General features: G+C 35.6%; 1 protein-coding gene across 1 annotated transcript; it reads left to right on the top strand.

Annotated features, from left to right (window-relative positions):
• Positions 1-19,101: 19,101 nt before the first annotated feature.
• On the top strand, positions 19,102-97,632 carry LOC145687734 (excitatory amino acid transporter 3-like). The gene is made up of 8 exons (XM_081761185.1): positions 19,102-19,571; positions 23,294-23,336; positions 25,600-25,639; positions 52,189-52,369; positions 68,743-68,976; positions 84,595-84,789; positions 88,631-88,765; positions 96,248-97,632. The coding sequence occupies exons 1-8, from the start codon at positions 19,132-19,134 to the stop codon at positions 96,405-96,407; spliced, it is 1,428 nt and encodes a 475-aa protein (XP_081617311.1). The 5' UTR covers positions 19,102-19,131; the 3' UTR covers positions 96,408-97,632.
• Positions 97,633-133,616: the final 35,984 nt, after the last annotated feature.

Genomic DNA, 133,616 nt, shown 5'->3' on the forward strand with positions numbered 1-133,616 from the left:
GTTTTGCTATGTTTCAATGACTAAAAGAAATATGTTTTAGTTGACAGGAAACTTTATATCTAACCGGGAAATTGAATGACTTCGGACATGAGAATTGATGTTACGGAAGTGACAATGCTATTGTTACAGTTCTGCTGTGTCTTTAAAGAACAATGGTCTTTCCGTAACGATTGTCTCTTCTTGTGATTTTGTTTAGTTCTAGACGCATCTCAACACTTGGTGAGTTTTGCCAACAAAGTTTACATAAGCATGCTGCATTATTTAATCCTAATCATTGATATTAGTATCATTGAAGTAAATAATGATAATACTGATACACAAATACATAATAATATTAATACTAATACACTTATTGTACTAATCATAAAACCAGTTGTTAATGATTTAATCGACACCACAATTTAGGCATGATGAAAAGAAAGCTCAACTGCTGATGATATGATGACAGTGGCCGATCTAGAAGATGAAAACTGGGGGGGGGTCAGTCAGAATCCAGACTATGGTAGGTATATAATGAAGTTACTATAAACATCAAAAAATATATAAATAATAGCTTAAATTATTTTTCACTAAAAAGCTGGGGGCTAGTCGCCCTTGCCCCAGGCTAGATTCGCCACTGGTCTAGAAGAAAAACTTTTCTTTACCAAAAATCCATGATTTTTCTTGCTGGGAAATTTTGGTAGTATTCGAAAGTTTCGATACGAAATAACAGTCTTTTACATGAAATAACATTGAATTGCTGTGTTTTAGAAAAAAAGGAAAGATCTAAGAATTAAAGAAAAATCTGTTATTTTATAGAAAAGTAAAAAGGCAAATCAGTGAGCGCAATGAGTATTTTAGTTCCAACGACTTACTTATTTGTAGAGGTTTAAAGAGAAATTTTCAACGACAAAAGAAAAAGAAGGTTAGAGTAAACATTTTAATAGTGTTAGCAATTACTGTTCTGAAAATGTACTAGTTAGATTTTGCGGAACAACATTTTGGTTTACAATTTATCCATAAAGCAAAACGTCAGTTAATGAAGTTTCCGGAGTTGAAGACACGTTTCATAAAGGAGATTATATGGAACAAATATTTATCTAGCTTGTATATAGCATTTATTGAAGTATTGAGGTCCTTAAAATTTGAGACGAAGACAGGTAAAAAAAAAAAAGGAATACTCAAGTTTCCTAGTTCAAACATATTGACACGATATAACAGTACAAGAAGAAATACTTTTGTTAATAATGAAATTTTACCATCGTTAATCTAACGTAATACCCCAAAACTGTCTTTAAAATCTTCAATTTTATAAACTGAATCTTTTATAAATTTCTAGGTTCTAAAAGAATATCTTAAGCTAACAATAGTGTTTCCCAACGGAGAGCGAAATGAAAGCGAAATTTTATACGGAAACCGAACGGTGTAGTTTCTCTTTGCTGCCAGTTTGAATACAGGTAACCAGGAAAACAATATGGCAAGATGTATAACATTCAGGCACTGGATCAGGTGCTTAGGCAACCAAACGGACCCCATGACATGTTGAATTGCATAACTTAGACTTCCTAGCATCTAAAGAAATGTCAATTTGAAACCGAATTAAGACAGCCAGGGCCGGACTGCAAATACGACTCACAAGTAGTAAATGTTGGTACTTTTGTAACTGTAGAGTATGTTACAGGAAAACAAAGGTGGTTGCCTAAATAAGAAAGTCACAAAAGATATTTAAAAAAAAAAACTAAAATTTCCGTTTCTCCTCGGAAAGCTGCTTTTTATCGAAAAAAAAATCCATCTAAAAAAAGTCACGTTTTCTTGCATCTCTACGCAGGTGACGCGCGTTCTCCTTTGAGGCTGGATTGTTATGTATGGATCTTTACCTGCCATAGCAGAAAAAATATTCGAAATTTGGTATTTGAAAACTATTAAGAATAACAACTGGTATGTGCCTCACTGTTGAGAATTGCTCCCATATTTATAAAAGAGTGATTTCCGAGTAAATTAACGTTTTGCAAAACATTTTCCACAATTGTAGATAATTATGTTTTCTGTACTCCAGAGAAATCTGCATTAAAATTGAAGCACTAAAAGCAAAGTTATAGACACGAAAATGGGATTTCTAGTTTAACATCTCACGTTTATGCACTGGTGCTAAGTGTAATTATGATGAGAATGAACGAGGTAGTGGAATGAAAAATAAAGTAGAAGCAAATTGGAGAACCCAAAGTAATTCCACCCATACGGTGTTCGTCCCGCACAGTTCATTTCGCACAAGCTGGGATTGAACAAGGAACCCTACGCACTAGAGATGAGTGCTCTACCAGTAAGCCATCATGGCTCCCTTCTACACAAGAATAATTGGTGTGTATTTAAGATGTTTGGGATGTTTGGGATATTTGGGATATTACACAAGATGTTTGGAAACAACACTAAAGATAAAACCTTTTGGAAATGAATCCTCACACGAAAAGCTTTATAGACCAACATGGATGCATGCATAAATTTTTCATTTTGGACATACAGTCCGCCAAAAATTGGTAGGTACGATAAAATAAAAGAGTCACCTTGAGAACGAAACATCGGACAAAGACGGAATTAAAGAGTATCATTGTACTTAATTCAATCGTAAATTCAATGAACCAGTGAATGACTTATTCCTCAGAAGTGACTTATTCCTTATTTTAGGTTTATTAATGAAATATAAAAAAGAAATGTCTTAGTTGTTTTTGAGTAAATTGTTCAAAACAACCTTACCTCAAGAGTAAACTATATATTTATTCTAGACTTTTCTTTGCTTTCTTTTTCTTTCTTTTTTCTTTCTTTTTTGAAAAAACAAATTTATACTGTATTGTAGAGTTTTTAGTTAAATATTAATGTACGAAATACAAAGTCGTTAGAGCCATTTTGGGAACAATACCAATATTTAATTATTGCCCTCTAGTAAACTAGCCTTATCCTTGAGGATGGAAAAAATCTGAATTATCCCTGGATAATCTTATAAAAACCTGACTTCAACCTTTACTCTAGATAAATTGAACAGTATAACCTATAGTTGTATGTAGTTGTACGAACAATCTTGTTAAAAAAAAAAACTTTACCTGACCACCCACCTGTCATTGTAAAACCCTGTGCTTTTACCGACAGACTGAACTAAACCAAACAAATGTAGATCTTCTTTAGCCAGCTGAGGTATTTATTGAGAGCCGGAACAATATGATTTCATATACGATTCCCAGAATATGACATTCTTAAACAAGGTGGCTGGTCAAGTTTTTTTTTTTTTTTTTTTTTTTTTTTTTTTTTTGAACAAGATTGCACATAGAGATGGGCAGACACTCAAAAATCGCTTTTCTGGTGTGTATGGGGCCACGAAACCCCTAAGTTTGTTGAATTTTTTTCCACCTTCACCATTCTTTTTCTCCCTCTTTTAAGAGTAAAAAAAAAATAATAATTAGATAAATAGAAAGATTGCATGTCTTGAACTGCGTTATTACTTTATTGGCAGGCTGCATGGAACGTAGTCAGAGTTTATAAAGCAATACACGTTGAATTGCCACGTTATGTTGTACGTTGTACAAACTTCTTTTCCACGCTTATGTCAGTTTGTTACCTCGTCACACCAATTTACTTTATATTTCTTTGCGATAAGCAAACAGTTTTGAATTGGAATCAAGCCCAGCGGCAGCATACTAATAAATCAAACTTCAAGCAAATATCGTTCGTGCTCCAAACAAAAACATACCTACAAGGCTGAGAACAATTATCAGTAATGATAACGAGAAAGAAAAACAATATTGTCGTTCAGTGTTTTGCAATGATGATTAATTAGTTTTTTCAATGCACAGTAAGAGCTCGACAAAACAAGCAGTAATCAACAAGCAGTTAGACATTACAGACTTAGGATGATTCCAATGACATTTTTAAAATTACTTCGTTACATGTATCTCTATTTCTTTCCAAGCTAAAATCCTTTTTATGATTTAGTTTAGTTAGGATTATCAATAATCATACTAAATGAGTTCTAAATAATTATATTTGAAATTTATTGTATGGCGAAGTAGGTCATTTTGTGAAGTACTAGAAAATAATAAGACCAGAGAAGATAGTATCAAATTTCTAGTTTTAAAGTTGTAGAGTAAAGTAGGGGTTATACAACATCAATAATTAGACTTTCTGTAGATTTACGTCGAATTTAATGGTTTTTTGATCTATCTATATTATTATACAAAAGCAGAAGTGTCTCACTTATTAACAACCAAGCCATACTAATATAGATAGAACAGTGAAGTTTTTATAAAAATATAGTTTTGTCACCAAAGCAAGGAATAAGAAAGTATTTTTAAGAATACGTATATTAGGGATTTTTTTTTTTTTTTTTTTTTGCCAAGAACATAGTATCTTACCAAACACTAAATTTAGGCAGATGAAGCTCAGCGTATAAATTTTAAGGGAATATGTGTTTCATTTTTGTTTCTTTGTTTTTCTAATTCCATTTCTAAAGCTGGAAAGGAGAAAATTTCGTTAATGTTAAGTTTTCCGGTTCTTTATTAAGAAAATAAATGATATAAAGATTCATTTAAGTTGTAGATATGAAATTCGGTATTCGATCCCTTAACCAAACATAGGGCAATGCGTGTTCCAGCGTTTTCAAAAAATCCTATTCTAGAGAAGAATAAGAGGAAATTTGTATAATATTTTAATTTCCAGTTTTATATTCATTAAATCTTAACCTAACCGTGCTAAAAACGGACACTTTTGCTGATATTTAATGAACTGTCACTTTAAAGCTCTCAGAAAGCAAATAGGGGAACGCGGAATGTTATTTCCTACTAATATATTGATGGTTCATATCTTTACTAATACCACTAAGGTAATTTTCGGACCATTTCAAATCATCATTATTAGCAAACACCACAAACGTAAGTAACTTTTTCATAACCAGAATACTCTTCATGAGTCCATATATCACACTAAATAATAGCATCCACTCCCCGCTGAATAATTAATCACTCCAACAACTGCAGAAAATTAAATGCCGCAAGAAATTCTCACTTCGCTTCGTTATTAGGTGATTGAGAATATACTGGCTCATAATATGTTTACTTTTACCGAAACTGTGTGGAGTTCCAAAACCAGTGGGCTCACGGAATACCTACGAAGCGTAGGGATGCGCACGAGACAGGATTTTCTTGACAAAATTCGAGTCGAGACACGGCTCATCCAATAGAGAAATATACATTTTTCGAATCGAGACATCACTTTAACAGCACATTTTCGAGACGAGACAGCCACAAATCTTGTCTCGTCCGCATCCCTAACGAAGCGAAGTGCTGCATAACCACCTTTAAGTTTTTGTCTTTTTTTTAAATTTTCGTGTCTAAACAGTCAAGTTTCAAGAAAAATATGCATTGGAGATCAAGAGAAGCCCTTCAAAATTTGAATAAATTTGTGCCTTTAAAGAAAATTTATTTATTGAACTGAAATATTGATAATATACTTGTGCAAAAGTTTTTGCCAAGTGCAATTGCTTTTTTCTTACTCCAGTTCTAACATCTATATAGAAAATGTAGATAAATAGTAGTACGTGTCTTAATACTATACGCGTCCTTAGGCTAGTTTTAGACGCAAGCATTTTCGTAGCATTTATCGTAGCAGGTGTGCTGCCAAAAATCTCGTATAATATTCTATGGCATCAAAAGTACATGGTGCTTTTACACGGTAGCATTTTCATAAGCATCTTGTCGTCATGTAGCTAACAAATCACTGAAGAAGAGCGCAATTACGGCTCCGAAACTAAAAACAGAGATTTCAGTCGCTATTTCTTCTAAAGCCCTTTGTCGCGTATGCTTATTATGATACAAAGGACTTTTAACTTTGTACAAACAAGGATTCTCCTCATATTTTTCAATCAGCATAATAATAGCATCCCTACTCCAACTCATTTTTCTTTATTACAATTCAATTTCCCACACAAAACAAAGAGCATGGATATTTGACACAAAATCTTTCGCTTCCTTTTAACACACCATGGCGCTGCAATCAGACCAGAAATGCTGGAGAAAATGCTACGAAATAGAGAAGGTTCTATCGACAAGAAATGCCATAGGATATGGCATGGCATGGGAAATGCTATAGCATTTGCTATTTTACACGGTAGGATATCGACGACCCGATTTTTGCTACGATAAATGCTTCCGTCTAAAACTAGCCTTAGAGTGCCATGTTTGAAGACAAGAATTAGTAAAGGAGACAGACAAAAATAAACTATTGCATTATGAAGTCCCTGAATAAACATAACGTAATAAAATTATGTGAATGATAAATGTGCGACACTATCGTAAATAATTTATTTGTGTAAATAGCCAACCTGTACATTTTAATGTCATCAATAATAATGTTTTATTATGCAAACAAATAGATCATTTTTCAATCCGAGCTTCTGCCAAGTGAAGTTTGTGCTCAACAAGCACAATGTGTGTGTAAGTCTTCTCAGAATTATCCCCTTTTCACCCACTTTATTCATTCCTTCATTATCTTCCATCTCATCTTCTTTGTCTCCCTTAACCTCGGTGCATAATTGTGGTACGTTAAACTAAAAAATGACAATTTGATACACTGCATTGATACATTAAACCTGTAGTATATCTTTTCTATCAGAAAATCATTGTAATGGTTATTAGAATCGATAGCATAATACAGGGTTTTCATAAAGTCTGGACGGATTTAATTTGCTTATAATTTTCATAAAAATGCTCATAATGAAATCAAATAAAGTGCAAACGGTAGCGGAAGGATTAAATTTTTAGTTGGCAACACTGTTAGATAAGCGGCAACTCTGAACACGTTGAGAGAGGGAGAGGGACGGCAAGGCCAATTCTGGTGTGTCGAAAGTTCACCAAAGAGTTCAAAAAGCCGGCACCGACTGAGAGTGCAATCCGAAAGTGGCATACTAAGTTCTTGGAGACAGGAAGCGTCCTGGACCGTCCTCGAAGGGGGAGGCCGCCAACATCGCCTGCAACAGTGAGCAGGGTAAGGGAAAGCATCATCAACAGCCCACAGAAGTCGATTCCTAGACGGTCCTACGCGAATGTGTGGACGTAAATGGCGCCCAGTTGGAGGTGTGGCGGTGAATGAACTGAGCTGGTGCAGATTACAGGTAAAAATTTAATCCTTCCGCTACCGTTTGCACTTTATTTGATTTCAATATGAGCATTTTTATGTAAATTATAAGCGAATTAAATCCGTCCATACTTTATGAAAACCCTATATTATATTAAAATTCAAACAAAACAATGTTTAATTGCCAAGATTAACTTCAAGCAATTACTAACGTATTTCTTCAACATTGTGAGAAATAATTATTTAGTTGAATTGTCATTATATTAAAGAATATAGATAATGCAAAAGAAGTATAGGGAAATAAGCCTGTGTGAACACAAGAGTCCATCCATGAGTACTGGAATGCAAATGGACACTTATAGAGTCACTAGATGAAATTCACGTTCTTCGCACAGGGAGAAAAGGTTTTTGGAAAGTTTTTGAAGCCTCTTTTCTCGCTTTGGATACGCATTTCGATGAAAGTGTAATGATAAAACTAGTGATAAGCGCAAGAGTCTTGGTCTTGCAGTTTCTGCAAGAGTCTTGCATTCAAGACCAAGACCAGGGATCTCGATGTAAGACCAAGACCAAGACCAAAACCATACCTGCAAGACCAAGACCACAACCAAGACTCTTGCACAATAGTCTTGCACAAGTACCGGTACTACTTGAATTTTTTTATAGAATGTAAAAAAGAAGGGGAAAATCATTACATCTTTTACTTGAATTTCTTGGCTTCAGTAAAAATGCCGCTGGAGTGAATGTTTTCCCAGTAGTTTATGCAATCCGTATGAGCCGATCTGCCCCTATTAGTGTTGCCACGAGACGAGACAGACTACTTGTCCCGTCTCGAAAATGAAAACGCTGGTGGGAATGGCCAAGATTGAAATTGCCAGTGGTCATATAGATTGCAAAAGGAAAATCCCCTTTGTGAGAAAACATGTTGAAAAGCCTTCATAGAAAACTGTCCTCTGTCTATTGAATGAAACAATCGTGATACATGAGCTTCCAGGAATATCATCCTTAATGTCTTATCCGCAATTCCCCTTGCTGTAAACTGAGGAATTCTCATTTTTTTTTATTTCTGGCTGGAATGATGACAAACAAAATCAAAGACAGGGAAGATTTTTACAAGGTCAAGAAACCGAACTACCACCACCATCTATTCAATTTGAAAACTGGGTAAGGTCCACACTTGTCTTTATTCTCTGGTGGCGGTATTCTTTTTGCTATATGAACCGGAAACGGCAATTAAAGTATGTCATCTTGCAACTAAAATTTTGTCTTCTCTCTCTCTCTCTCTCTCTCTCTCTCTCTAAGAAAATTTAATCCAAAATTGCCACCCAAAAATCAACTTTTTTTTTTTTTAGCCACTAGCTAATCTGGGTGTACTGTCATGAATTTGTTACACAAACGGGGCAACCACCACATAGTAGCACACACCCCGCGGTTATGGGAACAAATTTGAACCATGGAGATGAAGACTGGCCCCAAGCATTCTTTCGTCCGATGTGTCGTTCAGCTCCCATTACTATGGCACTTTAAGTAGAGCTTAGTGTGCAGTAACATATAAAATTTCAATCAAATACTTTCCATTACTCAATAAAATTATTTGGTTCCGAGCTTTTTTTTTAAAAAAAAAATAATAATTGCAACAAATCTAAATATGCTAAAATGGAAAGTAGTTTTTGGATTGTTATGGGTTAATACTGTGAAACCTAAAGGCTGGAATATATGAAATCAAAGTGTACACACATATCTATCTCTCTATTTATCTATATATCTTTCCATCTCTCTCTCTCTCTCTATATATATATATATACAGACACTATAAAGCAAGTGGGCTGATAGTATACGATAGTGTCGGGGATGATGACACCTTTACATCGAACTTTGCTTGTCGTGTAAACATTATTTAACATTAGTGTCTTCATCTTCGACGTACCTATGAGCAATTTACTGTATATTCGTGTATTGAAACTGCTGAAACAAATTTCAATGTTTTAGAATGTAAAAAAAAGAAGCCAGGGTCGAGAAGCCTCAGACAACTAACAGCAGAGATATATTATCTTGTAAACTATTTGTCCTTGCCTTGTGAGCTTATTTGAATTTATTTTTAAGACCTTTAGGCAACTTTGGCCGAATGGATGACGATGGGAAAATTAGTGGAATGAAGAAAGTGGTAGGATACTAGACAACTTCGAGAAAACACACACATTCGAAAAATGAAATGAAATCTTTGAGTTTTACGTCCCACGGTTATGCCGGTTAGGCTAAAGGAGACAGTGATGATGAGTAATGAATGAAATGGTGGAATGAAGAAAGTGGGAGGAAACGGGAGAACCCCGAGAAAACCCACGCACGCGGTGTTTGTCTACCACAAAGTTCACTTGGCGGGGCTGGGATCGAACCCGAGACCCCAAACACCAGAGGTGAACGCTCTACCACTGAGCCACCGCGGTCCCCACACACATTCAATGTTTGTCCACCACAAAGCTCACATGGCACTAACCGAGATCGAACCGACTACCACATACACCAGAGGTGAAGGCTTCACGATGTAGCTAGCGTGACATTTCTTGTCTTGTGTGTTCTGGGTAATACTTGTAACTTACAAGGGAAGAGAGGGAGATTATATATCGAAGTGGAAGATGGTTTATATACCAATCGAAAGCACTAATGACGCCTATTACAAAACTGTAATAAAAATTTTCCGAATGCATATACTATGCGAGTTATATGAATATATAGAGTGTCCAGATAATCCGTTTCCACCCCTTGAAATCGCAAACGATGAGACAGATGCCAAAACTGGAAAACACGTGTTTGATCATTTTAAAAGTACAACGTATCAAAGCAAAAATTATTGTCACAAGGCCACCCGCAGTGTACTGGGCGGGGTCCAACTCAAAAATTACAAAAGGTAAAGGGGTCAAGTAGCATATCGTTCGAAACTTCTTGGGAAATGAAAGAAGACGGAACAAGTCTCAATACTCTAAAATTACCTTGTGGAAAATGGCGGCCGGTCAAACTGTCTGCAAAAACGTCATTGTAAAGTCGATGGCCACCCCCCAAAAAATCCTGAAACGGTGAGGCAGATGTCAAAACAGGAAAACATGTGTGTCATCATTTTAAAAGTACAATGATTGGAAGTAAAAATATTTGTCTCTGGGTCCTCCACAATGTTCCAGGCGGGGTCATGCTCAAATTGTTCAAATGGCAAGGGAGGTCAAGTAGCACATCGTTTAAAGCTGTTATTAAATGAAAGCAGATAGAACAAGTATGGACGCTCTACGATAATACTGTGCAAACATCTTACATTTTAGTTTTTCTTTCTGTAACCGGGTTTTATTTTTATTTTTTTTTTTTTCAATATAATTCTTGTACTCAACGGAAAGAAAGGAAATGACCCTACTGTGAGATTCTGCTCTTTGAGCCCAGTAATGTCTAAATAAATAAAAAATAATAAAATAAAAGCAAATTAAGACATAAAGAAAAGAAACGACATCATTTGGCATCTTTGAGTATAGAACTGACTAGTTAACATATAATGTACTTCCACGAACATAAATAAGTAGAGGTTGGAGCCATCAGAAGTAAAGACTCTTACCTCTACTTTTTTATGTTTATGACTGCACAACAGTGGTACTTATGCTCGTTATCTGGTTTATCAATTATAAAATGATTCAAACGAAAGAATTCCTTGCACCAGGAAGAGTAAATACGTACAAATGTCTCGGAATTGAAACAAGTGCCGATTGCAAAATGGAAAGTGAACGTGCTCAGAAAATCGAAATGAAGATGTACATTTTGACCGGCCGCCATTTTACACAGGGTAATTTTAGAGGATCGAGACTTGTTCCATGTTCTTTTATTTCTCAACAGCTTTATTTGACCATATTTGCCATTTGAAAATTTTGAGTAGGACCTCGTCTGGAACCTTTTGGAGGACCCTGGGACAAACATTTTTACTTTCAATCATTGTACTTTTGAAAAGATGACACGCATGTTTTTTCTTTTTTGACATCTGTCTTACCGTTTGTTTTTTATTTTTTCTTTCTTTAGAGGGTGGCCATAGACTCTCCAATGACGTTTTCTGCTGAAAGTTTGACCGGCCGCCATTTTGCACAGAGTAATTTTAGAGAGTTGGGACTTGTTCGTCTTCTTTCATTTCGCAAGAAGTTTCGAAGGATATACTACTTGGCCCCCTTACCTTTTGTAAGTTTTGAGTTGGATCCCACCTGGGACTCTGCGGGTGGCCCTGGGACAACAATGTTTGCTTTGATACATTGTACTTATATAGCCCTAATGATCAAAAACGTGTTTTCCAGTTTTGGCATCTGTCTCATCGTTTGCGATTTAAAGGGGTGGAAATAAATTTTCTGGACACCCTGTATATTCATATAACTCGCACAGTATATGCATTCGGAAAAATTTTATTACAGTTTTGTAATAGGCGTCATTAGTGCTTTCGATTGGTATATAAACCATCTTCCACTTCGATATATAATCTCCCTCTCTTCCCTTGTTAGTTGTATCTTAATTAGCATGGTGCAGCTTGCTACATTTTACTTTCGTTCCCATGGTATGCTGCTATATTTTTACGAGACAAGACGAGACAAACGAGACGAGACGAGATGAGACGGGACAAAACCTCTCGAGACGAGACACGAGACGGGACGAGCACATTGTTTCGAGAAGAGACATGCTTTGCACGAGACGAGACGAGACAGCCTGAAGTCTCGTCTCGTCTCGTCTCGTGGCAACACTAGCCCCTATAGCATTTAGCTTCAGTATGTCGTTTTCCAAATTGGTTATTCGCGTTTTCTCTAGATATTGCTCGTTTTCAAGCCACACAGGTGTCATCTTGCACTATGTGAGCTATTTTGGTGGACAAACACCGTGTGCGTGGTTTTCTCGTTTTTTTCGTTTCCTCCTACTTTCTTCATTCCACCATTTCAGTCACTTCTCATCATCACAGTCTCCCTTAGCCTTGGTGCATTATCATGGGACGTTAAACTAGATGGTTCATTTCATTTTAAAGCATATTAGTGATGTCCTTCTTCCAAAACTAAAGAGAAATGCCGTAATGTAGTATTGAACATCGGTAATTCCGTACACCATAGGTGCCGACTACATGGATACGGCCTTGGCTCCGGGACACAAGCATCCGTTGGAAATGTTTAATGTGTGCTCATAAAATTAATATCGAAATAACATTTTCATGACATTGACAAAAACTTAGTACATGTGACCGCAATTTTGATTTCATGGGCGGATGCTTATACGCTGAATAATTATTTATTAATATAACTTTTAGCCTCCTTAGGTATATGGCACATCGAGGATTAAGCGATACAACATTATACTACAACAGTAAATCTATATTATAAAATTGAAAGCGACTATGTTTGTGACTCCTAATTTCTTGAACCACCCACTCGATCTCGATCAAATTTTCAACATAGGTTTCGGCCTGGGAGTGTTTTCATCATTTCACTGACGATAAAACTTAGCAGAGAGGAAGTTTTAAAATAATATATAAAACTTAATAACTCTTGAACCAAACGACCAATCTCGATCAAATTTTAAACGTAGATGAGGTTCAAGCCTGGAATGGTATTTTTCAGTTCACCTTGACGGAGCAACGTAGGGTTGAGGGGGAGATATACAAAAATCAATATAAATAAAAATAAAAGTGACTAAGTTTGTGACTTAATAACTCTTTAACCACCCAACAAATCTTAATAAAATTTTAAACATGTATGAGGTTCTTGACTGGAAAGTTTTTTATAGTTTCACTTTGATGGTAGAACCTAGGGGAGAAGGAGGGGGTATATATAAAATAAATAAAACTTAATAACTGTTGAAACACCCGACCGATCTCGATCACATTTTCAACATAGATGAATTTTGGACCTGAGATGGTTTCTGTCATATCACTTGGACGGTGCAGCTTAGGGAAAGGGGAGGGGGAGATATTTTAAAATGATCGAAAACGACCAATATTAGAGTGGAATCAATAGTTTTGGAGGTCGCTGAGATAAGCAGTGACACTTCCGATGCTATATAAATCCAAATTCATCCCCGTACCTTGGCGGAGGGAAGGGGAGATATATAAAAATGATCGAAAATGACAAATATTAGTGTCGTATTCATAGTTTTCGAGGTCGTTGAGTTGAATACTGACACTTCTGATACTGTTTACGACCAATTTCAGCCCCGTAACTTGGAAGAGGCGGAGGAAGGAAATATATACAAATTATCAAAAATGACCATTATCAATGTCGAATCCATGATTTTCGGGGTCATTGAGATGAACAGTGACACTTCCGATGCCCTGCGTTGCAACATGGAGAAAGAGGAGAGATATAAATTTATTGAAAATGACCGATATTAGTGACAAATCCATAGTTTTCGGGGTCTGCAAGGTAAACAGTGACATTCTGATTCCGTTTAAATCCAATTCCGCCTCGCAACTTGGGGAGGAGGAGAGGAGAAAAATATAAAAATCATCGAAAATGACCGATATCAGAGAGCGCTTTAGTAGTAGTAAGAAGTGACTGACTAACCAAACATATTATCTTTCTTAAATTTAAACCAACGAAGTGGGTAATTGATGCTAGTAATCCATATTCTCAAGTGAGAATGATTTTGCACAGTTATTTCAAATAACTTGGAGTTTGATGCTGTTATTTTGTATTTCTAATATAGGTCAAAAGTATTTATATAAATTGAGTTTTCAGAAAAGACGTAGACAGTTGAGTCGTTTTCAGTTTTCACTCAAATTATTCTAAAATATTAAGTTTTGCCTATAATAATTATTATTTTAATTTTCTCTCTCTTTTTTGGTCAATATTGTAAAATTCTTTTTTCTACTACTGCTAATATTTCTAACACATTCTCATTCGTTTTCCGTTCAACACAGCTAATCCTCTTTTTTCTCCATGCCCACATTTCGAAAGTCTGAAATTTTTCATCACTTTTGCGTAATGTCCATGTTTCTGCCCCATAGGGTACAGTAAAAGAAATTCAATATTTAATTGGAAGTTTGTTTAATACAAAGATTAGCTAATCGTTGTTGAAAAGGAAAATCTGACATCTTTAGAGTGTAAAAATAATTTTGCAATTCATGGTATTTCAATAATCTGTACCGTATTGATTTTCTTTCATGCGTCTCAGGGGTAGCCTCCGGAGTTTGGGAACCAGTGGGGTGTTGGATCTGTTAAAAAATATAAAAAAGATTACGAAACGTTGATTTACCTTATAAGTAGTGAAGCGTGGGCACTCATTAAAAAATAAAGGTCACCACCTATGTTGTACACTATCATAATACACAAAGGTAAACTACAGTATATTACATTTAGAAACATATTGTATTTCCGTTAATATTGGAGCATTGTAGAATTTATTATCCCTTATATCCAGAGTAAAATTTATCTTTGAAAAGCATAAGGTTCCTTGAAAGCAAAACTTGCAAGACTCTGCATGCAAGACCAAGACCAAGACTGCGTGTGCAAGACCAAGACCAAGACCAAATGTTCGAGTGCAAGACCAAGACCAAGACTGGATGTGCAAGAACAAGACCAAGACCATGAACAAGAACAAGGTCTTAGTCTTGGTCTTGCATTTGCTCATCACTAGAAAAAACCCATGAGGTATTCTATTCTTGACATACAGTTTTGAACTCTCTCCTCCTCTTCGCATAAGATACGCCATTTAATCAAAGAGATGATAAAAACCAAGCTTGCGGTAGGTAGTCAGTATATAAAAAATCCCTTTTAAACTGGTCAGCCGTTTGTCCATGATGCAATCTCAAATAAAATAAAAAGTCAATTTCAATGTAGCGAAAATAATTATACAGATTGCCTTCTTTCTTTCATTAAAGTCGGAATTTTGGAAACGCTGAGACACTTTTGGAATATTGATGATCTAACGGCGCTGAACTTGTACTTAAACGGTATCAAAGTGTCATTACTCATCTCATTGTCAGCTACTCCAAAAATTATGGATTCGATATTAATGTCAATTATTTTTGCTCATTTTCACATGTCATCCGTCCCCACGCCCCGCTAAGAACGCTATTGGATCTTACCCCCAGAGTATTCTTTTGTAGATTGTAGGTAATATTTAAACCAAGTGTCTTTGAAATTGTTCCACACGTTCCAGGGCTATGCTGAAACATTCATACATATAAAACTTTTATCTACAGTACATAGATCAAATTTATGATTGTAGGTTGACCAAAATACTGAATTTTCCTACTTTAGAAGGACCATTTACCATAGAAATATATTGTTTCTTGTAAATGACCCACGTCTGACTTTACTTAACAACTTTTTTCATCTGAACGCCGTAGTTCATCAGCGGCTATTAAGCTGGTAACATCATTATTTGTAGACAGGTCAGGATACACCAAACGAGGTCTTCTCTGTGTTTTTGTACTTGCGAATAAACTTGCTTTCATTCTTGATCAAATCTGACTTGACGACCTATAAATGAAGACACATGTTTTCTGAGCATCTCCATCTGTCTCAACGGGTCATCAAAGTATTTTGTGTCTAAATCTAATATATAGCTTCCTTAAAATCAGCGAAGCACCTACACACAATCTTTAAAATTCTTCCAAATAGTGCTTCCATCTATTTTCTTTATTTGTTATTCTTGTGTCTTAGCACGTATAAACGGAAGATGGCAGAATTATTTATTGCTTATGTAACTGTTGCAGACGATTCACAGGTTTACAGCAATATTATTGTGATTGATAACAGGAAACATAGAACATTATTTGTTATTTGGCATAAGTGCCAAATATATTTCGCAAAGCTTTGCTTATATTAAACGATAAATACCAATGAAAATTCTCTCAGGTAGTAAAGAGTTATTTCTGATATGCTCGGAAGGCGATGTGCTTGGTGCTGCTAGCATATATCTCTATTAACGGAACACTCTCTCATCCGATCTTCCTACAATCCGGCGTTCCTTAAGGTTCCTCACTGTCTCCTCTATTATACTTATTGTATGTTGCCGACCTTGTTGTCCCACACAACATAAGCATATTTCAGTTTGCTGACGACACCGCCTTCTTCACGGCGGCCCACACAGTGCAATCAATCAGTAAAACCATGCAAACGGCAATTGACGCATTTGTCCACTGGTGTAATATATGGCGGTTAAGTATTAATTCTACGAAAACTCAGGCTATTGTTTTCCTGCCACGTAGACGCCGTTCACGAATATACAGGAATCCAAGTCGATTAAACATTCACGTAGATCATACACCTGTACTGGCGTCAAATACTCTGACTTATCTTGGTGTCATATTTGACGCCAAACTTACCTGGAATCCACGTCTCACCAAGATCGTACGCCAAGCACAAAATCGGCTCAACCTACTCAAGCGCTTAGTTGGTACAACCTGGGGGTTAAAAGCTTTAACAGTACTTAATACTTACAAGGCCTTTATGCGCAGCACATTAACATATGGACACACTGCCTGGACATCCGCCCCGCCAAAATTTTATTAGAAATTGGCAATCCTAGAACGTCATGCTCTACGCCTAGCGCATCGCATCACCTTACCGCATCCGACACGGTTCCTTTACGAGCTGATTGATTTTTCATCTTTATTGCATCATCTCGAACAGCTTCGTACTTGGTACGTTTGCAAGCGAATTGACCAGCAGCATCCCATGTTACTTGATATCCTACGGTACGATCGGGATCACGACGCACCTCCAACTTACGTCGATACTCCTCTCCAGCATTTCATGACTTTCTATCATTTACAACTAGATGATGCTGCAGTGGATCCCGAAATCTTTCACATCTATGAACCACGTGAGCTCTCATCATTCATCTACCCATCATATGCACCGTAACTACCTATTAACATGGGCTTCTTCTATTTCCATCAGTTCCTGAATCGCCCCAGGACCAGAAGATAACTTGCATTCGTCAGTACTAACATAACCCTGTGTGTGGCGTTCAGAGCACTGCATTCCATCTTCATCTATTTCTCTGCCCACTGCATCCTGCACTACAATCATTCAGTTTTGCTTCGCCATAATTCATGACGACATGCTAATAAATGTATTATTTTCTACAGTATTTTTGTGGCACACTTGGCCTCCCATCATATTATGTTTGATTTTCATTATATGTTATTTTTTACCCTTCAATCACCTCTCTGTATGTATGTGTACTCAATACATGAATAAATATTAAATATGTACAACTCTTAGACCAACCACATTAAAGTGCAATCAACCTTTCTATTCATGAAGCACTTACCCGAAGAAAGGGCAAAACCCTTTAAACGAGACGACGGACAAAAAAAAAGCTTGGTGCTGAATTAACACACAAGTAACACACTAAAGTGGTAGTCATTTTGTGTCGTTTCAACATCTCATTTTTTACAGTGTACATATATGTATGTTACCTTCCTCAGCTTTGGCAAAGCTTTACTCATATTAAACGATAAATACCAATGCAAATTCTCTCAGAAAGTAACGAGTTATTTCTGATATGCTCAGAAGGCGATGTGCTTGGTGCTGAATTAACACACAAGTAACACACTAAAGTGGTAGTCATTTTGTGTCGTTTCAACACCTCATTTTTTACAGTGTACATATATGTATGTTACCTTCGTCAGCTATATCTTATATACGTCCATTTGTATGTGAGATCGTACCGACTATATTGTTTCATACGGAAAGTACGTACAGATGGAACACTCATACAGAAAATATTATAAAACATGCGTTTCCAGTTATACGTTTGCTGTATGTTAAGTCCAAATACTACAGGATTTACAAATGTTACATACGATTTTACGTACGCCACATGCATTTTTTTTGGTGTATGAAAACGGTCCGTGAACCGGTTCTTGAACAACAGCCGAAACTCAGATCCGTTCCAGAACCGGTTCAACCTTTTCCTAACATCTCACAACTGGTTCTTCTTTTTCTTGATGTCTGAAAACGGTTCAAGAACATCTCAGAACTGGTTCGGAAACCACTTCCTGAGGAAACAGAATGGTTCCTGAACCAGTTCCTGAACAACAACCACAACTCAGAACCGGTTCAGGAACCGGTCTGGAGCGTTTTCACAAGAACCAGTTCATTTTCCATTCCTGGTTTTGAACCTGATATTCACAGCGTAGAGGTATGAAATTCTATCGAAAGAAGTTAATTTCAAAACTCAGTGTAGTTAACATCAGAAAACAACTGGAGCACCCATCTTACTTTACTAACTTATCATGTGCTATTTGATCCATTGTATTTTTAAAATTAACTGGAATTTTGTAATGTATTAAATTTAGATTATGTTGTTATGTTTACGAAGTGTATGTAAATAAATTACATAAATTCCAAACAACTGTTTACATCAAATAAATCTTACATGTTAGTATAATTTTTATTGCTTTCGTTTCTGAATTCCACTTCACAAAAATTTTAATTTTCTCTGTTTTTATGATATTTCTTTAATATAGCAAAACCATTAATGTTCCAGAACTATGCTCTGTATGATAACGAATGATAATGATTTCAAGTAGATTTTAAAAGAAATTACTGGATTGAAGATTGTGAAAAATGCGAGACGATTTCGAGAAAACTCATGTACGCAATATTGTCCAACACGAACTTAAGAAAAGTCAGAATCGAACTAGAAACCCATGAACTTAGATATGAGCCTTCTGTTTATTATTGTTCATCAAACCCTCAAATTTTTCCAATGCAAACACTTTACAATTATTTTCTAAAAAACTAAATTTTAATTTCTTGATAAGATTGCTTACTAATTTAATATGATATAGCTATATACATGTAATCATATTAAAACTACTAAAGTAATCTTCGCTTTTCTTTATAGGAGTTAAACACCATATTTTCATGTCATAAGAAGTAATACAAAGTGTTTTATTATGAGTTTCTAAAGTGATGTTTTAGACTAGAAAAGTGAGAAAATAAAGTGACAAATTGTTATTGAATGCTCATTTTTTTTTTTTTTTTAGGTCTACCGGTAATAACATTTTCGAAGAATCTGTGAAAGAAAATGGCTAAAACATTCAAAGAAAAGTTTAGTAAATTTATGAAGACAAACTTGCTTACTGTGTTAACAGTTGCTGGTGTAGTTGTGGGAATTGCCTTGGGATTTGGCCTAAGAGCATCAAGGACAGAACACTGGCCTGCAAGAGACGTCATGTATGTGCAATATGTAGGAGATATATTTCTTCGAATGCTTCAATCTCTTATATTACCGTTGATTATATCATCTATGATTGCTGCAATCGGTTCTTTGGACTTAAGTCTCTCTGGAAAAATCGGTGGACGTGCAGTTGCTTACTACTTTGGGACTACAATATGTGCTGTTATTTTGGGAATAATATTGGTTTCTGTTATTCATCCTGGAAGTGTAGAAGGCAATATGGAAGCTGGAGAAAATCCTGTGAAAAGAAATATAACAACTCAAGACTCCCTAATGGATTTATTGAGGTATATTAAAGTCTTTTTATCTTCATTATTTCTCTTCTTAACTTTTTAAGCTAACACATTACCTAAAATAAAAGTGATGGATTTAAGTTTAATGTTGAAGTATTTTCTAAGTAAATAGCTAGCATGTAGCATTATATACGAACTGATACACAAAAGTTGTCGAAATAATGCCGCGTGTGAGGGAATATTAGTACAACTAGATGCACTAGATCAGAGCGCAAAATTTCAAAGTCAGACGCACTCGCCAAGCCAAAAATGATGGTCCCCAGTATCTCTCACGTACAAATTATGAAAGGTACCCCCTTCCTATAGCCTTTGGTTTGACAAAGAAATACTTCATATTCCGTGTTTTCTCTCACTTAGTGTCAATTATTTTCAGAAATTGCGCTTCACACCCCTATAAGTTTAGGTATAAACAATTCCTCATGAACACTGGTTGCCAGCTCTAAATTTCTAGTCGCCAATGACGACCTGGCAACCGAAAATTTTGTGCCTTACCCTAGATATTATTTTCTGCCCTTTGTGAACCAATATGCCAATCGGCTTAATGGGAAGTAGTCGTATTAATGTTGAAGAGCACATTTTCATTGTTATGTGTTCTTTGCATTGTGACTTCGCAGCGATTGATGTTAGAGAACAGTGTGACTGTATGAAGTCTCATTGAAAACTTGAGAAAGCCCCAAGAGAAATACAATAATGCTGATGATCGTTTAGAGGGCCATCAACTACTAGAACATTAAAACATATAACCACTACACAAGGCTCAGGAAAATTGCAGATATCCAAGGCTCATCTACAACACAGGAAGTTCTTAATAACTTTGTTCAACATACTAAAAACGAGTTAGATTGCAGTAAAGTCTTTGTCACGAATGCTGAGCTGTGAGAGAGACAATATAGTGTTTAAACCTACAAGAAACTTCAGCAACCACTTAAAAATTACCTAGAATCCGTTTATAAGGTTGTCACTAATGTGTAAAACTATTTCCAAATGTAAAATAGAAATTTCTAGATACGATGGTCTCTCTCGAATTCATGAAGTTACAATTAAAGAACAAACTACAATAGCAACAACTACGTTTGCTTAGTACGAATCAGCTTGGCATTTGGTTTACAAAAGATGCTGGAAGTAATATCTAGAGAAGTTTGATTGTGTTAGTACTTGTACTAAGGGTCATATATATATATATATATATATATATATATATATATATATATATATATATATATATATATATATATATAAGGGTCGCCCCCACGCAGTTTTGCTTGGCCCATGGCCTCGCACCTCTTTAACTCACAACTCTATCGTTTCCTCCCCTATTTCAACTATCTAAAAGATAAGATTTTGTATCTCAAGAATACGCCCGTTTAAATAGTATGCGAATTTCTTCATCCCCTTTAGACTCTTAAATATAAAAATATTCACTTTGGGCAATTTTTCTGTCTGTTAGTCCTGGACGACTACAATCATGCCAAATTTCATCATTCTAATCCTGCTGGAAGTGCCTAAACATTTTAGGGTGTAGAAGACGTCCCATATAAATAACATGGGAAAGATTTTTCAGTTCCCCATAAAACCACTCTACGGTTGGATTTTTTTTATTTCTAATGATTCACTTAGGTAACGCTAACGAAAACGTAAAAGCATACCGAATTTCAAGATTTTATTCCGATTCTAAGTACCTAAAACATGATATTATAGGCCCAAAAAAGGCCCATTTAAATAACATGGGGAAATTCTTCATCCCCTCTTTAGACCCCCTAAAAATTAAAAATTTTCACTTTTGGCAATTTTCTTGAAGTTTGTCCCGAAAAGCTACTATCATGTCAAATTTAATCATTGAAGCCCTACAGAAAGTGCTCAATAATTTGGGGGTGTAAAAGGTGTCCCATATGAATAACATGGGAAAGAGTTTTCAGTTCCCTACAAAACCACTGTAAAGTAGGAATTGTTTATTTTTACTGATTTACTTAGATGGTGTTAACGAAAACGTACAAGTATACCGAATTTCAAGTTTTTTATTCCAATTCTAAGTACCTAAAACATGAAGTTATAGGTCCAAAAGAAGGCTCATTTAAATAACATGGGGAAATTCTTCTTTCCCTCTTTAGACCCCCTAAAAATTAAAAATATTCACTTTTGGCAATTTTCCTGTCAGTTAGTTCCGGAAAGCTACAATCATGCCAAATTTAGTCATTGAAGCCATACATTAAGAGCTCAATAATTTATGTCAGCTAATGTAGTTATACATATAGTTAAGATTATACATACATTAGATTAAGATTATACATATATATATATATATATATATATATATATATATATATATATATATATATATATATATATATATATATATATATATATAGGGTGTAACTGAACTATATCGACAAACTGTAAGAGGGGATTCCTTATATCAAAATAAGAGAAAATGTTCATATGGACGTATGGCGAAAAGTGCATAGTTTCAGAGCTAGGGCTGCCCAAAATCACAAAAAAGCTTAATTGTAATAGGCCCTATTTCGAATTCCAGAAACTGTGGATGGTGGTCCTTATCGGCGTAAAGAAAGCCACGCATACACTATCCAAAAGTCCATATTTCGTCAATTTTCAATATGTATACAGGGTATTTTCTACAGGATGTAATTCTCAGATATGCACTCAATAGAGTTTTCAGATATACTCTGATTTCAAGGAGGGTCTAAAGTAGGCAGAAGGTAAGCCTTGACAACAATGGACATCCAATGCTTCGGAGAGAAGTTGGAATAGTCGCTCCATGTCTTTTTTGTGTTTGAATAATGTGTAATACGATGTATTTCGTCACGGTATATTTCACGTTTTCTTCACTTATAAGCATAAAAGAAAGAATTGCAGCATGCGTTTTCCCTAGTACGAGAAACCGTGCTGCTCACGATCTTTAAAACTTCCGACATCGCGCCAGAGTATTATGTGTTCAGTGCTATCAAGGCTTATCGTTTGCCTACTTTGGACAAATCATAAAGTCAGAGCATATCTCAAAATTCGGTTGATGGCATGTCTGGGAATTTCACCCGTTATGCAATACTTTGTATACCCACTGAAAATTAATGAAATATGCATTTTTGGATTGTATATGCATGACTTCCTTTACGCTGATAAGGACCACCATCCACAGTTTCTCGAATTCGAAATAGGGTCTGTTGAAATTTGGCTTTTTTCGTGATTTTGGACAGCCCTAGCTCTGAAACTATGCACTTTTCCCCACAGATCCATGTGAACATTTTCTCTTATTTTCATGTAAGGAATCACGTCTTACAGTTTGTCGGTATAGTTCATTAACATCCTATATACATACACACACACACACATATATATATATATATATATATATATATATATATATATATATATATATATATGTGTGTGTGTGTGTGTGTGTGTGTGTGTGTGTGTGAGAGAGAGAGAGAGAGAGAGAGAGAGAGAGGGAGATTACTTTCATTTGTATGTATAATCTATACTAAAATTTGCATGTGATTTGGAAACACTGAACAATCTTAGAAACACAAAAATATAGCTTTGTAGTGGCACCCTTGAAGCTCAAAACATCTCATACACTTATTACCCACAAAATATTTACTATGTCCACTAAAACCAAGCTGAATATTTAAAGTTCTCACTGTTGAATATGTAATACACAATGTTTAAAACTGTAGATTACACTTCAAAACTATTTCTTTCAGGAATATGTTCCCTCCGAACCTTGTGCAAGCTACTATTTCTCATGTAAGTATATGATTTTATTATTTTTAAATATGGTTTAAATAGTAATTACAACTAATGTTATTATCAAACACGAATGTATCTCGGCTGAATTTATTCACTTGAATTGGAATCATGATAAAGTAGTTATATTATCATCAAACTTAGAATATCCACTCCGTAGGATTTCTCATATTAGTGATATGAATCCATATCTTTTAAGTACACAACTCAAAGTGAGTCTCATAAACTAAACACATTTTATGCAAAGTATTAGTTACTCGTGAATTTTTCCCAACTTAAACATTAACAATATTGGTAAAACTAAATCAAGCAAAATTTGTTAATACATCAGTCAGTCAATGACATAAGATTTCTTTTAAAAATTCGTTCTTCAATTGGCTTCCTTTACTGAACCGAATATTAAAGGTAATATACGCTCACCGCCTCCCAATTTGGCACAAACTAACACTAAAACCCCAAGGTAATGAATGCTTTTAAAAAAATATCAAGTTTTCAATCCCTTATAACTTTATTCGTATTCATTCTAAATCCGTTGTTTCATGATTATACTATTAAGCACTAAGTTACTTCGGACGTGCGCTGTCCCCGTCTGTCTTGTTTGCGTCATTATTGCTCTAGAAGTCATCAAAATTTGAATTATTGTGATACTATAGCGTCCTTAGTTTGCAACACTACATAACAATTTTGGTATTGCATGTTTGCGTTTTATATGTAGATTTAAAATGTGTACTAACCTGACGTAATGCCATTTGAAAAAAATTCGACTTTATGTTGGGTTATCAGCATTGTTAACCTTGTAGTATCGTGTAGTATACCAAATAATGCCCCCTACCGATGTTTCTGTGCTACGAAATTTCATTGTTTTTGGTAGATTTGTTTTCCAGTGAGCCACAGCACAGTAACTTGTAGTTTACAGAAATGTTGTGCAGATTATAAAAATATCGAACATTAATTCCGGCCGCTACCGTGTAACAAATATGAGGTCATAAGATTCTACATTGAGAAAAATCCATCTACTATCACACGGCGATTGTCAAATCAACTCGACATGTCCTGGTCCACGGTAATACATCACCTTTGCGTCCTGGAGAAAACCGCATTGGACCACAGGAGTAGATCCAACTCAGACCCAGAGAGAAACGGATGTATGCCGACAACTGCTGCAAAATCCTCGTGATACACGTTTCTTGAAACGGATTGTCACAGGCGATTAAAAGTAGTTTTTTTAAACCTGAATATGCAAAAATGGAGTTGTACAAAGGTCAATTTTCAGAACTGGTCGTCAAACAGCGCCGTTTAGATCATAAAATTATGCTCTGCGTGTGAGCTGAACTACAAGGGGCCAATTAACTCGAGTTCGTTCTTAACGGTCCTACCATCAATGTCGATCTTTATTCCGAGCAGTTGGAGTGTACTTGTGTTGCGCTATCCGCCAAAAAATATTCTGAATTGGTGAACTGAAAGCGCGCTCTACTACAACAGAATAATGCTAAACCATACTCGGATCGAAAAACGCAAGAGAAAATCAGGAACTTGATGACATCAAACTGATGTCACACGCGGCGTGTAGTCTTGACCTTTCCTCTTTGCGTTGCTACGTAATTCGGTCCATAGCACACTTCATGAAATCATGATGCTTTGCCAAACAGCATAAGATTGAAACAACAGTGACTGACTTCTTTACCTCTCAAGACAAGACGTGCTATCGACGTGGAATCGAGGAACTGGCAGGAAGGTGGTTGCATACAGTCCAACATGAGAGGCAATTATTTAGGAGTTAAACTGGTATGTCGTGTACCAGTTTATCGCAGTTAATTTCAAGATTAATGACTCACCCTTATAGGTTATATCTTAGGTCATATTTTGTCATTTGTGGGCATATATGCGCGTTTTCAAAGATTTTAGGTCATAGAAATCCGATTCCTGGTTATGATAACATGATCGATAAAAAGATTCCTGGAGGACTAGTTATTATTAGACTACAAACCTGCACAACATGTCTAACTTTTACTTTAGTCATGAATCTAAACCCTTATTATCTTCGAAGTAAACGTCAATTTTAAGGCAATAACTTCTAAAATGTAATATTAAAAGTAAATGTTTGGTTAATTCGCCACAGAAATAGTTAACCATGTCGAAGTTTTGACCAATATTTTACACCAAACATGCTTCCTTGTATTACAAAGTATTACTGTTTTTATATCATTATTATTACTGTTATCATTACTACTATTATTATTACAACTATTGTTTTACTTTACAGTATCAAACAATATTGCGGCAAACTGACGAAAATATTACAGGTAAGTATTGCCATTTTTTCTCTAACATTTCTTCGCTAATTTGTATATACTTACTTAAAGTGTAGGTTATTTTGTTAGCAACTTATGTCTTGTATTCGACAGGAAGTTATATTATGTAATTCATTAAATATCCAGTCATATTGGAAGGTATACTTGATCCCCCTTTTCGACCTTAAGATGACTATTTAAATCAAAATGAAATTATGAAAGTCCTAGTTGATACAAGTGCTAACTATACTCAGAAAATAATTCCAAATGTTGCAGCCTTTATTCTTTGCAATAATAATAATAAATCTCCTTCCACCTTAGGATACGCATTTCAATCCAATTATAATGATAAAAACCAGGTCGATCCAATTTTAAAGTTCATAATGAATCGTTCAATCCCTGAGATACAGAATACGATTAAGAATTACATTTCTGGACTTTTGGCATCTATTGTCATGTTATTCCGTCACGTGTGGGGGATGACATCCCTCGGCGATCACATTATCCAAAGAGAAGGAAGAAAGAAGGTTGAAACCTGTATGTTAGGTACTATCCCAGCATTTGCCTATTGTGAATGAGAAAAACCCAGGAAAACCCAGGAAAACCTCACTCATGATGGCTGGCCTAAAAAAAGCTTTTACGTTTTTAGACTGAGTGTCCCCACCAGGAATCTAACCCGGCACCGCTCGCACCAAAGAAGGAAGCGGAAGCGTTAGTCGCCTGAGATACGCGAAAGCACTAGGATACGTGTTCTGTTATTTCTAATTAAGAGTTTATACACCGAGTTTCATCTTTCTAACTTGAAGTGCTCTTGAAATATGCTATTTCCTTCTTATGATACGCATTTTAATGAAATTCACACGATAAATACCTAGTTCAAGGTAGACAGTACATATATTCAAAAATTCATTTCAAATGGTTCAGTCATTTTTTCATGATGCAATCACAAACAAGATCACTTTCGTTCTTATATAAATGAAAAAAAAAATGTTTCACGGCACCTGGATGTATGTTGAAAGGTCTGCATGCGTCATTAATCCTCTCACTGAAGTAGAAGAACCGAATTCAATACGTGTCGAAATATAGAAAAAAAAACCTTGAGTGTTTTTTTTTTTTTTTTTCATGAAGTAATTGAATCTTTGAACGAAAGACCTAGAGATGGTTTTAAAGTTAACAATATTAGCACAGTTAATTTTATCGTTTTACTTGAAGCCAGAATATTTTATCAATTTTCTTCATCATTGTCTGAACAGCATTTTGTACTTGTTCAAGAAACATATATATTTGGTTGTATTTTTTTTTTATCATTATTACTTTCCTCAACTACAAAATGAGATCGACGGGGTGCGTGAAATGATACTACAAAGTTTTACCGTACTTTCTATACCTGACGAAGAAGCATGCCTCGCAACTAGAGCTCCGCATTCCACAGCGTAATTTTAACAGCCATAAAACTTCAGCTTGCTTTCAATTTTGCCACGAGCCGGATCTCCATAAATCAATAATAGCTCAAAAGAATCGTGTTTAAATCTATAATCCGTAGCTACAGTGATGATCAACAGTAACGTTCAACCAAGTTGTTTGTTAGATTAACAAGCAATCGTATGTTAAAGACTTACGAAACATTTACGAGTGTTGAAGTTAACATTTCAATATCCCACTAGCTGAACCTGCGCTCTCTACACAGCGCATCATTCGCATATGAGCATAAATCTCCTTCTCATTCCTCACAACATATGTACATGTTCCTTCACAGACACAAGTGAAAGACGTCTTAATTTTTTTTAAAAAATCGGCAAGGGGTATCATAAAGGGGAGATTTTTTCGATTATTTTTTTCTCAATATCTCGCACCGTTTGCAAGATTTGAGTCTACATCCAGTTGGAGCTTCTAATTCATGTATGACCAGTGTTTTCTTTCTTCTTGCATGTAGTATGTAATAAGCAAATACATTACATATACAATTAATTATAATATCAGTTATATATGGTATTCATTGGGTAAAACACTCAAAAATAAAGATTTATCTTAAGACTCCTTCCTTTTTCACTATTATTTGGCCATGGAACAAACGCCTGAGACATATACAACCCCAATATACAATATTGTGGTGTTGGAATGTATAACGCATAGGATATGATGCTTTAGTTTTTTTTTTTTAATTTCAACGCTTCCAGCGTACCCTAAAAAAATGTAATAAAGAAATAATGGCCATGTTTCTTTTAAATATTCAATTAGAACTGGACAATCTACGCAAAATTTGCAATCGATCAGTGAAAACGTCATCTTTCTAGAGCCTGTAGTTTCCGAGATTTCATTGTCGAAAGGATTGGCCACAAACATATAAACATAGTTTAAAAGAACTAGGAAGATGGAAGCACAACTCACATGCATTGATTTTAGAGAAGGCTTATTAAAATACAAAGGCTTTGAACAATAATTTTATATCATAAACTTTATGAAAAAGATATAGTTAACTAATTTAGACTATTTAAAGTACAAATACTTAAAATGTTTGTCTATGTTAAACGTGAAATCACATAACCGTAAATGAAAGTTTTGAAAGCTAAAGCTATAGGTTGGAGCTCAGGCGCTTTTAACACTGCACTTAGACCACCTATTGTATATGTATTAGCACCACCAACATGTCTTGAAAACCTTTGCCAACGAGAGGGCGTAACCCTCTAATGGCTGGGGTTAGTTTGTTTTAATATGAAACCAAATATGATGGAATAAACAGAATAGATGATTAAAGAAATTTCACAAACCTAATCCCTTACCTTATTAAAAAAAAGCGCTTTTAATTGCTATTGTAGCATTTTAATAGATAGATACCAGAGGAGAGATGCAGAGCAACCACTCAAAGCGAACGTTATTAGTTTTAAATCATATTGGGAGTAAGCACATAAATAAAATTCCAAGTAGTGATTAAAAACGCATTAAAATAGTATACTTCATCTCTCACTACCCTCTTGTTAAATATAAATGTAAAGCGAGACCAAAATCACAAATTCCCCCAACCTGAAGGAGCTATATTGATTATCAAATACCATAAGATCACTGTAATGGTTGCATTTATGATTTTCTCCTCAATATAATTTAAGTGAGGTTTAGGAACGTACTCTAACTTCCAATTAAAGAATATATATACTGCAAACTAGTCTTTGGCTAGTTGGAGGACTTTGCCCCCAGACCCCGTCCTCGCGCTTCTCTATCCCTAAAATATTTCTAATCTTAACAGATTTCGAGATTTTGTTATTTTATTATAAAAATTGCAGTCCCCACCCTTTTTCTTCCTTCTAACGGAAATATCAAGAAATGTTTAAACGCATCTTTAATTAGCATCTCCCTACTGTTAAGGGATTTCAAGATAGGGCTTCTTTATTTTAATAATTGCAACACCCATTCTTTTTTCTACCCGTCTGTTTCTTCCTTTCTTAGGGGAAATAAAAAAAACATTGAAATACGTCTTTGATTATTTTAAATTAAAAATCTAAATACCAAATTTCATGTCCAACCTTAATGAATTTCGAAATATTGCCATCCAATTATAACAATTGAAAGTACATCCTTTTCTCTTCCCGACAATTTTCCTTTCCTTGTAGGTCAAATACCAAAACCCGCTGAAGCACATGTGTATTTATTTTAAATGAGAAGTCCATATATCAAATGTCGGTATCCAACCTTCAGAGTTTCCACTTCTCTTTCCACCTCATTCATGTAGAATTTCCAAACATCCCTCCTTAGTAGGACCATAGATCACAAAGCCTATGTCCTGTCCAAATTTAAAGTTTCCAGCTTAAGCGGTTTGGCCTGGGTGTTTATCAATCAGCCAGTCAGGAATTCTTTTATATCTAGAGATAATAATTTATATAAAAGGTTAAATATTTTTATACTGTCCCTTGTTTTATCAGAGGAAGCAATTCTGAAATAGGGCACTGCAAAATTTCTTCTGAATATTTAAAATTTCAGTTCCTAGTTTGATTTTTTAAAATTTTGATCCAGGAGATTTATTGTTCAAAATTTGTATACTTCTATAAATCATAATTGTGAGACTAAATTTTTCTAAGTCCCTTAAAATTGTCAGTTTGGCAAAAGAGCATTTGAAGTCATATGAGGGGAAGTAATGGAGAAAGATATTTCCGAACACAGCTCACATTTGCTGTTTGAAATACTCACAAGTAAACCTTACGTTTGGGTGAATCGAGTTGCTGACTGAGACACATATGAGAAAGTAGCACTAAATGTGGGCAGTATTTCAGTGAAGTTGTAGGTGCGAAGCTCCAGGGGTTTAGGAGATACAGCTACCAGAACATCACATGGAAGTACAGAATAGTCTTCATACAGTTGGAGGTAAAAACTCTGTAAGACCTCTTGTAACGACAAAAGATGAATAACAAATATATCGGTACATATTAGGACTAGGGGGAAGTCATATACTAAGGGTATACCTGACGGCGGCCATCTTGAAATCCGCCATTTTGAATTAAGGTTAAGTTTTTAAAATAGGAATAGGGTCATGTGATACATGATTTAAGGCTCAAATTTAATCAGAAGAAGAATGATGACGTTAATTTTGATTTACGCGCAATTGGTAAAAAGTTACAGGGAAATTAAATATTGTTGCAGTATATGTATTAGTCCTTTACCCCACTTTGTAAATTTTATGTTAATGATAATAATTAAATAAAAAGCATGTGGATAAATATTAGGTCTATGGTAAGAGTTGCCTTAATGGCGGCCATGTTCAAATCCGCCATTTTGAATCAGACAAAAGTTTTAAACAAAACGCATAACAGTGACACCTTATTAATAGCAAATTTTACCATAAATCCAACGGTATAACCATTTTTGCTTTATCATTAATCAGCATTTGTTATCGCATCAACAAGTTTCTAATTTAAGGAAAAAACACCAAAGTGGAATTGAGTCATAATTGAACTTGGGTCTTTCTTCCAGAAAAGTCCTCAATTAATACAATCAATATGTAGTTCAGAAAAGAGTGCATGACTTGCACAAATGCTCTGCTCACAGTGAGCACACCTGACAAATTCAATCGAGTTACACTTGACATTTGTCGTTAACAATTTCGTCAAAGCAGCAGTCGTAAGGAGCGATCCATTTAATTTTGTGCTGGTTAATGATAAAGCAAAAATGGTTATACCGTTGGAGTTATGGTAAAATTTGCTATTAATAAGGTGTCACAGTTATGCGTTTTGTTTAAAACTTTTGTCTGATTCAAAATGGCGGATTTGAACATGGCCGCCATTAAGGCAACTCTTACCATAGACCTAATATTTATCCACCTGCTTGTTATTTAATTATTATCATTAACACAAAATTTACAAGGTGGGGTAAAGGATTAATACGTATGCTGCAACAATATTTAATTTCCCTGTAACTTTTTACCAATTGCGCGTAAATCAAAATTAACGTCACCATTGTTCTTCTGATTAAATTTGAGCCTTAAATCATGTATCACATGACCCTATTCCTATTTTAAAAACTTAACCTTAATTCAAAATGGCGGATTTCAAGATGGCCGCCGTCAGGTATACCCTTACTATATGACTTCCCCCTAGTCCTAATATGTACCGATATATTTGTTATTCATCTTTTGTCGTTACAAGAGGTCTTACAGAGCTTTTACCTCCAACTGTATGAAGACTATTCTGTACTTCCATGTGATGTTCTGGTAGCTGTATCTCCTAAACCCCTGGAGCTTCGCACCTACAACTTCACTGAAATACTGACCACATTTAGTACTACTTTCTCATATGTGTCTCAGTCAGCAACTCGATTCACCCAAACGTAAGGTTTACTTGTCAGGTTCTTTGTTACATTAAGTAATGATATTTTTAGAACACAATAGTTCCTTGGTAAATGCAGAAAATGGTGTTAAAGGAAACAGACAAGCTTTATGGACCAAAAAATATCTTTGAAAATGAAGAGTTGTTAAGGAGTTCGTTTTGCTTCGATTGGCCAGTGGCAATGGCCGAGTGGTCTCGGGCGTTTGGCTTCGGATCATGAGGTGCAATACATTGGGGGTTTTGAGTCCCTCTGAAGACCTTGATCGGAATTGTTAACTGTCCTTGATATGTTTGAGTTTGGATCCCTGCCCATTTTGGTAAGAATTAAAACCCTGCACGAGAAAACTCCGGTTTCAGGAATCGGAGGAATAATCGATAGACTAAAAAAGCGATAACGTGTTAAGCAGTTCATTATTGTGGTGATGCAGTACGTTTGAAATTGGTTCGAATCCCACTGAGTGATAGTGATGAGCAAATGCAAGACCAAGACCAAGAGCGGGGTGGTCTTGGTCTTGGTCTTGGTCTTGCACATCCAGTCTTGGTCTTGGTCTTGCACTGGAACCCTTGGTCGTGGTCTTAGTCTTGGTCTTGCATGCAAGAGTCTTGCAAGTCTTGCATTTAAGAAATCTTATGTTTTTCATACGTAAATTTTACTATGGATATAAGGGATAATAAACTCTACAATGCGCCCATAGTAATGGAAATACAATGTATGTTTCTAAATGTAATATAGTTTAACTTCGTGTAAGTATGATGATAGTGTACAACATCGGTGATGACCTTTTCTTAACGGGTAACCACGCTTCACTACTTATAAGATATGCCTAAATCACAACGTTTCTAATCTTTCTATATTTTTAACAGACCTAAAACTCCACAGGTTCCCAAACTGGGGAGGCTACCCCTGAGTCGCGTGAAAGAAAAACAAGGCACAGATTATTGAAATACCATGAATTGCAAAATTATTTTTACACTCTGAAGGCGCCAGATCTTTCTTTTCAACCACGATTAGCTAATCCTTGTATTAAACAACCTTCCAATTAAATATTGAGATTTTGTTTTACTGATTCCAATATGTACTCTATAAAGCAGACACATTGACATTACGCAAAAGCTATGAAAAAATTGCAGGCTTTCGAAACAAGGGCATGGAGGAAAAAAAAAGAGAGAATTAGCTGTGTTGAACGGAAAACGAATGAGAAGGTGTTAGAAATATTAGCAGTAGGGGAAAAGAAGAAGAATTTTAGATATTGTTAAGAGGAGGAAGAGGAACTGATTAGGATATTGGCTAAGTAGGAAGAGGAACTTACTAGGATATTAGTTGAGGAGGAACTGTATTATGAGGGACGTACTAGAGGATATTCTGGAAGGAAAGAGGGGGAGAGAGCGATGCAAACTAGTTGAAGGAAGGTATTAAAACAGAAAATTGCTACGTCAAGACGAAGTGACTAGCTGAGGACCGTCTTCTCAATTGCAGAAAGTAATCTGTCAATAATGGCAGAATAGCTATTATGATGATTATCATATGTTTAGCAATAATGACCAAAAAAAGAAAGAAAGAGAGATAATTAAAATAATAATAATAATTATTATTATCAAACTTCTTAATACTTTACAATAATTTGAGTGAAAACTGAAAACGATTCAACAGTCTATATCTTTTGTGTAAACTCAATTTATATAAATGCTTTTGACCTGTATTAGAAATACAAAATAACATCAAACTCAAAGTTATTTGAAGTCTTACTTGTGAATATGGATTACTAGCATCAATTACCCACTTCGTTGGGTTAAACTAATAATAATAATAATAATAATAATAATAATAATAATAATAATAATAATAATAATAATAATAATAATAATATATTCCGTTAGTCAGTCACCTTTTACTATTAGTAAAGCGCTCTCTCATATCGGTCATTTTCGATTATTTTTGTATTTTATACCTCTCTCCCCTCCTCCTCACCCCAAAGTTGTGGGGCTGAATTAGGATTTAAACGGCATCAGAAGTGTCACTCTTCGTCTCAGAGACCCCGAAAACTATGAATTCGGCACTAGTATCGGACATTTTCAATAAATTTATATATCTCCTCCTCCCCCATGTTGCGAAGCATGGCATTGGAAATGTCATTGTTCATCTCAATGACTTCGAAAACCATGAGTTCGACATTGATAATGGTCATTTTCGATAATTTTTATATATCTCGTTCCTCCCCCAAGTTTCGGTGCTGAATTTGCATTTAAACGGGATTGGAAGTATCACTGTTCGCCTTAGCGACGCCGAAAACTATGGATTCGACACTAATACTTTGTCATTTTTGATCATTATTATGTGTCATTTTCGATCATTTTTATATCTCTTCCCTTCCCTCCGCCAAGCTCCGAGGCTGAATTTGGATTTAAACAGCATCAGAAGTGTCACTGTTTATCTCAGCGTCCCCCAAAACTATAGATTCCATTTTAATATCGGTCATTTTCGATCATTTTTAAATATATTTCCCCTCCCCCTCCCCTAATCTGCACCGTCAAAGTGATATGACAGAAACCATCTCAGATCCGATAATCATCCATGTTGAAAATTTGATTGATATCGATCAGCTGGTTCAAGAGTGATGAAGTCACAAAGACAGTCACTTATATTTTTTATTTTTTTACATATATCTTCCCCCTCCCCCTCCTCTACGTTGCCCCGTCAAAGTAAAATGATAAAAATCGCTCCAGACCTGAACTTCATCTATGTTGAAAATTTGATGAAGATCGGTCGGGCGTTTCAAAAGTTATCAAGCTTTATTTATTTTATATATACCTCCCCCTCCTTCTCCTACCCTAGGTTCTACCATCAAACTGAAACCAGTGTTGGGCAAAATGAATTGAAATCAATTGCAATTGATCAATCAATTGAAAGTAATTGCTCTGAAAATCAATTGCAATTGATTTCAATTGCAATTGATTTCAATTTGTAATTGACAATTAATTTCAATTGCAATTGAATTCAATCATAAAATTTGCAATTAAATTTTCGTCAATTGTTAATTGTTAATTGGTCACCAGGCAATTGAAACTTTTAATTGTTAATTGTCAATTGCAAAGGGTGCAATTGAAACATTCAATTGTTAATTGCAATTGACAATTGAAACTTGTAACTGTTAATTGTAATTGTTAATTGCAATTGAAATCAGCAATTAAAACTGAAGATAAGATGTGTGTATATTGTATTGTACCTACCATCCCTTTCCCCCTCTGGGAAGAAAGCCGTGAAACTAAGTATTTTTTAAATATATTATGTTTATGGTTCTATCCCCCTCGAAAGAACTCTATATGCCCGTCATGCATACAATAGGAATGAGCACGAGCGAGTTCGAGCGAGTTTTCTTTAAAACTCGACTCGACTCGAAGCAGACATCTTTGAGTTCGACTTGAGATCTCGGCTCGAAAAATTTCCCCCAACTCGACTCGAATTCGGATCGAGTTGCCAGTCGAGTCGAGCCAATTCGAGCTAAATCCTTTGCGTAGTTCCAAGTACTACTATCTTCAAGTATTCTACATAGACAATATAATTATCAATGATAATACTACTACTACTATAACTAATTATTATTATAACACCGTGTACCTGTATAAACATGGAATATAGGCGGTTTGTATCGGAATACTAAAAATTAGTTAACTGTCGATCTCGGTAGTCAAGAAATCTTCAGAAGGCAAGGATATCGATCACGAGGTTCTTGGTTTGAGTTCAGGAGGAGCAAGTATTCGGACTCGAGGCAAAAATTGTTAGAAGTTATGGGACTCCAGCCAAACATGTTTAAAACTGCTCGACCCGGGTTTAGGGTTGTCAACGACTCAAGCGGCTCGCTCACAGCTCATTCACTTATCGAGCCGAACCGAGAAGTGAGCCGAGCCAACAGCTCATCCAACCGAGCCAGTTCGAGCCGAAGGCTCACACGAGCCGAACCGAACCGAGCTGATTGCTTACCCCAACCGAGCCGGTTCAAGCCATTGGCTCAACCAAGCCAGCTCAAGCTGTACGCTCAGTTGAACCGAGCCGGGCCAGTTGACATCACTATTCCAGTTGGGCTTCTACTTTGGCTAAAAAATTGGACCGTGCAGTTCTCAGCCTTGATGGTAAGAACTACAAAAAATGATATGAAATCTTTAGTTTTACGTCCCACGCTTATGCCGGTTAGGCTAAAGGAGACGGTGATGATGGGAAATGAATGAAATGAAGAAAGTGGGAGGAAACGGAACAACCCCGAGAAAATCCACGAGCACGGTGTTTGTCCACCACAAAGTCAAAACTGCACGAGCTGGGATCGAACCAGGGACCTCAAGCACCGGAGGTGAACGCTCTACCTCTGACCCACCGCGCCCCCTGGTAAGAACTACAGTATATACTTATATTGGTGCTCATGGCGTCATTAACTTGTTCCACCACCAACGAATTTCGAGGTACTTTGTTTTGCATCTTTTGTGCGTGTTTTGTATCGCTTTGTGCGCCTATTCCCACATTTTGTGCATCACCGGAAGTGACAAAATGGGCCTACAAATATGGCGGAACAAATTATTGCTCTTCCGCCACCAATGAATTTCGAGGTCGTTTCCTTCACATCGTTTTGTGCCGTTTTGTGCGTCTACTTCCGTTTTGTGCGTCATGGGAAGTGGGTTAAAATGAGTCCCCAAGGTGGGACGAAAATGTTCAAGAGTTCCACCACTATTAAATCTCGAGGTCGTTAATTTCACATCGCGTACCCTTTTGTGCGTCTATTTCGACGTTTTGTGCGTCACTGGAAGACGGTCAAAATGGGCCTCAAAGGTGGGACGAAATTGACCCACTACTCCGCCACTACCGAATTTTAAGGTTCTTCCTTTCGCATCGACTAGTGAATGTTTCGTGCCGTTTCGTGCCCTTATTTCCAGGTTTTGTGCGTCACCGGAAGTGGGTCAAAATGGGCTTCCAAGATGGGACGAAAATGACCAAGAGTTCCGCCACTATCGAATTTCGAGGTCGTTAATTTCACATCGCGTACCCTTTTGTGCGCATATTTCGACGTTTTGTGCGTCACTGGAAGACGGTCAAAATGGGCCTCGAATGTGGGACGAAAATGACCCACTGCTCCGCCACTACCAAATTTCGTGGTTCTTCCTTTTGCATCGACTAGTGAATGTTCCATGATGTTTCGTGCCCTTATTTCCACGTTTTGCGCGTCAACAGAAGTGTGTCAAAGTGAGCCTCCAAAGTGTGACCAAAATGACCCATTGTTCCGACACTATCGAATTTCTAGGTCGTTTCTTTCGCATCGTTTAATGCCTATTTTTTAAAAAAAGTTTTCTGTACCTACTTCCTCGTCTTGTGCGTCACCGGAACTGAGTTAAACAGACCTTTAAAGTGGGAGTTAAATGGCTCACTGTTCCGCCACTATCGAATTTCGGGGTCGGTTCTTTCTCATCGTTTAGTGCCTGTTTTGTACGTTTTGTGAGTCACCAGAAGTGTGTCAAAATGGGCTTCCAAAGTGTGACGAAAATGACCCACTTCTTCGTCACTACCGAATTTCGTGGTCCTTCCTTTCGCATCGACTAGTGAATGTTTCGTGCCGTTTCGTGCCCTTATTTCCACGTTTTGCGCGTCACCAGAAGTGTGTCAAAATGGGCCTCCAAAGTGTGACGAAAATGACTCACTCCTCCGCCACTACCGAATTTCGAGGTCCTTCCTTTCGCATTGACTAGTGCCTGTTTTGTTACGTTTTGTGCCCCTATTTCCACGTTTTGTTCGTCACCAGAAGTGTGTCAAGATGAGCCTCCAAGGTGTGACGAAAATGACCCACTGTTCCGACACTATCGAATTTCTAGATCGTTACTTTCGCATCGTTTAGTGCCTTTTTTTTAAGTTTTCTGCGCCTATTTCTCGTCTTGCGCATCACCCGAGGTGAGTTAAACGGGGCTTTAAAGTGGGAGTTAAATGGCTAACTGTTCCGCCACTATCGAATTTCGGGGTTGGTTCTTTCGCATCGTTTAGTGTGTATTTTGTACCGTTCTGTTCGCCTACTTCCACGTTTTGAGCATCACTAGAAATGCGTCAAAATGGTCCATCAATGTGTGAGGAAATAGAGCCATTGTTCCGCCACTATCGAATTTGGAGGTCGTTTCTTTCGCATCGTATAGTGCCTGCTTTGTATTGTTTTGTGCTTCTATTTCCACTTTAGTGCGACAACGAAAATGGGTCAAAATGGCCTACAAGTATAGCGGAATAACTTAATGCTGTTCCGTCACCATCGAATGTCGAGGTCGTTTTCTTCACATTTTTTATGCATGATTTGTGTCGCTTTGTGCATTAGTGGGAGAGGGTCAAAATGGACCTTGAAAGTGGAATGGATATGTCTTTTTCTGTCATATTTGTAGGTCGTCGTTGACCCACTTTCGTTGGCCTACAAAACGTGAAAATATGCGCAGAAACGGTAAAAGCATGCACTAAACAATGCGAAAAAGCGACCTTGAAATTCGATACTGGTGGGAGAGTGGATCATGTTTCTTCCCACATTGAATGCCCATTTTGACCCACTACCATTGATTCACAAAACGTGGAAATAGGCTTACAAAATGGTAGAAAACACGCACAAGATGATGTGAAGGAAACGACCTCGAAATCGTTCCTGACGGAACAGCATTAACTTGTTCCGCCATATTTGTAGGATAACATTGACCCATTTCCGGTGACGCAGAAAACGAGGAAATAGGCGCACAAAACGACACAAAAAATTTCCATGTAATTAAGCTAAATTTCCATTTAAGTTTGTAAGCTTAATTATATGGAAAATTTTATACATTTTTCCTTTACGTTGGTCTACTTTACGTTGATTTGGGACTTTTAAATTTTATTCAGTTTTCCACTGAAAAGTATCTATAATTCAACAAGGAAATAATTATTAATTATAATTATTATCTATATAATTGAATTCATTGTAATTTGTTCCACAACAAACACTTTATCATTTCGTACTAGCTGTTATGCCCGTTCTTCGCATGGATCAGATAAAATATCAATGTAAACGAACTGAACAACGGGAGAACAATTAAGAAACATTTCTAAAAGTGGATATATTTTGTGTGAATATATATCCAACAACGTACATGTGTTTTCATTTGGAAGGCCGATGGGGGCTGAATTTGAACGTATACACTATCGGGGGTGTCACTATACGTCTGAGCAACCCCAATAAATATGGATTCAACACAAATTCTACTACTTTTACATGTCCCGGTGAACCACCCCTCAGACCCCCTTGGTTCGTATTGTGAAAAAATCTCCTCTGGCCCCCACCAACCCCAAACCAATACCGCGAAAACTATGAATGTGACACTAACATCTGCCATTTTCTACTACTTTTTACATATGCCGGTAAAAGTCCCTATAATCCTCTGTTTCCAATTTTGAAAAAAAAAACAATGCCTCTGGCCCACAGCCGATGGGGACTGTATTTGGAAGTCAACGCCTGTGGAAGTATCACCATTCATCTCAGTGACTGCGAAAACTATGGATTTGACACTAATATCGGTCACTTTCCATTATTTTTACATGTCTCGCAATTCCTCACCCCCGGTGACTCCCGGCCCGCATACAATGGTGGCTAAATTTGAAAATCATCGCTAATGGAAGTATCACCATTGATCTCAGCCACCGCGAAAACTACGGATTTGACACTCGTCATTGTGGATTATTTGTACATGTCTCGTGATCCCCTTTATAATGCCCCCCTTTCTTAGCTGATGGGGGCTAAATATGAAAGTAAACGCGGTCTTGAGTTTCACCATTGAGCTCAGCTATCCCGAAAACTATGGATTTGACATTAATATCGGTCATTTTCGATTATTTTTACATCTCTCGGAATTCCTCCCTCTGGTGACCCAAGGCCCGCATACAACGGTGGATGAATTCGAAAGTCATCGCTAATGGTAGTGTCGCCATTGATATCAGCAACCGCGAAAACTATGGATTTGACACTAATATCGGTCGTTTTGGATTACTTTTACGTTTCAATATCCCCCCTTCCCCTGTTGACACACGGTCCGCAGCCGAATACTGTGAATTTGGAAGTTAATGCGATCGGAGTTTCACCATTGATCTCAGCGACCGCGAAAACTATGAAAACGACACTGATATCGTTCTACTTTTACATGTCCCGGTAAACGCCCCCCTGAGACCCCCTGGTTCGAATTTTGTTGAAAACGCTTTGCCTTGGTGTGGGACCTGGACCAAGGTATCTTTGACCAAAATTTGATACCTCTCGGTCAACTTTTCTGGTCCCCAGGCCGGTCCCGGTAAACGTCCCCTGGAGACCCCCTAGTAAGGAATTAAAAAAAAAACTCTTCGTCTTGGTCTGGGGCCTAGACCAAGCTACCCGTGACCAAATTTTGAAAAGTTTCGGTCCACAGGCCGCACAAAGATAGACAGACAGACACACGAACAAACTCTATTTTATTTATATTAGAAAGGTCAGATCCACCGTTATTGTATTAGTGCGGTGCTTGAGCGATTGATCGTTGAAATTCAAACTCCGATGAGTGATAATTTTATAGGCATGTTTTATTACAAGTTTAAACTCTTTAGTCAGTAGAGAAGAGGGCGTGAATCATGGGTCAGAGTTGATGACAATGGGTTTTGGTGGGTCTGTGGGTCACAGTGGGTAAGAGTGGTTTATGGTGGGTGGTGGGTCAGAGTGGGTCACGGTGGGTCGTGGGTCACGACGGAGGGTGAGTCAATTGGTCGTGGCTAAAGTTTTCATTGCCCCACGCCCTCTCTGAACTACAGTGTTGAAAATTAATCAGTGAAAATCAATTGCAATTGATCAATCAATTGAAAGTAATTGCTGTGGAAATCAATTGCAATTGAATCAATTGCCAATTAATTTCAATTGCAATTGAATTACAGAATTCAATTGCAATTACTTTCCACTGCAATTACTTTCAATCAATTGATCAATTGCAATTGATTCTCCTTTTTCAATGGCCAACTGCAATTAACAATTAACCATTACTTATTTCAATTGTTAATTGCAATTAACAATTAAATTTACAGATTAATTGTTAATTGTTAATTCAATGGAAATTTGCCCAACACTGACTGAAACAAACTCTAAAAAACTTTCCTGGACCGAACCTCATACATGTTAAAAATTTGATTGAGATCGGTTCAAGAGTTATTAAGTTACAAACTTAGTCACTTTTATTCTTATTTATATTGATTTTTGTACATCTACCTCTCCTCCTTCTCCTCTACGTTGCTCCGTCAAAGTGAACTGACAGATAACATACCAGGCTTGAACCTTATCTATGTTAAAAATTTGATCGAGATTTGTCGTTTGGTTCAAGAGTTATAAAGTTTTATTTATTTATTATCTTATAACTTCCCCTTATCCCCTCCCCTAAGTTTTACCGTCAAAGTGAAATGATGAAAACCCTTCCAGGCCCAAACCTCATCTATGTTCAAATTTGATCGAGATCGGTCGGGTGGTTCAAGAGATTAGGAGTCACAAAAATAGTCACTTTCAATTTTATAATATAGATAATAGTATAATGTTATATCCAGGTCCGAAACCAGCGACAGAGGTTTGGCGGGGGGCACGAATATGTTAGGGGGGCAAGTCATTAAAAATTTCCTTAAAAATATCTTAATTGTGATTTTTGTACTGATGTCTGAAGGGGTCACGAAAAGGTTAGGGCAAGGCCTCTCTAGCCCCCCTCTGGTTGCGGGTCTGGTTATATCGTTCAATCCTCGATGTGCCGTATACCTAAGGAGGCTAAAAGTTATATTGATAAACAATTATTCAACGTATAAGCATCCTCCCATGAAATCAAACTTGCGGTCACATGCACTAAGTTTGTGTCAATGTCGTGAAAATGTTATTTTGATACCAATTTTATGGGCACACATTAAAAGTTTTCAACGGATGCTTGAGTCTCGGAGCAAGGTCATATCCATGTAGTCGACACCTATGGTATACGGTATTACCGATGTTCATTACGACATTTTACTTTAGTTTTGGAAGAACACCACTAATATGCTTTGAAATGAAATGAAGTATCTAGTTTAACGTCCCACGATTATTCTCCAAGGCTAAGGGAGACGGTAATGATGAGAAATGACTGAAATGGTGGAACGAAGAAAGTAGGAGGAAACGGGAAAACGCCGAGAAAATCCACGTGCACAGTGTTTGTCCACCAAAAAAGCTCACATGGCGCAAGATGGCACCTGAGTGGCTTGAAAACGAGCAATATCTACAGAAAACGCGAACAAACAATTCATAAAGCGACATACTGTAGCGATATGCTACAGGGCAGATCGACTCACACGGATTGCATAAACTACTGGGAACACATACACTCCAGCAGCATTTTTACTGAGGCCAAGAAATTCATCTCCTTCTTTTTTACATTCTATAAAAAAAAAATTCAAGTAGTGCCGGTACTTGTGCAAGACTCTTGCGCAAGAGTCTTGGTCTTGGTTTTGGTCTTGCAGGTATAGTCTTGGTCTTGGTCTTGGTCTTGCATGCAAGACTTGCAAAAACTGCAAGACCAAGACTCTTGCGCTCATCACTACTGAGTGATTCTATTTTCTTAAGTGTTTCTGTTATTCATGTCGTCCAGTTTTTTTTTTTTTTTTTTTTTTAATTATTGTATATATCACGCGTGGGGGATAGACAACTTTCTAACTTAAACAAAAATAAGATGTGATTCCTCCCCAGTGCAAACCACTTCTTACATTGATCCGTAAAATTTTGTAAACGTGAAAAAAACTGATATTCTAGTGTTCAGGAAATCACTATCAGCCATAATAACATCCCCATTACTATTAGAACGTAGTTCCTTTAGTCAACATAAATGTTCTTATTTTTATCCTATGTAAATTTAACGTGTAATACATTTTATTATAAAGTTTCTACATTAATCGCCATGAAGAAACACGATGACAGATAGCTGGAAGTAGTCCCCTTATTCAGTTTTCCAGAAACAGGTTCTATTTTCTCCCTTATCTTTATAGAAAAACTTCAAAATTCTTACAATGTATATAACTTCCGGTTTCAACTCAGATCCTCTTAAATCAAAAACTGCAATAGGTAGAGAGACTGCTTTCATATCTATTCAGCGTCTGAAGAACAAATTCCATCTTCGACCTTTTCCCCCTATTGCAATCTGAAGTTATTGTTCTATCACTTTCTGATATAATACTAAACCCGTAATTTGGAAATCTACTGTTGTTTCACAATACGCAACGCAGATCACATGTTCATTGAAGGGAAAAAAAGTTGAACTGAATAATATTTGTCAGTTAATACCACTGATTGGACTAGAAAGCATTAAACTCTATGATGGATTTTCGAAAAATCGACTAATTAACCATTACCACTATTACTGTTTTCATAAGCGCCCTGTGTTGTTTATTTGGTCCAAGGGGGCTTAACCTAAAAAAAAAGGAACTTCTCATAGCAGTCATTGTCTTATTCTTTTAAAGTAAATCCTATACCAATTCATTTTTATAAATTTCTTTGTTATTTCATTTTAAATAGAAATCAGTCAACTCATTTAGGCGTTATTATTTCGTTGATGTTATTAGGTATTTATTATTATTATTATTATTATTATTATTATTATTATTATTATTATTATTATTATTATTATTATTATTATTATTATTATTATTATTATTATTGACTTTGAAAACTGCGTTGTCCAAATGCAGCTCTAATAGAAATGATGAGAAAATGCAGTAGGGTACTGTTATATGTATGATTAGCATAATAATCACATAAGGTCTGTAACTAGTGCTGCGACAATGATTGGACCGATTGCTCCAGTCTTAATGTAACATAATATATTATCGGCGAATTCACTAGCGGAAACCTTTTGATACGCAATGTTCTATTTTATTGAATATAGAACAACCAGGTTTAGAATTTAATAACCTACAAATTCTTATCTAGGAGTCATTATGTACCATAATCACAAAATTCTGCGTACCTCAACGCAACGTAAAAAAATGCAAGAGACCATTATGATTACTGTGACGATTATCGCAAACTAAATCGCAAATTTTGCTCTGCATTGACGCAAACTGTTACAGAATGTATCCTCTAGTCCACATGAATTGTACATTTTTTTCTCGTGTTAAAGGTTAAATTGGATATGCATCACAGTTATCTTAAACGTAGCCACTATTAAGTTTATAAATAAGTTTCGCGATATAAACTGAAACGGTGATGTTATTTCCCCTCTGTTACCATGGTGATCGCCATATTGTTTCTTATAAACACATGAGGCGATAAGTGTATGGTATAGTCTAGAATAAACAATAGCAATAAATGCAAAATTGTTCATATTTATATTTTTGTGGACGAAGGAAAGTTTATGAGAAGAGCAGGAACGTGGGGACCAATACTTAGAAAATTTACGTATAAAATTTAGTAATTCAAAAAGAAAGAGTACTTTGTAATGAACATACTTCTACAGATGCCACATCTCTAAGTAAAGTGATAAGATAGATATGGTATAATTAACGTTAGCACCATTATAATGTAATCCACCATAAGGAAAAACAATTATACACAAATAAACTATCTAATGTATAGATTGATTAGTTGTCGACACACATAAAATAGTATAAATACTTAAAGGAAAAATCATTACATGCTTTCAAAATAGACATAGGCCTAATTACATTTCTTACACCTAACGTTTACAATATGGGCGTGATAAATAAAATTAATAACTACAAAATCACAAAATAATACAAGCTTGTAGCCATATGTGTGCCGAAAACTACTGGACTTCTAGCATAAGAGGGCCAGTAATTTTCAATCTGAACCAATTTCTGGTAGGTGCAAGTGCATCAGATTTTTACTTCTACTGCCTATTAACATAAAAAAGATATGCGTAGGTATGTTCTGATATTAACAAAAACCATCAAATAATGACTGGTTCAGCATAAACCAACTGCTAAACAGTAATTCTGTAGATTTACAATTTAATATGCAATAGTGATTCTACTAAATCAAAAATTTCTAGAATTACGAGCATTTAAATTTTATATTGGACAATAAACGAGATGAATGCGTTTTAACATTATTGCAACCTCAAAAGGTATAAGTAAATAAGATCTAGGATATCACGGAAACATTACGCATGTCATGTGATGTCTGCTCATTTCACCTTTAATGTTTGTCATACACAAAATAGTACCAATTTAACATACCTTATAGCTAATTGCTGTTTCTACCTTTTTTGTGTGTGTTTAGTTTCATTCACTGGAAATCTTTAAATATATATATACATAAAATACAAAAATATTATAACATATTATTTTGAGCAAACTTTGGAATTGGGAAGAATTTATCCCTCTCACTCGTCCACGATTTAAAAAGCAACTTCTGCGATAAATTCAGTAAAAATTGTACTAGTTTTTATACAATATATCGTATATTATGTTTGCGTTTATAATCAGTCAAGAATGAAAAAGTGAATGTATCCACCTCAGTTTTCAAAATATATTCCACAATAAGTGTACGTAGTAAGAAACAAAAGTCTTACTTGCATGAAACAAGACGTGATTTAAAAAAAAAGTTAACAATTACTGCTATTAGTTGGAATAGAAGTTATAAAGAGTAAGGCGATGTAAATGTCAAATTAATAATTAAAAAAGTTTCAGCTTACAACTACAGTGCGCAGCATTACTTTTTTATTATTATTATTATTATTATTATTATTATTATTATTATTATTATTATTATTATTATTATTATTATTATTAGGAGTAGCAGTAGTAATAGTAGTAGAAGTAGTTGTTGCTGTTGTAATCGCAGCCACTGATGCGAGAAAAATTCCATTTTGTGGGATTTTTGACATTAATTTTTCCGAAAGAGATGAATGGAATTTTTCGGGTGGTTTCTTTTTCACTAGAGATGGGATTTTATAAATTTACAGGTTGACATTACTGGTCGCAGCAGTGGTACGTGAAATTATCACCAGTAACATATGTCTTGATTTTGAGTTATTTGATCATTGAATAACAAAACTATCATGCAAAGGCTTTGTTCTTTATTAAAGTTGTATTATTATCAACTACTTAATAAAGGAACTATTTACTCTGATATATATATATATATATATATATATATATATATATATATATATATATATATATATATATATATATATATATATATATACATGAGTGATTCTCCTAGAAAGTGTTGTTTTAAGATTGATTTTTACTTCTTTTTTGTAAAAGTCAAGATTCTTTCTTCTTCTTCCGATATAACCAATGTTATAAGACACTGTTCGAAGATTAGTTACGGGGCATAATCAATCTTTATAAATTTTCTAGTTTTAAAAACGTTTCTGTTTTACCATTCCATGGAGTTGACGCAGTTAGCCATTGAGCTGACATACTGCGCCATTGTGCTTACCATTGTCAGCACCGAGCTGAATGATTTCAAACATTTCTATCAATCTTTACTCAACTTTGGCCTCAATATCATAAAAGCATGTTTGATGATTATTACATAATATACATAAAAGCATATAATCTTCAAGTATGCATTTGAAGATTTTAGTGCATCTGTACCAAACGTAGACTGAAAAAAGCATTTCCGTAAATGTTCCTTCGACCGACATTTTTAAAATTTGAGCAATATTGTGCTTTCAATACTTCACCAGTAAATAAGGTTTTCCGAACTACTTCGCTAACATTAGACTCGCGCAACATGTTCGTAACAATTGTACGAGGTGTGTCCATTGACTTGATTTCTCTTCTTCATCTCTCGAAAATATCTTGTTTTCCATTTCATATATAATATCTCTATCTTTTTTCAAAACTTTATTTTCTCAATAAACCATTTTCTCCTTTTTCTTTCTTCTTTCAGCTGCTGCTTCCCTGGAATTTTGAGATTATGCTTCAGAGGAACTTTTCCAAACATTCTCAGAGATTTCGGATGCATTACGTTCGGAAGGGTAAAATGATTCGACAATGTTTCGTGAAGTCTTGTCGGCTGGTCAACCGTTTGGTTTGATTGCTTCTGTACTGAAACTTGAGACAAGCCCATATTAAGAGGAACCTCATGTCCCATTCCATCTACTTCATTATCCGAGATAGACAATGCACTGTCAATACAAAACTTGGATACGGCTTTAGTCTGATCACGGTGCTCTCGACTATACTGTATCCATTTCTTTCTACGAGTCCTTTTTCTCGGTGTGACTTTAAATCAGTTGTGACTTTTAATTTTATCTGATTGCCAATGCCGGCCATACCTCTCTCTTTCCTTCCTCTCCCTTTTTCGTACAGTATAATGTAATATGCCTGAAGTTAATTGGTAAAAGGCAAATAATATTTTATTACTCTTGATATTAATATATTGTAAATTTTCATATTTTAAATGGAAATAAAAACTCAATTCTCAATCTGGTGCTGTTAGGTCGTTCACATGTGTAGAGTAATTAAGGAAGTCTCGTAACAACTCAAAACTATGTGTGGATAAAAACATTCTTTTTAATAGTAAATATAACTTATGTTATGCAGCAATGTGTCAACTAAATAACAAACACTTCCTATTTCGAGTCATGAGGAAATTCTTGAAAGTATAATTGTAAGCGGAATAAATGATGCTACCAAAAACTAGGAAGAAAAGATAGGTGAAAAAAAGTAGTGAACTCGAGAGAATTTTGAAGTGACCATCACAGAGAAAGGTTCGACCTCTTATATCTTCTCTGATTAAAATCGTGGTGAGTACATGGTGGTCACGGATTGATAACACACTTCTATTATTCGACTTCATTACCAATTTCATTCACATCAAAATCTAACTTCTAATTTAATATGGCAGTTATTATCGATTTTGTTATAAGGCCAAGCACCAGTTTTGGGTAATTGTCTAATCTGATATCTCTAGTTTTATTTATGCAATCGAAACTATTCATCTTAACAAATTAATCGATCTACCTAAAATTAAATGGTTAAGTTTCGTTATGAGAATGCATTCTAAATTGCCCCCATGCTAACATGGTTATTATTACATGAGCTATGTGTGGATATAAATTGTGTATGTTGACGTCCGGATTTCGATCCAATAAATTGGCATACGTTAATAGGATCATTCTTGATACAGTCCCCTCTTACTTGTTCTGCCTGCTTTTTCTTACCCCTCCTCTCTTGAAGAGCATTGTCAACTTTTCACATTCAACAAAGAAACAAGGTGTGTAACTTCGTTAAGTATCAGTTTGTTCCTTTATGATAGTAGAATAATTTTCAATCTTTCTAAGTAAACTTTGTATTAAATTTCTACAAATAAATCAAAGACGTAACAGACTTCCGTCTCTCGCACATCAATCATATCTATCACATGAAGACTAAGCCTATTAGTGTTGAATACATATTAATACAGTACATACTTAATTGTTTGTAATTCAACCCAAGTTAAGTTTATTGAAATGATCGTAAGACTTTGGAGCTTCGCCAGTCAGCGATTACATGGGAGGGTGTTACATCACTGTCTTACACTCATTGCTCATTTTATATTCTTTTTATTCATAGTTTGTTTATACATATTCTTACAGAAAGTGATTGAATGCACCTAAACAATTTCTGCTTTCATCAGAACTTTTGTCAAGTTCACTACTTATGATATACAATTTAAGAGTTTCCCCTTGACAAAATACGGGATGGCCATCCTTGTGAAAGAGACGAGCATACGCTAATGTTCCCTCCAAACTACACCCGTGTATCTGTTTATAAAAATAGACAAATATGTTATTGATAACGTGCATTTGAGAAGTAGAAAAGTCAGTCCCATGCGAAGCTACTGCCCATGAAGTGCTATGGAGCTGACAACCATGGAGATGACAATAGTATTTTTTGAGCTTTTTTTTTTTTTTTTTTTTGAAATTAGGTTTTCGATTACGAATATTATTAATTCATATTTTTTTAAGTTTCTTTCTACTATAATAGAATACAACACAATATATATTGTTATTAACTAACAGTACATTTTTCTAAATACCATGGAGTTGACGGAATCTGAATGAGACATATCTGAAATTTACGCAAACGTGCATAAAACGCAGGAACCAGCAGCAGGAACCATGCACTTCTAAACTATACTGCAAACAAAATGGCTGCTTCTTCTCAAGCAAGTATCACATGTCATGTGAATGTTGGTAGAGCATTAACATACAAAAAGTATTATTTTGTCATGGAGCTGACACACAACTCATTTACAGCTATTCAACATTAAATAACTGAAAAACCACACCAGGTAAAAATATCATACCGATGGACATTCTCTTTTTCTTTATATCTGCCACTACAGTAAAACAAGAAATGAACGTATTTTTGGTTCTAGATGCAAATACTGTACATACAAAGTAATAGATAAAAACGTGTCCGGTTACAAGCCATGAAGCTGACATTTTTGATTTCGGAGAAAAATTACTAAAATATGAGAGAAAATTTCCAAATGTATATATCGGCGTAGGACGCACAAGTTGTCAAAATTTATTTCAGGGAAAAATTGAATGCTACAATATCCTAATTAATCAAATAAGCTTGAGTTACATCAAAGGTACACTTTTCTGGAGAATCACCCATACACACACACACATATATATATATATATATATATATATATATATATATATATATATATATATATATGCTCATAAGAAAGCAACATATAAAAGTAAAAGTGGAAGACATAAAAACTGCGCTTTGTCAGTCATGTAGCGGCATTCAATAAAACATTCCCTCAAAATTTAGAGTTACAGAGAACACCCACCTTGAATCACTTTTCTCTACAATACATGTTGAGAAAATACACATATATCTCTTCGCTTCTCATCCCCTTCAATTGATTATTAAAATGTACAAATTCTAATTTATATTGTTTTGGGACAACAATCAAATGCTATCTGCCAAAAGAAAATATTTTTTTTCAACCTTTCTTTTCGAACTCATTTCCTGTACCGTGAGTTTAATAACTTGAATGTTTCCCGAGTGTGGCCAGAATTATCTTTGGACGTCACTGGTTCGTTATTTTCGTGAATTACGACCTTGTATGCTTCTAACTGTTATTGATTTGTTCTATTTTTTTTCAGAGTGCAAGTGCATTTTTACACTGCAAAACAATAGCTATTAAATGAGGAAAGCACTTCATTTTTGTGAAAATTGATTTTTCTCTGACTTTACATCACGTAATCACGTAAACTTTTGGCATTCGAACGGTTGTTTTCGTTTTCCTTTCTTTCTTTCTTTTCTGCGACCAATTCGTTGATTCTAGTAAATGTGAGGCTTAGTCGCAGTCCTTATGATTCATGCCAAGTTGGCAATTCCTTACAGTAGGGATTTATTCCTACTCACCTCTTCGCTGGCTTCCCCTCATTTCAATACATTTTTGCCTTTTCTACTTCTCATAATATATGTGCATTGTCGTAACAAGTGGCTCACACACTTGAATTCTGTGAGTATGATCTCGGGTTCAATCCTGGTAAAGATGCTAAGCCTCAGATAAAAAAATTAAATAGTGGTTCGGTTACCACATTAAGACGTAGTTTCTGGCTAAGGATGTCAATTTTCCGTTGACTTATTCTCTAATACGATTCAAATTTTATAATTATGCCTAATAATATAAATGTAAGATTTCAGTACACTGACTACAAATTACGAAATTTAATAAATTCTCAATATAAATCACAATACAATATATTAAATATATATTTAAACATTGGTTGTTTTTTGTTAACATTTTAAAAAGTAATCATTATTTATCAGTCTTGAATTTACATTTCTTTTCAGATTTTTCTTCTGTAGCCATACCAGAATTGTTTTCTTTCATGTATTGGACGAATTCAGAAAGAATTATACTAAAATTACACTTAACTTGCAGCTGATTGTTAGGCAGTTTGCTTCCGTCGTCTGCGGCAACATGCTCTAGTAAATTAAAAATTGTTTCACGATTGGTATGAAATTAGGGATTTTTATTTGTTTTGGAATTTTATATCTCTTAAAAATTAATATTAACAATAAATAAATAAATATTGCAAGTTATACTTCGATGATACTGGAGTTCATTTCTATAATATCCAAATATTCCTTTGTTTATTAAGGGAGTGCCCAATGTGACAGTTCACTAAAGTTGGAGATGTAAAAGTTGGTATTTAAATTCTTAAACAAAATTAAGGGAACAGATTTCAACAATTTTGAATATTCTGTTCTAGAAAAGAGAAAGAACACAGTATGTACTGTTGCATGAAAGAGCGAAGGTGCCCAGAATAGAATAGGGATTTAAATGTTTTGCTTAGAATAGAATATCACATGAACCTGAAGTTAGAGAGATGAAACTCGGCATATAAAAATAAGCGGAAACGTATCTCAGCGTTTTTGAAAATTATCGTTTCAAAGGTAAAAAGGCATTTTTATTTATTTTTTTGCTCCGCATTGAAAGCAACGTTATCTATTGTGTGTGATCGTGTCACGGGAAGATGGCTGAATACTTTGAAGTGAATTTTAGATATTTTTAGCACTTGTCTTCTGTTAGATTTCAATCATTATTTTGATTAAAGAGCGTATTGCAAGGGATGTGTGGGGTCAGAATCAATGCCAAAAATCGAGTATCTCACAAGCCCCTCAAGTTAGAAAGATGGCATTCTGTATATAAATTCCTCATTACAAATAAGCGGACACATGACCCAGCGTTTTCCAAGGAGAAGAGAAATTTCTATATTATTTCGTTACATTGCTATCGACTCCGTCATCAATATTGTTATATTCTGTCACCGCTGCCTGCCATTGTCAGCGCTCGGTTGCTCGATCTACGCCATATGCATGTTCGGGTGGTTTATTAGGGATGAGGTGTCGTCCAAGAACATAGAGTTAGAAATGATTGTTTTGTGGTATAAACTGATATTTGCATTTCGTTATTTGGAAAGAAACACGATTTTTTGTAGCGTTAAGGTAAATGTAAAGGTTCGATTATCAACAATAGATGGCACCACAAGTTACCATTTCCAATGCATTTTTCATGGAGTAGCAATGCTCAAAACAATTAAAATAAATTCGAGATATGAATATTCAAGCTTTGTGCAAAGACAAGTTGAATCAATAATTAGGGGATAATCCGTGTAGTTTCTTGATATTTTGTGTTTTCGTTGTTGAGAGCACAATTCTTTTTCTCCAGAAAGATGCTCTCAATAGTGATACTTTGTCAATGATAAGGAAAGCAAAATATCAAAGTAAATCTACACGGAATATCCCCTGATTATGCATTCATTTTTTCTTTGGACAAAGGTTGACTATTCATCTAATGCATTTGACTAAATTATTTTGATTATTTTATGTATATATTTATCAATGTTTCAGATTCAGATCAATGTCCGTTTTACACTGAAACAATGTAACGTAAAATGGATTGGGAACATCATAACAAAGAAAGTAAAGAAATAAAGAAATAAAGAAAGAAATATATACAGTAACTATAGATACGTTAATTTTCTTCTGAAATACTTCTCAGAGTCAAAAATACCAATATCTGGTGATAAACTATTGTACAATGGTGCCAGTCAGAACTACAAAGGACGATGAACAATTGAAAGTCTGGGAGTTTTTATTATTGTTCTTTACAAAATACATTAGAAAGATACGGGCATGTGTTACCATCTATTGATCATTTTCGCTTGTATAAAGTCACCTTAATTTCGTATTTCTGTTTTCAGATATACTGAAATGGGAGATTGAAGGAAAATATGAAGATGGTACAAACATGCTAGGGATGGTGGTATTTGCTGCCGTTCTCGGAATTACTTTGGGCAAACTGGGAGCAGAAGGATTGCCCCTACTTAATGTTTTTAAAAGTCTTAGTGAAGCAATGATGGTAATCACAGGTTGGGTAATATGGTATGCATGGTCATTAAATTAATTTATGAATATTATTTAGCATATTTCATTCGTATGCAGGGTATGTGTAAACTACACGTGCAAACTTTTAGAATGATAGTGTTCAAAAATATCGAAAAAATTCTAGTAATAGCAGTTACAAAAACAGAGTAGCCGAAAGTATGAGACAATTAGTTTTCAGCAGTTTGCAATAAAAGCATTAATAAAAGTACGACAAACTCTACTTATACAACTATGTTTCAAATTGTGCGGTGCGAATTATGCGAGAGAATTACAGTCGGCTAGAGATGTAATATTATTGGTCTCATACAATCTGACAAGGGAAGTTCACGAAGTGTTTCCGCTGAGATCTAAATCATACCACTGTGTTTGCATTTGATATAACTAGACGAATCCCGAAGTTATACGTGCTACCGGGAGGGTTATAGTGATTTAGAACATATTTTGTAATGGAAACGCTATTTGCTGGAAGAATAGTTTGAACCGGGTCATTTGTTCGGAGACGGTTGGGTAGATGGAAAACTCGACGAACATGTATCCCATCATTTTAAAGACACGCTTTTTAGGGTAAAAAAGTTTGCCCCAGGGACACCCGCAGGGTTCCAGGTGAGGTCCAACTCAGAAGTTTCAAATGGCAAGGGGGGCTAAGTAGCACATCGTTTGAAAGCTGTTGTAAATCAAAGATGTAGCAAGTCTAGACTCTCTATGACAACCCTATGCAAAATGGCGGCCGATCAAAAGGTAAACGAAAACTTAATTGAAAAGTCCATGGCCACCCCTATAAATCGGAAATAATGAGACAAATGTGCAAACGGAAAAGCACATGTGGCATTATTTTCAAAGTGTCACGATTTAAGGTTAAAAAAGTCTTGTTCCAGGGCCCCCGTAGGCTCCGAGGTGGGATCCAACTCAAAGTTTTCAAATGGCAAGACGGGATTAAGTAGCACATCATTTGAAATCTGTTGTTAAATGAAAGAAGATGGAGGAAGTCTCGACTCTCTACGATAACCCTGTGCAAAATGACAGAGGATCAAAATGTAAACACAAACTTCATTGAAAAGTTTATGGCCAACTTGAATCCAAGATAGTCGCTTAAAACCTATGTCGAAAATATAGGCACTCCAAACTGCTGAAGCAAGGAAAGCCAAACTTTGCATGAATATTGATCAGTAAGGGTAGGTGGCGAAAAGATACGAAATGTTAAAAAACGCGATATCTTGAGTTCAAAATGTTGTATTAAGTATCACACGCATGTCCTGCTTAAGTACTGGAGCTGGAGAATCGAAATGTGGTATTTACGTTTATTGTCAATAGTAGATATCCACAAAAGGTCAAAGACGTATCTTCTGTAATCCAATATGGCTGCCATCGCGAAAAATGAGTTCGTAGATAAATGCTGACAATTATGTTGCATCTGACGATCACAGCTGACAATTATGTTGTATTTTCACTCATTCAAATCATTGAAATAAAGAGATCTTCGAGTGATCCGACCGAAGTACAGAAGTTGTTGCCAGCAGGCGGCAGCTCTAACCGCCGCAGCAGACGACTGGAAGTAACATACAACGGACACTACTATTGCTTTTTTTATTTATTTACCACTTCGATTATTTCTTATTTCTTTGTTATTCTTACTTTCATTTTCCATTCTGTTTGTATTGTACATAATTAGTCCGTCATAGTGAACTCATCTTTCATTTCAAAACAACTTTCGAATGATGTGCTACTTAACTTCCCTTGCCATTTGAAATTTTTGAGATGGATCCCGCCTGGAACCCTGTGAGTGACGCCGGGGGCAAACTTTGTTACCCCAAAAAGTGTGCCCTTGAAAATAATGGGATACATGTTCGTCGAGTTTTCCATCTACGCAACCGTCTCCGAACAAATGACCCGGTTTAAACTATTCTTCCAGCTAATAGCTTTTCCATTACAAAATATGTTCTAAATGACGATATCCCATCCGGTGGCACGTATAACTTTGGGACCCTTCTAGTTATAACATACCAAATGCAAACACAATGGTCTCGTTCGCATCTCAGAGAAGCCACTTCGTGACCCTCCCGTGTGAGAAACTCCGCTATAAAGTGAAGTCAGAAACTATGTCATACTATGAACGGATGAACAATATTAAGTATTACATGCAATACAGTTTTTTTATTTATCTTATAATTCTCTTGGAAACATCTTGCAATGCTCAGAATACCTGCGTGTAATTCACTATACAGATAATCTATACTTTCAAATATGCTTATTTAGATAGAGATTATTTATTTATTTATTTATTTATTTTCTAAGAACACATACAGCTAGAAAAGATATTTTAAACTAGACTTTCGCCATTTCACAAACAAATTTTTAAAATGCAAATGCAAAAGCACTAAAAATGTACAATGTAAACTAACTACTCAATCTCACACCATTAGCACATTCGTTGAACATTTATGTTGCTTATACAAAAAAGAAACAGAAAACGCAAGCGTCCGAATTTTGCGCAGATCGGTTTCATAAAATTATTATTTAAAATAAAAATAAATGTTAATATCAGCCGGAAAGTTGTCATCCGCCATATGGAAGAGTTCCCTACAAAAAGTAGTCCAGGGGCATAAAGAATCCTGTGGAATTTTGAATGAAGAAATATTATGACTATACGTGATGTATTTGTAATGAAGCATATAATCATGTGCTACCAGGTGTTTTGACTGATTCCGTTGCAGATGGACTGTATGACGTCATAATTTCAAGATGATCGCCAGAATAGATACTAGTTTCTATTTTGGTTTGTAACTCGTTTATGGTTAATTCTATGCAAATTTTGTAAATAACATTTTTTGTTCCGAATGAAAAAGGTAAAGTTCATTATATATACAGGGTGGCCCAAAAGTAGATATACACCCCTGCTTTGGTCAAGTATAATATTCTAGTTTATGGATTTATTTGCTTCGACTGTTCCGGGCTAAAGTTTTAAGTAAAAAGACGTTAAGAACAAATAATAAAGAAACTAGGTCTACCTGTATGATAACAATAAGAATACAGTGAGATGATCAGTACAGGACTGTATACCTACTTTTGGGCCACCTTGGTCTGCCACTTTAGAGATATAGTCATAGTTCTAATATTTCTCAGTTGTTTTTCATTCATATCAAAAAACCCTTTCGGCAAAGGCTACAGATGGAGGTAGATTCCGTAATTTGTATAAAAGGAAATATGTTAATAGTTTCGATACCATTCATGTTATGTAACTCGATTGATAACTAAGGAGAAAGAGGTTACCGATTTGAAAGGATAATTTGACAATGGGGAATTGGTGAAGGGCTTTTCTCCCGCTTTTTTGTTTTTTTCTCAACCCTTATTCAACCGAGCTTCACCAAATTTGGTTGGTAGGCTTTTAAGGCACTACAAATTTAGGGTTGTTTTGCCCTACAAAATTTGAAGCCAATCGAGTGAAACATACCGGATGTTTCATTTTTTTTTTTTTTTTAATTTTTTCAACGGCTATCAATCTGTTGTCCGGGCTATTTCTCCGCTCCTGTTTGAATCGATTTACACTATTTTTTTTGAATGATTCTGTATGAGTATCTAGTTGAGCCTCCCAAAACTTGAGACAGATCTGAGGAAAACTCCACTTACAGTAGCAGTTACAATAAAACAATTGACCGATCTTGATCAAATTTTCAACATGGATGAGGTTCAGGCCTGAGATTATTTCTATGATTTAAATTTGACGGAGCAAGAGGAGGAGGAGGAGGGGGAGGAGGAGGAGGGGAAGATATATGAAAATCAATTTATATAAGACTGAAAGTGACTATTTTTATAACTTAATAACTCTTGAACTATTAGACCGATCTCAATCAAATTTTCAAGATACATGAGGTTCGGATCTAGAAACATTTTTGTAGTTTCACTTTAACGGTAGATCCTAGGGGAAGGGTAGGGGGAATTATAAATAAAAACTAATAAAACCTAATAACTTTTGAACCACCCAACCAATCGCGATCAAATTTTCAACATACATGAGGGTCAAGCCTTGGGTGCTTTTTATCGTTTCCCTTTGAAGAGTCTACCTAGGGAAGGAGGAGGGGGAGATATAAGTAAAAAAATAAAGTGACTGCATTTGTGACTTCATCACTCTTGAACCACCTGACCAATATCAATCAAATTTTCAACATACATGTGTTTAGGAGCAGGGATAACTTTAGTCTATTCACTTTGACGATGCAACGTAGGGGAGGGGGAGGAGAAGACACATTTTAAAATGATCAAAAATGACAGATATTAGTGTTGAGTCCATAGTTTTCGTGGTTGGTGAGAGAATCAGTGACACTTCTGATGCTGTTTCAATCCAAGTTCATCCCTGATAGTTGGTGAGGGGGAGGGCACAACGTAGGGAATGGGAATAAACATTTAAAATTGATCGAAAATGAGTAATATTAGTGTCTAATCCATAATTTTCAGGATCATTCAGATGAACAGTAACATTTCCGATTAGGTTTAAATTCAAAATCAGCCGCGCCTCTTGGGGAAGAGGGAGAAAGAGATATATAAAAATGATCGAAAATGGCCGCTATCAGTATCGAATTTTAGTTTTCTGGGTCGCTTAGATGAACAGTGATACTTTCGATCCCGTTTAAATTCAAATTCTACTTGGTGGAGGGGGAAGAGGAGATATTTAAAAATGGTCGAAGTTGACCGATATTAGTGCTGAATCCACATTTTTTGGGATCACTGAGATGAACAGTGACACTTTCGATGCCATGACCCGCAACATGGGAGAGGAGAATGTATATATAAATGATCGAAAATGATCAATGTTAGTGTCGAATCCATGGTTTTTGTGGTCGCCGAGATGATCAATGATCTTTCCGATGCTGTTTAAATCGATGCCATTAAAAACAAAAACAGCATATTTCACGGGTACTAAACACATGAGATACGGAGTTGTGCATTTATTTTTTTTCAACCCAGCGAAGCGGGTAATATATATCTATATCTATATCTATATCTATATATCTATATCTATATCTATCTATCTATCTATCTATCTATCTATCTATCTATATATATATATATATATATATATATATATATATATATATAGGGTTGTCCATTTTAATCTTTCTATGGAAATATCTCGAAAACGGTTGAACATAAATGAACTGAACAAAAATTCAAATACGGAATACCATGGGGGTTATCGCATGGTGTCGCGATACCCACCAGGACCGCCCTTCTTGGGCGCGCAGGGCCCAACTTCTAAAATTTAAAGGGAAACATGGCGCGAATGATACCTCGTTCAATAGATCTTCAAACGCTAAACTGCGTTGTGGTAAAATATTTTTCATATGGGCCACCGTTTCCAAAACGACGGCCAAGACATGGTGCCTCTATCAGATAAAAAGTCCAGTACCACTGATATGAAAACGGTTGGAGATAAATGAACAATCACAATCAGAAACAGGAAAATGGAATGGGGCACTTCGAATCATGTTGTCGCAATGACCCTCAAGGCCACCGTTCATGGAGGCCCAGGGCCCAACTTCAAAATTTTAAATGGAAACATGGCGCGAATGATACCTCGTTCAATAGATCTTCAAACGCTAAACTGCGTTGTGGTAAAATATTTTTCATATGGGCCACCGTTTCCAAAACGACGGCCAAGACATGGTGCCTCTATCAGATAAAAAGTCCAGTACCACTGATATGAAAACGGTTGGAGATAAATGAACAATCACAATCAGAAACAGGAAAATGGAATGGGGCACTTCGAATCATGTTGTCGCAATGACCCTCAAGGCCACCGTTCATGGAGGCCCAGGGCCCAACTTCGAAATTTTAAATGGAAACATGGGGCGAGTGATACCTCGTTCTATAGATCTTCAAACACTAAACAGCGTTGTGGTAAATTTTTTTTCATATGGGCCACCGTTTCCAAAATGACCGCTAAGACATGGTGTCTCTATCAGATAAAACGTCCAGTACCCCTAATATTAAAACGGTTGGAGATAAATGAACAGAATAGAACTCACCGTGACATCATTCGACGTGCAGTATGGCATTTCCTATTTGAACTTTTGTTCTGTTATTTATATTCAACCGTTTTCATATTAGTGGTACTGGACATTTTATCTGATATAGGCACCATGTCTTGGTGGCCATTTTGAATACGGTGACCGATGTGAACAATCTTTTGTCACAACGCTGTTTAGTTTCTAAAGACCTATCGAAGGAGATATCACTCGCCCCATGTTTCCATTTAATATTTAAAGTTGGGACCTGGACATCCATGAAGGGCGATCCTGGGGGACACTGCGACAACATCATTCGATGTGCAGGTGTGTGTGTGTGTGTGTGTGTGTGTGTGTGTGTGTGTGTGTGTGTGTTATCTAAAGTTTACCAGTTAAGCTTGAAAAATGAAATGAAATCTTTGAGTTTTATGTCCCACGTCTATGCCGGCTAGGCTAAAGGAGACGGTGATGATGAGAAATGAGTGAAATGAAGAAAGTGGAAGGAAACGGAAGAACACCAAGGAAACCCAAGCACACGGTGTTTGTCCGCCACAAAGTTCACTTGACGCGAGCTGGTATCGAACCAGGGATCCCATTCACCATAGATGAACGCTCTACCACGGAGCCACCGTGGCCGAGTTAGTTAAGCTTGGAGTTAACAGCATCAGTAGTGTCATTATACATTTCAGCGACCACAACATCTATGGATTCAACACGGTCGTTTCCGAATATTTTGACATGTCACGTCCCCCTTCCATCTTACATTGTAAAAACTGTTCGAGTCGTTGTTCTTGCTGCATTAACCTATATTTTGGAGGGTGTCCAATGGCAACTCTGAAAATTACTTTGCTGGGTTGTCTTTATTACCATTGGTTGTCTTTACATGTAATATTCTAAGAATATTGCAAATATCTACGTGTTGGAACTGTATTATTTATAACATACGTATTAACATATATTCCTTTTTATTTTAAAATTAACACTTAAAAATAATATGTAAAGAAAATGCTTCATTACAAATACTAATCATAATATTTCTTCATTCAAAATCCCACGGACTAGGAAACATTTTCTTATCCCCTTGCACTAAAGGACTGAAATTAATATTAAGCTAGGATTATGATTTTTTTTCTGATCGCTTTTTCAGGTAACAAATCGCTAGCTCATTGGAACCTAACCTACTTTCTTTTTCTTCTTGTAAATTTTGTACTCTTACATGGATGATATTTTGAAGCAGTCAAGTTTAATACTTTTTCATGTCTCGACACATTAGACCTATAGGAATTAGACTATAGTGGAACATTAGACCATATTGAATCTTCTAATTCTGACAATACTTATAATCCTCCAATGTCAGCGGACTTCATAAATTCAACCTTTTTTCTTCTTTTTCTAAACTCTGACAAATATCTACGCTCTACCGCCTTTGAGTTTAAGCAAAATATTTTCTGCTTCCCGCTTTAAAGAAACGAAGTCGTTCATCTATGAGTTTAGCAGCTACATACGTGGGTGAAACAACTTTGTCGATCCGCCATGGCTCTAATCTCACACATTAGGATAAATTAAACAAAAAAATAAATAAATAAAATAAGTGTAAATGAAGAGAATTAGCAAAGCATTGTTGAATGCAAACATACCAGGAAGGCTTTACCTCCCTGAATTGTAGATTTATTCCCCTGAGAAACGAAACATTTAATATAATTTTTCATATCCCAACACATATGAAAACTCATTTTAATGAAAAAGTATTTTATCTATGAGAAAAAGCCTGAATGCACTATTGCAAAGCAAGCAGTACCAAAATAAATTACTAGAACCCCTACCCTCCAAAAATTTCGAAGCTTACATTAATATCCACGGCAAAGTGCTTGGTTTCGGTTATCATCGCAAACAGTAGTCTTAAAGATTTTTTCTTCATTATGTATCTGGTGGGAGAGAACAAAAATTTAATTTCATAATCATTCCCTTTCCTTAATCATCCATCTCCTTCGCACTAAAGTAGGCATTAAGCTAAGAAATTTCATTTTTCTCCATTATGCAGTGACATTAAGAAATTAATAGTTTTAAAAAAAATAAAAACAGAGTTTTAATATCTTAAAGAATCAAGCAATGTAATACGACATACTGTTTTAGTTACCGATGTGAGGTTCTATTTGCGAAGCTTCAGATTTGTCTAAATTAGACATAAGTATGTTATTGCTAAAAATCGAATAAAAAAGGAGTGTTCTACTGAATGGAAAGACTGAAACTTTATTGAAACTTTACAAAAAGAAAACAAATGTTTACTAAAGGGGAAGCTCGATGCATCTACTTCAAAATGAACTATGATTGTTGCCGAAAATAAGCAACTTAATGAAATATTTACTGCCATTCATTTCTAATTCTGTTTTTTAACCTCAACATCTGTACTTTTATTTATAATGCTTGTTTAAAAAATAAATTGAATTTTTCCTACAACATATCAATATCTTAATCTTCGTGGGATCCAAATTTTCCTGTTTTTGAATTTGAGAACGAATGACGTAAGTATAAACACTAATTTGTAAGGTGTGAGATACACAAGCAACTTTCTCTTGATAGTTGAGGGGCATATGTAATTCCGCAGGATTTTGAATGAAGCAATTATATGATTGGTGGCGATGGATAGGTAATGAGCTATAGAATCGTATACTACCGGGTGTTTTGTCTCAAAGTGTGGCCGAACCGGTATATGACGTCATACTTAAAAGATGGTCGCTAACGCCAATATCGATGTCCTTTTAGCGCTACAAAGGCTAAAGTTCTCAACCGATTTTCATCTGAAGTGGCTCATTTTATTTCTTCTGGTTGCTGCATGTGCCCTTTGCATAGGTATTTGCCAAATAAATAGTTTCACTACTTCAAAAATTAAGAAAACTATCAAAACTGAGATAAAATTAAATCGCTTTTTCTAATTTCAATGGTCATACCCACTAAACTAGCGAATGGGGTTTAGTAAGTGTCTCATTTTTTTCTCCATGGCTATTATTTATACATATTGAATAAATATTTGACAAATAGATGATTATATTTATTTACAAATTTAATAAAAAGTCGGCAAAATGATATAAAATCGAGTCTTTTTGAAAGATATGTAGTCAAATATCGACAATGAAAATGGTGTGAGGTATAAAATGTTAACAAATCATAATGCCGATAAATACCTTTAAATTAAACAAAAGTTTCCGATTATAAGATAATTTATTCTCGTATTGTAGTGGACCACTTCCTTATTACTGTTGAAAAAAGATACGCATCCAATTAAACAAAAATAAAAATTAGTAAGCATGCTGGGTTGTAAAATCAAAAGAAATAGTAAAATACTTCAAATACACAAATAAACCATCTTTTATTATTACAGAATTGTTTAGAAAGGAAACTAATAATAGAAATTCGACTTATGAGTCATTATCTGAATCCGACAGTTGAATTTGATCATCATTTTCACAGTTGTCACAATTCTCATGACTCATGGTAGGAAAATACTCATTTCGCCTCATTTCCTATCTAAACGTACCTACATGGTCAGGGAGATATTGTTGTCGAAAATTAGCCCATCGTCACCCCATCAATTGGTAGTGAGTTCTTAAGATGTGTTGGTGTAAAAATGGCTTTGTTGGCGCCAAAGTTTCACGTTGGACATGTTTTTCCATAAACAGCCACCACCGGAGTTTACCAATATCTGAAAATTCTTTACCTTGTAAATATGAGCGACAAATGTACATTTCTATCAATTTTTCATCTTCACATGTAAAACTTTCTGGACAGTTTAATCTATCAAATACCTCTAGAACTTTTACTGTGAAAGATTCAAAAACTTTCTAGAAACATTGTTTTCCCCTGTTCTTGAAGCAATCTGCTGTGTCACATACAGATAGAGAATGAAGTGCTAATAATGCCTTAACTTGCTTTGCTTGGGATTTAGATAAGCGTAAATACGATAACTTCTATTAACCTCCTATTAGCTCAAATTCCGGTCACAAACACACTGTCTGGTGGAAGCAACTGTAACCTCGCAATAACATAATAAACACATCTGTATCTGTTGAATAGATATGGGGAGTAGAAGCACTGGCGGATACATGTAAACAGTGTAAAATAATTTTTGTATCAGCTCCCTCTTAATTACTTTCAATTTCGTAACATCATCTCTGACAGATGACTTTGCCTCGTTCCCCCAACTAACAGCTATATTTTGCTTTATTTTCTGTGCATGCAATAATACTTTATGAGCGAGGTAAGCTGTTAACTCATCCTTAGTCTTCTGGTGAGACAGTAAAGACGTCAAGGTTGCTTTCCTTGTATCTGCGGAGTAGGTGATTTTATATTGATTAGACGTTGTTTGAATAGACCTTTTCTTTCTCATTGAGTTCTTCAGTGAATGTTCGATGTAAGTGTAAAAAAACTATGAGTGTTCGTCATATTTCGTTAGATACCGATCCATCTCCTTGACAAACTCAATTGAAAGGTCCCAACACGTCTTTACACTTAAATCTTTTTGCATACATTGTACCTCTGCCATGTCATAAATGACTGCTACAGAGTGTTGTATGGAGTGGTTTGTTTTGAGTGAGTTGATGGTCCATTGTATGTAGATGAAGTTTTTTGATTTGTATTGTCAGAAATTGGCAATATAAGACCTTCAAGAATTTTCATCTAATTGCTCTTGTTGAAAGGTAAAATCATTTATCCGTCTAAATTAAATATTGATCAGGGAACAGCTGAGAACTCATAATCACTGAGACACTGCTACAGATCGTTGTAGGGTCGACTCCTCCAAACAATTAGTAACGTAGTGAACAGAGAACGATCTGCTTTTAACTGCAATACAGCGTCAGACAATTTCGTCAATACAACTCTACGTTTTACTACATAATTGAAGGTATATTTTTTTATTGGTGCCCACAAACTACATTTATCTGATTCAATCTTTTCTTGCTAGAAAACGTTGTACTGCTGAAGTCCTTTTTCAGACATAGTGTTCTTCTGGATAAATTCTAAAAAAAAAAAAAAAAAAAAAAAAAAAAGCTTTGTTGATATATTTATTAGTTTTTTTTTCATAAACGTTACGGGTTTGTTATTGTCTAAAGAGAGCCATACATCTTTTGGGTATCTTTCTGTTGGTGAGACGTTTTGCATGCTATAAAATAATGGTGTTTTCACCTGTTTTCCTAATTTCTGTGGATATCCTAGATAGTTGAGGAGAAGGTAAGAAAAAAGTGTTAGAGTCGGTTTTCGTTTGCCACATCTCCAAATATTTCATTGCTTTGGTTACGTGTTCGAGAGCTTCATCTTTTCCTATAGAACAAAACGGCATTTGTTCTTGTTTAAAACCGAACTTCAGTTGCTAGATGAAGGAACGAGGCAAAACCTTCGGTTAGCGATGATGTTACGAACTTGCAAGTAGTCAGGAGGGAGCTGATACAAAAAATTAAATTACATTGTTCAAATGTATCGGCCCGTGCTTCTACTCTCCACATCTATTCAACAGATACAGATGTGTTTATTCTGTTATTGCGAGGTTACAGTTGCTTCCACCAGGCAGTGTGCTTGTGACCGGAATTTGAGCTAATAGGAGGTTAATAGAACTTATCGTATTTACGCTTGCCTAAATCCCAAGCAAAGCAAATTAAGGCATTATTAGCACTTCATTCTCTATCTGTATGTGACACAGCAGATTGCTTCAAGAACAGGGGAAAACAATGTTTCTAGAAAGTTTTTGAATCTTTCACAGTAAAAGTTCTAGAGGCATTTGATAGATTAAACTGTCCAGAAAGTTTTACATGTGAAGATGAAAAATTGATAGAAATGTACATTTGTCGCTCATATTTACAAGGTAAAGAATTTTCAGATATTGGTAAACTCCGGTGGTGGCTGTTTATGGAAAAACATGTCCAACGTGAAACTTTGGCGCCAACAAAGCCATTTTTACACCAACACATCTTAAGAACTCACTACCAATTGATGGGGTGACGATGGGTTAATCTTCGACAACCATATCTCCCTGACCACGTAGGTACGTTTAGATAGGAAATGAGGTGAAATGAGTATTTTCCTACCATGAATCATGTATCATGCCCTCCAGAAGCTATTTTAAAATTGGTGCGTTGCGATTGTGTTAAAGGATGATATGCTTTCAATTGTGTCAATTACAAATACCGTGTTCAAATACTTAGATATACAGTACTGAGCAAATGTGGAGCAGAGGAAAGAGAATTGTGACAACTGTGAAAATGGTGATCAAATTCAACTGTCGGATTCAGATAATGACTCATAAGTCGAATTTCTATTATTAATTTCCTTTCTGAACAATTCTGTAATAATAAGAATGGGTTTATTTGTGTATTTGAAGTATTTTACTATTTCTTTTGATTTTACAATCCATCATGTTTACTAACTTTTATTTTTGTTTAATTGGATGTATATCTTTTTTTAATAGTAATAAAGGAAGTAGTCCACTACAATACGAGAATAAATTACCCTATAATCGGAAACTTTTGTTTAATTTAAAGGTATTTATCTACATTATGATTTGTTAACATTTTATACCTCACACCATTTTCATTGTCGATATTTGACTACATATCTTTCAAAAAGACTCGATTTTATATCATTTTGCCGACTTTTTATTAAATTTGTAAATAAATATAATCATCTATTTGTCAAATATTTATTCAATATGTATAAATAATAGCCATGGAGAAAAAAATGAGACACTTACTAAACCCCATTCGCTAGTTTAGTGGGTATGACCATTGAAATTAGAAAAAGCGATTTAATTTTATCTCAGTTTTGATAGTTTTCTTAATTTTTGAAGTAGTGAAACTTTTTATTTGGCAAATACCTATGCAAAGGGCACATGCAGCAACCAGAAGAAATAAAATGAGCCACTTCAGATGAAAATCGGTTGAGAACTTTAGCCTTTGTAGCGCTAAAAGGACATCGATATTGGCTTTAGCGGCCATCTTAGAAGTATGACGTCATACACCGGCTCGGCCACACTTTGAGACAAAACACCCGGTAGTACACGATTCTATAGCTCATTACCTATCCATCGCCACCAATCATATAATTGCTTCATTCTAAATCCCACGGACTTTGTTATATTTACATATGCCCCTGCACTGTGACTCCCCTCTGTATAATTTCTCGCAATGCCCATAAATATAAAAGTATTTGTTGCTATGAAAGTTAAAGTATTTTAAAATCTATATATGTGAAAGTAGTTTATAACAAAAAGTTCTCTGTTTGAAGGTTGATATGATTGATAAATATAACAAGTACTTTCATTTGTTATGTTAGTATATAATGAATCGGAACTATACACTTATGAATAACAATTTCCAAATTATTTTAAATATAATTATACCTAGATGCTTTCTGATTACAATCATATTTAATTTGATTTTATTCGATTTTAAGTATAGTGTCTCTTTTATTAACATGGTGTGGGTCTATAGCTACATCAGACTTGAATCTACAGCTTAAAATGGGATCCGAACCACATGAGCTCCCGTCGAAAAACGAATCAGGGTCTTTCACTCCAAAGGCACGTACGCTAACCGCTCAGCCACGAGGAGTTTATAAACGTATTTAGAAAAGAAATACTGTAAACATTGAAAAAGATAATTTAAGAAAAATCAGCGCAAATGTTTAGTACTTATGTATTAAGTTCTATCTATCATTTACGATAATCAGATTTTTCAAGAAGCTCCCTAAAGTTGAGCAGTAAGTACAAAAGTTTTTTTTTTTTTTTTTTTTTTTTGTCACAGTTAACTTGCAATAAATACCAACAATGAAAAGCTTCTTTTAAAAAGTGACTGCACGTATTTTAGATATAGCATTTTGCGAGAACTAAAAATATGAGTGTAGAAATATTGTTTACTTTTTGTAATAATTTGTACAAAGGTTCTACAATGACCTAAAAGTAGATCTTATTAACAGAGGCAGCTCGTGAGCGAAGTCATATTGGTAAAAGATCAATTGTATCACCTCAAACAGAGGGAAGAAAACATACCTAATATATTAATTCTTGTCTACAACAATTAGTACAATTAGTAACTTTTCTTTATTTAGTTGGAAGCTATAAAACTATATTTTACTGATGCGACTTCCCTCATATCACACGCCGTTTCTACCTATTAATTATTTTACACGAAGAGCAAGTGCATGGAAAGAAATTTACATCAGATATTAATCTGATGTTGCTCTTTTGCTCAATAAATCTGGAAATATATTTGTATTTATTTTAAATCGCACATTAAATATGACATAAAATGTAATTTTAAAGAAAGACTTAGTGCGCAGCATAGTTTGATATATTTTGGTCCGGCACTGCTGTATTGACGATTTACATATTCCAGGTAGGTGTATCTAAATACATATTTACTTCGATTGATACGAATTTTAAACACGACAGGAGTTAAATATATTCTTAACTAGCATATATTACCCGCTTCGCTGGGTATAAATAAATAATCTAAATGCACATCTTTGTATCTCATGTATTTTATTGCCATTAATGTTTTATTGTTTATTGCAGCAAACATGTTTTCACAGTTTTTGTTAATGTTTGGGAACGTTATGATGTATCCAATAACAATATTTTCTCTTAGTTGTAAATAAGTGTGATTCGTGTTCTAATACTGCAGAAATAACTAATTTTTCCGTAATTCAATTAGTGTTATATATATTTCCCCCTCCCCCATGTTGCAGGCCATGGCATCGGAAGCGTCACCGTTCATCTCAGCGACTCAAAAAAGTGTGGATTCAGGACTAATATCGGGCATTTTCGATGATTTTTAAATATCTCTTCCTCCCCCTTCCCCAAGTTACGGGTTTGAATTTGGATTTAAACGGGATCAAAAGCATCACTGTTCATCTAAGCGGCCCAGAAAACTATAAACTCGACACTGATAGTGGCCATTTTCGATTATTTTTATATACCTCTTTCTCCCCCTCGCTGATGAAAGGGGCGCTAAAAACAAAAAAATCAAATCAAATCAATCTCCCCCGCTCCCAAGTTGCGGGGCTGATTTTGGATTTAAACAAGATCAGAAATGTCACTGTTCATCACAATGATCCTGAAAACTATGGATCAGATACTAATATTGCTAATTTTCCATCATTATTATCTACAGCAACCCCTCCCACTCCTCCGTGCTGCGGCACACTGCATCAGAATTGTTACTGTTACTCTCAGCTACTCATAAAACTATGAATTAGACATTAATATTAGTCGTTTTGGATCTTTTTTAAATGTTTATCGCCTTCCCCTACGTTGTACCCTTCCCCTCCCCAACAAGGAGAGCTGAACTTGGATTGAAGCAGCATCAGAAGTGTCACTGTTTCTCTCATTTACCCTGTGAAAACTATGGATTCAACACTAATATCGGTCATTTTTGAACATTTTTAAATTTCTCTCCCCCTCTCCTTCCCCTACGTTGCATCGTCAAAGTGAGTAGCCTAAAGTAATCCCTGCCCCTAAACTCATGCATGTTGAAAATTTGATTGAGATCGGTCGGGTGCTTCAAGAGTGATGAAGTCACAAAAGCGGTCATTTTTATTTTATTTTTTTACATGTCTTCCCCCTCCCTCTCCCTTAGGTTGGATTGTCAAAGTGAATCGATAAAAAAACACCCAAGGTCTGACCCTCATATATGTTGAAAATGTTTCCGAGATTGGTTGGGTGGTTCAAAAGTTATTAGGTTTTATTGTTTTTTATTTATACGTCCCCCTCCACTGGGATCTACCGTTAAAGTGAAATTTCTAAAATGTTTCCAGTTCTAAAACTCATGCATCCTGAAAATTTGAGTGAGATAGGTCTAATATTAAGAGATATTGAGTTACAAAAATAGTCACTTTCAGTCTTATATAAATTGATTTGTATATATCTCCCTCTCCTTCTCCTCCCCTACGTTGAACCGTCAAATTTAAATCATAAAAGAACTATCCCACGCCCTAACCTCATCTATGTTGAAAATTTGATCAAGATCGGTCAAGTGGTTCAAGAGTTATTAAGTTTATTTATATTCAAGAGTTCATTTCATTCAAGGGTTCAAGAGTTCATTTTTATATTCCCTCCCTCGCCCCTCAGTTCTAACATCAAAGTGAATAGCCTAAAACCAGCCCAGCCTCAAACCTTATCCATGTTACAAATTCGATCGAGATCGGTCAGACGGTTCAGGAGATTTAGTCACAAACATAGTGATTTTCAATTTCATATATATAGATATGCGTTGACCATAAAATACGAGATATCTAAAAATTACAAAATGTATGACTATACGGGAAATATTATACATTGTCATCATTTATATTAAACAGAGTAACTTTATTTACTTTACCTTACAGGTTGTCTCCAGTTGGTATTTTGTTTCTGGTTACTGCTAAGCTCTTGGAAATTGAGGATATTGCTGAAGTTATTGGACAATTAGGAAAATATTTTGGTACTGTCTTACTTGGTCTTGTCATTCATGGCTTCATAGTACTTCCACTGATTTATGTATTATTTACCAGGTCATCACCATTTAGGTATCTCGCTAACATGTCACAAGCAATGGCCACTGCATTTGGAACTTCTTCAAGGTAAGGTTAACTTGAAATTTGAATCATATAACTCTACATCTTGAATAATTTGACGATAGTTATTTATAATTCCGATTTAACGAAATGAGTTGATCATTCTTTATTATTCTCCGAAACATAATTCTCCAACTCAAGGCCAAATTCAGCAGTTATATGAAATATCAAAATCTAGCACTTATCATCAATTTATGTTATGCACAACAAAGTACTTTAAGTGCAATTAAACGTAAGTTTTCTTCGCAGTTTCTCAAACTGAGAAGAGTTTTTTTTCATGGTTACTAATTTGAAATTCCAGAAGAACTACCAAAACATACTTTCTTATAAATTGATGTGATTTGGTTCTACACATACATGTAATTTGACCCTTGTGCGGTCACACTTTTTCCATGAAGAACCGTAGTCGCGTACAGCCAGCTCCCATTTAAAGGATGTGTCAGCTATCCAACTCGAACTTGACCTTACCAATACGTTTATTTTTTATAATCCACAAAGTATAATCAGTTTTAAAAGTCTATTATAATGATCAATTAAACATCAGTTGCAAAACATTATCCCAGAGAAAACATGCCCAATTAAATCAAATAACAAAATATTCAACTGAGAAACTAAAATTTCAGCTCAAAGTTACATTATACATCAATGATCGGGTTAATTGTGTCACAGTAGGATATTTCTAATATGTCCTCAAAGAGAACAACGTTTTTTATCCCTAATGGTTTAATAGCTTTTTGAAGGTCTAATCGTTTTATTAGAGGATAGTACATGCTTCATAATACATTTCGGAGACCGAGGAAGTTGGAGTAATGGTTTGTTTGACGTTATGTGCCGCTGCTATATACAAGTATTGGATATGTACTTGAACTATAAAAGGAGGTGGAATGTTGTGATTACAAAAGTATACAAAACAGTAATTACAAATTATTATTGGGACGATAAAAATTTGATACAGATAATATATATGAACTTTCGAACTCAGATCGTTTCATTTCAACATCGAGGGTATATGAAATGTACACCTACGTCTCAACGTAGGATCCGAACAACAGTAGTTCATAGCTAAACTTGAAGGTCGAACACTTATTATCACCCAAACTTCGATTCTTATAGCAACATAAACTCACTGTTAGAGCTCCACAAATATAAAATAATTTATTTATTGATTAGAGTTTACCGTCCCTTTATGCACTGGATTCAAGCCCGGTAGTTGTTCGGAGTCAACGTAACTAGTACGTTCCGCTCTTCGTGACCTGGACGTTTCATTAGGATACAATATACAGAAACTTCAAAACCTCAAACTCAGCTGTTGCTTTGAAACTGATTTAATGGTTCGTATCTCAATACCTCCCTCAGTGAATGCAGCTTTGATTGAAATGTCTTTTTCTTGTATTAATTATATTTATTTTAAATATAATTTGTAAGTTTCTAATTTATTTCAATTAATTTTCGATTGAAAGATTCTCTAACTTTTTAGCGACGCACTGTTGGTTATAAACCATTCACTCCTGTAGGTACCCCTGTTACAATCTGCAAACTTAATATTTGATCAAACATAGCGCTATTAGCTACCTATGAACATTGTTTCTACGATATTCTTGGTGTGGGCGCAATGATAGCGCCACAAGATTTGTTTAATACTTACAGGAGCACGTTCAGAGCAGAACCCTGCAAACCCAGGCCCGAAGACGGCCCGGCCCGGCCCGGATGAATCTCGAGCCGGGCTCTAACCGGGCCGGCCCGGCTCGGCCCGAACACTGTGAACGACGGATCAGAAACTAATGTTGGCAGCCTGTGTTAATCGTAATGTGTTTGGGAAATTAACTCTTTATTCAAGACTGTAAAGTACTGTATTTCTACTACTCTTATTATTACTACTATTGCTACTGCTATTATTATTATTATTATTATTATTATTATTATCATTATTATTATTATTATTATTATTATTATTATTATTATTATTACTATTATTACTACTACTATTACTTCTATTACTACAACTGTTACGACTTCGCGTCAGAGTTGACATGTCTGGTGGTACATATTTTACAATTTAAGTACAGAAAAATTCGAAGAAATACTAGTTATTATGGCCGGTCTGCGTAGAATGCGAACCGATGCTTGACGAGGGGCAACGGTGGCTCTGTAGGTAAAGCACTCACATCTGGTGCTAGAGGTCGTCGGATCGATCCCTCCTCGTGTTATGTGAGCTTTGTTGTGGACAAACACCGTGAGCGTGGTAGTTTTCGGATTAGCTAGTTTTCGTCCACTGTCTTCATTCCACCAATTCATCAATCATCATCCATACGTCTTGAGCCGTAATTGCCTAAAGAACATACGAGAAAGTCAAGTCCTTGACCTACTAATTAGAATTTGGTCCGCTATCATTAAACCACGGAGGCCGAAACCATGAACTGGCGTGTTCATAAGATTAGTAGTAGTAGTAGTAGTAAGTAGTAGTAGTAATAGTGTAAGCAGAAACAGTAGTTGTAGTGGTAGTATTAGCAGCAGCAGTAGTAGTAGTATCCGCCTTAAAATTAGTAGTAGTAATACTAGAAATAGTATCAGCGGTAGTATTAGTAATAGTAGTGTTTTACCAGTTGTTACTGGCACTAATCCTGGGTGGATGAGGAGGACAAATCCCCTTCTTTGAATTTGGGGGACTGTCCTCCCCCATAATTCGATTTGAAATGTGTTTCGTAGGGAGAAATGTGATGATATATGTCCGATTGCCACAAAGGGAAGTGAGCTAAAATTGATGCCCCCCAGAATAAGCCTCAAATCGGTCCGCCTCCCAATGTTCAAGAACACTGTGCTTCCGTGATCCTCCATAGCATTGTTTTTCAACTTCATACATAATTTGAACATCGCTTAAACAAAAATATGGGAACGTACTTACCCGTCTCCCTAATCTTGAAGACAGATTTGCTTTACTGCCAGTAGTAGTAATGTTAATAGGAGTAGCGATAGTAGTTGTAGAAGTAATAGTAGTTGTAGTAATAGTAGTAGTAGTAGTATTAATAGTAGACGTAGTGGTGTTATTATTAGTTGTTCTATTATAGTATTACTAGTAAAAGCAGTAGCAGTATTTGCTATCGTATTTCTATAGTAATAAGAGTAGTAATAGTAATAGTAGTATTAGCAGTAGTCGTTTTAATATTAGTACTACATAAGGTGTAGCAGTTTCACCTATCTTCTCTGTTACTCGTAACGCAATAGTGAGCATAGTATAAGACTTTTACATCCATGAGCTGTATTATATAATAAACATGGCTTTACAGAGCAAGCATAGATAACAAATAGACAGACAGAACAGGGATATAGAAAGCAAACCTTGGGCAACCTTTTACACAATTTTCCCATTCGAGAAGGGCAAATATACAGTGCAACGTTATGACGACACATTTCTCATTTTCCGTTGAATAGTGAACGATTGACTTATCACAATTGGTTGTTCTCAGGCCGGTTACGCTTGGCCCGTTTGTGCCGGATCGGTCCTGCCCGTACTCACACCCAGCTTCTGGGGTAGATTAAAAACGAAAAGAGAGATGAGGTGAAATACTAGAGAGAGATTAAAAAGAGTTAGGGGCAGATGCGTCTGCCAATAAGACCGTATGAACACGGCAAAGGCAGGGGTAGTGGAGGACAAAAAAAAAAATTGGTGAGAGCTCAGACCCCATACACCAGAGGTGAACGCTCAACCACTGAGCCACCGTTCCAGGAACACCTAATCGACCCTGGCGACTTGGTGATTTATTTGATCATTATATTTTGTTATATTTGTAGCATCATACTATAAACAATACATGAACATGTAACACCATACGATATTTTCCTTGCTAATTGAACATTACTACAAATTGCACTGATCTTATGAGCACGCCAGTTCATGGTTTTGACCTCCGTGGTCTAATAGTAGCGTACCAAATCGTACTTACTAGGTCAAGTACTTGACTTTATCATACGTTCTTTAGGTAACTACGACTCAGGCTGTATGGATGATGATGGGATGAATTGGTGGAAAGAAAACAGTGGGAGGAAGCGGGACCACCCCAGGAACTCCCACACACATGGTGTTTGTCCACCATAAAGCTCACATAGCATGAGCAGGGATTGATCCGACGACCTCTAGCACCAGATGTGAGTGTTTTTTTCTACTGATCCGTTGTTTTCCCTCGTAGATAAAGCATCGGTTCACATTCTACGCAGACCGGCCATAATAACTAGCATTTCTCCATTTTTTCTGTACTCAGAAGGTAAATTCGGTACCACCAGACATGTCAACTCTGACGCGAAGTCGTAGTAGTTGTAGTAGTATTAGCAGTAGTAGTAATAGTAGAAGTAGTAGTAGTAGAAGAAGTAGTAATAGTAATAGTATTACCAGTACATCGCAGTCTTGAATAAAGAGTCAGTTTCCCAAACACATTACGATTAACATAAACTGACAGTAAGACCGTACGAACACGGCAAACGTAGAGGTAGTGGAGGACATTAAAAAAATAGGCTGACAACATTAGTTTCCGAACAATTTTTCAGAGTATCCTGGCCGGCTCGGCTCGGTTCGGCCCGATATGTGCCCGGCCCGGTTCGGCCCGAAATGTGCCCGGCCCGGTTCGACCCGGATCGGCCCGAAATGCGCCCGCCCCGGTTAGGGCCCGGTCCAGTTTGATATTACCTGAAACGGTCGGGCAGGGTTGGGCCGGGGCGGGCCGAACCGGGCGCGCCCGGCCCGTGCAGGGCTTTGGTTCAGAGACGATTTTGACGTGTGGTTAGCGTCGTACTAACGGTTTCTGCTAGCTCGTGATTATAAATTCAGTATTCAGAAGTATGTTTTGATATTATCCACGACTTATATCGAAAGATGCAAACCACGACTTTTCCGCAGTAATGTCCGAATATATTATCAGAAAAGAAAAACAATATTTTATATTTGTTCTTGCCTTTTCTCCTAATCTGTTTGGACAACCCTGCGGAAAAGTCGTGGCTTGCTTCTTTCGATATATCGTGGATGACATAATCATAATGCTGCTCCATACGGAAATATAATCGTGTGCTAATCGAAGCGCTTAGTATGATGCTAATCACATATAAAATCGTCTCTGAATATGTCACATGAAGTTTAGAACTTGTACATCTTAGGGCTAGTGCATCTACAGTAGTTGAAGTTAAGGATTTCTGCAGTTTAAGACTTATGCACCTAAATAATTTTAAGACTTCTGCATTCTAGGACTGTTGCAAGTTTAAGAGTTCTGCACCTAGCTGATTTTTGGACTTCTGCATTTTAGGACTAGTGCATGAGAGGTGCAATACAATTTAGGACTTGTGCAGTTTAGAGCTACTGTAGCGTCCTCACCACTGTAGCCCACGCTTGTTTTCACTTCGCAAAGATTAAAGCAGCATCCAACTTGTCGCATACAATAATTTTGAATTTCCACCTTTAAACTGTAACCTTATCCCCCGCTATATATATAGTTATTGATTTCCGACGTTGAACTAGCTTCACAATCAAGCGTACTTTCTCAAAATGCTAGGTAAAGTTTTAAGTTCTTAGTACAATTAAGATTCAGTGGTTTCGATTTGCCAAAGAACTAATAATAATAAATTATTATTGTTATTATTATTATTAACATGACAAGCTTTATTGACTTTCCTTTTCAAGCGAAGTTAATAAACTTCTAGAGGATTTGCAAAATTAACTTTTTTTTTTAAAGACAGAACCTATGGATTTCCTATTTGAAATATTTGACGCTATTGACCAATACTATTCCAAGTGCACAAACAAGAATTATAATATAGTAATTTTTGTTTATATTTAAAGCAATTCTAAATATTTCAACCTCGACTTACACGGCACTATAAATAGCAAAACTTTAATCAGCGTGAAATAAATTCCTATATGTTCCATTCATGCTTGTTGAAATCCGTTATATTTTTCCTGAATTTATTATTTTCATGTTCGGTCATTCTTTGTTTCTTTCTTTACTATTGTTTACATTTTTTTCGTAGTTTGTTCTCCATTTCATTACATGTGTTTGTTCAAAACACGCTCAATGTAAAATCACGCCATGCTCATGTCAACACAAAGATTGATTTAGAGGTTCTCACCATTGATGTTGACGTAAACACCAGTGCGTTCACTTAGTTTGTTTTTTTCTTCTCGTGACTCAAACTCTACATAAAGGCCAAACATAAAAAATAGTCGTTTCTAGGTGTCATTATGCTATGCAAATAACCATGATATAAATTCAAAACACTGTACGGCAGAACTTTTCCACATGCCGCTTTTGTTAGAGTAGGGCAGCGTTTCCCAATCTTTTTCAACTTGCGGCACACTACAGGTGTAACTTGAATTCTCGCGGCACACTCATAGATGTATTATTATTATTATTATTATTATTATTATTATTATTATTATTATTATTATTATTATTATTATTATTATTATTATTATTTTATTCGTAAGTATAAAATACCGTGGTATTTTTTCTGTGATTGCTGATCTCACAGGGAAGAAAGCTCGATCGCTGGTTTTCCCCCCGTGGTAAATCGTTATGCTTATTTTTCATTGTAATTTAAAAATAGAGAACAATTACACTGAAATATAAAACTGAGGTTTTTAAAAATACACTTTCCTTTTGGAAAACTGTATCCAACCTTTCACTAAGAAGAAAGATCTCTAAATAACGAACAATTTAATCTCTCGTGCTTTAATAACACAAACGTAGGTAATTTGTATACATGTTTGCTTTACCGAAAAGAATGAATGATATTTTAATATTTCAGGTTACAAAATATTCTGCAACAATAAAGAAGCAATGATGGTCATAACAATGATAACAAATACTTTTTTCAACGTTAAAAATGTACAGAAAAGTAACACAATATGAAACATAATTATTAACATGGTTGATCTACGTTACAATTTTTAAATATTTTATGAAGGTTAGAATTGTTCAATACTATTAGTAATGTAACATTATTTCAATAACATCTAATGGCGTATTTACGATTTTGCTTCGGGTGGGGGCTTTGCTAACTTTCGGGGGGGGGGGGCTTTGCCTGAAAATGTGAAAATTCTGCAAGATACTTTACTATAGTAAGTAAGATTTCGGAGGGGGGCTTAAGCCCTTAAGCCTCCCTAAATACGCCACTTATAATATCTATTGAAGGTTGCAATTGTTTAATAATAATATATGAAGGTTACAGTTTTTCAAAAATAAGTGAAACAAGTTGGTGCACGAAGCAAAATTAGTGTGCAGCTTGAGCTTGATGTTCTTTCATAATCTTCTTCAATTGTGAACTGATAGTTGTTAAACACACCCTCATGTCGTGTTCCGGAGTTGAGACCCGTTCTTACACTTGATTGTGTTCATTGCAGAAAATCCTGCTTTACTTAAGTAGGATGTAGAAAAGGGAATATGAACTTTGTAGAAATAACTGGATATTCTCTCCGGAGAGAAATCCAGAATGATGCCTTGTCTTCTTGTGAGTGCTGAAGCTTCAAACCTTGGTCAATCCTCACATCGACCAGTTCATTTTTTTTTTCTTGTATATTTAATTCTGCTGACTGTCGGACAGAAAGCGCAAATGAGTCCCTCCCCCAGTTAAATTAATTAAACTGAAACGTAGGAAAATACTTGTCAACATTGGTACACAACAAAGACAATGTGTCTGAAATGAGTAAAGGTCTGCGCGGATGCTGATACCCGCGGATATCCGCATCAAAACGGGTATCTGCGGTCATACATTTCGTTTCTATGCGGATAGCGGATAAAGTTGCGGATATGGTTTCCTAATTTTTTTCCTACCTAAAAAATCGCTATGAAATTTGTGATGATGATGAAAAGAACACTAAGAAACGTTTGTTTTGAATTAGAAGTTTTAAAACCGGTTGAAAAATAACTAAAATCAAAATAAGTGTGTTTGAAGCTAGTGACTCAGTGACAGCGAAAGAGAAGAAATGACACGAGAGAGTTGTTCTTTTATTGCTCTTTTCAATAGCTATTTAAAATGTTTTAAACAATTTTCGAAATCATGACTATGTATAGAATATGTAAGTTGTGTATATTTGCTACCTCATTATCTGCGAATGCGGATAGAAGATTGCGGATGCGGGAGCGCATAGAGATGCTGCGGATGCGATATTTTATATCCGCGCAGACCTTTAGAGGTTTGTGTCAATTTTGAGAGGTTTGTGTCAATTTTACAGCACTTTGTAATCTCAAATGTGACATTAGTTTTGTTTTCAACTTCTGACCTCCCAAAATGAGAGTTTCTCCCTAAATGAGCAAATTTTGTCACTTAAGGTTAGGGTATTTTCCTTTTTTCCCTGCATGCATTTGTTCAGCGTATTCAATGTTTGGAATATGTCGGTAAGAAAAGTAACTTTATTGCGCGAAGTATCATCACTAAGGAAATCGACATTTTCACTTCCTTCTGACAGAAAGAATAGAAGAAGTTGTTCTTTAAGTGCATAAAATCTTGACAATATACGACTACGATAAAACCAGTTCGATTTCGTCGCGGCACACCAGCGGCCCATTCGCGGCACACCGGTTGGGAAACGCTGGAGTAGGGGAATAGGCAAAAAGATAATCCGCAATGAGTGTAGAAAACGAAATCCTGCAGAACTGCTAAGTTATTCCTGTACCTTTCTTACTAACAAAACAGTTTCAAAGTTATTTCCTTCTCTTTTCCTATCTTACATGGTTTCGTACAAGATAGGCTACATGCAAGGAAAAGATTATATAATCTAGTATTTTTTTGACTTTACAATGCCACATTAACATAGAGATGATGCTTCAAGATTCGCTCAGAAGACGTTATAAATACCATTCAGTCTGGAACAACAAGAACTTCTGGAACTATTTCTTTTGTAAACAAGTAGAAGAGTAGTTAATAATCGTATTTGTAGTCCCACATTCGACTATTACTAGTGACATTTGTCTCGAAGAAAATACTAACTTGAATGCTGGCTCAGACACCACGGGTCTCATTCCGTAAAAGTTTGCGTCAACGTAATGTAAAATCTGTGTTTTAGTTTTGCAATAATTAATATAGCACTTACAATTGCTCGTTCTAGATTTTGCGTTGCACTTGTGAAGTTGCCTAGCTGTATGAGAAAGCAACGTTACCATACCAGCGAACTATTCTCTTGAGTTCTCACCATATCAACAATATAGCATCGTTGGGAAACTGATTCGAGATGTTCTAAGTTCCCTCACAACAGTGTACAAGTTCTCCATGTCCTTTTTTCGTACCCTTACGTTCTACGTTAGCAGCCTGCTGGACTGTAAATGTTGCTTTTTCATATATATACAGACGGAATTACCAGTGTGGAGCCCAAATAACTGGTGCGATTGGAAGAATTCAACCATTTTAGGTTAAAAAACTTTCTATTTCCAACAACTTCACTCTCTTTCTATTTTTCATATATTTTGTCATAATGGAGTTGACTTTTTGCCCCGGACTTTTGATACACCCGATATATTCAAGAACAAACCTAAATAAAACCTGCATATCCTTCGTTACACGTATTAGTTTCGTCAGGATACGAAGTCTTGCTACATAGAGTGGCGGCTTTAGCAGATAGACCGGGTAGGCACGGGCTTACCCAAAAATGATTAAACATATATAAACGCTAAAAGATACAATAAAGAGTAATTATATTTTCCACTATTTATATAAATGGTAGATAATTATTTAACAAATACTATCAACCACTACTGTAAAAGTAATTTCCTACTATCATTAATCAACCAAATGTGTATATGTATCCATAAGCGAGGGAGAGGGCCTTTCCAAAATTAAAATCCTTAAGGCGCCCCTGGCTACTGTAGTTGCCAACTTAGCAGGTGCAATGTTGAACCTCATCTATGTGTTCATTAAGGGATAAACCAAATAATTCCTTGAGTGTACGTATACGTACTTCCACGAGCGAATCTAGAGTTTTATTTCATAGGGAGGATGATATTTTTTTCAGAACATGTTTTCTTAGAGTATTATTTTTTCATATTATAATGTAGAATTTTGAATGTCCTTTTCTTATTTCGGTGGATAGGGGAATATACATACCTTCCAACCTACGCTGGGTTCCCCTATGTGCTTGTATATTTATGAGTAACAGTTTTTTTTCTCTGCTTTACTGGATGTGTTACGATAAATCTTTAACTTCTTCTATCAAGCTAATCCAAACCAAACCAGTGTAAAGATGAAAAATAACCTGTGCATCTGAAACACAGGAGGATATAATCCCAATATTTAAATGTTTACAACGCCAATGTCTAGAAGCTTTAGGTGTGGACAGAAAAGTTCCTTTTTTAGGAGATCAGTAAATTAAAAAAGAAAAGAATTTTTGAAATGCATATTTTGAGAGCTAAAATAAACCTAATGTTATGCCCAGAATAGAATACTACATGAATCAGTAAAGGTAGGAAGATGTAACTCGGCATATGAAGTCCTCGTTAAAAATATAGTATCTTACGAGCCCTTTAAGTTAGGAGGTTGAAACTGTGGATATGAACTCATTAGGTACGAGCGGATATTTGAAACAAAATTTTTGAAATTTCCCGTTTGGAAGGAGAGGGACAATTTCTATATTTTTGCGCCATATTGAAATTGATGTCTGTTGTTCGGGATTGCTTTACGGAAACCTGCTTAAACATTTGAAATGTATTTTGAAACGTAGAGTTTCATCATGCCATGGAAGGGAGTTCAGATTTTTCCATAAACCTATTCTTCCCGTGTGAAGAACGGACATTTCAGCTAATATGTATGGAGGTGTTGGGGATTGGGAAATTGGGAGATTGGGAAAAAGTGAAATAATTGTCTGTTAAATAAATGTAACTATACCTTTTCTGAATATAATCAAAATTTAAAGGAAAAAGAATGTTATATTTCAAATTCACTCATAAATCGTACGTAATATTAATTATCATTGTAAGACGAAGTAAAGTGAAAAGATCAGTTACTCAACAGTCTGCGTAAAATGTCGGCTGATGTAACTAACTTACTTATAATGAAAGAATTCAGAGTCTATACCAACCTTTTACCATATACGACCAGTTCTAATAGTATATAGTTTAATTTCAAGTGTTACTGGAGTTCAGTTGCTAGATATTGATTCCTCTTGCATTGCTATCTATATAAATAATCAGTTTCATTTTCTTAACCCCTTTCTGCATGATTTTTTTCCTTTTAGCGTAAAAAATCAGTATTGGAAATCCTCATATGGGAACTTGAAAAATGAATTTGAGATTTTTCACTTAATAAGTAAGTGACACACTTACAACTCACAAAGAACATGCCAGATGACACCAAAATCTCTTATTCATACACGTCAATATCTCACACAGCAGACAAAACAGTCATTTGGTGCCTTTGATAAATCACAGAAAAGCTAAAGTGAAAAAAGGGGATGTGCCATATATGGCACGGCATGCAGTAAGATGTTAAGTTGGGAAAGGTTTATGTCGTAATTTCAATTCATCTCGCCTGAGACACCTCAGTTAAAAGTTTAGAAAATTACTTTGAGTTTTTACTTTACTTTTAAAGCTCTCAGTATCATTTCTAGACAAATTTTCTGCTTAAGGTAGAGGTATACTTTTCAAATTGATTTATGAAAACGAACGTCTCTTTTTCCCATACTCTTCCTGAATTCCTTAAGATTAAAAATTGTTTTAGAATGTAATGTAAGTAGAATAGTATTCCAGATTTAATCCACTAATTTCGTACCTTGAACGAATTCTGGCGGATAAATTTTGAACTAACCCCCTCAAGAGCTTCGAAAAAGTATTATTTTAGAAGCTCAGACGATTAGATGTAGATATTACAAATTAACTATGCAAAAAAAAAAAAAAAAAAAAAAAACTTGTAATTAGTTATGTCGAACCAATAGAGCACTAGAATATCTCCATCATTCTCAAATCTTAATTGAGGAGTTCTATGTAATAAAGATCCATAACGAGAAACCAGGTTGTGAGAAAATCGCGTGTAAACATTTCAGATATATATTTTTTATTTAACGTTTGTACATGTGCACCCTACAAGACAAACGTAGATTTATTCTTTTTTCTTCTATAAAATACAAAGAAACTAACAGTTTGTTTCACTGTAACATAAATATGAATTTTTTTAAAAAGCTTACATAGGCCCTTTTTAGAGAGAACGACTTTGCAGGATTCTCGCGTATATGTATCTACAGCAGTCGTGTGATACACTTGCAAAGCAAGGAACACAGTATAAAGTAAACAGAACAATGTATGTGTAACAATAATACATTAAAGTACCAATTTATTATGCAGTCAATTTATCATGTAGAAACTGGACACTTAACAGTCCTGGACACTAGAAACAGTTTATACATTACGTAGAGCTGGTAAAACATCCTCATGAAGACTGTTCTACATCCCAAAGATTTGGTTCTTGGTTTACGGTTTGGGCTTGACAGAACACTTCCTCATACCAATCAACAGCATCTGGGTCCAGAAAAGGGAACAAACTCCGTACGTATCGTTCTTTGGCTCCGTTCATCTACTCTGTAGTAGGCCTGACAGCAGGACATCTTGTTCATTTGAACCACTTCCGTAAAATTGAGCAAACGACTTTTCTTTCCCCAAGCATTTAAATTCTTGCAACATTTACCTTTGGAGCACCTGTCCACTAATGCAAATTGCTTTTCGCTAATATCTTTCCCACTAATGGTTGTATAGCTCTCATTTAAGTTCATTTTCTTTTTCTTTGCATTAGGATCGCTTTTTGACTGTCTTTACTGTTTCTTGGGATTATAATCGAACTCGTGCTAGCACCCTGTGACATGTTCAACGTTGTTCAAAGGAATTTCCTACCCACATAACTGCAGCAGATTTTAGCTTTCGTCTCACGACGACCTCTATTCCTTCACTGTAGCGACATCAAGACTTAAGATATAGGAATGAAATTTTGCAGATGTATAGAATTAATATCAAAAATTTAAAAATGCATGTCCCTAAAAAGGGTCTATGCCGGTATGGGCCCTATTACATAGAACTCTTAAATTATTGGTACAAAGAAATAATATGCACCACATGACCACTGATGTGCTACAACAATGCTTTCATAAATTTGACCGTCGCTAAGGCAAGGGAACGAATTTTCAATAATGCATGTTTTTTTAATGTTTTGAACTAATATATATATATATATATATATATATATATATATATATATATATATATATATATATATATATATATATATATATATATAAAAGAGAACGTACAAATCCTTTGTCCGCTCATCACGCTAATACGGCTGAACCAATTTCTTTTATTTTTGGGGGGTTATTAGGATTTGGACCCTAGATGGTTTTTATCATATCACTTTAATTTTCAATTACCAGTGTCTTGAGATAATTGACCATTCAGGTGTCCATTACGTACAAATCCTTTGTTAGTTCATCATAGGTATAAAAATAAACGTATGTATATGCAACCCGCATGACCGTGTCACTCGGCGGGTTAACATAAATGACAGGCGTTATAATGGTTTTTATCATATCACTTGAAAGCGAAAAAGTAAAAATTATCTAAGTAACAAAGTTTATTGCGTTCGGGGGTGACCGCAGCGAAGCGGGGCGGGTTAACATAAATGACAGGCGATATAATGTTAACATTTACTGCAATCTTCTATGGTTTTTATCATATCACTTGAAAGCGAAAAAGTAAAAATTATCTAAGTAACAAAGTTTATTGCGTTCCGGGGTGACCGCAGCGAAGCGGGGTGAACGCTGCTAGTATATATATATAGAAAATAATACTGTTAACAAATGTCTAAATATACACCTAAATTTTGTTAAGAATTTTAAGTGGCTGTACTTTACGGTATTTCCCATATATACTGAGCAGTTTTTACTCTAGTAAGGTGTTAAATCTCTCCTTGAGCTAATGCTCTTGGTCGCTTTAGCCTCTGCACTGTATTTGACTAATTATTTCCCTCTGAAATATAATCAGTGAATCTGTTGTGTTCACCGATTGTAAATATGTGTTTTTGTAGTATACAAAACAAATTTTGCAGTTGATATCGATATGAATATTGTTAATCACAATTACGTACGGAAAGAATGTCAACATGAAAATTACATAAAAAATGAGTGAATGTGCTTAAAATCAAAGTCGTATGCACTGAAAATGTATATAATAAACATAACCCGTGGTTCTTGAGAATATAAAATTACGCTCTTTGCTGGATATTTGTTGGTATATCGTTCCATGGCATTTTGAATTGAACGTTGCCACCCTAGAAAACACTGTATTTATAGACATAATTATTAAGACCTCCATAATGTAAACCTGCACCGAAGAATATAACCAAGTTTATGAAATATAACTTTCTGGAAAAAGAATCTATCTTGTTCAATATGTGGAATATATTTTGTATTGGAACACCTATACTTTACTTGCGCTATAGAGATATCTAGTTTTCAACAAATGTATAACGCTTCGTGAACTGAGGTAATCTCTTTGATTCTAGAATATTATTAATTAATAGCTTAAAGCAGGCTGTATTGAATAAACAACTGTCTGTAGTATATACAGGGTGTTTCAAAACAACACCGACAACGTTTGGGAGGTGATTCCTGACACCAAGATAAAACAAAAGGGTAGACCAACCTGGGTGCACGAATGTTTCCTTTCGGAGTTATAGGCTGCCGAAAACATTAAAAAATGACGAAATTTAAAGGTCCATAGCTTCAAAACTATGGCACCTACCGTAGTCGGGTCAAGACTTCACTTAGAAACTAATATGTGCACTATCCAAAATTACATGTTTCAGAATTCTGTGATACTCATACAACAACTTTTATAGAAACAGTTTGGCTACGGCATACAATTCGAAGTACTCACCAACTACCTCTATAAAAATTGTTGCGGAAGTACGGTAGTATTCTGAAACTCGAATACTTGGATAGGGCATTAGTTCCTAAGCGAAGTCTTGACCCGACTAGGTAGGTCCCATAGTTTTGGAGCTATGGATCTTCAAAGTGCATTTTTCATGTTTTCGGCAGCCTATAACTCCGAAAGGAAGCATTTGTGCACCGAGGTTGGTATATACTTTTTGTCTTTTGTAGGTGTCGGAAATCACCTCCCAAACGTAGTCGGTGTTGTTTTGAAACACCCTGTATATTGTGTTCATTTTGCTTAGCTTAGTTACTAAATTATATTCTCCTTGACATGGGATAAATACCTATGTTTTTCAGTATGTGATTACAACCTTATTTCCATTTAATAGTGAGTGCTAATAGTAATACACTTCACGTGGGTTGGCAGTAAAGCTTGTTAAATATTGCACTGGTCTAGCGAATCTAGGGGAGCGTGATTGTTAGAAATTAGAAATTAGCGTCACCCACAAACAAAATATTGCTATTGTAATAAGATTGTAGTGTACTAATACTTGATTTTATTCATATCAACAAATTTATTAAGGTTAAAACAAAAAGAAAATACTAAGTAAGACACAAAGTGAATCATCATAAATGACGGTAAATCAAAGATTTGTTTCTCACATTTTCTATTCAGATAGTTAATTGTAGTGTAACACAATTGATCTCATATAAACCTCACATTGTCAATATTTTATTTCTAGTTCTGCAGCGCTGCCAGTTACGATTTCTTGCCTTGAAGACAAGAATAACATCGATGAAAGAGTATCTCGCTTTGTATTACCGATTGGTGCAACCATCAATATGGACGGAACTGCTTTATACGAAGCAGTTGCAGCTATTTTCATTGCACAAGTTCGTGATGTGGACCTCTCCTTTGGAAACATAGTTGCCATCAGGTAATAACAACAACAATAAGAAAATTTGTTCAAGTAATATTTCAGTATTATTTTATATTATAAATATTTATTAATTTCATTATAAATTATTTTTAAGTAGATATGACTCAAATAGGAACCTGGATATTTCAATGTTATTTTTCAACAAATCGGCAATATTTTGTCCGAAATTCATGTTCTCTGAAAATAATCAAATAGATCACCAACTGATCGAATCATTATTTTTCGTTATTCCAAAACCACCTCGGGAGAAGCTGAGTACACCGTCTCATTAATCTACAGTTATTTGAAATATGAAAATGTCAAGATAAAAAAAAAAAAGTACTAACATAAAATCTAAAGTAAGCGCTTGAGACCGTAGAAATGGACATACTTCGGAAGGATTGAGTTATTTCAGATAAACAGCTCCTAATACATCTTAAAACTTTTGTCAAATTTCAGCATAAATCACCTGGCTTTTTACAAACAGGAAATAGAGAAAGATTTCCATAATGCATCTCTCTATACATATATGAGATCTCGAAATCTGATGTCTAATCTGCAGAAGCTCAATCGTTGATTCCTAGTTAACCCAGTCCCTAAGTTGATTGGTGGAAATTCCCGATGACTTCTAAGTTCAACTTCAGCCTCCAGTAGCGGCAAGACCACTAGCATACCGAATCAAACTGGATGGTAGTAACATTTAAAATAATAGAAAACGACCGATATTAGTATAGAGTCCATATCTTTTGGGGTCACTTCTTTGAGATAAATAGCGACAATCCTGTTACCATTTAAATAAAAGTTCAGTCCCCATTAATACCCCTGGGGGAACAGTGATGTGAAACAAATAGTAAAAAACGACCGATATTAGTATCGAATTCATAGTTTTCGGTGTCTCTAAGTTGATTAGCGACAGTCCATATACCATTAAAGTATACGTTTAACCACCATTAGCATTCCTAGGGTGATGGGAACGGATTGAAATGTAAAAATAACGGAAAACGACTTATGTAAGTGTCGAATCCATACCTCCCGATATCGCTGAGATTAATGATAACACTTCCGACAGCATTAAAGACCTAGTTCAGCCCCATCGGCATGAGAGTGATAAGGGAGATATAAAATGTCTCAAATGACTGAAATTAGTGTAGAACCCATCATTTGGGCTCGTCAAGCTATTAGGTTACAATCGCAATGACAGTAAATCTCGAGTTTAGACATGAACGGGCATAAACTGAATTGGAAGTAACGCCGAAAGTGTGTATATATATGGATGTATGTATATGAATTAGGGATGGCCACTTCCGGAATTTTTACTTTCCGGAATTCGGAAAGTAAAATCGGAAAAATTCTGGTTTTGGAAAAACTCCGGAATTCGTATAAATCCTGAATTTAGAAAATTCCGGAATTCGAAAAAATTCCAGAGTTTAGAAAAATCCGGAATTCGGAAAAATTCCGGGATTCGGAAAATATCCGATGCCGGAAAACTTCTAGATTTCGGAAAAATTTCAGCATTCAGAAAAGTTCCCGATTTCGAAAAAAAATCGAATTTCGGAAAAATCCAGAATTCGGAAAAATTCCGATGTCGGAAAAATCCGGAATTTAAGAAAATCCGATTTCGGAAAAATTCCGGAATTCGGAAAAGTTCCAGAATTTTTCCGAATTCCGGACGGAGTTTTTCCGAATTCCAATTTTTTTCTGAATTCCAGAATTTTTCCGAATTCCGAAATTTTTCCGAAATCCGGAAAGTGAGATTTCCGATTCCGGAAAATTTTGGCCATCCGTAATATGAATGTATATTCTAGCATAACTCTGGAACGTATGGAAGAAATTTAGCCAAACTAGGCAAACGTATGGCTTTTAATCTGGAAAATATAATGTGGGAGTAAGACACACCAAGAGGTGGGAGTTGAAAGGAGTGACATGTAAAAATAATGCAAAATGACTGATATTAGTGTGGAATCCATAGTTCTCGGGGTAGCTTAAATGAATAGTGACGTTTCCAATTAAGTTCAGGTGCATCCCTATCGACAGAAGCAGGGAGAGTGAAAAATAAAATGTTAAAACTAACTGAGATTTGTATCAAATTCATATTTTTCGTTGTCGGGAAAATGTCTAACCCGTTGGAAATTAGTTTTGGAAGATTTTAGTATAGCTAGTACTACTTTAAGATGGTTTATTTATTCATCTCATTTTGATTAAAGACCTATTGTGTGGAGTAGATTGTTTTAATATTTATGTCAAAATTAAAGTATCTTCTGCACTTTTATCATTATACTTTCATTGAAATAAATATCCTAAAGAAATTCGAATATTTCCCATAAAGCTATTCTCCCCTTGTGAAGAACGGACATTTCAGCTAATAGGTATTGTAAATCTTCTCTAAAAATCACGGTGTGTTTTCAAAAGTTCTTATGCTCCGATTAGAAAAAGCTAGAGAATAGTAAAGGGGACAAGCAGGATTTAGAAGTACCTATAGCACAGTAGATCTTAATCAGATAGTCAGGGAACTGATAAAAAAAAGTCAAATAAGTATGAATTACTCTCATGTGTTTCGTTCATTAACTGTCAGAGAGTGCTTGATTCGTTGAAAATCTCTGTGTTTATTTACGCTCTTGCAACGCAGTGATGTTTAAGAGGTCTTGTGTATCAAAGTATGCATATCATCTATAAAAAATAGTGCGAATATATAAACGTTTGACTGTACAAACGTAGTAATATAGTAAGAATACAGAACTTATTGCAATAAGAATAGAGAAAGGGTATAGCTGTTTTTCCCAAGCATTTACAAACATAGTTGATTACTTGATTTGGTCTCTCAAGTAAGAGAACTAAGGGTTAAACGCGAACATCAGATTCGTCTTCATTTTTCTGATATCATTGTTCTCTTCGCAAATATCACAGAACAGCAAGGTAGAATTAAAAAAACCTTCAATTGAAGACCAAAGAAGTCGGGTTGAAAATGGAAGTTTCGTTCAACAACTTCGCAATGAAATCAAGTATTCAACTGGAAATAAAGTCCCTTTCCAAAATGCAAATACTAAACCTATTTCTTAAAAAGTATAATTTCAGTGAATGGATTAAACAAGATTTAAATAATGCTTTTCAACTATTTCAACAACAGAAAAGGCCAGCAGTAGCGTTAAATGTAACAGTTACGAATTATGAGTAATTCAGAAGAGTTTTCAAGTTGATTACCTAAGTAAGGCTCCTAGATTCCTTAATTCTAATAAGCATTTTGAGTTTGCTAATTTAGAACATAGTAAATGAATATTCAGGATAGGCCAGAAGTAATTAAAATCACGACAAAAATTGAGGCGGAACTAATAATATTTTTACTATAAAGTGAACTTACTAATCTAAAAAAATGGCCTCTAAAATATACAGGTTTAAATGCAATACTTTTATTGTTGTAAACACTTTCGTACAAGCATGGACAAAGGATTAACTCACAAGTAATTTGCTAGTAACAGAAGGTGATAACCATAACAGAACTTCAGATTAAATAGTGATGTGGTTTATCATGCTTTAAGTTAAAATTAATAATATTTTGACTCAAAAGAAATAACAATAACCACTGCTTGGAAGTAGACTATACTTTGACCATTTTATAAAAAGCTAAGTACCAAAAATTAGAAATACAGTTCTCTTTGGTTTTTACCACTGTTCAGTAGGATATCAACTACATTGCATGTGTCAGTCTTTTCTAATTTGTCCAAAAAGCAATTTATTTAGCCAGATATACCTATCATCGAGATTTTTAATGGCATATCTTCTGTACTATATCCTTATATATTATTATCAGATATTACTTATAAAAAGTTTGAATACTGAAAATTAATAAAACTATTTATTTTAGTATAACTGCTACAGCTGCTAGTATAGGAGCTGCTGGAATACCTCAGGCAGGCCTAGTCACTTTAGTCATGGTCCTCAACACTGTGGGTCTACCTCCACAAGATGTTACTCTTATTTTAGCTGTTGATTGGTTATTGTAAGTATTAAAAGTCTAGATTTAAATATTGTAAGTATTTGAATATTTAAAAATGTCAAGTAACATGTTCTTATACAAGCTTTTGTCTTTTTGTAATTAACATTAATTTTCTCGCTTACATTTACAGACTGAATCTTATTGAAAGAAACGATGAAAAACTGTCTAAGCTCATTGATGTTGAAAATTACATGAAACAAATATTTTATGTATATTTTATGTTATTGTTCCAGTATTTCAGAAGAAAACTCAAACTAATTCCAGTTCTGTTTAGGTCTCAGTAAATAGTTTATGCGCCCTGCGCTCAAGACACGAAATACAGAAAATACGAATTTGAAGCTTCGATATGGGTCAAAGGGCACAATGTCACTGGGTATGTGTATTAATTTCAAGTAGATTCGTATGCCATTGAGTCAAAATGTACACAAAGATTTTACTTACAACGCTAGCTGCAAAAATTCTGGATAATCGTCCCTAATGCAGCGTATATACATTGTAGAATATAACAACAGTAGATCCATGTTCAGGATTTTGATTTTTTTAATAAATTTAATTTGCTTTCGTTCAATATCCTTAAAAGATATGTGGCTATAGATAATACATCCAGGCTATGTATGGCAGTATTCTTCGTACACATCTAATAAGTTTTTTTCCCATACGAAAAAGATTGTTTTGTATTTCCATCAAATTTTAGTCTGCAATTTGTAACCAATGTTAGGAATTAATATGTTTCTTCCAGGTATTTCCGAAGGAGCTTTTACACCTCCAGAGTCAGCTGAGCTCTGGAGTAAAAATAAGTTTAATTACAATTGTGTGTTTATGTGCGGAACACGTCCTTTAGCAAATAATATCCAAGTGTAATCCCCTCACATTTTGATTTTCTTTCCTCGGATAAAATTTTCTGGAAGAAAACCTTCTGGCTAAAATAGCTTAAGACAGCTCCAATAAAGTTGTTCAAATTTACAAGTGTAACAAACAAAAACGTAGCTCTAAACAAAAATTAGTCTTAATTTAAATCTAAACAACATCTTGACGTAGCTCACATAGAAAGAGAGGAGAGGAAAGAGAGAAAGAGTGACAGATACAACCAAACGATAAACAATTGACGGATCGATTTACGATACGAATTCAAATTAATGATTATGTTTCATGTAGCACAGCGTTAATATATATATATATATATATATATATATATATATACAGGGTGGGCCATTTTAATTAATCCACGGAAATATCTGAAAAATGATAAAACATAGAAGAAATTTTTCAAGTACACGTTATATATTGCTAAAGGGGAAACCCAATTCCGCCAAAAGTACCCCTCCCCGCCTCCCCTAAATGGGGGTAACGGGGGGTAGCTTTGAAATGTCAAATGGGAACATGGGTAGAGTAATACCTCGTTCGAAAGGTCTTGGAAAACTAAGTAACGCTGTACCAAAAGATGTTCCATATTGTGCACCGGTTTCAAAATGGCCGCCATAATATGGTTCGGAAAGTCCAGTACCCGTAGTGTGAAAACCATGGAAGGTAAATGAATGGAACAAAATTGAAATACGTAAATATCATAGGGCATATCGAACGGTGTGGTCCCTGTGATCCCAGTGGCCTCCCTAAAGGGGTCTTGGGGGCTACCTTCAAAATTTCAAATAGTAACATGAGTCGAGTGGTACCTCGTTCGATAAATCTTGCATAATCTAACACATTGCAGGAGAAAACGATTGATGTGAAATGGTAGTGTTCTCAAAAGGCCGCCGAAACATAGTATCCGTGTCAGAGAAAAGGTTTAGTACCCGTAGGATGAAAGCGATTGGAGATAAATCAACAAAGAAAAACTTGAGTAGCTAACTGACGTAAGGCACATCGAGAGGTGTTGTCGGGGTGACTCCAAGGGACAACAGAAAGGTATCCGGGGCCAACTTGAAAATTTCAAATAGCAGCTTGAAGCGAGTAACATCACGTTACATAGACAAATTAATATCAAACAGCTTCTGTAAGAAAATTTTCGACATGAGACACCGTTTTCAAAATGATCGCAAAGACATGGCGACTGTGTCTAAGAAAACGTCTAGTGCCCATAGTATGAATACGGTTAGACATAAATGAAAATAACGAAAATTAAATAGGAAAACTACGGAGGCGTTCCAAGGCTCAAGAATAATACAACAGAGATAAAAATATTAGAGTAAAATTGCCATAATGTATAGAGAGAAATCTAAGTCCTGCAAAATAATCTCTCCCTGCGCTCTGTATGTGAGTGGGTGGAAAGTAAAGTGAAAGTTCAAACGAGAATTCTACTTTAATTCGTAAATTAAGGCTAACCTTACAAATAGGTATGGTGTGGTTGAAACATTTGTTTGTAAGGATGACGCTGTAGTGACTAAAAAAAAGAGAAACTTTTATGCAATGCGTGCTGGTTATTCAGAAAGCATTTCGGGGATATATGTACACACCGTTTCGTCCCTCAAGCTCACAATATGACATGAATGCTAATAGTTAATCAAAATGTAACTGTGGCCATCCGCGTTAACTTAGTGCACCAATTCTCTATGCATGAAGTCTGCCTTCCAAACAGCATTGGGTAGGTCAAGCGTACGCCCGAACCGTTGTCCGGTCGGACATTGAAATTTTGAAGTTAAAACACAAGACCACTTCAGGGAGGCCACTGGGATCACAGGGATTACATCGATTCCTATTAAAATTATATGTCCTACGATATTTACGTATTTCAATTTTGTTCCATTCATTTACCTTCCATGGCTTTCATACTACGGGTACTGGAGTTTCCGAACCATATTATGGCGGCCATTTTAAAACTGGTGCACAATATGAAACATCTTTTGGTACAGCGTTACTTAGTTTTCCAAGACCTTTCGAACAAGGTATTACTCGACCCATGTTCCCATTTGACATTTCAAAGTTACCCCCCGTTACCCCCATTTAGCGGAGGCGGGGAGGGGTACTTTTGGCGGAATTGGTTTTCCCCCTTAGCAATATATAACGTGTACTTCAAAAATTTCTTCTATGTTTTATCATTTTTCAGATATTTCCGTGGATTAATTAAAATGGCCCACCCTGTATATATATATATATATATATATATATATATATATATATATATATATATATATATATATATATATATATATATATTAACAGCAAAATACCACTAAGTAACTGATCTATCTTCGGAACCATTTGATTGAATAATATAAAATATACATTACTGCCGGGTTATTGCTTGAAAATAATTTTAAAAACTATCCCGTATGAAGGTTGAAAAAGGATGTTCTTCTATCAAAGCGTCAAATGTAAAGCCTATACAGCTGGAGATAAAGGCATGAAGTTTAGGGATACAGATCCACTGAACAGGACACATTATTTAAAACTGTTAAAATACATTCTGGATACTTAGTTGATATATATATATATATATTTGGTCTAGGAATTAATTCGTGCGGTTGGTACGCACACATTGAAGCTGTAGTACAAACACAAAATACATAAATACCTTAAGAAAAATATTGTCCATCGCTAGCCATTACTTTCGCCCATCTGTCAGGCAATGTACGGATTCCGTGGCGAAAGAAGTCCTCATCCTTGGAAGCGATCCAGTCAGAGACCCATGTTTCGATATCTTCTGAAGAAGTAAACCGCTGTCCAATCAAATCGTTGTTCATGCAATCGAACAAGTAGTAGTCCGAAGGAGCAACGTCTGGTGAATACGGCGGGTGGGGTAAAACTTCCCATCCGACATTTTCTAAATAGGTTTTGACCGGTTTTGCGACATGTGGGCGAGCGTTATCATGTTGAACAATAAGTTTATCATGTCTGTTCTCCCATTCTGGTCGTGTTCTGGCCAGAGCTTGCTTCAAACGCATTAATTGTCGTCGATAACGTTCTCCATTCATAGTTTCTCCCGGTTGCAGCAGCTCATAGTACACCACACCTTTCATATCCCACCATATGCACAGCATAACCTTTGCACAGTGAATATCTCGTTTTGGTTGTGATGGACCTGGTTCACCTGGTTTCACCCAGGCCTTTTTTCGTTTAGGGTTCTCGTAATGGATCCACTTCTCATCACCCGTAATAATTCGATGCAGAAACCCCTTTCTGCTCTGTCGTTGAAGCAGCAATTCGCAAATGGTTTTTCGTCTTTCAACGTCTCTGTCTTTCAATTCATGTGGAACCCAATGTGACATCTTTAGAATCATTCCCATGGCTTTCAAGCGTTTGGAGACTGTTGTTTGATCAACGTCTAATGCTGCTGCAAGTTGTTCCTGCGTTTGACACGAATCCTGCTCGAGCAATGCTGTCAATTCTTCGTCTTGAAATTTTTTTGGCTGTCCAGCTCGCTCTTGGTCTGCCAAGCCGAAATCACCACTTCTAAACCGTGCAAACCACTTCTGACACGTTCGCTCAGCTAGAGCATGGTCACCATACACTTCCACCAAAATACGATGACTTTCAGTCGCACTTTTCTGCATGTTAAAGTAATGCAGCTGGACACCCCGCAAAAACACTTTATCAGGCACAAATTGCGCCATGTTCACTTAACTACAAACTGGTGTTGTTGACGCTTTAATCCACTGCCCTATACTACGAACGATACGCGATGACAGGGGTTTGCAACACATGTGTGGATACACGGAACTGTGGGGCGCTCCGTTCGTTGCGCCATCTCTTGTCCACCCGCACGAATTAATTCCTAGACCAAATATATATATATATACAGGGTGTTTCAGATAAAACGTCCAGTGCTTATAAATCCGAAACGGCTGAGAATAAAAAGATGAAACAAAAACTGAGATAGGAAAATGTCATAGGGCGCATCACATGGTGTTGTTGTGGTAACCCCCAGGGCCCTCCTTCAAGGGGGCCGAGGGCCCAACTTCAAATTTTCAAATAGGAACATGTATTGAATCATACCTCATTCAATAGTACTTGAAAAACGAAACAACTTTTGTAGGAAACAATTTTCGATTTGGGCCACCGTTTTTAAATGGCCGCAAAAAGTGGGTCCTATATCAGATAAAATGTCCAGTGCTTATAAATCCGAAATGGCTGAGAATAAAAAGATGAAATAAAAACTGAGATAGGAAAATGTCATAGGGCACATCACATGGTGTTGTTGTGGAGACACCCAGGGCCCTCCTTCAAGGGGGCTCAGGGGCCAACTTCAAATTTTCAAAAGGGAACACGTATTGAATCATACCTCATTCAATAGTACTTGAAAAACGAAACAACTTTTGTAGGAAACAATTTTCGATTTGGGCCACCGTTTTCAAAATTACTGCAAAAAGTGGGTCCTGTATCAGATGAAACGTCCAGTGCTTATAGGCCTAAATCAGAAACGGCTGAGAATAGAGAGATGAAACAAAAACTGAGATAGAAACGGTGATAAAGCATATCAAGTGGTGTTGTTGTGGTGACTCTTAGGGAACTCCGTGAAGGGGGCCTAGGTGCCAACTTCAAACTGATACAGGACTTTTTGCGGCCATTTTGAAAGCGGTGCCCCAAATCGAAAATTGTTTCCTACAAAAGTTGTTTCGTATTTCAAGGACTATTGAATGAGGTATGATTCAATACATGTTCCCATTTGAAAATTTGAAGTTGGCCCCTGGGCCCCCTTGAAGGAGGGCCCTGGGGGTCACCACAACAACACCATGTGATGCGCCCTATGACATTTTCCTATCTCAGTTTTTGTTTCATCTTTTTATTCTCAGCCATTTCGGATTTATAAGCACTGGACGTTTTATCTGATATAGGACCCACTTTTTGCGCCCATTTAAAAACGGTGGCCCAAATCGAAAATTGTTTCCTACAAAAGTTGTTTCGTTTTTCAAGAACTATTGAAAGAGGTATGATTCAATACATGTTCCTATTTGAAAATTTGAAGTTGGCCCCTGGGCCCCCTTGAAGGAGGGCCCTGGGGGTCACCACAACAACACCATGTGATGCGCCCTATGACATTTTCCTATCTCAGTTTTTGTTTCATGTTTTTTTTTCTCAGCCGTTTCGGATTTATAAGCATTGGACGTTTTATCTGAAACACCCTGTATATATATACTTTGAAGTAATTTCTGGCGTGGTCCCATTGATGGATTAGTTTAAATAACAGTTTCGTTGTTTTCAGCATCTTCAAATTAATATAAAAAGTGCACTTACGTTAGAAATCTATCCACGTGTGCTCGCATTTTACTAGTGCCAAGATCGGATATTCTTTACTACAAATGTAATAATAATAATAATAATAATAATAATAATAATAATAATAATAATAATAATAATAATAATAATAATAATAATCTTTAAAAATACTCGCACCCATCATATTGCACTTTCTGAACAACATTCAAAATATCTAGTAAATCCAATCAAAAGTTTCATTACCTTATTTCTGTTTTAGCACTTGTTCATTTATGCACAAAGCAACTCTATGGCTTATGAAACCTTGAGGTTCAATACTATATACACAAAAGTTCTTCATTGACTTCTGTCCTTAGCCAACTGGATCCAGTCTCTACTTTGAATTCTTATTTCCGCGAGATCTATCTTAATATTGTCCTCCTATCTGCGTCTAGATCTTTCTAATGGCCTTTTTCCGATTGGGTTTCCAGTGAAATTTCAGGAAGTGTTCCTACTTTCTTAAATTCTGGCTACATGACCTACCTACTTGAGCCTCCTAGATTTAATGACCGTAAAAATGTTAGGTAAACTGTATAAATTATGCAGTTCTTCGTTATGAAGTTCCAGTTGTTCCTCATTTCTGTCCCTCTTCCGTCCGAATATTCACCTCAGGATTATATTCTCAAATACTATCAGTCTACGTTTGCTAATTCTATCCTAGTTAATTTTCTTCATGGTTATCTGATTTCTTCTCCATTTACTGCGACAAGTAAATTCAACATCACATTCTAACATTATCCAAAGGGAATTTATAAGTCAATGAGAGTGTAATGGTTTTATACATATTAACCTATGTTATTGATGTGTATGCACTTCACTCTTCTTTAACTATTGCTTCATTTTCTAATCAACTTATTTATTTTTGTTCTTCTTTTGGTTCTTGTTTTTCTAAGAAATCAACATCACAAGGATAGTATATTTCGAACGTCCTCAGAAGAGCCTATCCTATCTTAATCGAATTTAACATAATTATAGACCTTAATATGTTTAGGATGCATCTGAAATGTTTTACTGTACAGACTTTTGGCTTCTGAGTAATAGGTCATAAAATTTGGAGTTGTATATAGTGAAATTTTCACAGAAAGTGGTGCTTATTTCTGTTTAGAAAATAAATGGAATAAAGATGTTAAACGCTAATTTGAGCCATATGAAAGTAAATTATGAGATGGTTGATCACCTGTCTTGCAAATGCAGTGTGTATTTTCAATAAAGATTTTCTAAAATAATGAAAGACGATCTTTTTTTCATAATACGGAATCTTAATAATATCTTAATATATTACCTTTCCTTTCACAGAGATCGATTTCGCACAATGATCAATGTTCTTGGAGATTCAGTCGGAGCTGGAATTGTCTATCACCTAAGCAAGAAAGAACTTACGTCCCTGCCATTGAATGACGATAAAGCAGATAAGAAAAATGAATGTGTGCCTCCAGACCTTGAAGAGAGTAACTAACACAAAGTGTGGAAAAGTCATTATTATATAGTTCTGTAGATATTTTTTAGCGTTCACTCATTGTTATTCTTGTTCAGAATAAGTGATTTTATGATCAATATATGTTAAAGACTAATAGCATTCTTATGTTTTTTCAACGCACTTAAAACCCGCAACCAACAGCTGATTTTGTAGGGAATAAGGAAAACAATTTTCTTTCATTTGGTACTTTAGATGTAGGTATCTTTGTTAAAGCGAGTGGTAATTTAATGTTCCCGAAGAGGACACAATTAGAAGACTTCCAAAAGACAACGAATTAAAGAGGAATCGACTTTTATTTGCCAACTCAACAAGTTACAGACATTTAAGGATTTCTCAAGAGAATGAAATGCTCATTCGTATCAATTTTTCAAGAGATATAAAAAAATGTCCTTCTAGAACAGACCACACTGTTATTATTAGCAACTGTTGTATTGATAAAAAATTAAAAGAGAATTTCAACACTTTTCTGTTGTTCATTTTGTTCTAATTAGAAAAAGCAAAATTTAGTCTTCTGCAAGATATGTACGAAAGAACAAATTATTTCCCAACCAAAAATCCTCACTTATATACAATGTAAAATTCAAATTTTATTCCCAATTCTCGTAACATTAGATCAAAATATTTCAAACCTGAATGGTAGAAATTCGACAGATTTTAGAAGCAAAATTTTTTGCAAAAACTATTTTCTTATCCCCCTTAACTGTAAGGTTCGATAGAATAGAACCTTGCTAAGTTGGTCATGTCATTCCCGAAGAAAACATCTCAATCTACACAAGTTCCCAAGCTGAAGAGTAATAATAACTTAGGCTTGTATATACATTATAGTTCTACAAAAGAAAGAAAGAAACAAGAAGGTGATAAAGTTATGAATGTGGCCAACTTTACAGGTTGTTATACAAAAGTTGATGCTTATTGTATCCATTCAAAAACATTTACATTAGTAAATATAGGGCTATATTTAATGTCAAAAGTTAAGGAGAAAGAAAACAAGGTAGAGAACACATGAAAGACGGAAAGTAATATGTACTAAAAATGGAGGAATAATTTGACGAAATTTATTAGATAGTTAAACCTTTGTGGATAATTAAACCTATGTCACAAACTTAATGATTGACTACTTAACAAGTATGTGTCGCTATTTTTACATAATAGCTACTTTGCGTAATTATTTTGGTTCAAAAAATACATTTTGTAAAGAAGAAAATGTGCAATTAGTCTTCACTTTTAAAACGTTATTAATTGTTGTATACTTAATTTATAAATAATTATTTATTCAAATACAGAAATTCATCACGTCTAACGTAAATATGTAACTGACACTTATATTAATATTTTCAATAATATTGAATAAAAAAGTAATAAAAATAGGTATCTTATTTCCATTTAATTTTTAAGAATAAGAAATTCAAAGATCCTTCTTCGACAAGAATGAAGACCTTTGCTTTGTATGAGAATGTGTACATATGTATATACATAGAAAGTCTGGTCAGCATCTTTAACTTACAGAAGCTTTTACCTTTTTCGAAAACTTTGACTGCGACTGCTAACACATGAACCTATATCATGTTCGTAGTGCTAACAACGGAAAAGTTGAAATTTCTATTATGCCAAGATTTTCCTTGTGTGTAACTTGTTTGGTAGTAAGCTCTGATGGAAGTGAATCAATGTATCTTCTTTAGAAATAGTTTCACTTGATATAAAGGCATCCATTTGGAACACAATATAAAAAGTAATACAATCTTCAGATACCAATGATATCCAATTGATGCGTTCAATGCACAAAGGAATCAAGTTCACTTTTTGGTCATGTTGGACATATTTTATTTTTACACCCCTGTTGAAAACTACTTTCAGAGCTTAAAAGATTCATTGTCTAGATACTATCAATGATTCTTATAATATAAAAAGCACTGTTATCTATTCCTTATACACACAACTTTAGTAATTGGAATTGACTCCCTTGTGCTCTTGGACGACCTAATTGGAACGTCTTCAGTTCTAAATGCTTTCTTGATTGTCAATAAGCTAAGGCAAAAAATAATGCTCTTTCCATTTCAACATCATCAAAACATTCGTTAAATACAAGATGGTATCCGAATATATATATATATATATATATATATATATATATATATATATCCTTGGCGTTTCTATGTCTTTCGAGTGGTACCCACCTGGATATCTTCGACACTTTAATTTGACCAAGCTACGTATCTTAATTGAAATGAAATTGCAGAAACTCAGCCCGGCCCAAGTCTAACTAATTACATTCCAAAATTCATCTGAAATAGTTCGAATGCTTTACCATGATTGTGAAGAAAACAACGTGGATATCGTTTTTATATATTGAGAAAAATATAGAAATTGTACCTTCTCTCCCTTTTAGAACCGAAATTTTCTGAAACGCTGGTACATCCACTTACTTAAGCACTTCATAATTCAAGATACAAATATTTAATATAGGATCTTTTTAGAAATTCTTTAGACATACATTCGGACCCCTTCCTTCCCCTTAGGACACATATTTTATTCAAAGTGACAACAACAACAAAAGCGATTTGATGTATACTCAGAGTGGCACATGCTTTTCACCGTAGTCTTCATCTGTTCTGCTTGTCGTCATCTAGTCACATAGGACTCATCTCATATAAACATTTAAAGTCCCGTCCCAGGAGCGTCATTTCAGATTTCGCTTGAGGTGGCAAGAGCACCACCGACATAAGACACACGTTTTGTACTATTATATTAGTAGACAATCGATTAAAGTATATTTATTCCTTAAACTCTTGGGGTAGGTAATTGCCCATTATGCCCCCTAAATGACGCCCCTGATTCGTGACTTTAAAATTTAAACAGATCAACAACATAAAGTGCAAATTTCTCTGTAATTTATTTGCATATCAATATTTTAATGCAGTTCGATCTCCTTGTCAAAATGTAAATCTGGGAAGATTTCCTAATCAATATTTATAATTTTGGCTTATAGTTTCTGTAATGTTTACGTAGTATAAACGCCTGACTAAAATTATTCTACTTATCTAATGTTTAGACTTCAACACGTTATTATTTGTGTATGTAAAGAGTACGTTGAATACATTAAAACTAAGTGTAAAATATTGAATATTTATTATTGAGACAACAAGATGCTAGGAGCAATTATATAACAAGACTAACCTTTTGGATAGCTGGGAGCTCCGCCCCCAAACCCCCGCGTTTGCTCAGCCTACGGCCTCACATCCCTTATGTATCAGCCTTTGTATCAACAATGAATTTCATGTATTTGCACTTCATATTTCCTTAATTTGCCCAGATAGCTTCGTCTCCACACCTCCGTCTTTGCTCGACCTACGGCCTCACACCTCTTACACCCACAATTATGCCGAATTTCAAGTTTCCTTTCCTATTTCAACTATCTGAAACATAATATTTTGTATCCAAGAAAACGCCTATTTAAATAACATAGAAATTTCTTCATCCTCCTTTAGACCGTTTAAAAAAATTAAAAGTATTCACTTCTGACATTTTTTCTGTAGGTTAGTTCCGGAGAATACGCGACAAAACGTACTAGCGACAAAACGTACCAGCGACAAAACGTACCACTTACCCTGAGGGATGCTTGTGAAGGGTTTTCTAAAAACACTATAAATAATGACAAGCGACAAAACGTACCACTTGCCTGGAGGGCTACTTGCGAAGAGTCTTCCAATCAGCCATCAAATAATGACAGGCGACAAAACGTACCACTTGATGGGACAGCATATAAGTATATATATATCGGCCAAAATAAGGTTAAAAGTTGAACAGATTGGTGGTGAGAAAAGTACCGATGCAAGACCAAGACTACGACTAAGGCTAAGACTAAGACCATTCCTGCAAGATTCTCGCAACACCAAGACCATACCTGCATGATTCTCGCCAGACCAGCAAGAATCTTCCATATGCAATATTTGAATATTTGCTGATTTCCATCACACTTTATCCAGGCTTTGGACCAGGGACGGATAGGTATTATTAGAGGGCGCGGGCGCTTTCTCCCACAAGGGCCACCAGCATCTTAATGTCACAAATCAAGTTGCACAGTTTTCTTTCTACAGTAAGTCAATAGTATTAACAATTGACAATTAAAACCTGATATTCTTTCATTAGTATATTATTCTGAATTGTTCAAAATATTATATGAAGTTCAAGGAGAACGTATACTATATTACAAAATTAGCAGATGCTTTAGTGTACTAGTTTTTGTTGCTACTGTATCTATCACTTTTGCATTCGAAATATTTTTTAATAAATCTTTTTCAATAGACATCAACATAAATATTCTCAAATGTTCCTGAGACATGGTACTTGTTAGCCTATTTTTAATGTATTTCAGTTTATTTCAGTTTTGAAAAATTTCTTTTACATGTTACCTGAGTTACGGGCAAAGTCAATGAAAATTTGTATGCTGGAAACCTGGATAAGTATTACTGCAAAATTTACAATTCTGCAAAATTAAAAAGCAGCACATTGGACAATTTTGCAACACGTTTTGTATTCGCTTTCCTTGTAAAAAAAAATGTATTTTCTCCTAATTCTGAATCACTTGCACCATCAGGACAGTCATTTTTTCTCGGTTGTGCTCGTCATCAAGACTGACTTTCAAGGATATCCACGTCCTTCAAAAGTCCAAGAGAATACATTTATAGTATCCTTGGAAACTTCTTAACTGAAGTTTTTCAGAAAATATGTAAGTTTATCGAAAGGCACGTCTGGAAGTTCTGTTACTTGGTTGAAGTGTCTAGGGTCCAAATAATCCATAAAGTACATTGCTTCTTGAATCTTGAAGAAATACTCGAAACTACAATGTCCAATATTGTGTTGAATGCTTCGATGCAGTACATGGTCATTGGATAGAAGCAGCTTCATCTTCATATTCACAGGAAAATCTTTGTCCATCTCTGAAGGCGAATTGTCGACAGGTCAATAGAAAAAAAGAAATCACGTTCTAAGTCTTTAAATTTGTTATTGGCCCATTCTGCAAAGCTTAATGCTGCATTCTTAACGGATTCAAAATCATCTCTCTACTTTTTCACTTGGAACAGAGTAGTCTCCACCATCCGATAGGACTACACTAGCAGCACCCCCTATTTGGAGATAGTTTTACAGCGAGGTCGTCACTTGAAATATCTTAAGGAACATTTGTGCTGTCCGAGTTGTTTTGAACTTGAGAAGATCTTTTATATATCCTTTCGCTTTACATCTAGCTTTTGGTTTGATATTTTCTGTAGAAGCAATTTTCTTAACCCATAAAAACCCAAACATTGTTCAAGTAAGAATTTTTGAACAAAACTTTCATAGTTCACTAAATGAGGGTCTTAGATAACAGAAATGTTCAAAAAAATGTTTTTGAATGAATTGGAAACCCAATGTGACACCTGTGACTCAGCGAGGAACAGACGTAGTTTACAACTTTAATTTAGTACGTGAACAATTACTATTTTACCAGAGTAATTATTGACCCTTTTAGATACAGGATAAATAAATTATTAGGGAGTTAAATACGTACTTATCATAGGAATAATTAAATTTATCCGGAAGGTGAAAGGCGCTCGAGAACTCCATGAACTACATGCAGCTACTGACAAGAAAAGTTGCATAAAATTGCTAAATCCTGAAGAAAAGGAACGAAACAAAGCTTGGTACATGTGTGGCTTCTAAGGGTTTATGTGTGGCTTATAAAGTACAATGGGTATCTGTGTAAAACGTTTGAAACTAACTTTATAAGGTCAACAGGAAATCAATGTGACACCTGTGTTACACTGGGTATTTGTGGGTTAATTATTATGGTCAACTCTATATACAAAGCACTTTCTGGGTTCGAAAAATGACCAAACTTTTTCTGAAAAACAGTGTGTTTTCTACCATCTTGTTTCCGCAATAACTGTAAGACGTCTTTGTTAACATTTGATCTTCCAAATGTCCATTCGCTGATAAGACTCACGCATAAATATCGCACAGTCATTCAACAGAACAATGACACAGAATCAATGCAATTTTTTGTCAGATCACATATGACATGATTGAGTATATATGAGCGTAACACCACACGTGTAACTGAGTTTCTTAGTGGTTAAACGGTTAGCGTATGCGCCTTTGTCGTGGGAGACCTGGGTTAGATTCCTGGCGGGAGCTCATGTGCTTCGGATTTCCCGTAAATCAGTATGTCCCGTCTTATATAGCCTCGCTGCTAAAAGGACCATTAAACTCAAAATCAACTGAATCACACGTGTAACTGATCATAGGTGAATTGAAAAAATCCGAATATTGTTCATGCATGTTACTTGAGCCATCGGTTAAATTTCCAATACACTTCTTAAATCAAGGTTCAACTTCTGCAGAATTTCCAGCAGTAAACCGCAAGGACACTGGCCTGTGGTAGATATGCATTTTACAATGACAATAATACTTTGTTTAACAACCATTTTAAATCATCATCATAGGTATTCTGCCTTTATTGGCAGGTCACTTGCCGCAGCTGAGAAGCTTCCATGCTCCACGGTCCTCCGCTAACCTTTTCGTCTTCGCGTATGATCTTTCTGTTTTAATATCATCCATTAATTGTAGTCTCCTTCGCCCCCTCCCTCTCTTTCCCGCCACCATACCCTCTAGGATGTCCCTCATGATACAATCTCTTCTTAGGCAATGTCCCAACCAGTTTCTCTTCCTCTTCCTAATAATATCTAGAAGTGTTCTTTTCTCACCCACCATTTCTAACACTCTCTCATTCGGTTTCCGCTCGACCCAACTAATTCTTTCCATTCTTCTCCACACCCACATTTCGAAGGCTTCCAGTCGATTTTCGTCACCTTTACGTAATGTCCACGTTTCCGCCCCATACAGTACAACACTCCACACGAAGCATTTTATGAGTCTTTTTCTCAACTCTTTGTTCAAGGTCCCACAAAACAGACTTTTCTTTCTTTTAAAGGCTTCTTTCGCTATTCCTATCCTTGCTTTTATTTCACGTTCGCATTTCATGTCATTACTAAAACATACCGTAAAACAACAGAGCACTGGCCTGAAACTACTATATCTTAGTTGTGTCTAATAGAACAGAAAATATTGAAGCTTGAGAGACTTCTTTCGAAATATCTTCTCTGATAAGTGTGCTGATAGCATTCAAAACATAATTCACCGTGTTTAGTAAAAGTTATGCGACCACTATCCTGCTTACTTCCTCGTATATGACTCTTCTCGGTGACCTTATCTACATTACTTTTAAGCGGAAGATCAAATTCGCTTAAGAAAGGAATAATATCCAAAAAGTGTCCATGATCTATAGCTGTGTCTTTCAGTTTATAGGCTGCTACATTTCCTCTGTAAATGAGCCCTCTTTTGCCAATGAGTTTCTGCACTTTGACAGCTCGATACCTTACCTGTCTGTTCTTCTCAACCATATACTGCCGTTGTTTTACCTGTTCATGAGGAAGTAGTTTCTTAACATTATGTTCTCTTTTGTTAGATATGTAAGCACCCACATTGGTCTAATGTATTTTGGAAGACTCGTGTTCTCTTACTCGCTGATAAACGTGTTTAATGTTACGTTTGTCACGTACAGAACCTTTAAGAAAAGTTTGTTCGATCTGGAGAATAATCTGTGAACACGCTGAAAAAAAAATGCTTGAAGTGGTACGTTTTGTCGCGGATTAAATATCCGAAATGTTTTAATTAGTCCAAGACAGGTTGTAATTTATATAAGTGGTACGTTTTGTTGTGGAATAAATATCAGAAATGCTTTAATTAATCCTAACAGGTTGTCATTTATGACAGGTCGTCAAAAGTGGTACGTTTTGTCGCGAAAATTCAAGTGGTACGTTTTGTCGCTGGTACGTTTTGTCGGGACACCAGTTCCGGAAGGCTACAATCATATCAAATTTAATAATCATTCCAATCCTACCGGAAGTGCCTAAACATTTTGGAATGTAGAAGATGTCACACACAGAAAAATCCGTTCTCCGGACAGCGATATATTGTATAAATATACGGAACCCTCTTACATACTACAGAAATCAGTACGGAGCATACGTTATCCGTATGCTACATAGGTACTGCCCTTAGATGTTACATGATGCCGCTGCAGGATGTCTGCTATCTAACAGTCTTCCTTATATTACATACATTTATGTATGTTAGCTTCGTCAGCTTTGTGTTTATACATCCATGTATGTGAGGTCCTGACCTGCTATATTGTTTCATACGTAAAGTACGTACAGAAGAACACCTATACAGAAAGTATTATGAAACATGCGTTTTCAGTTATGCGTTTGCCGTACGTTAAGTCCAAAAACTACAGGATTTAGAAATCTAACACAATTTTACGCGCGACACATACATTTTTCTCAGGGCATATAAGTAACATAGAAAAGATTTTTCAGTTCCCCATAAAACCACTCTGAATTTGGAAATTTTTATTTTTAATGATTTACTTTGATAAAGCTAACAAAAACGTACAAGCATACCGAATTTCAAGTTTGTATTCCAATTCCAAGTAACTAAAATATGCGATTATAGGTCCAAAAGAGGCCCATTTAAATAAGATGGTAAATTTCTTCATCTCCTCTTTAGACCCCCTAAAAATTAGAAATATTCACTTTTGGCAATTTTAATGTCGGTTAGTCGCAAAAAGCTACAATCATATCAAATTTAATCATTGTTGCCCTACAGGAAGTGCCCAATAACTTTGGGGTGTAAAAGGTGTCCCATATAAATAATATGGAAAAGATTTTTCAGTTCCCCATAAAGCAACTCTAAAGTTGGAAATTTTTATTTTTACTGATTCAGTTAGGTAATGCTAACGAAAACATACAAGCATGCCAAATTTCAAGTTTTTATTCTAATTCCAAGTATAGGAGACGTGAGGCAATTGTAACAAATCTTACATTTTTTTCTCACATGTTTATGCTCGAATAAGTCTGAAAATTATACAACAACTTAAGTTAAGCTTTGTTGCTCCATTCATTTTTTTCATACATGACAATTTCTAATATAGAAAGTTATGAAGTATTTTATGACAGTATATGTCTTGTTACAGACGTCCCCTTGTCCGGGTTAATTGTAACAGAGCTTTGGGGCAATTGTAACATGATGTTTTTAATGAAAAGTACAATTATATGGCATGGCAAAACAATATATACGATTAAATAATACTGATACTACTAATAATAATACAGATAGGTTTAACAACGGATGGGGATAACAAACTAAGAGTGTAGACTACATCCTCAAATTTAATGTAGACCTATTTAAAAATATACAATTTCAACGCGTCAACAAGATGCATGAATGATGAGTTACTTGTTACCGGTACCGTGCCACATTAGCTCGAAATAAGTTTCCCCCTGTCTAACTTTAACACGGACAAGCAAGCCAAGATTAAAATATGACGTAACATAAAAATTCAAGTCAGTAACGTAAGAATGGCGTTTGGCGTCCCTAGGCAAAATTCGTAGTGGCGCCCCCCTATTATAACCAAGCACACTGCGCCCCTAGGCAATGCCTACCCTGTTTTCTCTATTGTTATGCCACTGTTTGAAGTCCTAATGATATTGTACTAATAGACACCCACACTGCATTTGTAACACCTATACAAATCCCTCACACAACGACGCGAACAGAGAATGCGCTTCTGTGCGAGAGAGATTAAGAAAAACAAGTGAAGAGTTACATTGTTAATTACTTCTGATGTATTAGAAAAGGAGCCTATTTGACAAATGAGTCTTTAAAATCTTATAGGCTATTTAAGAACATCACAAGGAAGGAACATTTTGAAACATTAGACTATTCTGTTACAACATCAAAAAGCAGTGATCCACAGCCAGCCACAAACGTTTGTAAGGGTGTATAAAGTTAGTGGAGGCCCCATAATGAAATATGGGGTAAAATCTTTCCTTTCCCTGTAGTAACCATAATGATATATTATACCGACAAGGACTTTTTGGGGTTTGGGTCTCCCCTACGTACTTGTGGCCCCGAAAAAACATACTTAGTACGTACATTTTGTATTAATTACATCAATTGTATTATCTTCTATCATATCTAGTTTATTTTCATAATAGTTCACTACAACTTTGTCTGGGACGATTGTTACTTGTTACAATTGTCCCCGATCGTCATGTTACATTTGTACCTTTCAGCGATCAGTGACAAATACCATGATTTCTCACAATTACGTTGGCTCAAAGCATCAAACATAATATCCACGTTGTCCAGGAAAGAACATATATTACACATGCACAGGGTAATTGTTTAAAGTAAATGCATATCTTTCAAGAGAAAATAAAAACAAGTCAGCTAAAAATTTACTTACGTTTAAAAATCACGTTTTTCCTTGTCTAGTCTTTCACATTTTACTAACGACGCTCTTTTTTATTTGCTACGTACACCTTGCATGAGTGACTCCAATGATATGTACAAACGATATTTTGAAACTCACTTCTACAAGTAATGGCCAATGTTATAATTAACCCGCGTTACAATTGTTCCCGGTCTCCCCTACCTAAAACATGATATTATAGGTTCAAAAAAGACCCATTTAAATAACATGGGAAAATTGTTCATGTCCCCTTTAGACCCGCTAAAAATAAAAATTTTCACTTTTGGGAATTTTTAATGTGTGCTCTTAAAATTAATATCGAAATAACATTTTCATGACATTGACAAAAACTTAGTGCATGTGACTGCAAGTTTTATTTCATGGGCGGATGCTTATACGTTGAATAATTGTTTATCAGTATAACTTGTAGCCTCCTTACAAGGAAGGGTCACGCAGTGGCTCCGCTGAGATCCGAATGAGACAATTGTGTTTGCATTTGATATGTTATAATTAGACGAATCCCACAGTTATACGTGCCACCGGGCGGAATGTCGTGAGTTACAACATATTTTGTAATACTAAAGCTACAAAGCTGGCAGAATAGTTTGAACAGTCATTTGTTCGGAAACAGTTGGGTAAATGGACAACTCGGACAATACGTATCCCATTATTTTCAACGACAAACATTTTTGGGGTAAAAACTTTGCCCCAGGTTCCCCCGCAGGGTCCCAGACGGGGTCCAACTCAAAATTTTCAAATGGCAAGGGGGATTAAGAGGCACATCATTTGAAAGCCGTTGTAAAATGAAAGAAAATTCAGCAAGTCTCGTCTTTCTATGACAACCCTGTGCAAAATGGCGGCGGGTCAAAATGTAAACAAAAGCAATTGAAAAGTCCATGGTTACCCCTATAAATCAGAAACGGTGAGACAAATATGAAAATAGGAAAGGGAGTGTGGCATTATTTTCAAAGTACAACAATTTGAGTTAAAGCGTCTTGCCCCAGGGTGCCAACAGGCTCACAGGTGGGATCCAACTAAAAAGTTTCAACAGGCAAGAGAGGTTAAGAAGCTCATCGTTTGCAAGATCTTGTTAAATGAAAGTAGATAGATCAAGTCTTAACTTTCTAGGACAAGCCTGGGCAAAATTGCGGCGGGTCAAAATGTAAACAAAAGCTTAATTGAAAAACCATGGCCACCTTGAATCCAAGATGGCCGCTTAAAATCTATGTCATTCGTAACAGTAGAAATCTAAATCTCTATTTTTCTCTATTATGCATTTAGAAATAATAGTAAGACTAAAGAACAATTGAATTTCGATTCACTTCAACTATTATTTCATTCGGTAACAACACATATATGTTTTGTTCTTAATACACGTTCGTCACGGTTCTCTCGACATCATTTACTTGAATTTGACGAATATGCGATGAACACACAACTCTGATTTCCTACTCATACTGATAAACAAAAGTTGAATACCTTCGGGTATTTTTCTAATTTTGTCATACGTAGTTCATACAGAAAGAACTTGCTGCACCAGTAGGATGGGGGCTGTATTGTAACGTATTCGTGATGGTTACATTTGTATGTCATTCGTTGGTTTGATTTCAATATTTCAAGCAATACCAAATATACAAAAAAATCATTTGCAAGATTGGTGAATAGTACCAAACATGTGTAAGTTATTTCAGTACGTCGAGCTACCTCGAACTTTGTTGGTTTGATCACAGCATTCCAAGAAATAACATATTTATATACAAACTTATTTTTCACGCTGGCAGCCATATTGGATTACAGATTATACTCTTTGATATTTTGTGGATATCTACTATTAACCATAAAGTTCGCTTCTCCAACACCAGTGGTGTGAGCTGGATATGCGTTCGATACATAGTGCGGCATTTTGAACTCAGGATGTTGCGTTTTTGAACATTTTGCATATTGTAGTCACTTACTAATCAACATTAATGCCAAATTTGCTTTCGTACCTTCAACAGTTTGGTATGCTTACCCTTTCCATATAGGTTTGAAGCGGCCCTCGTGGATTCAAGGTGACCATAGATTTTCAATTAAGCTTTTGTTTACATTTTGACCCACCGCAATTTTGGACAGGGTTGTCGTAGAAAGTCGAGACGTGCTCCAACTTCTTTCACTTAAAAACAACTTACAAACGATGTCCTACCTCTCTTGCCATTTGAAGCTTTTTAGTAGGACCCCACCTGGGACCATGTGGGGACCCTGGGACAAAACGTTTTCACTTAAATCGTTGTATTTTGAAAATAATGCCACACATCCTTTCCTGTTTTCATATTTGTCTTGCCGTTTCCGATTTATAGGGGTGACCATACACTTTTCAATTAAGTTTTTGTTTACACTTTGACACGTCGCCACTTTGCACAGAATTGTTGTAGAGAGTCGAGACTTGCTGCATTTTCTTTCATTTTACAACAGCTTTCAAATAATGTGTCACTTAACACCCTTGCCATTTGAAAATTTTGAGTTGGACCCCGTCTGGGACCCTGGGACGAAGTTTTTACACCAAAAATGTTTGTCGTTGAAAATGATGGGACACGTGTTGGCCGAGTTTTCCACTTACCCAACCGTTTCCAAACAAATGACTCTGTTCAAACTATTCTGCCAGGTATTTTTTTTTTTTTTTTTTTTTTTTTTTTTGTAGTTCTTACATTACAAAATATGTTGTAACTCACGATATTCCGCTCGATGGCACGTATAACTTTGAAATTCATCTAGTTATAACATATCAAATGCAAACACAATTGTCTCGTTCGGATCTCAGCGGAGCCACTGCGTGACCCTTCCTTGTTAGGTATACTGCACATCGAGGATTGAGCGATATAACATTATACTACAACAATAAATCTATATTATAAAATTGAAAGTGACTATGTTCGTGACTTCTAATTTCTTGAACCACCTGATCAAATCTCGATCAAATTTTCAACATAGACCAAGTTCAGGCCTGGAACAATTTTTATAATTTTACTTTGAAGGTGCAACGTAGGGGTGGGAGAGGATTGAGATATATGTAAAAAAAAACAAATGAATAAATAAATAAATAAATAAAAATATAAGTGACTGTCTTTGTGATTTCATCACTCCTGAACAAACCGTTTGATTTCAATCAAATTTTCAACATAGATGAGGTTCGGACTTGAGGTGGTTTTCATCATATCGCTATGACAGTAGAACTTGGGGAGATGGAAGGGAGGGGAAATGTACAAAAATAAATAAAATTTAATACCTCTTGAACCACCTGGCCGATCTCGGTCACATTTTCAACATAGATGAGTTTCAGACCTGAAATGGTTTCTGTCATATCACTTTGACGGTGCAGCTTAGGGAAGGTGGTGAGGAGAGATATTTTAAAATGATCGAAAACGACCAATATTAGAGTGGAATCTATAGCTTTGGTGGTTGCTGAGATAAACAGTGACACTTCCGATGCTGTTTAAATCCAAATTCAGCACCATAGCTTGGCGGAAGAGACGGGAAATATATAAAAATGATCGAAAATGACGAATATAAATGTCGAATCCATAGTTTTCGAGTTCGCTGAGCTGAATACTGACACTTCCGATACCATTTACTATCAAATTCAGACCCGTAACGTGGGGGGGGGGGGTGATACATAAAAATGATCAAAAATGTCCAAATGGTAGTGTCGAATCCGTAGTTTTCGGGATCGCTAAGGTGAACAATGGTACTTCCTATATCATTTAAATGCAAATTCAGCACCGCAACTTGGGGGAGGGGAAAAGAAATTATATAAAAATTATCGAAAATTACCATCGAATCCATGGTTTTCAAGGTTATTGAAATGAACAATGACCTTCCGATGCGGCGCCTCGGACATAGAGGAGGAGGAGATTTATAAATTTATTGAAAGTGACCGATATTAGTGCCAAATCCATAGTTTTCGGGGGCTCTGAGATGAGCAGTGACACTTCTGATGTCGTTTAAATCCAAATTCAGCCCCGCAACTTGCAGAGGAGGAGGGAGAGAAATATGAAAATTACCGATATCAGAGAGGGCTTTAGTAATAGTAAAAACTGACTGACTAACAAAACATATTAATATTATTTTTTTAAATTTAACCCAACGAAGTGGGTAATTGTTGCTAGTAATCCATATTTACAAATGAGAATGATTTTGTACAGTTGTTTCAAATAACTTGATGCCGTTATTTTGTATTTATAATATAGGTCAATAGTCACTCAAGAAAAACAGTTGGGTCGTTTTCAGTTTTCACTCAAATTATTCAATTAAGAGGTAGGATTATAATCATTATTATTTAATTTTTTCTCTCTCTTTTTTGGTCAATATTGCTAAACATATTATCATAATCATCATCACAGCTATTCTGCCATTATTTCCAGGCTACTTGCTGCAACTGACAAGCTTCGATGTACGGTGGTCCTCAGCTAGTCTCTTCGTCTTGACGTAGCAATTTTCTGTTTTAATTCCTTCCTTCAACTACAGTCTCCTTCACTCCCTCCCTTCCTTTCCTTCCACCATACCCTCTAGCACGTACCTCATAATATAGTTCCTCCTCAGCCAATATCCCAACAAGTTCCTCTTCCTCTTCTTACACAGTAAAAAATAGTTGTGTTAATTCAACTCAAATTTAACACAGGGCAGTGGTTCCAGCGTGACTATCACTGTACGGTGTTAATTCAAAACAGATCTCGCGGTGTTAGTGTTCAACACAGGGGGGGTGTTGCGTTTTTAACATACAACTGTTGTTGAGCGGTGTTAAATTCAGATCTGTGTTAGTATGTTCGGTGTTGATTCCACACCATGTCAGGGTCAGTAGTGTGGGGAAAAGTGTTGAGTGTTACTTGTGGCGGTGTTGTACCAACGCAAAGAAAGTAACATAGTGTGTAGTGTGTTAATTATTTTGTGTTAATATTACACCAACTCAAGTATCAATATAACACAGTACTTGTGTTATTTCAACACAATTTTCTTATTATTTCAACACACAATCTGTGTCATAATTCAAGGTCAAAGCCGTATAAGTAACACCGGTTTGGTATTAATTCAGCACTCCCTACGTTAAAATTCAAGGTCAGACCACCAGATTAACACCGTTTTTTGTGTTAGTTCGACTCCAGTTCAGTGTTACTACGACACCTATTTCGGAGTTGAAATAACTCCGTGTGCGGTGTTGGTGTAACCATTTTTCTGTGTTGGAAAAGGTTTTGGTGTGTATACTTACGATTACCGAAGATTCTAATTTTAAAATAAGAATAGTAAACTATAGAACACTTCATTTAGAAAATCTTCAACAAACTTTTTGTCGTCCTCCCCAAAACTTATTGTGAATTATTTCTTGATGATTCGAAACACAACCTTCACAAAAAAAAAAAAAAAAAAAAAAAAAAAAAAAAAAAAAAAAACTTGTTCAAGAATGATAGGAAACTCTTACCTATATCCTTATAGTATGTTTGCCTCTTAATCGTGTTTCTACTGGTTTTCCGCCATTTTTGAAACACAGTTCCCGCTGTTGACTAGTGGGCTCTAGTGCAGTATAGAAGTGACACAGTAATACGGTGTTGTTTCTCGCTGTTTCATATTTCTTCAGAAACATTATGTAAAACAATTAAGAACACTTCGCGAGGTTTGCATGTTGAATTTTTATGAATACCTGGATTTGTTTAAGTATTTCTTTCTACTGTGTTTATGTGAAGATTCAGTACATAAGCCTTTATAATTAGATGCCCAACATATTTGGCAATCACGCAGGAAACAACACCGAAGATTCTACACTTCTGTTAATTTAACACACAGGCTGTGTGTCGTTTCAACTACCGACATTTGACACACAACTCCAAATGGAGAGTGATTTGTTCTAACCACCTGTTTGTGTCTTATTTTAAGACAATTGTGTTAACACATAGGCATGTCGCTGAAATAACACAACGATTTTTTACAGTGTAACAATATCTAAAATTCTTTTTCCCTTACTGCTGATATTTCTAACACCTCATTCATTTTCCACCTCCTTTCTTCTCCATGCCGACGTTTCGAAAGCCTGCAATTTTTCATCGATGTTTCTGCCCCACAGAGTACATACTGGAGTCAGTTAAACAAAATCAGTAAATTGGAAGTTTGTTTAATACAAGGATTAGCTAATCACGGTTGAAAAGAAAAATCTGACGCCTTTAGAGTGTAAAAATAATTTTGCAATTCATGGCATTAATCTGTACCGTCTTGATTTTCTTCCCTGCGTCTCAGGGGTAGCCTCCCTAGTTTGGGAACCAGTGGAGTGTTTAATCTGTTACAAAATATAAAAAAGATTACGAAACGTTGTGTTTATATTATAAGTAGTGAATCATGGGCACCCATTAAAAAAATACAGGTCATCACCTATATTGTACACTATCACCATACTTACAAGGAAAGTAAACTATATTACACTTAGAAACATATTGTACAGCGGGGTAATTCGAATAGGTCGGGAATGTGAATATTGTTAAGAATTTTGCCAGCTGGAGTGGAAACGCGGCTCGCTATGTTAATGAACCTGTGGTGAATTTGTAGGTGGTGGTCAGCAGAAGTAGCTCTATTCCTGCGGTTCTGAAGGCTTACATGATTTTTTGCTTTCTGCAAGGTAAATACGAATATGTCTATTTTTAGATGGATATAATTTTCAACGTTGCTTCCTTAAGCTTTCCTTATTATTAACTGGATAAAATGAAACCGCTCTGGATTATAATCGTATCAGTAGCATGTGGGGCATTGATATACTATACGCTGGCGTCAACTAATGAGCAGTTTTCATACCACTGTATGAGCCACACATATAGCTATGTTTTATTTTAATTATTTATGTTAATTTTACCCGAAATGTTTACATTATATTAGGTGAATTTATATATCTATATGTTAAGAATATGTACGTTAATTTAGGATAGGAGTACCTTCTTTACACTCATTCCTGGAACTATGCATAGGATTCGTTTGATAACGTGAGGGATAACTGGATATATATATATATATATATATATATATATATATATATATATATATATATATATATATATATATATTAGGTTAATTAGTATATAAGATAGATAAATTAAACATATTCAATTGAAATATAAGAATCTATATGTAAGGAAGAAAACTAAACTTGTAAAAGCACCACTGACTATTATTTTAAAAAAAAATGTTCCGTAGAGGTTGAAAGCTGCGTATATGCGCACAGAATTGCTATCTACAGCTCAAAAGGCCTACCGCTCACTGGCAACATTTTGTCGGGCAACTATCTTGTTGCTCTGGCTAAATGCATTGAGTCTTATGGGAGTCCGCTCACTGAGGCGACAGCGACAGAAAAGTTGCCGAGGTGTCGCCAAGCAGGGCGACAGCAGAGCAACAGCTCGGCGACGGAACAGTTGCGCAACATCTAAAAATGCATTGTGTCTTATGGCAGTCCGCTCACTGAGGCGACGGCGACAGAAAAGTTGCCGAGGTACCTCCAAATAGAAAGGTAAAAAAATAAATGTTTTCTACAAGTTTTTTTCACGTAACAGTTCGTTCTGTGTGTAGCGCGTGAAAAGAAGTGTCCGCAATGGAAACTAATACATTCTTTGATTAGTGACTAGCATGTCTTTAGTGACAAAGACTATGGAAAATTAATTGAGGATATAGAGAAACGCTCAGCGTTAAAGAAGAAATTATGGAAGGAAGTGTGTTTCGCTGTTATAAGTAACTAGAATGAGCTTTCCAACCAAGAAAAAACAACACAGGTAGGTACATTTTTCGATAATGACATATCGCTGTCATACTACACACTACTACTTTCATTTATTTCCCACAACTAGAAAAAAATACAGATAAAATTATCATTTTCAAGTTTCTTTCCATTTCAAATATAAAAAAGAAAAAACTGTACTGTATAAAAATGGCCGATTTTAAAACGTGAAGAATGCACGGGAAGAACGAAGAAAGAATATTTTTATTTTATGGCTGTACGTAGAACATTGAGAGTACAGTTGCTGTATAGTGTTGTCGGATTGGCGCTTTTGTTAGTTTCGTTCTGTTAGTTATTTCCAGTCGTTTTATATTTTCGTTATTCTTGTTATCTTTTGATTCGAATAATTGTTCCCGTTCATATTAGCTTACACAATGCTGTTATTTTTGTCACTCACTGACATTCAGGGACGTCATTTAGGTGGGGCAGGAGGTGCAATTGCTCCCCAAGAGTTTGAGGAATACATATACTTTAATCAATTGTCTACTAATATACTAGTACAAAACGTGAAAGTCTTATGTCGGTGGTGCTCTTGCCCCCCTCAAGTGAAGTCTGAAATAACGCCCCTGTTGACGCTACCTTCGAAAGTTTATTTAAATTTATTTATTTAACCATTGGAATGAGCGGTAGTTTTTTTTATGTCCGAAACCAGCGATTATGTGAACTGTTCCGGTTGCCGATTATGTAAATTGTGATATCAAATGCTCGGCAACTTTTCTGTTGCCGTCGCCAGTGAGCGAGGGTATGGCAACAAAACTGTTTTGTCTCCGTGAAGTTGCTGACTGCAGGCGACAGCGACGAGATAGTTGCGCAACTGTTTTGTCGCCAGTGAGCGGTAGGCCAAAGGGTTGTGGTATGAGAAAAATTTTTATCTAGGTCAAATATTTAAATCATACTTCTAACAGAGTTAGGTAAAAGTGAGCAGAGTTCCCAACGTTGCTGCAAATAGAGCCCTGGCAACATATATCCTATTTCAATACCCTATTTTCTCTTCAAGGCGCGGTTTCGACAGTGAAGAGCTGCTGCTCTTCCTGCGAGTGGGTTTCCCCCATTGAAAATAATGAATGCAGTCATATCCTAGCGTTATTACATATTTAAAATTGTAAAAATGTAATTTTGGTCAAAGAAAAAATTTTCATTGTTATCTTAACTTTAAAACAAAAGCTTATTACTTTACTGTGCTTGTTGTTGACATTGATGTAATTAAGACAACAGCAATACGCAATACCATGAATGTCATAGCAGTCTACATGTGTATATTTACTAATCATTACTTCTAAATTAAATGTCACTGCTGGAATCCAATGTAAAAATGATCAGATGAATATTTGGCATAATGTAATATAGAATATAATGTTAATACATGATAATTACTGTGTAAAAAATGAAAAATCAAAAGCAAGTGTGTGTGCGGAGGTTGCAAGAGATCACCACTAGTATACTCTTTCGAGGTAAACAAAAGCACATGTACCGGGTTCGACAAGGAATTATGTTTACAAAAAACATTAATAGTGATGCCAGGGAAAACAACACGGAAACAAATATGTAACAATTAAATAACAAAGTGTATGATACACCGTTTTAAAGCTTAGTATTTGCTCTATTCCGCGGTCAAACTCAATACATATAACAAGCAATAATAATCTAAAAATAAACAAAGATTACGTGAAAGTAATACCCAAAATTTTGGCAACAAAGCCACTAGGGTTCGCGAAAAGGGGCTATACATTAAATTTTGGGTAGGTCAAAAGCAAGCCTTTCAAAAATCATGTTTTTTCCTCTTAAAAAGCTGTCTAACAGGGAAGGAAGGAATTAGTTAATGTTAAAAGGCAATACAGAGAGGTCTGTTTTGTGAGATGGGCACAGTTAAATAACAAAATCGCGAGGTTACTCAAAATTAAGTGTAATTTCTTAATCAAAATGTGAAATATCAAATGTTGTATCTCTGTTTCCAAACTTAACGTCATCTCGGTGTATGATTTACGAACAACAACACATGTTGCGAAACAAAATGGAAAAAGGGAAGTTAGAATATTTTGTAATAATGTAAAAACTGAGTTTTAAATCTGCAGCTAAAACAATAACTACTAGCATATAACTCTCATATGTAGTTTCTCGTGTAAAATATACATAAAATCCAAATAGTGGAATTTTAAGTGCGTCATATGTAACCAGTGTAGTGTAAATTTTGGAACTGGACCGTAGAAGCAGCGAATTTCCAGAAACTTTAGGCAATCCAGATGAAAATCATACAATAACACTGTATAAACCAAATGTCTTCAAGTAAATCCAGAAATGCTAAAGAAAAGGTCAGCGCAGCTATCCTCAAGGACATTCCAGGATTGTCGAGCGAACTTGAATGAAAAGAGAGAGTACTAAAAAAACAATGAGGACCACATCATAACGATACATCATTTTGTGGGCTAACTATGAACAAAAATATATAACGGCCAAATTTTCATAGAAAGAAATTAATAATTTATTATTATTATTATTATTATTATTATTATTATTATTATTATTATTATTATTATTATTATTATTATTATTATTGATCGACCTGTCACTTTTCAATTTAATATTCGTGTAAATATAAAATCATTTTTTGTGTTTATATATATATCAGTTTGTAAAATCTATATGGTATATGTAAAAAATGGAGTGTATACATCACCATTAAAAATCAACAAAATCGCATGAAAGTCTTTCTTGTACGAATTCCAAACCTCAATTATGGTATGTAAAAAATTTCGCAAATGTTTTTTCTTTTACAAAATGGCAGGAACATAAACAAACAGGTATATAATTCTAATGTAACCATTTCAATGGAGCATCTGTATTAAAATAAAACCACAAATTACCTAAGGTAAAATATATCTTGTGTATTAACAATTCACATAATCCTTTAAAAAAAGCTCTATCGCATTTTTTTAAATTCTAAAATTTATAATAATCACAATTAATTAATAAATTTCATTTACATAACTTCTGTAATTACTCTATTTAAATACTTCTTAAAACTATCTATTAAGGGCACTCCACCATTGTGGTGCAAATATTTAAGTATTTCATTTGTTCAAATACATACGTGCGCACCTGAAAATTCTGGCTATGCCCAGCGCGTTCACTTCAGCACACCACACCACGTTGTGAATGGCATATTCGTTGACTGCGGGGCAATCTGGATTATTCAAAACTGGGCAATTTGAATACCAGTGAAATTAGAACTATGGGCCTACAATTTTATATATATATTTGTCAAACGCGAGAGCTTCTGGAGTTAACAAGGAAACTGCGAATTCTTATTTTGACTTAACGGGAAAATTAATGGATCACCATTAACCATCCTAACCGTATTTGTAATATGGACGAAAGTAGACTTCCTCTAAATAACAGACTCCTAAAATTTTGCAGAAAAGGGTAGAAAAGAAGTGATAAGTTAAACATCTGTTGAGCGCGGGGAAAATGTAACGGTGATAGCATGCTGCAATGCCAGAGGGTCCTATAGTCTGACGTGCTAAGCGAAAAGGCCTTAACTCCATTTCACATACTTTCGAGAAAATAAGCAAAACGCGTTTTCGCTTAGGCTGTACGTTCAAATTTGTTGTATTTCAGTAAGACTTTAATAAATATATTTTCACGATCTAAAATTTGTGTGATAATACAGTTAAATATTTTTTGCTTATGAATTGCCACTTAAAGTCTTTTTGCTTACTTTCAGTTACAGTTTTGAACATAAGGTAAACACTCATTACGTCGTTACCCCCTACCTATTGGTCAAACCACGTCAATTTCACTTTAGATAGATGCAGAATTGTACTACAAACAGTCCCATACCAATATCTCGATTTTCAAAAAATGTGGAGTTAAGGTCTTTTCGCTTAGGACGGCAGTAGTAATATTCAAAGTCTTATGCCAAATTCCGGAATTTAAAACCCAAAATCTCACTCACAACTTTGGTCCTTATAGTTCTGCCAGTCATGACATCGAAATGCTTTACCTACCTCCACACACAACACACGTATTACAACCACTCGATCGCTCTGATTTAAGGCCCATAAAGCTAATTACCGCCAAGAGGCAACTATCTGGATTCACCAAAACTCGAGCTCAGTGATTAATAAATCTCAGTTCTGCATTTTGTTCACTAAAGCCTGACAGCTTCTGTTGGACTGGCAGTTACTGGGTTTTCATGTGCCGGTATATACCTCTTTAGTCCACAAGCTATTGAAGAATTTCGATTCGCCCCTTCGGAAACGTATGGCCTTGTTACACAGTTTGAGGAGCACTCTTCTCGGGAAGAAGACCTTAACAACACGCCTTCTTCTTCCAGTCATGGCTCTCAAAACTTAGTCCCAACGAAGCCTATAGATGAACCCATACAACAAGTGCTTCCCAGCCCAGAAAAAGTTTGTGTGCAGAAGAGACATCGTGTCACAGAAAAATCATGCCATTCAACTTCTCAAAATATTCGGGCAATTAGAATAAAAAAAGCTTCGAGGAAAGACACAAGCATCGGGTGCAACCAAATCCAAGGAAAGTACAAGAAAGAAGACTGCTAATACAGAACCTGCCAAGAATAAACAAATGAAAGCTCGAAAGAAACTGATATCCTCTACCCCTTCCAATGACGAAGAAGTAGGCTTAAATCAAAAGAAGGCTGCAGGCAATGAAAGTCAAACATGGAATGCTGTTTATGCCTTCTTAATTACTATTCAGAACGTTTTGCTAGAAAGAGAGGTTGGATTCGTTGCCAGCGTTGTAAGACAAGATTCCACGAAGTATGTCTCGGTGCAGGTCAAAAACTGTTTGTCTGTTGTTGTTGTCGTTAAATGCGAACAATGGAAGATGAATTAATCTATTACGGCTCTTTGCCTTAGGCAGTGTTCCTAACATTTTTTTTTAGCGTAGGCATACATTCAAAAAGATAGATACAGGTGACACATATTTACAATTTGTGTACTTCTTTTCTTTCAAAATTAGCATATTTCAACTACCGTAGAATTTGCAATCTAACTATTGAATAGTTTATACATCATTTCTATTAGACTTGCTTATTTTGTTGGTTATTCATATTACCTCACTCGTTATTCAAATTGCCCCTCGCATTTACGTTTTTCGAAATTTCGGCGGGGAAATTGAATACCCAAATTTCACAATTATGTATCTCAGATACTATCTTAAGAAAAATTGTTAAGTAATAGTAAGGTTCAAAGTTTTATTCACAATGTTGTATTTGAATACAAATTACAGTTTCTGAGACATATGAGAAAATGTCAGATATTATTCAAATTACCCCGCTGTATCCTACATTGTATTTCTGTTACTATTGGCGCATTGTAGAATTTATCATCCCTTATATCCAGAGTAAAATTTACGTATGAAAAGCAGATTTCTTAAAAGCAAGACCAAGTTTTACTGTGCAAGACCAAGACTGGATGTGCAAGACCAAGACCCGGTCTTGGTCTTGGTCTTGCATTTGCTCATCACTACTGTTGTTTCTACATGTTTACTAAGTGCTACCTTTTCGCACATTTTAAAGGAATGGCTTACCTTTTCAGCAAAAGCATAATTCCAAACAAAAAATATAGCAAGTCTATATTTTTTTCAGTAAACCACGCTCCGATCAGATTAGTTGCTTTCTTACCGTTACTTCTATGTAGAAAATTGTAAATACAGGCATCTGAAGTCTTTATTATCAATTCAAAGATACCGAATTGCTCTAAAGTTTGTTTTAATCGCATTTACCTCCGTGTATTTTTTTCCTAAAAGCCTTTATTTTAATTGTAAAATAAAGACAATTGATCCCCTTCAATGAAAGAGTGGCATGTTTGATCTCCGGAACAGCCTCTAAACTCCTTCTGAGACGGAAACATTGATGCTTCTGGACAACCGGATGTTTTTATATGTATATACCGTTTACGTAATAATCTTGTGCGCGTTGCATAATGATACAAAGAAATGTGCTGGGACATTATACTTGATTTATCCGTTAGATGAAATGTAGTGTTTCTTCCAGGGATACTTTCGAGAGGTTGTTCCTCTCCATTGGAGCTGGTTAACCGCCCCTTATCCCTGAGCTAAGAAAAATTAAATTGCAATTGAGAATATACCAAGATAGTGTCCTGGTGTTGCCCACTTATATTTTGATTTTGTCGCTGCGGGAGAAAATTTTCTAGAAGAAAGCATGGTAGAATCACATCGGGAAAGTTTGATGAAAATTTTCCTATGTTCTAATGTGTACCATGGAGGTGAAAGAAAGAAAAAGAGTCATTTTTGCGAACATTTCAGGACGAACGTAACTAATAGTACTTTCACTAAGGACAGGATGCTTTGGTCGCACACTACGGATCTGGTTGTTCCTTGTTTACAAATTGCGAATGGTTCACAGAAGTCTTTCTTGGAGTTTTGTTGTGGAATGACGTCTATTATGGTGGTTGTGTTGTAGTGGGCACCTACACAACCTGCGAGTGTTAGTCTGATGCTCTGGTTTTATGTATGGAAGTGTTGTGTTAAATAGCACAGGGTTGTGTTCAGGTGTTCATGGTCATGTAAGAGTGTAGGCTTTTGTGTTTAAGTAAAATTGATTATACTCCCTGCACAATGGCAGATTACTGTCCAGAGCTCGCAGATATACATCTCATTTATGGAGACGGAAGGAGTAATAGTTGAGAGGCGAGGAGTTTATATCGTGACCGATCTCTCAAAGAAGGGTACCTTCCCTTGTATTTTTTTCAATACCTTCATATTCACCTTCAAGAAGAAGGGCCTCTTCAATCTTTCAGATTTTAAATTGGAGAAAGTCACTCCATATGGACAGCTGAATTTGAAGACAATGTACTGGGGACGACCAGAGGCCGTCCAGAAACTGGCAATAGTCATACATGGAACATGGAAAATCGATATGGAACTCTCGTGAATGATCAGCGGCATAGATTTACTATGAGCTTGCGTGCGGTATAGTAGATTATTTTGTGGTAGGGCCTTACTTAAAACTGGCCCTCCGGATAATAGGTCGTACTCGTGCCGAATGACTTTCATAAACAAAGTCAACCGGTACAAATCCTGAACGACGTGCGCGGTGCTGGACTTCGGAAAGAGGACTAATATTGCCGTATTACAACAAAAAGTTTCTTCAGCTAAAGAAGACATTAAATAAGGATGTAATGGAAGTACTGATTTGAGACCAACCACGTTTTTAGAACTGGAGGGTCAAACCATCTTCGCCGGGGGCGCTACGGCACTTCGCTTCAGAAAGGACCGCTAGAATTTCATCAGGGATAATAGGTTGCATCAAGGCATGACAATCGTGATCCAAGAGATGGGATAAAGTGGACAGAAATTCTGGGACATGTGTATAGTCTATAGGACACTCTCTTGCAAACTCCGTATAGTATCGTCATTGGCGTAACTAGGATAATTTCCTAGGGAGACCATGGCCCTTTAGTTTTGAAAATTGAAATAATCTTTTAAGTTGTAATCTATTAAGTTGTAAGACCTCGTAATAATGTTTTTTTTTTTATATTTTCTTCTGATCCCCTTTACCCAGCACTCATTATAATCTCTTCAAATTATTTAGTTCTAACACGACATTATAATTTAACAGTACAGTGAAAATCTATTACATCAGAAATTTGCTTAAAATTGTATATGTTGTATACTCTGTTGCTACTAAATAACTACCTAAAATATACTCTAATTATGAAAACTCATAATTTTCTATTACTGTTTTACTTGTGCAATTCTGAGCAAAAGTACGTTATTCGTAAACGTTAGCTATCATGTTCTCAGTTTACTCTTAATCTAATAGGAACACAAATAAATATACAAACAATGACATAGTTTAAAATTATACCTTTTTAAAAATCTTTCATGGGCTAATATTTATTCATTTCTGTATTTAAAGTAAAGTGTAAAATCTTTTCATTTTAAATTTTACAATAAATCGTTGTTGTTTCCTAGTGTTGCAGCTTAATTACACAAACCTTTGTGAAGAAAGAAATACAGTCATTTTTATACACAAAACATTTTAACTAAAAAAAGGAAATGATGGTATGTAAAACTACCGAATCGGAGAAATATAGTTGGCTAACTTCCCGTACAACTTAAATATTTAAAAAAATGCAATTAGAAGATAAGCAGGTCAACACTATTGGAGAAGAAGACTTGTATACGGACTTGAGGAACTCGTTTTCCTATTAAAGATGTTTATTTTCCATTATCGTTTCAACAAAATATTAAATTACACACCTTCCAGTTTAAAAATTTCGGGAAGACCTACTATGATAAGTGGCCCAAATGGGCAAGGAGAAGTGATTGTAAAATTTGATACAACAAACCAATGTTGAATTCAGGCATGTTCAACGGGGATTGGCTGAGCCTCCCTAGAATATATATGCACCTCCCTAGAATATCTATAATTACACACCAATTGAAATATTAGCTTTGTTTCGTTTATTTTTTCGGAAATAAAAGTCTTAAAAAAATTAGTGTCTTCTTCCGCCCAACCTAATTGTTCTAATTAACAAACCACATTCTTGTATAAAGTCGAAGTTAAATAAAAACTTGAAAATTAGATACATACGCACTCAAACGCTTTACAACATTAGTTAGGGAAAAATGGCAATATGTTGGTTATTGCAACAGACCAGACAATAACAAGTCGTGAGTTTTGTTGTGACAAATTCCTGTTGCTCTATTGCAATTTAGAACAGAGCTCTCCTTAAATTTTTATTATTCCCCTTGTACAAAAGTCTAAATTCAACACTGCAACAAACATTTAATGAAACAAAGATTTAACTAGCAGAATTGATTGACAATGTTGATCGCAATATTTTAACGGAGAGAGAAAGAAAGCGAATTAAATGGTATAAAAGAGCTTTTATTTTAAATCATTAAATCAGATTTTATAAGCACGTCTAGCAGCATATGTAAGTCAACTCTTGTATCATGATATTCCTGAATTACCTACGAGCTTCTTAGCGTACTGTTGTAGTTCCATTGTCAGTATCAACCGTCGGTATAAATATAGTTACAACCCGGTAGCACCCACTGATCCGGATCCTCCAAACATCTTTTTTTCTTTTAATGATTATGTTTTGTCTGAACCAGAATGCACTCATGGGAAATCCATCCGATCTGGACCGCATCCAATCTTAGTAACTTGCAGACATTAGTGCACATTCTTAAAAAAAACTATACTTACTTTAAAAGAGAAATTATTAATGTGGCTTAAAGATTTCATCTTACACTATATCTGTATCCTTTCCTTTCTTATAAAAGCAATCTAGTGATGTAATTTTTTCTTTTGAATATAGGTAAAGAAGGGGAAGGCGTGCGTTTCTGTTACATAATGTACTACGTGAAATGGCATCTACAGCCCTCCTGAATTTCGTATCAATTTTATCTTCCTACCACTGAATTCAGTTTTCTATGCTTCGTTTGGGCAACATAAAGTAATTGCTTATAGAGAGAAACAAGTAAACTGGAAGGCAATATATGTTTCTCGTATATCAAAGTTTTTTTTTCTGACATTTGAAGAGTGTTTCTTGTTGCGTGTAAGTGGAAGTAACAAGTAAATGTTCCAGCATATTTAAGATACCTATGTATTGCATCTACATTCTGATGACTAATTTATTATGCACTTCTTTCGTTAAATTTATTTTTATTTATAAATAGGACGATCCAAGTACCAAGGGATACGAGTTGAATTGAGTTGATTTTGAGTTTAACGTCCCGTTCAGCAGCGAAGCTATATGAGACTTGGACCTACTGATTAACGTGGAATACGAACCACATGAGCTCCCGCCGAGAATCTAACCCGGGTCTCCCTCGTCAAAGGCGCGTACGCTAACCGCTTAGCCACGAAGGAACTCGACAAGGGATACGAATTTTCATGCACAAAGGGACAATACTTTGCATATGATGATTGATACCTATTTGATGTCACCCTATTGAACTTATGAATTTGTGTTTTTCTAAAACCAATAAGCCTAGTTTCATACTAATTGCACTGAGAAAAATCATCATGTCGTTGCAGGATGTCTGATATCTGTCTTCCTTATATTACATATATATATGTATGTTACCTTCGTCAGCTAGATGTTATATATGTCCATTTGTATGTGAGATCCTGACCGCCGAGATTGTTTCATACGAAAAATACGTATACATGGAACACTTATACAGAAAGTATTATAAAACATGCGTTTTCAGTTATACGTTTGTTGTACGTTAAGTCCAAAACAGGATTTACAAATGTAACATACGATTTTACGTACGCCGCATACGATTTTTTTCTCAGTGTACATGCTATTTCTGCAAATAATGTGATAAAACTGCAATATTATTTGTCTTATATAACATTATATTCCTTGTATTTACCTAAGTACAAATTTACTTGACAATGCAAAAATTCCCATTCTATTGAGAACGAGGAAGCAAGCTATGGTTCCTTTATGGTTGTCCCTAGGTAAAATAATTTAAGTCCCTTGGTACATGACACTATTAAATATGTCGAACGCAAGCATCACTAAAATTGTTATGCATAAATTGAGGTAAATTAATAACATTATTTTCATCCAGTAGGAAAATTCTGGGGAGGGTCAGCTTGGCTTCTAGAGGGGGCCGGAACCCCCTGCCCCCCTTCTAGTTCAGCTTATGAGTATCGTGTGAATTCCCTCAAAATTTGTGTATAATCGGTAGTGGTTTTGCCGTCATCCATTACAAGAGACGGAATGAAAGCAGAACATCGTTGTAGCAAAACCAGATCAACGTGATGAATAGAAGTCTCCTCTTCCAGAGAACAATTATAAAAACCGTTCAACAAATATGCACGAAGAAAAGTATGGGAATACATCTGTGTCAGCCTGTGTTTGATACCATTATTACTGGCAAGGTTAGCAAACGATAAAGGAGCTGTCCAGAATTCACAGAGTGCGCGGCACAAAAATTCATGTAAATGGCAATCATTCTCACGCACCACACATACAAGCCATTGTAAAAGCTGTGAATTTTAGATTTACAATAAAGATTTCACTAGGAGACCACAGATGCAATGGGTTAGTAACGTTGCATACTAACAAAATGGAAAACGCTTACTGAAAACCGTACCTACCTCATCGCTGGACATTATTTCGTTATTAATCTTCCAATAGGAAGGGCTGCGAGATGTCGGTAACATAAAAGGCATTTCGAAGAAACTTCGATGCCGGTATAACCTGACAAAGCCAATGGCAGAGTGATGACATGGACAACCACAGAGAAAGTCTATCTGTGGCATAAGCTCTATCAAGTCTACTCTTTGTATCAGCAATGGGTGAAAACATGCTGTGAATAAGACACTAATAAAACATCTTTTAACTTCATCATACGCACAAGCTCAGAAAATGAACGATAGGGCGGGGCAGGCGTAAGTGAATACCGATAATGTAGAATAACATTGAAATCTCCTGCAATCATGATTAATTCCCGGAGGAAGTGAAGTCAGAATTTTGTTGCATAAAACTCCTTCCTCTTCCACGTGTGTAAGAAACCTGAATGGCCATATAATGTTATGAAGCATATATTCTGAATGTAACAACGCACGACCATTCCATCAAGTGCCAAAACAATCATAACTGAGATCCTTCCTAACCAAAAGCGCAACCCCAGTCGAGTGATCACAATTGCCAATTGCCTGATAGTCGATGAGAAAATGCAATGAAGTAAACGTTAATTCTTGAATACAAATCACATCCGGTCGGTGGCCACCTATAAATTGTTTAAGAAGAGTCTTATTATGATCTGAAATTATACGATGACAATTAATAATATAATAATCCGTATGAATTTACTCCTTTGGACTTAGACTCTGAAAACACTCTCTTTCTTGTGACCGGAAGTGTTCCAGCGCAACAAAAGGAAAGGAAGAAATCAAGCAGAAGGAGCCACAACCTCATAAATAAAAATATGACTGCCTTCACATCTATCTTCAGAGGCTACTAAACCAAAGAAGATGTAGAACAGATACAAACAAAGTACTCAAACAGAAAGTGCGTATAATTAATGCAATCAGAATTCAAACCACAAAATAAACAGCACAACTTGTTAGATCCTTTTCAGAACATGTTAACAACATTAACAACTTAATAAACCAACGTATTCGCATAACTCGAAAGCACTACAGGGTAAAGATATACTGGTAATGCTGTGCACAACTTGCATCTGTTTATTGTTTGTGAACTTGGTTTGTAACGTTACACGTAAAATCTTAGGCTAAAGTTATACTTTATTGTTTAGAGATTTTTAACAGGCAACAAAATGTACATTTTATTTACACCATCCAATAGGATCAGACAACTTAACTGCTATCTAATTTTCAACATTGTTTCTATGTCGAACAGTACAATCAACTAGAAGAATGTAATATAGAAACAATATTTTTTTCTGATTTTAAAAACATTAATTAACATTGTAGAATATACTTTTTCTAAGAATCAATTACATGTTTTCATTGTTCATATTTTATAACTGTTTTATTTTTATAATAACCGTTTAATAACAATTAGTGTCTATTAGAAATATTAATAATTGAAATTGACACAATTAAGTTAATTTGGGTGTAGGTGGAAAGTAAATACATCAAAAGAAATAAGACAATTTCGTATTTCGGGTTTAGGTAAAGACGTATTTCTTGAAATGATTGTATTCCATTTTATCTATAAATATATAGTTTTTTTACTCTTATAAAAATATAAGTTTCTCATGAGTATCTGCTCATTCCATCCCCAACTCATAAATCAATCTAATACTTATTCTTTGTGTAAATAGCAAATATATAATCCCAATTTACCTACAGTTAAATTGAATTTTAAATAACTTATCGAATTTCGTTTTAGTTAACCCCTTGCGCACCAGGCGCATTTATCTATAAAGGGACTATGATACCAAATTATTACATTATGTTTAATAAATTTGTTCACCTGTTACGGCTATTTAAATACAGTTAGAAGGTTGAATTATACAATATATGTTTTCAGGAACTCAATGACTACTAATACCATCTAGCGAGTGTAAATGAAGGCTAAAAATATCGAGAAGTGAAACAAACACAGCTTACAATACCAGATAACAATTATACACTGTGTTTAAGAGCACCAGGTAGAAAAAAAGTTAAGTCTATGCAATAATACCACGAACGTATGCAGGTTCGTCAATGGTATTTATATGCGACATTAGAAAAACGTATACGTGTACGTTCCAGGTGCGCAAGGGGTTAATCGTATATTTACACTTTCGACTTGAAAACAAAATGATTATGAGAACAGAACAGTAAAATAAAATATAAACTTACGAAAACGAAACATTATATGGTAAATCCATAGACTATTTAACAACTAGTTATTTATACGAGGGTCTTCCATAAAATAAAGGCCATTTCGTTATACAAAATGAAAAACAATATTTATTTTTTTAAAAAAAACAATTCTCTTACATATTTGAAGCTTTCCTCACTTACATATATAATCACCACCTTTATACACTTATCGAATCTGTTCACGAGCCTCAGAATTCCCATTTTAAACTCTTCTGCCGGCAGTTCATTAAGCCAGTGGTCACTGTATTCTCCAACTCTTCAGCTCTCCCAAAAAGTTTACGGCCCAGAAACTCTTTCAGATTTGGGGAAAGCTGGAAACAGCTAGGAACAAGGTCCGGACTATAAGGTGAATAATTAAAATTTCCCATCCGAATTTATTCAGCAATTCTTGAATTCCAGCAGCAGTATGAGGGCAGACAATATCGTGAAGAAACAGGATTCCTCCAGAAAGTATTCCTTTTCTCCTGTTTTGGATGGAAGGCTGTACTTTCCTTAAAGTCTCACAATGACTATTTGCATTGAGGCTGAGGGCCACAGGTAGCGTCGGTGAGACTCTTCAAAAGGTTTAAACGTTGCTAGGCTTTCTCAGCTACTTTCTGAGGATATGATTTCCATGTGAGATGCATGTCATAAATGATACTAAGATAAGTAATGGTGTGAGTAGGAACTTTGGGAATATCGTGGACGTGAAGAAAAAGCAACGATGGGTTGCGATAAACTCTGCTGCGTTTGTGTAGTGGTATGAAAATGATGGCTGTGTTCTTGTTGAACTTACAGAGAGACTCCACTTGGTGAACCAGCAAGAGAAACGGTTAATAGCTTCCTAGAAATGAACGAGCGTGTGAAGAAGTGCAAGGTGTCAAACTTTGTCAAAGCTTTCCTCGAGGTCAAATAGCAGTAGGCAAGAAGGTTTGACGGAGTTACAATGTGATGAGACTTGTGAGGCGATGAGGCTGATCGTTGATGTAATATGAAGGATGGTAACTGGCTTAGTGAATAGGAACAATATGTTTAGTTTCGAGATATGGATATAATCTTTCAACGATGATGCAAACTTCACTGAAAGTAGATGTCAACTCAATAGAACGGTAAGATGGTGGGAGGCTTGTTAGCCTTCAGAAACATGAGATTTTTGGAAGTTTTCCAGTCTGTTGGAAAAAAGAAAACTGTTCTGAGGATGAATGTGTAGATGAGTGAGAGCAGATTCAAAAATAATAGAGGACTTCCTTTTATGTGATCATATGTAATATTATCAAAGACTGGGACAGAATTTGTTTTGAGATTGACAACAGTCATGGTTTCGTCTGCAGAAATAGATGTTGTAAAAGGATGATGTGGAAACGAATGAGTGATATTGGGCTATAAGTGAGGAGATGTCAGATTTACCTGATCTATAGGATGAGAAATGATGAGATTGGTGGGCGCCGCAGGTGTAAAGATATCTTGCAAGTAATTTGCAAAGGTGTCAGTTTTCTCCTGATCAGTTTAAAATACGTTATTATGAAGAAGAGGGTAATAAGGCTTAGTGTATTTGTCATAGAGGGCATTAAATCGTTTCCAGAATTTAGTAGGATAGCTATTTTTGTTGAGATCGTTGAAGACCCGATTCCTCAGTTTGTAGGCTTTGATGTTACGAACGGTGCGCTGTATTTGAGTGTGATGACAGAGAGTATCCACAACACAAGTGACGGGAGTGGCGAAACATAGATAAGGATTTAAGTGGAAGATTTGGTTCAAATGGAATAGAGTAGGTACTGGAAATATAAAAATCGAGCACGACTGAGAATCGAGTTGATGGTATTGATACCGATGTATGACTGCTCTTATGTGGATGGTGGTAGGTGATTATGTGAAGATACAGAAATTTGTTCGCGGTATTTGTTCCAATCAACAAGTGTAGAAATAGTGTGTGCTATGATTATCTAACGTAACTACTAGTTTATTATCTGAGGAATGGATGGCAAAGTGTGAGAGCAGAGAACTGCCATTAAAGTCACCCGGGTTGGAATCCCGATGTGGTATTTATTATTTTTTCCTGATTGAAAGGTATTGTTTACGTAATTGATATTATAATTCTGTTATTCCATTATTATTATTATTATTATTATTATTATTATTATTATTATTATTATTATTATTATTATTATTATTATTATTATTATTATTATTATAAAGTCGAGACTTGTCTACAAATTTTATATTTTATGAATTTTCTGATTGGATTTCACGTCTTTTTGTTGAATAAACAACACACTCCATTGAAGGGAATTTGGCGGAGGGAAATATCATCCTGTTTCTTTTTATTTGTTTACTTGCATGCTACGCCAAGCCTGGACTCTACATTTCACCTTTCTATATCTACGGTAAGTACCCTAAAGGTTGTGATGATCATAAGAGAGTAAGTGAATAAGTACTGAGATCAACGAACTTTGTGTATTAACAACATTTAAAGTATCAGGTTGTCAGAAAAGTCATGACGTATTTCGGTAAAATATGATAAATGATGATTTGTGGATATACTATGATTTGTGGATATATGCGGATCATGCAATAGTTACGTCATGAATAGCTAACATATTGAGCGTTTTGTGTAGTAGTATTGCTCTTTGTTTGGTTTGGTTTTACAGATTTGACAACACATAGAAGACGGAAGACCAGAAATTGCAAATTCTCCATATTTTATTGTTTTACTTCAGGCAAGGGAAGAACGCGAGAATAGTGTTTGTGACTTTTACTCTCCTCAACGTTTCTGTGTTTTTGTCCTTCTTCTTAAAGAGTTAGTGGAAAAACTGTAAAAGTGAGTAAAACGCGTAAAAATAGGAAACAAAGTACTGAAGAAGGTTCGTTAAATAACTTTAAAAAGATAATCCAGTGCCCTGAAACACCAGATTCCAATCAATATAAGTATCTGCCCAATACCATGCCGTGAAAACTCAGGGCCCGAGGCGAGAGCATATGGTAGCGCCTCCGTACATATGAGTTGTCAATTTAAAGTTGACTTGTCTGGACTATTCTTTCTGCATAATACTTTACTATTTTATCATGACTGAAATCAGAAAGTTTCAGCATTATTACACTGCAATCGTAAAAGTGTGTAATTACTGAATTCACTACAGCTCCATTTTTCCTTCTCCCAAAACAGTGGTGTTTTAGAGTAGTGGCTTAAGCGTTAGTTTCGTAATGTTGGGGACGCGAGTTCGATTCCGGGTGTGGCAATTCAGTAAATTTTTACAATGTACAAAACTGATACTTCTGATGTATAGTAACATGAAAAATATTCAATTTCTCTGGGTCTAAGAGTTGAGACGACCTCCTTCACAGGTGAAATGCCAACCACAAAAAAATACATCATCCGTATCAACTTCATTCGTAACCGTCTGCCAAGTAACGTGTTTGGAAAAGAATTGATGCATACATAAGGTCTGAACACGTCCTTACTACTGTAGTATGGGCCAAAAATGAGTTCCAAGGAATTGTTCGTAGCTGTGCACAAATTGCAAATTGTGATCGAACTTACAAAGCTAGTCACGGGAATGATCCTATTTAAGATGTCACATCACCTTTCTACCTAGAACAAGGGCGGAACAAAATGCATTACTGTTATCAGCTAACAAATCTTTATATTCCGTTTCTTGTTGTCATAAAATAATAATTCTATCTGTAAATCCATAAAAGTAATAATATTATTGCGTTCATGTGTAAACCTAAGAAACATCTGACATACTCTATATCTTTTCTGTTCCTATGAATACCTTTGACTATGTTACTTTTTCTTTCCTTCTGTAATAATAATAATAATAATAATAATAATAATAATAATAATAATAATAATAATAAAGGAATGACATAATTACAACACCAATTACATAAGCATTATTTTCCCATTCAGAAAAATTAATAATTGTTACGACGGGATTTGAACCCAGGTAGCTGTAATGGGAGTTTTCTGCTTTCACAATTTCTTTTAAACAAATCGCCCCAACCGGAGTACTGTTCGCCACTTGCACCTCATGTCCTTCCGACGTATTCCAAACACTACAGGAACACGAACACAGAAATACTGAGGACAGTTAAAATTCCGACCTTGCCCTTCAGAGGAATTCGAACCCCTAGTGGATTGCGCCTCATGATCAGCAGCCTCATTATCATGTGGCCTCAATTTGTCACAAATTCCTCATCTGAACATAAGAAAATAAACTAGCAGTTATGGAACATAAACATAGAACTGTATATTTCTACACGTGTTGATGCAATTTAAAGAATGTGAAAATAATTCCGGTCGTCTTTTCTTCTTTGGAAATTAGAAGTTATGTAAAAGACGAAATGTAATGTAAATTGGGAAAATCCCTGCAACCGATGACCAGCGCCGTAACTTAGATTTTTTCTCCTTGGGGGGAAGTATTAATAAGCTTATTTGGGGCCCCTAGAAAAAGTTGTTCTTCTGATTCTTGGGTCCCCTCTTTCCAACTTTCTCTTAATCTTTATGTGCCTCCCGGAACCTGTGGGCCCTCCCGCACGGCAAGATCTGCGGTTTCATTAGTTACTCCCTGGGCCCATTCCATAAAATTATTAAGGGGACAATATTGATAACTCTCAAAGCCATACGAATAAATATTATTTCTAGAGCCCTTAATAGTAGACATTTTTTTTACTGAAATGGATCCAAGACTCATTTTTGTTCTATTTACCTTTTGGTAAATCGGTGGCTCAGTGGTAGAGCGTTCACCTCCGGTGCTTGGGGTCCCTGGTTCGATCCCAGCTCGCACCGTGTGGACTTTGTGGTGGACAAACACCGTGCTCTTAGGTTTTCTCGGGTTCTCCCATTTCCTCCCACTTTCTTCATTCCACCATTTCACTCATTTCTCATTATCACCGTCTCCTTTAGCCTAACCGGCATAAATGTGGGACGTTAAACTTAATGATTTCATTTCATTTTCTCCTTCCAGCTTTAGAAAAAAGTAGATGTAAACAAACCCACCTGACTACCAGTGGGTCGATGACTAGTGATTGGTTGTTGGTCTCACTGCACTAGTATCCTACCGCAATATAATCCCTACTAAAATAATAATTTCAAATAAAGATATCTGAATTTATACTGCATTTTGTGATAATAAACCCAGCTTTATTTCAACCTCACCCGTATTTGGACATATAGTATTTACTGCGCATGCGTATGCGTTCGCGCGCCGATCCCACTCATTTGAAATTTAGAATGCAGAGTTTCATGGCAGCGATGAGTGACAATAATCCATCTGCATCTAGTGTTATAAAACACAAAAGAGGACAACAAGAACAGAGCCAATCTCGTTTATATAACGATTTAAGAAAATACATATTTCCAATATAACAGTAGTCAGTGTTAGTGTATTAATTATTTACCAGCCAAATGTAGCCTTACACTTTGGAAATTATGCGACGACAGTAATGGGGCGTTTACACTTAGTCGATTTACGTTCGATTAAGTTGAATTGACGTCACTTTTAACTTAATCGACCGTGTAAACGGGACATCAATTTAATCGCTTGTTGATCGAAGGCGACTAATCGACTGGCAACTGAATTGAAAGACGTTCTATTTTCTTCTGCTATAACACCGCAAATTGTACCAATTACTGCTTGCTTGGACATCTTTAAAATTGCCAGTCGATTTGGAATCGACCAGAGGAGAGCGAGTCAACAAGCAGCATTCAATTTCGGTTGAAAC

Source organism: Thermobia domestica, chromosome 6 (assembly GCF_964235325.1).
Source record: "Thermobia domestica chromosome 6, izTheDome1.hap1.1, whole genome shotgun sequence".
Lineage (NCBI taxonomy): Eukaryota > Metazoa > Arthropoda > Insecta > Zygentoma > Lepismatidae > Thermobia > Thermobia domestica.

Coding starts and splice junctions, on each gene's coding strand:
- LOC145687734 (XM_081761185.1), top strand. CDS start 19,132: ATGGCTAAAACATTCAAAGAAAAGTTTAGTAAATTTATGAAGACAAAC. Junction 23,337..25,599: donor TGCAAGCTACTATTTCTCAT/GTAAGTATATGA, acceptor TTTACTTTACAG/TATCAAACAATATTGCGGCA. Junction 84,790..88,630: donor GGAAACATAGTTGCCATCAG/GTAATAACAACA, acceptor TATTTATTTTAG/TATAACTGCTACAGCTGCTA.